At 40.2% G+C, this 144,179-nt stretch overlaps 1 protein-coding gene across 1 annotated transcript; it reads right to left on the reverse strand.

Annotated features, from left to right (window-relative positions):
* Positions 1 to 8,213: 8,213 nt before the first annotated feature.
* On the reverse strand, positions 8,214 to 80,091 carry LOC132817451 (polypeptide N-acetylgalactosaminyltransferase 5). Its single transcript, XM_060827896.1, has 10 exons — positions 78,375 to 80,091; positions 61,174 to 61,340; positions 53,118 to 53,237; positions 45,687 to 45,822; positions 23,024 to 23,143; positions 21,248 to 21,365; positions 16,991 to 17,326; positions 16,078 to 16,158; positions 9,895 to 10,053; positions 8,214 to 8,820 (listed from the first exon to the last, which is right to left on the reverse strand). The coding sequence occupies exons 1-10, from the start codon at positions 79,799 to 79,801 to the stop codon at positions 8,680 to 8,682; spliced, it is 2,805 nt and encodes a 934-aa protein (XP_060683879.1). The 5' UTR covers positions 79,802 to 80,091; the 3' UTR covers positions 8,214 to 8,679.
* Between the last annotated feature and the right edge of the window lie 64,088 nt (positions 80,092 to 144,179).

Consider the following 144,179-nt stretch of genomic DNA (forward strand, 5'->3'; position numbering starts at 1 on the left):
ATATTTAGTTGTAACAATTGTGGATCAGATGTTTTGTCAACCAACTTTGGATGTGAATGTATTGTGTTTTATATTAAAACATCAAATACCATTATTACACTAACATTTTAATGACTTCCATTCCATATTTTAAAAAAAAGCTATTTGCCCCGATTAGCTAATTAATCCGTACGTGTTCATCAGAAACAGTATACATTTCTTAAGACACTTATGATACTCAATTTATTGAAAGTTAACAATCAAATTAGTAAAACTTATTCAGTCAGCCCTCTGTTTCCCTCCCCATAAGTTCAGCTCTGTGGGCGGAACGGTGGTTAGCACTGCTACCTCACAGTACCGGAGAACCAGGTTCAATTCCTGCCTCAGACAACTGTTGTGTGGAGTTTGCACATTCTTCCTATGCCTGTGTGGGTTTCCTCTGGGTGCTCTGGTTTCCTCCCACATACACAAAAATGTGCAGGTTAGGTGAATTGGCCGTGCTAAATTGCCTGGAGTGTTAGGTGTAGGGGAATGGGTCTGGGTGGGTTGCTGTTCGGAGGGTCGGTGGACTTGTTGGGCCGAAGGGCCTGTTTCCACACTGCAAGTAATCTAATTTGTATTGTCATTTTTCCAATAAATATCATTGGCCTTTACTTCCTATCTACAAAAATCAAGTCCAGAGCAAAATATGTAAACAGCCATTGAAATGTTTCTGGTCTCTTTCATTGGAAACAGAAAGCAATTCAAATTGCCTTTCATTTTTCTGCCTTAGTATTTTTAAGAAGTTTGGTTTGACAATAGAAGGGAAGAAAATATTGTATCAGATGAATCTGTTTTTTTCTAATATTGACAAAAGATAGGATTTCCTTTCACAACAAAGATATAGGGTAAAAATTCATGTTATACCATCCATTCTATGCTAATACCCATCAGTTGCCTGTTATACACAGTCCCAATACTAAAATTCCATTGACTTCAATGGAGCTGAATATAGGGTGGAGCATGCATTAGATGATCAATGTGCTTTGCACTATTGCTTAAGATGAATTATATTTCCCAATATATTTATGTTTCTGCAACCCATACAGGTAGTTTACAACATGATACCTGACAGTATTATGTTTTCAATTAATAAAGAGTGAAAAGAATCTATGGCTTAATCAAAATATCAAGTATTAATATTCAAATTTTAGTCCCTGCAGGCAAGGAGGTTATCCCTTTACCTACTGGAGAAGTCTATAAGGAGAACGGAGCAGATGCAAATGTGAAAGGTCCGAGCACTGATAATAATGATGATGAAGCTGGTACCGAAGAAGAGATCTACTCAGAATTCCAACAGGGAAATGGCTCATCAGGGTCTCCATCAACTAGTTCCATTCTCAGTTCGCAACCAGAGTCACCAATTAATATTGATTCCACTGAGGAACATCCAGGTGCTTCAAGGAGGCTTGATATTACCAAACACAGTTATTCCAGGTACAACACCGTCTCTTATCGCAAAATTAAAAAAGGAAACACAAAGCAGCGCATTGATGAATTTGAATCAATGTTAAACATAAATTAGATACTGGAAAGAAACCTGTAAAGGTAATGTGTTTTTGTCACTTTAATTAGTTAATACTATTGTTTTTCACTTCTGAAGCTATAATAGAAAATAATTCAGCATTTAATTTAAATGCAAAATCAATATTGCTCCTTGAATTCAAACCTACAAAGCACATGAAGTGGATTATTCCAGCAAATATTTATCAAATAAATGAGAAACATAGCTTGCTTAGTAGCTTAACTCAAACACTCTATTTTGGACATGTGATACTCAGTGCACAAAGTGTTGCACAGTAACTAAACCTCCAAAAAAATGTGATTTAGCAAAAGGCAATGCCACATGCTATTTGCTCCAAATCTAGCTTTTAACTTTGGAGGTTATTGTATCACTATGTTAGGTCTATTAAGCTGTTCAGTTACAGCATAACAATGAAAAAAAATCTTAATTCATTCTCTACTGAATAAACCATAATTCCATTCAGTTCGATAGTAATGAATGGCACTTGAAGAATCAGTAAGATTTTCAAAGTTACCACATTAAAATGCAGCACAATTGTTCGTTGTGAAAGTGGATAATCTGAATTAAAGCTTAGTGATTTCATGTGACCATACTTAATTCGGTTGAATGGATACTTTAGGTGCTATTCTTGCTGTACTGAAAGTTTTTTTTCAAAGATCAATTACAGTCCTTAATGATTCTGTGTTGTTACTGCGAACAGTAGAATTGGCTACTGTATTAGAGATTTACAAGGATGAAATAGTTATGTGACTTGAAACATTTTATTATTGTCTCCTGTAACATTAACAAGTTGTATTTCTGTTTTTATCATTGCTGCTCATTCTATACTTAAAAGTAATAAATCCATACACCAAGGATTTTGAACAATTTTATGATTCTTTCACTTGCTTGTGATTTCAATCGTAACATTTTTAACTTATACCATTGCACATAATGAAAAACAGCCTTTTAAATCAGATCTGGAGCAAACAAGCTCTCTGTTATACAGGCATGCAGTTACTGAATGTTTTCTTTCTATTAAATGGATTTCTATCTAATGCACCTATTATTCACTAATTGCTAGCTTAACATCAGTCCTTGCTTCAGAGGAGTGTAAACCAATTATGGTTCTGCATCATTTTTGAGTCAGACAGCTCTAACGCATATATGCTATATTTCTGCTCAGAATGTAATATAATATTCAAATTTTAAAATCAACTTAACACGAGGAAATAACTTGGGCAATACCGAAAATATTTTAAAGGAATTTCGACAGTCCATTCAACCATCAACTTTTTTCTAATAAATGTTCACTCTGGACAGGCACAGCTATGCTAGTGTATTTGCATTCAAGAGTTTCTGCCAGAATTCAACACACTACCGTTTTACCTATTAAGCAGTATTTGTCAATGGAACACAAAGACTGAGTAACAAAATAAAAAGTGCAATGTGACAAATGTCACCTCCTGTGAAGTAGACAATAACATCTGGAAATATTATAATCGTGAGAATTAGTAATTTAATATTCCTCTAGCTATAACACTGAGTGAACATTCATTTGGACAATTAAGTTTAATTATTTTCCAACTAGGAATGAAGGAGAAGGATGTCACAATGGCAATTGGATTCTATAGTTTTTGTCTTCATGAAGCTCATGTTTCATGGATAGAATGGGAATATCATGCTGAATATCACATAACCATAAATTTATTCATTCCTGAGGAAGGGCTTATGCCCTAAACGTCGATTCTCCTGCTCCTTGGATACATTCATTCCTGAAGAAGGGCTTATGACCGAAACGTCGATTCTCCTGCTTCTTGGATGCTGCCTGGTCTACTGCGCTTTTCCAGCAACACATTTTTCAGCTCTGATCTCCAGCATCTGCAGTCCTCACTTTCTCCTAACCATAAATTTAGTCAAACAAATGTTGCAAAAGACTGTATTGGAAGAACTGATCTAGCAATAATTTTTGTCCCTTGAAGCACAGTCCAGAAGATTTATATTGGTATGCTTTTCAACTGCAGAGTGCCAGTATTAATGAGACTGTCTTCATGAGCTCACCCCCATTAAGCAACAATAGTTTCAGCACTGAGCATTAAAAATGCCAGCAAAGCATTTCAAAAACAATTTTATGGAATTATACGTGTTGATGTGTGGCATGTTCCTTCCATTCTGATTCCGTATTGAAATTAGTACTGCCAATTTTAGAAGAAATAATCTCATTAAATTGTATAAAAGCAAATACTGCAGATGCTGGATGTCTGCAATAAACACTGAAACTCCATGAAATATTCAGCATGTCTGGCAGCATCTTGGAGAAGGAAACAGTTAAAATTTCAGGTGTGAGACTTTTAATCAGTTTTGAGGCAATACTGACTAAGACAGCAGGAGAATTCCCTACTTGCTGACTAAAATGATGGATATTTATCTGCAAAGGTTTAATAATCTCATCTAAAATGAGCACACAGATATGAAAGCAATTAGTAAACTGAATTGCCAGCATAGATTATACTAAAATACATTATACAATGATAACGATGCTAAACCAACTTGACATGTTGAATAAATCCTGAAGTCCTTTATAAATTGTGCACCGTTTCAAATACAGCATGTCGTGTTGTACATCATTCTAAATACATCTGCTGCACAATTCCGCTGTTTACTGTTCAATTTAACTTTGCTATTAAGGTACACTTACTTCATTGTCTACTTTTCATGTGTCACAATTTTACAAACTATAGAGTAGTGAACCAAATTAATATTCATACATCATAAAGTTCTATTACCGTAGACAATAGTCTTAATTTAATCTAACTTTCTTAAAGTTACTTGAAATTGTCAGGTAAAACAATTTAGTAGATATACTGGCAGTCAGAAGTTTAAAATTTAAATTTATCATTATAAAGAATTTAAGTATACTTCAGTTCAGAATATGAGATTTGATTTCCTGCACCCATTCATGCCAATGCTTCAAAACTAAATGTATTTGCTGGTGGTCACCTGCATTTTTCTGTGAAATATTCAGCTAGCTATAAGAAGTGTGACGTGGGCTGACACTCCAAAACATAGTGCCATAGAACACTGAAGATCTGTAGCTTGGGTTGTAGTTGAAGTTATAGGTCAGTTTACCAAGCCGGTTAATTTTTCTGCAAATATTTTGTCTCCCGACTTAGTGACATCTTCAGTGCTACGCAGGCTGCACAGCACTGAAGTTATCACCCAGTGGGAGACGAAACGTTTGCAGAAAAATCAACTGGCTTGGTGAATCGACCCACATATTCAACTGCAACATGTGTTGTTGCACACAATTCCCATGTTAGGATTTTCCAATTTTGCTCATGCTAGTGAGGGAAGGTTCTGCCTGTTCAATATATCTGTTGGTGGCTTGTCTGAGATTTGGAACAAAAGTCATCCCAAATTGCACACAACTCTTCATGAAGCTGTGAAAAGAGCCTAGAAGCAGGTTATTGTATAACTCTTGAGTGGAACATGGCAAAATAAATATATATTTAAAATTAAGGGACTTAAGACATTAAACTGAGCTAAAAGTAATGACTTTACAAAACCACTGGTGGCTGAGTAAATGTCGAATGAATGCTCCCTTTAATTAAAGCAGCTTTTCAGATAAAATGGCTAAAAACAAGAAACACAATGCAGCAGTCTGACTTATCAGATTCAAAAACGTTGGTAGTTAGTGTCAGCCTGTAGCCATCACAAAATATTTTCTGAATCAAGCCTTCAGTAATCACCATGACCAAGGTATTTACAATGATTTACTTGTAAGCAATTTACTAATTAAATAGCATCTTGTTCTTTTTGGACAGAAAGAAAAAAAATCTGCCTCTTTATTTCACAAATTATTTCATATCAACTATAATGTGACATTATGAAAAGATTGCCTAGCAACAAAGTTGAGAAAATGAACCACATTCCTATGTCTAAACTACCTTGGCCGCCTTCCATGAACAAAATAAATGAAATAATTATGCAAAAGAAACACATGAATCATTCTTGTTGACTGGGAGTTGTTTACAATTAAAGAAACAAATGTATACAAAAGCCTTTTATTTCCCCTAATTTTCAAATTTTCCTTTTGTCGATCCCGTATCACTGGACAGCTGTATTTGCAAGTGAAATGGTGACACCAACTGGTGCATAAGGCACATAACTACACATTCTGCTACAATTACAAAGCAGAAATCTCTTGTAAGATATATTTTGTAAAAATCGATATCTTAATTATCAATAGCAAATATCAATTAAAATGCTTGCTAAAGCTTTCTGCTAAGCAGAAAGAGCTCAAGTCTTTATTTAGTCCTTGCATAATGTACTTCGCCAGCGTCAGATGGTGCTGAAGTCATCACTAGAATGGGGATGGGAATGGTGCTTGGCACATATCTGACACACACATCCTGTGGTTTTGTAGCAACATGCACTATTACATACACAAGTTCTTTGAAGTGCTGAATAAAGATAGCAGAAGCATCGATTGTCTTTTCCATTATTTAGCTAACCAGGAATCTCTTTTGCTCTTCTGCCTGTTGTTGGTGTACATTGGAAGGATTTGCAATTTGCCACTCAAGCTGTTTGCCTATGTTGTGAATCCACCTTCCCTGGAGTGGGACTTGAACCCAGAACTTTGGGCTCAGAGGTACTGATTCTCCCGAATTCAATAGCCAACTTATAAGGCTATAAGAAACAGGAACAGGGGTAGGCTGTTTAACCCCTCAAGTCTGCTCTACCCAATAGAATCATGGCTGAACCAACATTCTTCATATCCACTTTCCAGCATTTTCCCTATTACACTAGATTCCCTACTGATCAAGAATCTTTCTATCTCAGTTTAAATATGAACAAGAACTCTGCTCCCAAAGGTCTCTGTGACGAGGAGTTCCAAAGATTCACAATCCTCTGAGAGAAGAAATTCTTTCTTATCTCAGTCTTAAATTGACACTGCTTTATTCTGAGACTATGCCCTCTGGTTGCAGATGATATCAAGATTGGAATCATCCTCTTCGCATTTAAACTGTCAAGCCCCTTATGAATCCTATGTTTCAACGAGATAACTTCCCATTCTTCTAAACTCTAGTGAGTAGAGTCCCAAACTGTTTTGCCTTTCCTCACAAGTTAATCTCTCCATATTACAGATCATCCAAGTGAACTTTTTCTGAACTGTCTCCGGTTAACTAATATTGTTCGTTAAATAAGAGGACTGAAATTGTTCACAGTTGCATCAGCATCTTGTATAACTGAGTCAAAAGTCTATAACCTTATATTCTAAGCTCTATTTAAATAAAGGCAGCACTCCATTGCCTTCCTGATTACCTGCTAGCTCTCTCTGTTTCATGCACAAGAACCCCCAAGTCCCTTTTTGTTACAGCTTTCCACAGGTTTTCTCCATTTAAATAATATTCTGTTCTTTTGTTCTCCCTTCCAAAATGAACAACTTTGTATTTTCCCACATTACACTCCATTTGCTAACTTGTTGCCCACTTACATAAACTATCTGTATCTCTCTCTTTTTGTATGCCTTTCACAACTTGCCTTTCCACCTATTTTTGTGTTGTCTGCAAATATGGCTATAGTACATTTACTTTCTCCCTCCAAGTCATTAGTCAGTTGCAGTCCCAGTACTGATTCCTGGTGGAAACCACCGGTCACAAGTTGCCAACCTGAAATGCAACCCCTTATCCCCATGTGCTGTTTCCTGCCCATTAACCAATTCTCTATCCATGCCAACATGCTACCTCCAACACTGTGGGTGCTTATCTTATTGCTTAACATTTGGTGAGGTACCTTGTTGAACGACTTCTGCAAGTCCAAATATAATGCATTTAATGGCTACCCTCTATCAATTCTAGTTGAAATTTCCTTGTAAAACTCTAATAAATTAATCAGACACAATTTTCCTTTCACGAAACTGCTGTATCTGCTTGCTTAGATTATGGTTTTCCAAATTTTCTGACATTACTTTCCTTAATGATTGATTCTAATATTTTTCCAATAATCGATGCTAAGCTAATAGGTCTATAGCTTTCTGACTTTTGCCTCCTTTTCCTTTTTAATTAGGGCTGTCAAATTAGTAGTTTCCCACTCCTCAGTTACTTCTCCAAAACCCAATAATTTTGGGGAAAATGCAACCATTGCATCCACTGTCTCTGTAGGTATCTCTTTTAGGATTAGATGTACCCCTTTTAATGATATACCAAACATATGCATTTTGTAGCATTCCATACTGTAACTTACTGTCTGCAGCCTTAGGAAATCAAGCCTATTTTTTGCTCGGTTGATCTTATGCAGAACTGTCCTTGAACAACATACACAGTATCTTGCAACTTATACTATTTTTACTTTTGATCTTTATTGCCACAGTTGCCATTCTGCTAATTGCAGACTGTCTATGAAATGGATGTGATTACAAATTTGGAATTACAGGTTCTACAAGGTGTGCAGACTTGCAATTGATCAACAAACCATTCTAGCGAAAACCTACTGTGAAATATTTTGGTCAAGGCACCTGAAACTTAGTTTAAAAGAAAACGTTTACAAGCTAAGTTGTCAGAACATTACACAGAAAGTAATTTAATAAAAAAAACTAGTGAGTAGAATTGTTATAATGAGTGAAATAAAAACTTGAAAGCCTACAATTAAAACTACTTATGTTTTATTAATTTTTTTAGCATCTCACCAAATCTTGTCATTTTGTCGTTTCGATTTGAACTGTTAAACTTCCCTCCTTTATATAAATATGAAAGAATACTTTTAAAGGCACTCAACAAAGAGAACGTGTCCAAATTACATTAATTCACAGATTAACATTTTTTTGTTATAATAAATTATTTTCCACAGTTTTCTAAAAAACAAGGTAGAAAAATACACCACCTTTGCAGATCAAACCAAACTAAGGTTTGACTTTTCTATTAGAGCAGAAAACTATTTGCCATTGCTGGAAGCCAAGTATTACTTAACCCCTGTGTTCCAGTTCTTTCAGGACCCAACCTGAAAATATTTGCTCTTTAAAAGATATTTGCACATTATTTAGATGGCTCAATGTCCTTTGTTTAATATTCACTCGCCTTGGTATCCATTCAATCAGATACTGTTTCAATCATAATGCTTTGAAAATGCTTATGACACTATTGCTGTTGTTACCTCCTTCAATCTTCATAATAGTTGGTAAATTTCCATTTTTGGTGACTGTTGACTGGATCACAGGAATTTATTGTTAAGACGTTTCCAAATAGATTTCCTTCTAAACAGACAGGAAACTGAGACATCTCCCAAAGAATATGATCTGTCTATAAAATAATGTAATATTTAGCATGCTTTTAACAACATAAAAAGGCATTCTTTATTATATTATAAGCATCCCTCTTTTAAAGTTTTTACTTCTGTGTTGAATGGTTATGAAAGGAAAAAAGCTAAGAGACTAAAGGAATAAAACACTATTTTATATTGATACTGAACAAACCTTAAACTTCTTTGAAAATTGTGATATACAACAATTAAATGTATTGGAGGGTCATATTCAGTGTTTAGACTTTGGTGAAGGATCATTCAGAATCCATGAAAAAGATGATAACCTTTCTAGTGGACAAGTGGCCAACTGCATTTACAAAGCCAGATAACTAACAGAAATGCCAGGGCTCCAACAAAATGGATATTTCTTTTGCCATATAATGATGAAAGGTTTCACTGAATGTCAGCTGGCAACAACTTACACTGTAGCTATAATTCATTTTTGATCATTTTCCTTGTAAGGACAATATCCAGAAACAAATAAAAGCACTTTACAACTGCGATCCATTTAGAAGTTACTAACAGACACGTGATCTGATAGGGTAAAAATAACATTAAAGCATAGAGAGGCACTGTTTCAGTTTTGCTTCCAAGTTGCTCTGTCATCTTCCACACCTGTCCTTCAAAATGCATATCCTAGTCATTTGGAGCCTAATGTATTTCTGATTTACAAAAACAAATTTCTTCTGGTCAGGCAGATTAAACTAGCTACATGGATTTCAATTCAAATTGTGTGTAAAGCTAACATCTATAGTTAACATTATTGAAAAATGTTACATGAACAGGTCTCGTTCTTGAGTCACTACTCCCATAGATAAAAGAAGGGCAGAATGTAGCTACATAGTTAAAGAGACTTTCAAAATAATCTGAATGAAAAGTACTAGGAATGTTCCCAATTGAAGGGAATAGCTGGTGAACTAATAACTTTCATATGCTTTATGTTCTTTTGGCTGTGACATGATCTGGAGTGACGAGTTCACACAATAAACAAGATTGTATTCTTTTAATTCTGACAGGGATGAGAGGGGGACATTCAGAAGTGGAAAAGTCTTCTAAGTCAATTTGGCACTTACCAATGTTGGTTCATCTATGAAGGACCGATGTAGCCACCTTAAATTATTGTTTCTTTTATCACAGGGTTTCATTCCCAACACTTGTTTCACATCCAACACAGCAATGCACATGTCTGTCTGTTTAATTAGTCTTAACCATGAATGACTAAAATGTTGGTTCTGTGAAGAAAATAAGTATTTCAAATATTTTGGCAAGAAATATTTCAGCCAACCTTCTTGAGTAATACAAAGAATGATTCATCCTGGTGATGACAAGACCTAGTAAGTAGGTACATTTCAATGAAGCAAGAAAATGGTACCGCTCTGAACAATGTCTCATGTTTTCCCACTGAATATAATTCAAAGGTACTTTCTGGGAGTTGAGGAGTTACGCTAGATGTAGCGAAATAACACTGCCAATAAAACAGCAATGAGGTGAACACACATCTCCAACCATAAAAAAAGGCATACTCTTTCTTTTCCCAAAATATAGGAAGATATCATGCCATTCCAACTCCAAATGTGACGTCATGGGAGAAAGATTAATTTTAGTGCAGATCACAGTGAAATAAATCCTACTGGAATATGAAACTGCACATGTGTAAATACTGAATTGCTGCCTAACAGTAGAGCTAGAAAAGTAAAAGAGTTGTGCCGACTTAATCAATAGTTCAAGAAAGCTATTGATAACAAACTCATTAATGCTAGAATACAGCTTTCAAATATTGATAGAAGTACCCTGTTATCATTTATTTCACTATCAGCAGGGTGAGAACAGCTGATTCAAAACACAGAATCATAACCTTGTTGCTGGAACTTGAGACAGGGAAAGGTGAACATCTCTGTGGAAGGCAGCAGGTCAGGTTGTGCATAGTGTACTAATGGAGATTGACACACACTATAGAACTTCACTTAAATATTGTACCTTTGAGTTTAGGGAATCCTCCAAATTAGAGACTCCCCCAGAAATACACTGCAAAGCTCATGAGGGGACATATTGGCATAAGCAACTAAACAGGCATTTCCCATTCCAAACTTTGTATTCTTAACACTTTACTGTGGCAATGGTTGTAGTCAGTGGAAAGGAAAACTTAGACAGGGCACTGATCTGTGACTCTCCATTTTTTGTCATTGTCAAAAGCCCACTGGTACATGAAGCACCACTGAAAAGGTGGTTCATTCAATAAATGGGTAACTATCCTTAGAACTGAGTGATCTCTTTTTCTTCTAATTCAGTGGTTGTCAATGTGGGATCCTACAAAGACTTTCCACTGTCTCTATTGTGTATGGATAATGTGCAGGTTTGGGAAACTGCTCAGGATGCCATAAACAGGAATAAGTTGGTGAGTAGTAATTGGATCCCTGCTTTACTCTCCATGTGTTCGTGCATACTCCTTGCAAGTCTAGTGCACTCACTGGATTGTGTTTTTGCTGTGTTCTGCTCATCATGGACTTCTGTTCTTTTGCTCAAGTCCTGTTCTCTTTGTTAGGCTTTCATGGGGCTCCCGCTGTATTTGCACTACTGCCAAAGATAGACACTACACTAAGAAACAGGCACACCCATCTCACCAGTGTATATAATATGTATTCTCTTAAAAGAATCACTAAAACCCACTTTACATGTTGCACTTAACATACAATAATTTAGACTGGGGTGCATGATGATGAATCAATTTGAAGAGAAATCTTTCAACCAAAAATTTGAGGAACACAGCATCAGGACTCAGAACACATAGGGGTGGGGGTTGGGGGGGGGGGGGTGCTTTGGCCCTCAAACACACAGAGAAATTGCTGGAGATACTAAGGACAGAAAGCAGAGTTAACATTTTGAGTCCAATGATTTTTCTTCAGAACTGAAAGTAACTAGGAATGCAAGTACTCATGTGTTGTAACTTCACCAGGTTGGCATCAAATCTGTAGGTATGCTTGGTGCTGCTCCTGGCATGCCACCCTCCATTCTTCATTAAACCAGGTTTGATTCCCTGGATTGATAGGAATGATAGACTTGGGGATTCTGATTAAATACAATTCTTCTGAGGCCCACAAGGCACAATGGATGCATGGTTTCACCTTGCTAGATCTGTCCATTGTTACTAGAATCAATTCCAGTCACTATGATAGTTGTGCCACAGAACTTGATGGAGGGAGAGGGTGGTACAGTGGTTAGCACTGCTGCCTCACAGCGCCAGAGACCCGGGTTCAATTCTCGCCTCAGGCGACTGACTGTGTGGAGTTTGCACATTCTCCCCGTGTCTGCATGGGTTTCCTCCGGGAGCTCCAGTTTCCTCCCACAGTCCAAAAACCTGCAGGTTAGGTGAATTGGCCATGCTAAATTGCCTGTAGTGTTAGGGCAGGGGTAAGTGTGGGGGAATGGGTCTGGGTGGGTTGCGCTTCGGCGGGTCGGTGTGGACTTGTTGGGCCGAAGGGCCTATTTCCACTCTGTAAGTAATCTAATTTAATATGACTGTGCAATGGTCACTCCTACCAACACTGCCTTGGCCAGATGTATCTGCTACAGGCAAAATGGTGGGGATGAAGTCAAGAATACTTTTTTCTCTTGCTGGTTCCCTCACCACTTGCTGCAAGCCCAGTTAAGCAGCTATGTCGTAGGGCTTGATGAGCTCAATCAGTGGTGGAGCAACTAAGCTATTCTTTGTGATGGACATTAAAATCACCTACCTAAATTTGGTATCCTTTGCAACATCATTGCATCCTCTAAGAGTTGTACACGTGACAGGAGAACTGATTCATCAGGTGAAGGGGAGTGGCAGGTCATAATGAGCAATGTTTGACCTGATGCTAGAATTTTTAGAATCCCTACATTGTGGAAACAGGCAATTTGGCCCAAAAAGTCCACACCTACCCTCTGAAGAGTAACCCACCCAGACCCATTCCCCATTCCGAACACTCTACATTTACACCTAATCTACACATCTCTGAATACTATGGGTGATTTAGCATGGTCAACTCACCTAACCTGCACACTTTTGGATTGTGGGAGGAAACTGGAGCACCCTGAGGAAATCACAAACACACAGGGAGAATTTGCAAACTCTACACAGACAGTCGCCTGAGACTGGAATCGAACCCAGGTCCCTGGCACTGTGAGGCAGCAGTGCGAACCACTGAGCCACTGTGCCATGTTATAAGACTTATGCATGGGTACATGATTTGAAGGGTTTGGAGGGAAATAGATCAAATGCTGGCAAATGGGACAAGATCAGCTTAGAATATCTGGCTGTCATGGACAAGTTGGACTGAAGGGTCTGTTTGAATGCTGAACATCTCTCTGACTCTATGACTCAATATTGACAGTGAGGGAGATTATTCACTCAATTTATATGCACACATGCTCAACTTATATGCACATTTTTAGTTACAAATCATGCTCTGGAGTCAACACTCACACTCACCTGTGGTCACCACAGCCTGTTGTCTCTCACACCCATTTTTCACAATGGTTGTACAGTGAAAGGCAAGTAAATGTACCCTGATTAAACTTGACTGATTTGCAGTAACCCTTTTTAGCTCAGGCACATTACATGGTGAGGTAGACAAAGAGAACAAGTCCTCAGTTCCAACAGTCATCCCACCAATTGGTGATTTCAATTTCTTAAATGTATTTTTGAACTTGCTCAGTCTATTCAGTTCTGATCGTCCTGTTGTAGGAAGGATATTATTAAGCTGGAGAGGGTTTAGAAAAGATTTACCAGGATGTTGCTGGGAATAGAAGGTTTGAGTTACTGGGGGAGGCTGGATAGGTTATGCTTTATTTCACTGGAGCACAGGAGGTTGAGGGGTGATCTTATAGAGTTTATAAAATCATGGTGGGTATAAATATGACAAGCACCTTTTTCCTATAGTGGGGGATTTCAAGACAAGGGAACATTTGTAAAGTGCGAGGAGAATGATTTAAAAAGGACATGAGGGGCAACTTTTTCACACAGAGAATCATTCGTGTGTGAAATGTACTTCCAGAGAAAGTGGTGGAAGACGGTAGGGTTACAATGCTTAAAAGACATTTGGATAAGTACATGAATAAGAATAGTTTGGAGGGATATGGGCCAAACGTAAGTAGGTAGGACTAGTTTAGTTTGGGATTATGGTCAGCACAGGCTGGTTGGACCGATCGGTCTGTCTCTGTGCTGTATGACTCTATGACTACATGGAATCTGGAGTCAACATTGAGGATTCCCAATGTCACACTCTTCCAAACGTATGCCACTGTACTGCTGCCTCTGGACAATGTGTATTGTTGATGGAACATGACACACTCAAGAATGGTTTTGGTAATGTCTTAGACACTGTCTGTAAGGTATGAATCCATGTCAGGCTGCTTTTTGACTAGTTGCAGTACAGCTCTCCCAACATTGACACAAGCCTTCAAAGGTTAGTAAGCAGGACCTTGCAGGGTTGACCAAATCGAGTGCCCCTGTCATTTCTGGAACCGTGATCAATGTTGGGTTCCTTTCATTCCTCTTAGCCAACTTATTTTGGAGTTAGAAGCCTGACAGGTTTGTTAGGCTAATTCAGAGGGAATTTAAGAACCAACCATGTTGCTGTGAATCTTGAGTCATACATAGCTCAACTCAAGTTGAGGATGGCAGATTTTTCTTGCCTGAATCATAGAATTATAGAATCCCTACAACGTAGAAGCAGGCCATTCAGCCCATCGAGCCCACACTAACGCTCCAACGAGCAGCCCACCCGGACCCACCCTTTTGTTGTAACCCTGCATTTCCCATGGCTAATCCATCTAGTCTGCACATTTCAGGACACTATGGGCAATTTACTATGACCAATCCACCTAACCTGCACATCTTAGGACTGTGGGAGTAAACCCACGCATATATGGGGACAGTATGCAAAATCCACACACAGTCATCTGAGGGTGGAATTGAACCTGGGCCCCTGAGGACACTGTACCACACCAAAAGGACATTAGTGAACCAGATGGTTTTTTTATGACAATCAAGAGTGGTTAGATTATCATTTAAATCCAAATTTATTAATTCAATTTAAATTTCAACATTTGTTGCGATGAAATTCAAACTCTTCTTCTCATTTGCCTTGATCTTTGTAATACATATCCAGTAACAGAAATATCAACACCATTCCCCATCTCTTTCCACATGATTATTGCCACCAAATGCCGTTTTGTGCGTTAAATCGGTTTTCTATCCAAATTACAAAGCTTCCCTGACTGTGGATTTTGACCTCCAGTAGGGTCACAAAATGAGATTGTAGAGCCTTGAATTTCATGAAACTTGGACTGCATGAAACAGTTTGGAGGTCTGTTTAAATTCTTGCCTTTTTTTTCTAGAGTTAGATGGGCATGGCTATGCTCAAGCGATGCCTAAGCCCCCCACCCCCACCATTTCAACAATTTCCTGCTGCCTCCTCAAAGTTTGGTTCTGGGGCCATTCCCCAATCTGCAGTAATAAAATTGAATCACATTCAGAAAAAAATTGAGAAGCACCACCTTAGCACTACACATTGCATATAAAAATAATTATTGGTGAAAGATGCACTTTCCATAATTAGAACTGGGATAATACAGTTAATGATCATCTATGGCAACTATTCTGAGATAGAGGATAGATCAGGAAGATGACATGCAAAGATCAGGAAATAAGTTAGTTTTCACCAGTGAGAAATGGTGGTGAGATATCATTTTAATTTAACAGCGAGAGCCGTGCTTTTCTGGTGCTAATCAACAATTTGCCAGCAGAAAGGGTAGGAACATTGGCAGCCCTTTTATGGAGCTGAATTATTGAAATTCTAGACTGATTGGAATGAGAGCAATGAAAGGTGCAATATTATGCTCGCCATAAACCCAAAAAATGCAAGCTGTATTTACATTACTGGCAGGTTCCAGTGATCTCTGGTTTGCGTTTTCTTTGCTAAATTGGCTATGTTCCATTGTGGTGTTTTGCATGAATCTTGCAGTTTCCGCACCACATATTTACAAATCAAAATTGTATTGGGCTTTTATATACATCATAGGACTCTAAATTGCACATTTTGATGAGGTTCTTATGTTTCTCAAAGCCTTGGTAGTTTATATCAAGATCTGGACCAAAGTGTGAGTAAACATAAAAATAGCAGGAAAACAACAATAGGATTAACACTGTGATTTTGTTCTTAAGAAAATCAGGGCGATTGATCAAACTTGGTTTCAGTGTAACACAGTTGCTGTCTTACCTTTTTACGAATGTCACACATTTCAAATGAAAATGTGCCATTTTCAACAGCAAGACATTTTCTCGTTCCAACATTAAAAAGCTAGAAATTGATAACAATCATTAGACGTAGGAAAGGGTTGTGTTTTATCAAATGCTGCTAATCTGTGAGAAAATGTTAAACAGTCAATATCTGCTTGTCCATATAATAATACTAACTATACTGACAAATATTTTGAAATCATCAACATAAAGCAACTGTGGTCACCTGCTTTACAGCCAGAAAATTAAAGCTTATGGCATTTTTTTTACATAAATTTGTTAAGTTTTTTACACTAATATCTTATAGTAGAGTATAGTAGCAAATTTCAGAAACACAAATTCTGCATTTCATACGCACAAATTCATTATGTAACAAATTGAAGAAAAGTTTCACGACTACAGGATCTGTCACAATTTATATTGAATGGCAGTGTGCTGTAACTAAACACCACTGAAAACTTCTATTTGCCTGAATATGGCTTTTGTTAGGGCATTAGAAGACAATAATGCATTAAACTGACCATTATTCTGTGTATAACAATTACCATATTTTCTACAGCAACCACAGAATCATAGCATGCATATGGAACTGAAGGCTATATAATGCATTGCATCTATGCCAGCTCTCAGCAACAATAACTCACCTATTCACATTTCTCTATTTCCTGATGCCCACAAATTTCTCCTACAATTGTCCACATGTCTTCTAAGAGCCATAATTAAACCAGCAATCACCACATTCTCAGGCAGTGCATTCTGGATACTAAGCACTGTGATTGATAACTTCCACATATTTTAAGATTACCTTTTAAATTCACAAGAAGTTGCCATTAAATTCCAGGTTCCCCTTCCTGGTTTTACCTCAAAAACAATGTTTCACTATAAGAACTTACCAAGCCATCACTTCTCACTAATGATGTCCGTAAATCAGGGTAGACATTTTCTAAGTACCATTTAAAGCTCTCACACTGGAGTTTTTTCCGGAGTTCCTTTTGCTTTCTTAAGTCTCCAATGTTAAATTCAATATTATTTGTGTTAAGAAGGTGATGGTAACCATGACCATAGAAAACATCAACATATTCATCCAGCCAAACCTCTGCTACACGGGCCAGATTCCGCTCTACTGTCTTAATTCTGTCCTTTGGAAATGTGTATGGATTGCCATCACGGAAAATATGGCCCACTCTTGAACATGGGATAATCTCAATTTCTCCTCCACACATCCAGACCTGCTCCACAAACATGAAGAAAATATTTAAGTACGTAACAAACAGCAGCAGGAGTAAACAATACAGGCCTTCAAGAATGCTCTGTCACATATTGTACTAATAATAATTGATCTTCTGCCTCCATAAGACCATAAGACATAGCAGTGGAAGTAAGGACATTCGGCCCATCGAGTCTACTCCGCCATTCAATCATGGCTGATGGGCATTTCAACTCCACTTACCCGCATTCTCCCCGTAGCCCTTAATTCCTCGAGACAACAAGAATCTATCGATCTCTGTCTTGAAGACATTTAGCGTCCCGGCCTCCACTGCACTCTGCGGCAATGAATTCCACAGGCCCACCACTCTCTGGCTGAAGAAATGTCTCCACATTTCTGTTCTGAATTTACCCCCTCTAATTTTAAGGCTGTGTCCACGGGTCCTCAATTTGGCTTTGCCACTTACTCTTTATTTTCTTTGATATCTTGATAAACAAAGTATCTGTCTACTGCAGCCCAAAATATATTCAATTACAGAACATCCACAAACCTTTGAGGCAAGCAATTCCAAAGATTCACAACTCTTTCAGTTGAATAAATTTCTCAGAATTTCAGCTTTATTAAATACTCACTCTTCATCCTGACAGTGTGCCCCTGTGTTTTAGTATCCTCAGCCAGTGGAAAATACCTACCATGTTTACTTCTCCCTGAAATGTATAATTCAATGCAATCACTTCTCATCTTTTGAACTTCACAGATTATAGGTCCATTTACTCGGTCTGTTTTTACAAGACATCCTCTCATCCCAGGAAGCAATCTAGTGACCCTTTGTTCAACCGTATCCAAAGCAAGAACATCCTCCACTAAATGTGGAGACCAAAACTGCATACAGTTCACCAAAGTCCTGTATAATTTGAGCAAGACCTCATTCTTGTGCTCCAATCCCCTTGCAAAAATGATCAACATAACACTGGCCTTCCTCATTTCTTGCTTTACTTGTATGCTAACTTTATGTTCCTCGTATGAGTATACCTAAATCTCTCTAAACATCAATTTTTAAATTGTCATACCTTTTAAATATGTGCTACTTCTCCATTCTTACTACCAATGTGAATAACATTCCATTTGCTAACATTGATCTCCATCTGTCACTGTATAGCCCACTCACTTAACCTGTTTATATTTTACTGTCTCTTTGTTTCCTTCCCACAGTTTACCTTGGTAGCTACCATCAGCAAACTTGCAAGTTCTAATGTATTCAATTTAATATTACTTGTAAGACTTAAGCCAATTACAGTGGTAAATGAGTTGGAAGATTCAACTGTAACACAGGTAGTGAAATCAGTCCACTTTGGGACACCAGCTCATGATGTCTGGTTAACTAGGTGCTTATCTCTTGTTCTGTCGACTGAAGTTTATTTTCTTTCTTTACTTGTTGCTGTGTGCCTAGTTACTAAACGTTACTCCTTATTTGCTTGTTGCTACCTTTATGTAGATCAGTGGTATCCTTGAACTCTGACTGGCTTCCAACAAATGACGAGCACATAAGACCATAAGGGTAAGTAGGTCATTCACCTCTTCAAGACTGCTTTACCATTCAATGAGATCATGGCTGATCTGAACGTCCTCAAACTAACAGTTTTGCATTCTCCCTATAGGCTGTGATTCTCTTTTTGACTAAAATTTTATCTACCTCAGCCTTAATAAATTTATCAGGAATGAGGTCATAAAGCCATGCTGATTCTGCTCAGTCATATAACGCATTTCTAAATGAGCCACTACGACATCTATGATAATAAACTCTAATATTTTCCCAATATTAGATGTTAAACTAACTGGTCTATACTTACCTGTTTTATATCTCTTTTCCTTTAAAATAAAGACATTACATTATTAGTTTTACAATTCTCTGAGACTCTCCCAGATGCTAAGGAATTAGATACTACATGTGCATCCACTATCACTTTGCTATCTCCTCCAATAGTCTAGGATGGATCTACCCAGTCCAGGGGCCTCAGTTAGTTTCTCTAGTACTTTTTCTCTCCTAATAATTATTCCATTTACTCCTCTCTTCCTGCTGCCCCTAGATTAGTTTGTAATTTTGGAATGCTATTAATATCTTCTACTGTGAATACTGATGCAAGGTATTCATTCAACTTCTCTGCCATTTTCTGGTTCCTCATTATTATTTCCACAGCTTCATTTTCAATGTTCAATTTGAGTTCTCTCTTCCTTTTTATATAGTTAAAGAAGCTCTTAGCTGTCCATCTTGATATTATTTGTAAGTTTACCCTCAAATTCCTTTTTTTTGGTGTTTGTTTTACTTCTTAAAACTTTCCCACTCCTTTGGATTGCTACCTATCCTTGACATATTGTATGTTTTTTCTTTCAATTTGATGCTCTCCTTACCTTCCCTGGTTAACCAAGGTTGGCTTAACCCCTTCCTCAAGTCCTTTGTTTCCTCACTAGGATATATCTTTGCGTTTAAACCTTTAATATTTTTGAAGTGGGTGCCATTATTTCTCAACCTTTGCTGCTAAACTCCTTTTCTGGTCCACTCCAGCCAGCTCTGCCATCATTCCTTTGTAATTATCTTTATTTATGCTTAGCACAGTTGTTTTGAATACAGGTTCCTCATTCTCAAACTGAATACTAAATTCTACCATGTTATGGTCACCTGTTTCCTCAGGAATCCTTTACTCTGCCACCACTTGTTAAGTCCACATCGCTACACATCACCAGATCCAAAATAGTCTGATCCATGATTGGATCCACAACCTATTATTTCAAGAAACATTCCTCAATAAATTTTATGAATTCTTCCTCATAGCTATCTCTACCAATCCGACTACTCCAATCTGCATGAAGTTTAAAATCCTCCATGGATAATGTTACATGCTCTCATGGCTGATTTATTCAGGATACATGGCTGTATCCTGATTTATTCTCTGTCTCACTGTATATCTACTATTGGGGGGCACTCAAATCAATCTCAAATCCATGTTTGCTGCCTGAGCATGTTGTTTTAACATTTAATATGAAAAGCAATTTATTATGATTATGTTTCCTCCAGAGGATCTCTGTCATGAAGTTACTAATTAAACATGCCTCTTTGTACAATACTATTTCTTCAATTATTTCCTGAACATATTTCTCCAGGAAAATTCACGAATGTATTCTACAAACTCATCTTCCAGATTATATTTGACAACTTTACTTGTCCAGTATGTATAAAGACTGTGGTAATCACATTTTTAGACAAATAGCATGAGGTTTAGAATAATATCCACAGCACAGATTTAACTTTCATTTTGGCTGAGGTAGACTTGAGACCTACTTCCACATCTTGACTTTAAAATGGGAAGAAAGCTTTGAGGGAATTAACACTCTGTGGGGCTTTGTCACAGGCTCAAGATCCATTATGGAAAGATCCTTGCCCACTGTACATGTCAGAATAATTCAAATTATATAAAATTTTCTTCACTATTACACTGGTTGTCTGTCATTAAGCTATGATTTTTCAGGTATTCCTCAGTTCTAGAATAAATGAGGCTTTTGACTATGTGTACTTAATGATGATATCATTGTAAATATCCATCTTTCTGCTCAGTACTTGATCATTTTGATGTAAGGTCAACAATTTTTACTATCAGCCTTGCTTAAGGTGATTTTTAAAAATGCATAATTTTCTGAAAAAAAAACCACCGGTAGGCAAGAGAAACCAAAGAGGATGACCAATGACTTTCTGAATTAGAAAGTACCTCTATCCAAAGATTGATACACTCACACCTAGAAATTATGGTCTACTTCAGCTCACCATTTTGTTGAGGACAGGGTTTGGTACTCTTAAAATGTTAGAAAATTACATTCAGCTCTAAGTAATAGCATTCACGTTTGACAATAAACATAATATGGACTCCTGGTGAAAGGTATATGATGGTACCTTAAATGACAGCTCCATGTTTTCTCCACCCCAGACCTCCAAACCTGCATCGTAAGTACCCAATTCGTAAAAATATTTTTTGTCAATTGAAAATAATCCTCCTGCCATTATTGGACATCTAAAACAATAATAATTATAGAGTTGAAGCAGTGTTATATATTTCATTGGCTTTTTATTTTTGAACAATGTAAAAATTGGTGGAATGCAGCATTGTCACTGCAACCATAATTTCACCTGGATTTCACCAAACACAGCATGTAGCCAGTATCAAGGAATGATTCCAATATTATTCACTCTCTCAGACCCTTTCAGTTATTAAGCACCTTTCCTTGCAAATTGACCAGAGGAAATTAATCCTGTCGCAGAAATGTACTGAATGAAATAAGAACTTGGGGCAGGATTTTCCAAGAAGTGGCCATCTCATGCAGAATACCACTCTGCCCCTTTTTTTATTTACAAGAGAGGTCTACATTTCTGCAAGTAGACCTCACTTCCAAGTAGGGTTCCTTCAGAAGTGCAGAGCCACACTGTCAGTCTGACATAATGCAGAACTGTCAGAGGAAGGTAAGCCATGTACTTTTTTCACTGTAGTCAGCAGCCATACTTTGAAATTTAAAAGTCCTGACAACTACTTTGACAGCTGCTGTCAAATGGTTAGTATATAAGGTAATTGCGATGTTAGGGTACTGGGAGGGTAAGGTGCCCAATGGGTAAAAGGGGTAGGGTGCCAGGTAAGAGTGTCAATGGGTAGAGGTGTGGTGCCAGGGAATAGGGTTTCAAATGGGTAGAGTACCACGGAGCCAGGTAAGTAGAGTATCGGCTGTGGTTTGGGTAGGCTGACAAGTGTGTCAGGTACCAAGGTACAAGGTGATCAGATGAGTGATGCAGTGTTTAGGGTAGATTGAGGTCCATGGGAGAAATTAGGTTTGTTGGGGAGTGGGAAGGGTGGGTGTCAGCTATGGGGAGTTCTGGATCTGGTAGCAGGTGGCTTGGGTTGGATCAGTTGGGTGGGGAAGGAGTGAGTTTAGGTGTGGAGCTGGCAAGAAGGGAACCTGCCAAGTGCTGGGGTAAAGATATCAGATAAAGTCTGGAAGCGAGGGAAGTGAGGTTCAGCTGGGGGTTGTCAGAGGTCAGGTGATGTTTGTTCTGTCTGTGTTAGGTATGTATACGGTCTGTTGCACAGTTACTTAGAAGTTAGACTATATATTTAATAGTCCGACCTTTCATAAGTATCTACTCACTTAATTTCATTAGAATCCTCCAAATTCTCCAATTTAAATGAAGAATTTCAGATGGATTCAGGCATTAGGGAATTGCCCAGCAGTAACTTCAATTTCATGGGCAGTTTCTTTGCAGTGCACTACAACAGGTATGTGCACTGGGTCTCCCACCTATGCTGGAATAATTGCTGTCTGGCCATCAAGAAATCTGGGCATAGATTGCTAGGGCTAGGAAACAAATACAGTCAGCTGCTAGAAGAATAGGGCAAGAAACAATACACTAGCATAGCAGGAATAAACAGAATATGCCAAAATGCAGTCTATGTTTCAAAGCAAATACTGAGCAATAACTTACATTAGATAGTTAGCAAATAGGATTTGTAGGATTCATCAAGTTATAATGTAACATTATCATGGAAGTAGGTTTGCATGATATTTTCGCCCTGGCTTTATTAAGCAGCTCAAATGAGGAGTTTAGAGATAGAACAATTTCAAAGATGCTCATGAGGAATTGCAAAAATAAATTTATTGACAATTATTTTCCCTATTAATTTACCTAATTGGGTCCATTTCTTTTAGATTATATTTTTTAATGACTTCATCAGGTATCGCCTTCCACTCAAAATTCATGGGCCAGGTAAATACTCCCCGTAGAAAACCACTTACTCCTACATAGCTAAAGTAGAAACAAAAGTTTTAGACATTAACACACATTACTGATGCACTTTTGAATGAAGACATTTATAGAAACAAATAGCAGAGGCAATTCCATTAAAGTTTAAAAAAAAGCAAAATAACAAGCTGTAAGTCCATAAACACTGTCTTAGAAAGTCAGTAAGAACCGTCACATACTTCAAATATTAAATCTATTACAATGATTCCATGCAGATCACAATAGCAAGAGCAGAACATTACTTTCATGTGAGCGGGTTGGAGCAAGAACTACGGTTTTACATCATTGTAAGAAGGTGCGTGAGCTCATTCTAATCTGTTCGGAAGGTCAGTATTTTTTATGACATGGTCTGTGGAAACACTGTTCATGTGTCAGAACTAAATTCTATTGATTAATTGCTAATTGTAGTGGTCCTAAAACTTCCCACAATTCAATGTACTGTATTGCTGTCAACCTACATGAAATTGGACAAAGTTAAAAAAAATCACACAACACCAGGTTATAGTCCAAAAGGTTTATTTAGAAGCACTAGCTTTCGAAGCACTGCTTCGAAACATGAAGCTGCTCATTCTGTGGCTAGTTTAGATCCCTACTCAGCAATATATTCTATGTAGCATGCTAATACTATCTAACTGCAGTACTGGTTCTGAATACATCCTGCAAATTGTTACTGCATTGTTCCATACCATAAAATTTGTTCATTTGCTTTCAGTTTCTTCAGAATCAAAAGATTTCATTCTGTCTCTTGGCAACTCTCACACAAAGTACTAGAGCATTTGTTTTAAAGTAGAGTAGCACTTCTCTCCATTGCTGCATCTTTAACTGTAAGACTTCCAATATCATCATTAAAGTTTCCCCCATATTTCTCCCTGCTGTCTAATTATTACCAAAAGACTACTTGTTCTTAAAATAAATGCATTATATTTTAATGACTACTGTCCATTTAAGAGCTTACCAGATTTCAGAAATTTCACTTTCCACATGAGGAGATATTAAAATTCAAAAAAAGGAGCTAGATGCAAGATTTGATGAAGCATGTAATCTTTATGACTGGTGCAGGATTTACCAAGTCAGGAACAGATGCATGCCTGATTATTAAATGTCAGTATCAGTGCTTTTATAGCAATTGTTATTTGTCCCTTCTACTCTCTTCAAAAAAAGCTTTATTTTAATCTCAACGAAAAGAGAATAAAGAAAACGGGGCAGCATGGTGGCTCAGTAGTTAACTCTACTGCCTTACAGCATCAGGGACCTTAGTTTGATTCCAGCCTTGGGTGACTGTGTGGAGTTTGCATATTCTCCCTATGTCTGTGTGGGTTTTGGTTGAGTGCTACAGTTTCTTCCCACAGTCCAAAGATGTGCAGGTTAGGTGGATTGGCTGCGCTGAATTGGCTGTAATGTCCAGGAGTGTGCAGGTTTGGTGCATTAGCTACAGTAAATGCAGGGTTATGGGGTTAGGGTGGGATGCTCAATGGAAGGTCAGTGTGCACTTGATCGGCCGAATGGCCTCCTTCTGCACTGTAAGAATTCCATGATTCTAAAGAAGTGATTTTTAAAGGAACCTTTTAACTAACAGAGTTCATCTCACAGATGATAATACAGACAAATCCCTGTTGAGTTAAAACTGTTAAAACTCTGCTTGTAATTTGACAGCTGTGTCAAATTCTATGGTATTTGAGACTATCTCCAAGATCTTCAAAAAATCAACCACATTCTAAACAAAATAACCCACACCATTTTAATAAAAAATAAATTTGCACCAACTCCTAAAATTTGCACATTTTATATGAGATTCCAGGTTCCAAATCCACAACTTTGCCAAAAACAAAATTGATTCTTTCTTGAGCTGAATTGTAATTGTGTACCAAGGTTAAATGAAATCCATCCATTTGATTTTGAAACATATTAATTACTGACAAACAGAGAAATAAACAGCATGAAAACTTTACCTCCACTCACCCTGATTGTGAAAAATAATAGATTCAAGTGCATTGCGATTTGTGTAGGAGTAAATGAAGATTGTGTTAAAGAGCTGACTCTGAGATCATCTTTCCAAATAGTAATGCACAAACTGTCCAGTCTGAAGTTGTTATGATCTCAGTTGATGGTAGAATCAGACAAGTCAAATCACATAGTGAAACCTGGCTTGACAGACCATAAATTTTACTTTTTTAATTCGCTTTCCATGGTTGTCAGTCACTGAACACATTCACAAGAAACTGCTAATGTACTTTTAACAAAGGAACATCAAAGTTTATTACACACAAAGGAGGAAAAAATATAAGAATTATTTGAATCAAATATCTCAAATATAGATTCAAATTTTTTATTCTCAATAGCAATCTTACAGACACGTTGGGATGGCACGATAGCTCAGTGGTTAGCACTGTTGCCTTACAGCACCAGAGACCTGGGCTTGATTCCAACCTTGGGTGACTGTCTGTGTGAAGTTTTCACGTTTTTCCTGTGTCTGCCCTGGTGCTCTGGTTTCCATATCGGGTGCTCTGGTTTCCTCCCACAATTTTAAGATGTGCAAGTTAGGTGGATTGCCAATGCTAGTGTCTGCAGTGACTAGGGATGTGCAGGCTGGGTGGATTAGACATGGTGAGTGCAGGGATAAGGTAAGAGACGGGATCTGGATGGGATGCTCCTCAGAGGATCAGTGTAGAATTGATAGACTGAATGGCTTCTTTCCGCACTGTAGGCAATTCTATACTCAAAGTTAATGAAGAAACACTCTGTAAATTACAGTACAAGGTTGTTTTCCGACAAACATCTATATTCACTCGATTTTATCTTCTTTAGTCAATGTCTTGTAACAAAATTCTTGATCAAACCAACACAGTTCACTGAAGACTTCTTTTCTTCTGTCCAGACTGTGTAGACTTCTAAACTGATGACACTTCTCTTTGAAAGAAACCTGCATACCCCCTGATTTCAAGGTTCTTTAACAGTTTTAAAAAGGAATTTGGTTTGTCTCAGTGTCAGAGGATATTGTTCTGCTTGGTAACAGCCTATTATTTCCTCTTTTCTAGCTTTGTTTTCTAAAGCACTGAACTATACGCCTCAATGATTTTTAAAGACCTAATTTAAATGCATGTAAACTAATTTCCAGACACAATCACAATCTGAATGAATTTAAAACTACATTCTTCGCTTGTTAACAATCACAGTAAAGAAATAAGAAATTATACTTTAAGCCATGACTGCAGCAAGACTATGTACATGAAGCTGAGAAATGCTCTTTTGTCAAACAGAGATCGGAGGGGTGCAGGTACATAGTTCCTTGAAAGTCACGTTACAGGTAGAGAGGGTGGTGAAGAAGGCAAATGGTATGTTTGGCTTCATTGGTGACAGCACTGAATTGAGACACCATATAACAGCTGTACAAGACCTTGGTAAGGTACTCCACATTTGGAGTGCTGCATAAAGTTCTAGTCACTCTGCTACAGAAGGATGCCATTGAACTGAAAAGGGTGAAAAAGATTTACAAGAACGATACAGAGACTGGAAGATTTGAGTTATGAGCATAAGCTGGGATTTTATTCCTTGGCGTGTAGGAGCCTGAGGGGTGACCTTACAGGAGAAAGATTTAAAAGGGACCTGAGGGGCAACTTTTTTACACAAAGGCTGATGCATATATGGAACAAACTAGAGGAAGTGATCGACGTGGGTACAATTCCAACATTTAAAAGACATTTGAACAGGTACATATATAGGAAAAGTTTAGAGGGATATGGGCAAAAAACAAGCAAATGGGACTAGTTCAGTTTAGAAAATCTAGTTGACATGGACAAGTTGGCTGAAGGGCCTGTATCCATGCTGTATGACCATGACTCTAAGGGCTTGATATGCAACCTCAGTTTCAATTTAGCAGAACGTGAAAAAATTTACAGTGGAACACACAAGCTATTAACTATTTGTTGTGATATAATACAGATTAGTCTTACTACTGCTGACATCATCAGGCTGTCAGATTTTTCCTAACCAGCGCCCACATACCTTGACTGTTGGCTCTGCCCACCACTTTATGTCAAGCAGACTGAAGCAGCTTTTACAATTGGGCACAGAGCTCCTTAATAGAGTAGTTCTCCTGTTCCGTGCTTTTTATCTCACCACCCCTGAGTAGCATTAGCAAATGAAGACGTTCTAATGATAGCATATTGATTCTACCATTTTTGAACAACAATTTTAATAACTTGCACTTGCAAAGCTATCATATGTAGGAGAATGGGTATGGGTGGGCTACTCTTTGGAGGGTCGGTGTGGACTTGTTGCGCTTGTTGGGATCCATTATTAAGGTTAGGTAGTGTAAGAAACTTTATTGTTAGGTAGTGCTCACGTAAGGTAGTATTAGCAAGTCTGGAACTTGTTAGCTTCACTAGACAACAGTAAGCCATTATGTTACACTAAGAACAGACTGAAAAGCTGATGGCATAGCCTGAAGAGGCCCCAGGGAGGGTGAGAGATAACAGGACATTGGAGCCGTGTCAAAATGCACGTAGCTCAAACTGAGGTAATAGAATGTTATCAGGTGAGAACCAATGACATACCAAAATTCTGCATTTTACCAAATAAGGATGTAACTCTGGAATGTGAGAGAACAAAAGGATAGACAAATTAAAATATAGTCAGAACGCGCCTTCTCCAGTGAGCTAGACACCTCACTGTACTGTGTACGATTCTCTCTCATTAAACTTGTTTATACTTTTAATCAGACCCGGTGTCTCCCTCCTCCAAACGAACACGGGGACAGAAGATCTGTCCCAACACGCTGAAGGACCTGTTTCCACACTGTAGGGATTCTAATTCTTAACATAAAATAATGCCTAATGCCACAGAAAGGCAGTGGAAACAAAAAAATTAAAGAAATGATGGTGAATGAAACTTGGTGCATAACGTTATACCGGCAACAGAAGTTGCTGGAAGGTGAATGGCAGAGGCTAGCTAGAACTGTCAGAGGTAGCAGGTAGCAAAAGTAAGAATGAGAGTTTTGGTAGCAATGGGACTCAGGTTTAGTCGTAGATGACTAATAATATGAAGATGGAAATGGATTGCAAACAGTTGGCTTCAATCTGACGGAGATAGAACTGGGAGGGAGAGAATGACATTTGTAGTGTTAGGAGTTAGGAATGGAGTAAATGGATTTAATAATCCCAATGTTTAAAAGGAGGAAACTAAATGTCAAACAAGTGGGTTAAAAGACAATGACATTGACAGAGTCATGCAGAGGTGGAGCTGGGTGTTGTCAATGTACATATATAATCTGATGTTTCATCAACTTTTGCCATTTAGGAGCAAAAGAAGTAGCAAGATTAGACCAGTTCTGCCATTTGATGAAAAACTCCATGGAAAAATGCCCCAGTCTGTTCTTATAACTCAAACCTTCTATTTCAACACCATTTTTTTTCACTATCGCCATAATACCTCATGGCGTAACATCTAGAAAGCTATCCATTACTGTTTTGAACATGCTCAGTATGATTGAACCTTAAGGACAGAGCATTCACCACCTTCCGAGTGAATCCGTCACCCTTTATTCTGAGTCTTGAGTGTTACCTCATGCTGCCGTCAGGTAAACATTAATTCCTGTATTCTTAAAATGAAATAAAGAACAGCAGGTGCTGGAAATCCAAAAAAAAGGGAATAACTCAACAGATCTGGAATCATCTGTGGAAGGAAAATTTGAGTTAATGTTTGAGTCTAGTGATCCTTCACTGCAAGAATGCTGAATGTCTCAGTGAGGTGATGTTTCATTCTTTCAAACTTGAGAGAATACAGGTTCAGTTACCTCAATCTCTCCTCAAAGGACACTTCTTGTATCCCAGGAATTAGTCAGATAAACCTCAAAGGCAAGAATATCCTTCTTTAGATGAGGAGTCGAAAATTCAAGATGGCGGCAGCAGAATAGGCAGAGTCTGGGCTCCTGTACCCAAACTGGTCGTTTTCATCCACTTTTTCTTCTCTACCTTTTTCTCTTTTTTTTCTTCTTTTAATTTTTTTTAGTTTTTGTTTCAACGTACTTTCTGAAGAGAGCTCTTTTGTTAGGAAAGTGGCTTCAATGGAGTCTGGAGCAGTGGTAGCTTCAGATGCAGCATGGCTCCAGAGTTGGCCGACTTGTAAAACCTGGAACAGCACTCTGCTTCCGCATGGCATGGGCTGGTGTAGCCCGGAGCAGACTCTGGCGGTGGCACGACATGGGCTGATATAGCCTGCAGTGGGAGACTATTGGTGGCATGGAGTGGGGTGGAGTACCTTGGAGTGGGACTTGGTGATGGCATGGCATAAGCTGGTGTAGAACAGTGGCAGTGAAGAAAAAGTTGGACTCTCTAAGTTATCTTCTTTTTATTTTAAGTTAATGAGAATAGCATCAATGCACAGGAATAGTATAAACAACTCACTGTATTTCATATCGAATGTGACAATAAATTATTCAATTCAATTCAAAATTGTACACAATACTCCAGTTTCACCCAGATACTATGCAATTGCAGTAAGACCTCTTTACTTTTTGCAATAACTACCGTTTGCCTTTCTAATTTCTCGCTGTATCGACACTTTAGCTTTCAGTGACTAATAAACAAGAACAATCAGGTGTCTTTGGATACCAACAGTTCCCAAACTGTCACCATTTAAGAAATTTTTGGCATTTCTGTGCTTTCTATCAAGTCAATAACTTCACATTTTCCACATAATATTCCACCTATTGTATTTTTACTCACTTACTTAACCTACGTAATTCCCTTGAAGCCTCTTTGTATCCTTCTCACAACACATACTTCTACCTTGTGTAGACTCATTAGCAAAAAAAAATTAAGTATAACAACATTTCGGCCCTGCCACTAAATCATTAATTATATAGATCACATGCTGATCTCAAGGTACTCCACTAAAACAGATTGGCAACCTGAGAATGATTTGTCTATTGTCTCCTTTCTGTCTAAACCAGTTCTCAAATCATGTCAGTACATTAGCTCCAACTCAAGCAATTTCTTAGAGTAACAGAGTCATACAGCATAGAAACAGGCCCTTTAGTCCACCATGCCTATGCTGACCAACAAAGCTCCAAACTTTACTAATCCCATTTACCTGCACTTGATCCGTAGCCTACAATGCCCTGCCATTTTAACTGCTCATCCAGATTCTTCTTACATATTGCAAGGGTACCTGCTTCCACCATCCTCTCAGGCAGCACGTTTCATATTTGTATCACCCTTTCACCAAAAAAGTGTTTGCTCAAATCCCCTCTAAACCACTTGCTCCTCACCTAAAACTTAGGCCCTCTGGTCTTCGACATGTCTGGCATGGGGAAAAGATTCTTATGATCTACCCTAAATATGCCACACATAATGTCTCAATCAGATCCCCCCCTCCACCTTCTCTGCTCCAGGGAAAACAAACCCCAGTCTCTCCTCATACATAAGACTTTCCATCCTAGGCAACATCCTGGTGAATCTTCTCTGCAGCTTCTCCAGTGCGATTACGTTTTTCCAATAGTGCGGCAACCAGAACTGCGCATAGTTTCCCATCTCTGGCCTAACCCATGCTCTATAAAATTGCAACAAGACTTCCCTACTCCTATATTCTACATGCCCACCAATGAAGGCAGGCATCACATCTGCTTTCTTCACCACCTTGTTTACTTGTTCTGACACCTTCAGGGATATATAGACTTGTACACCAAAGACCCTTTGTTCCTCAGTGCTCCTAGGGACCTTCCATATGTGCAAATCCTTCCCTTATTAGACCTTACAAAATGCACCTCACACTTTTCAGGATTCCATCAGCTATTGCTCTGCCCAGTTTACCAGCTAATCAATATTTGACAGTGGCTTGAGACCAACTTCCTCATTATCAACTGCACCATCAATTTTCCTGCCACACACAAACTTACAAAGTATACCTTCTACTTTTATATCCAAGTGGTTAAGGTACATAACAAACAACAAAGGCCCTGGCACCAATCACAGTGACACATCATTGGTCACAGGCTTCAAATTACAAAAACAACCCTCCACCAACACCTTTTGCCTCCTACTTGCAAGCTAATTTTGGATCCAGTTTGCCAACTTGGATTACATGAGCTCTTACCTTCTGGATGAGCCTTCCATGTGGGACCTTTTCAAAGGCATTACTGAAGTCCCTGTAAACTACATCAACTGCATTATCCTCAATTAAATTAATCAGATAGGATCTCCCTACATCAAACCTGTGCTAATCCCTGCCTTTTCAAGTGTTGATGAAGTCTGCTCTTCAGAAATTTTTCCAATAATTTTCCCACCACTGACTTCTGACTAACTAGCCTGTAATTATCATTCTATCTTAGCCACCCTTCTTGAACAAAGGAACCACGTGAACTATCCTCCAGTCACCTATGGCCAGTGAAGTCTTCAATATCTCCACCAGGACCCCAACAATCTCCTCCTTTGTCTCCCAAAGCAACCTGGTATATATCTCATTAGTCCCTGAAGATTTATACACCTTTATGCCTACCAAAATATCATATATATCCTCTTTATTTATCTTAACATGCTCCAGAGTCTCACCATCCCAAATAAAATCTCCAGCAACAACATCTTTCTTCTTTGTGAAAACAAACAAGAAACATTCATTTAAGACCTCACCCATATCCTCTGTCTCCGTGTACAGGTTGCCCCTTTGTTCTTAAATAGACCCCACTCTAATCTTCTTACTCTTAATAAACTTATAAAATCCCTTGGGGTTTCACTAGTCCAATCCAACAAAGATATTTTGTCCCCTCTTCATCCTCTTCCTTTCTTTTTTAAGCACCCTCCTACACTCTCTTTACTTCTGAAGGGATTCTCTGTTTTTAATACTCTACACCTAAAATATGTTTCCTTTTTTACTTGTATCTATCTCTTGACATCCACAGTTCCCTGGACTTGCTGCAGTTGCCCTTCACTCTTAGAGGAACATGCTGGCCCTGAACTCTCACTTTGTTACTTTTAAAAGACGTCCATTTTCCAAATACAAACTTACCTGCAAGTAGCGGCTTCTAGTCTATGTTTGCCAGATCTTGTCTAATGATTCTGAGATTGGCCTTCTCCTAATTTATGCATTTAACTTCTGCACTAACCTTATCTCTTTCCATCATGACTTTTGAAACTTAGAATTATGGTCACTATTCCCCAAATTCTAACTCTTGAGACTTCAATCACTTGACTAGTTTCATTCCCTAGCATTGTGTCTAACACTGCCCTGCCTCTAGAGTCATGGAGTCATACAACATGGAAATAAACCCTTTGGTCCAACCAGTCCATGCTGAACATAATTCCAAACTAAACGTGTTCCACCTGCCTGTTCTTGGCACATATCCCTCCAAAGTTTCCTATTCATGTATCTATCCAAATGCCTTTTAAATGTCGTAATTGTACCCGCATCCACCACTTCCTCAGGACATTCATTCCACATGCGAACCACCCTCGGTGTAAAAGATTTGCCTCTCATTAAATCTCTCTCCTCGGACTTTAAAAATGAGTGCCCTCATCTTGAAATCCTCCTTATGAGGGAAAAAAAACATTCATCATGAATTCTACCTAAATCTCATTATTTTATAAACTTCTATCAGGTCACTTCTCAACTTTCTAACCCCCAGTGAACAAAGTTCCAGCCTTTCTTCATAACTCAAAACTTGCATACATGGTGACGATTTCATAATTCTCTTCTGAACACTCTCCAGCTTGATAATATCCTTTTTATAACTGGGCAACCAGAAGTAGACACAGTAATGCAGAAGGGGCCTCACCGATGTCCCATATAACCTAAAGGAGGAGACGGTGAGGTCTGCAGATGCTGGAGATTAGCGTTGAGAGTGTGTTGCTGGAAAAACACAGCAGGTCAGGCAGCATCCGAGGAGCAGGGAAATCGACATTTCGGGCCAGAGCCCTTCATCAGGAATGAAGGGCTCTGGCCCGAAATGTCGATTTTCCTGCTCCTCAGATGCTGTCTGACCTGCTGTGCTTTTCCAGCAACACACTCTCAACCATTTAACCTCAACCTGACTTCTCAATTCCTATACTCAAAGGACTGAGCAATGAAGGCAAGTGTGTCAAATGCCTTTTTAACCACTTAGACCTGACCTTAAAATTCTCATCCTTGTTTTCAAATTCCTTTATGGTTTTGGCCCACTGTGGCTTAGTAGTCTCCTCAGATCCCTAAGATACCCATACATTTCAAATTTTGAATTTGTGGACTTACATTTTAGATTAGATTAGATTACTGACAGTGTGGAAACAGGCCCTTCGGCCCAACAAGTCCACACTGACCCGCCGAAGCGCAACCCACTCAAACCCATTCCCCTACACCTAACACAACAGGCAATTTAGCATGGCTAATTCACCTCACCTGCACATTTTTGGGCATTCAGTTGCTCCAGTTTTCTGGGCTTTCAACTGCCTGGGTCCCAACACTGAAATTCCCTCTGCATATCACTTAAGCTCTCTACCTCACTTTAATCCTTTAAAGCACTCCTCAAAGTTTATGTCTTTAACCAAATAATCATTATCATTGCTATCATACATTGATTAGATTAGATTAGATTCCCTACAGTGTGGAGACAGGCCCTTCGGCCCACCAGTCCACATGGACCCTCCGAAGAGTAACCCATCCACACCCATTTCCCTCTGACTAATACATCTAACACTATAGGCACTTAAGCATGGCCAATTCACCTGACCTGCATAACTTTAGACTGTGGGAGGAAACCAGAGCACCTGGGGGAAACCCACGCAGACACAGAAAGAATGTGCAAACTCCACACAGACAGTCATCTGAGGCTGGAATTGAACCTAGGACCCTGGTGTTGTGAGGCAGCAGCACTGAGCCACTGTGTTACCCCCTTATCAAACTCTTGGGAAGTGCCAGGGACATTTTATTACATTTTTTTTGTGAATCTAAATGCCTAATTGTGTTCTGAGGAAGTGTCACTTGTCCCGAAACATTAACTCTGATTTCCCTCCACAGATGCTGACAGATTTGTTGAGCTTTTCCAGCGTTTCTGTTCTTGTTTCTAATTTACAGCATCTGCAGTTCTTTTGTTTTTATGTAATATATGTGGAACATTTTGAAATATTGAATATATTGCTTCTGCATGACTGTATTACAAAATGAATTGGTGAGATTGAAAAAAGAGCCCCTGAAGCCATTTGAAAAAAAAACATTTTGATCTTTTTCTCGGCTGACACCACGTTTAAAAGGACCTACATTGCTTATTATCCAACAATACCTCAATTTTAAACTTTGCATTGTTGTTCTTAAATCTTTTGTAGTCTTGCCCTTCTTTACCTTTGCATCCTCCACTAGCTGTATAATCTTCCAAGATATGAATTCAAGAAATAGGAGCAAGAATTGTCCAATTGATCTTTCAGTCTGTTCTGCTATTCAATATAATCATGGCTGGTCTTCTACTTCAACTCCATCTTCCTGAACTAGCCCCTCAATCTTTAATTTCTTTAATATGCAAAAATCCATTGCTCTTTGTCTTGAGTGTATCCAATCTTGAACATTCACTGCTCCCTTGGGTACAGAATCCAAACATCTACAACATTTTAGTGTATAAATTTCTCCTCACACAAATCCTAAATGGCAGACACCTTAGTTTGCAAATGTGATCTTGTTCTCAGCTTTCCAACCAGGTGACACATATTACGAGCACATATTTTGTCAAGGCCCTTACAATTTTATACGTTTCAATTAGATTAAATCTTATTCTTCTAAATTGTAAGGAATACAGGCCCAATCCAAACAATCTCTCCTCAGAGAAGAATGTTTTCATTGATAAATTCAGCCTATGGAATCTTTGTCCCTACAAGGCTTCCTTGAATAAGGAGACCAAAACTGTGAAAAGTACTCCAGGTATGGTATCATGTAGACCTTATACAATTTTACTCAAATCTCTTTGTGAAAAAGGCATACATACTATTTATTTGCTTAATTACTTGTTGTACCAATCTGGTAAATTTCTGTGATTCTTATATCAAAGACATCTAGGATCCTATGAATGCTAACATTTTTAGTCACTCACCATTTTAAAAATGTTTTGCTTTTTCACATTTTCTACCAAAATGAAATCTCTATATACATTTGCAGTTTCTGTATGCCCTCCTCACAGCTAACTCTCCACCTAACTTTTTCTTATTTTAAAGATACATTTATTTTAAACCTCTCTACATAAAAAAGGGACAAAATGGCTGCAGTTCATACATCAATCCTTGTGACACCACCCTCGTTCATCAACCTAAAATGACTCGTTAATTCTGGAACTGTCTCCCTTTTGCCCATTAACTAATCTTTGATCCATCCGAAAAGATCATTGCTAATTTCACATGCCCAAATTTTGTTTTATACTGCTTACTTGACATCTAACCAAATGTTGTTATAAAAATCTGCATACAGGTACACTGTGTTCACTAGATCTACTGCTACCCTCTCTATGACCTCTGTTATTACACATCTTCTAATAAATTCTAGCAATTTCCCGATTATTAAAGTTGGACTAACTGATCTTTAATTCCTTATTTTCTCTCTTTTTTCCTTTCTTGAAAAGTGGCATTTTGGTTGTAACTTGCAGTCCACAGGAAGTGTTCTAGAATCTAGGGAATTATTGTCTTTTATTCATTCATGGGACATGAGCATCGCTGACCAGCATTTCATGTCCAACCATAATTGACCAGAGGACAGTTAACAATCAACCACATTGCTGTGGGTTGAGAGTCAAATGTAAGCCTGACCAGGTTAGAGATAATAGTTTCCTTCCCTCCAGTACAGAACCAGAGGGTCATTCAAACAATTGACAATGTTTTTATGATCATCATTAGATTCTTAATTCCAGATTTCTTTTTATTGAACTCAAATTTCACAATCTGCCATTCAAACTCTGGTTCCCTGAAATTATCTGGTTTCCTGGATTAATAGTCCAGTGATAATATCACTTGGCCATTGCCTTTCTAAGATGATCAAAGCAAGCATCAATTATCTGCCCCTCCATGTTTTTCCAAATCTGGCCATTTACAATGCTCCCAGTCAAACATCATCCTGACTTGCAACTATACCTCTGTCCCTTTGCTGTCTCTAGTTCAAAATCTTGGAATCGCCTTTCTAACAAATTGTGGGTGCTCTTAAAACCCAAGGTCTGCAGTGGTTAGAAGGCAAATTATTACTACTTTATCCTGCATAATTAAGGATGGTCAATAAATGTTGCCTTTGACAGTGATGACCATATTCTCTTGAATGAATAATTAAAAATGCTCCTCTATTCATAATAGTACCTCCAGCTGCTGGGTCCTAGGATCTGGAATTCCTTTCTTAATTTTTCCAACTCTCTCTTCTCCTTAAAGACCACTTTGAAACTGATGTTTTTCTTTGACTTGTCTTCTATGTTTGGTGTCCAATTTTATTTGATTACGTGTTAACACCTTGGGATATTTTAATCATGACAGCCGTTTATAAATGAAATTCGTTGTTGAACTATTGTTTCTTATGCTATAACATACATTTGTAATTTATAGCTTTAAAAATAAATACTAGCAAAAAGTGAAAAGACAACATCCACACTCTATGAATGAATAAAAAAATTCAACAAATTGATGAATATAATGAAAATACAACATTACATTTATTTCTACCAAACTAATAATATTTCAAGTCCCATCTAGCATCACAACCATGACTGAGCCATGCCCACTAAGATCAAACTAAAGTTGAATAAAAGTTAGAGATGAAGTTTACTTATACAAGTACATTTGGGTACATCTTATTTTATTTTTGGCTAAGTCTCAGTAGTGTCAAATTATTTTGGAAGGGTTTCTTCAGTGAGAATGATTAGGTTTTTTTTGCCATATCTCACCTGACTTGCCACATTGATAACCTATCATGCCCCAGGTCTAATCATGTCTAATTTCCACTCCATCTTACCACGGGCCATTTCCAGAACAACTTGCCACTCAGCAAAATCCATTGAAAGACTGGAATCTCTTGCTGACATGTCAGCTTTAAAATTGTTCCTGTGTACCTGAATGATTACTAGCAATCTGAAGTTGCCCTGCCCGGATAAAGAGAGAGTCAGAACATGGTGAAAAGGGAAAGGCGGTACCATGATTCTCTGGTGAATGTGGTGATCTAGAAGTGAGGCATCCATTTTCCAGAGGATTGGCAGAGGAGGTCATGCCACTAGACACTGCTAGTCTAATCCATGGGTGCTACCTAGGTCAGTGCCATTTTCAGGGTGTGGAGGATCGGCTAGCAGCGCTGTAAAAGGATTAATGACCTTTTCGGCTCTACGTTTTGCACTCTTCTCACTGTTACCTTACCTCAGTCTCTCTTTCTCTGCTAATGCAGTCACCTCTCACCAACGTTCATGCTCTGCCACTCTCACAACTGCATACAAAAATCAAAACTTGATCTCACCTCCCCCAACTTCCGATACCACTATCCCTGCACACCCTTCATGCTGCCTCCTTATCCAATCAGAATATTACTTTTCCTCTACATGCATCAACATTAACAGCTGTGTCTCATACTTTTATCGCACTCATTCGCACCATTTCTGTCATTACAGGAGAAGATATCCATAACAGGGCACAGCAAGACTGTACAAGTGCGGGATGCCTGAGATTCGGAACATCACTTCGAGGACAGAATCCTTATCTTGCAAAAGATCGGGGCTATCCCTGCAGGGATGCAGAAGCATACATACGCCACCACTCTGTCAGTAACAGCATTGACAGTCTTATTCGTTGCATACAACTTCGAATTACTCTACAGTCTTAGTTCCGATACAGTCTCCCTCTTGTGTCTTGCAGTAAAACCAGGCTTTCCGTCACCTCTGTGGAGAAACATGCAGAAGAGCCTGCCTGGATCTCTGAGGATGACAGTTCGAAGGTTTGAGAAGAAGTATCAGCAATGCTGCCTTCTGCATCCCGCAAAAAAATGACACTTTGGTTCGAAAGTTAGAGCGTGGGAGCACATGCTGTTGAGCACCTCACTCTGACAGCTCGGTAATTGGGTAAGGAAGAAACGCCCCTGGCCGCCAGCACTGAGGACTGCCAGATACCAGGCACCTGCTCAGCACTAAGTCGGAAATATCTTTATAATGTCAGCGATCAGGGACCTCTTCCAAATAAAGAGGGTGAAGCAGCAGCAGCTAGACAGGCATCTGAAATGCAATCGCCCTCAATGCCCAGAGGTTGCATTAGTGCAGCAAATCATGTAAACATGCCTGTCTCCATATTTAGATTAACAGCTACCACGAAGAACCAAATCCAGCACCCTCATACCATGCTGGAGATATGAACCATCCCAGCCATTCATCCTCAGGATCAAAGGCGTGGAGACAAGGTGACAGGGAATCTTGACTCCACTCTAGATGCTGTCTCCTCATAAGGAAGCAGGGCAATGCCAGGTGGCATCCTGCCAAAGGAAGAACAACGAACAGTCCCCTCAATGGTTTTCACTCAGGACACTGTTGGCCAGCCCTGCTTGCCCACATGCCCCTGACTCTTGGAAATTCAAGCCGAGGAGAGTCAACTTTCCTCTGGCAAAAAGACACTTGCTTTCTTTTAATCATCAAGATATAAGGATCCCTTAGACTGCCCACCGAATCTGCAGGACCAAACAGCTGAACAGGTTTCCCAAACTGCAAAACAAGAGAGTACTGATGCACAATGTAGTGTAAGAGAGATAGAAGAATTATTGTGGGCACTTCGGTGACATGAGTTACAATAGCTAGTACATTCCTCTCAGCTTATGCATTAACATTTGTCGTTTAACCTTACATGTTAGTCTTTCTGTGTTAAGTGCTGAACTTACTGTTACAACATTAGGCATCACCTCATAGCCACCAGTCAAGGCTCAATGGCTGTTATTCTGCACTGAGTGCCTACTGTGCTATCTGAGAGCAAGAGGAACAATGTGCATACATCACATTAGGTGACAATGAGTACTCTTTGACGTGGCTTTCAGCTTCAGTCTGAAATATGCAGTTAATTGTCAAACATCCACATTCCCCTCTTAGTATCATATCCTACAACTCAAACAAACTTCATACTTTCCGAAGTCCCTTCTCAACCTACCAACATGTGCACACTCCTGCCTACCTTTCCTACCCAATCCCTAGCAGATGAAGTAACCATGTTCTTTGTAGTCATACCCTGTGCTCCCCCCAACCTCTCAACCCTCCAAGTAAGTCAGGATGCTCCATATAGAGTCATAGAGATGTACAGCATGAAAACAGACCCTTCAGTCCAACCCGCCCATGCCGACCAGATATCCCAACTCAATCTAGTCCCACCTTCCAGCAACCGGCCCATATCCCTCCAAACCCTTCCTATTCATGTACCCATCCAGATGCTTTTTGAATGTTGCAATTGTACCAGCCTCCACCACTTCCTCTAGCAGCTCATTCCATACATGTACCACCCTCTGCATGAAAAAGTTGCCCTTAGGTCCCTTTTGTATCTTTCCCGTCTTACCTTAAACCTATGCCCTCTAGTTCTGGACTACCCCACCCCACGGAAAAGACTTTGTCTATTTATCCTATTCATGCTCCTCATAATTTTGTAAACCTTTATAAGGTCACCCCTCAGTCTCTGACCCTCCAGGAAAAACAGCCCCAGCCTGTTCTGCCTCTCCCTATAGCTCAAATCCTCCAACCCTGGCAACATCCTTGTAAATCTTTTCTGAAGCCTTTCAAGTTTCACAACGCCTTTCTGAGAGGAAGGAGATCAGAACTGCATGCAATATGCCAACAGTGGCCCAATCAATGTCCTGTACAGCTGCAACATGACCTCCCAACTCCTGTACTCAATACTCTGACCAATAAAAGAAAGCATACCAAACACCTTCTTCACTATCCTATTTACCTGTGACTCCAGTCTCAAGGATACATGAAGCTGCACTCCAAGGTCTCTTTGTTCAGCAACATTCTCTAGGACCTTATCATTAAGTGTATAAGTGCTGTTAAGATTTGCTTTCCCAAAATTCAGCACCTCACATTGAAATGAATTAAACTCCATCTGCCATTTCTCGGCCTATTGGCCCATCTGATCAAGATCCTGTTGTAATCTGAGGTAACCTTCTTCACTGTCCACTACACCTCCAATTTTGGTGTCATTTGCAAACTTACTAACTGTACCCCTATTGCTCGCATCCATATCATTTATATAAATGACAAAAAACGAGTGGACCCAGTACCGATTCTTGTGGCACTCCACTGATCACAGGCCTACAGTCTGAAAAACAACCCTCTACCAGCACCCTCTGTCTTCTACCTTTGAGCCAATTCTGTATCCAAATGGCTAGTTCTCCCTGTATTCTGTGAGATCTAACCTTGCTAAACAGTCTCCCATGGGGAACCTGGTCAAATGCCTTACTGAAGTCCATATAGATCACATCTACCGCTCTGCCTTCATCAATCCTCTTTTTACTTCTTCAAAAATCTCAATCAAGTTTGTGAGACATGATTTCTCACACACAAAGCCATGCTGACTATGCCTAATCAGTCCTTGCCTTTCCAAATACATGTACATCCTGTCCCTCAGGATTCCCTCCAACAACTTGCCCACCACCAACTTCATATAGTGGATGATTTCCTCCTCCCAAACCATGCTTAATCATATCTCCCCCTTGACCATGTTTACAAGTGAATTGTGCCATTTTTCAGAGCCTGAAGTGTAGTAGACTAACTTGCTGCAGCAACATCCTCCCTTTTCTACCACTCCACCACCCCTTCCTTTCTCCCCTTGTTTTCTGGGGATGGATCCGACAAACTGATTGTGATCATTTGACCAACATGACCAGTCAGTGCCCATCCCAATAACTGGTACCTGACCTGGTATTAAAGAGTCAAAGGACAGAACATGACTACTCTCTAGACTAAGAAGGCATGAATCACTTGACTGACAAAAGCCCAACTGGAAGCCTATCTACGGCCAATCCGCTGGACTGGTATGTCATGCTGCATCTTGACTTACTGTGCTAGGAATCGTTGACTGATGGGTTTCTTTATGGACTTTAGATTAGATTACTTACATTTAGATTAGATTACTTACAGTGTGGAAACAGGCCCTTCGGCCCAACAAGTCCACACCGACCATACTAAAGTTCCACTTTAGTGAGAACTGTTCCCCTCAGACTTTGAGACATGGCTGCTTGCTTTCGACACATGCAGTATGTCTACTGCATAAATTATTAGCAGATGAAGCAGGTTGAGGCATTGATCTTACACATTGTTGTATAGCAAGTTGTAGGTCCCAATAATGCTGCTGAGCAGCAAGGCAAACTGCCTGGTTGTGAGAGGAGAAAATGAGGACTGCAGATGCTGGAGATCAGAGCTGAAAATGTGTTGCTGGAAAAGCGCAGCAGGTAAGGCAGCATCCAAGGAACAGGAGAATCGACGTTTCGGGCATAAGCTCTTCTTCAGGAAAGAAGGGCTTATGCCCGAAACGTCGATTCTCCTGTTCCTTGGATGCTGCCTGACCTGCTGCACTTTTCCAGCAACACATTTTCTGCCTGGTTGTGAGACCATGCTAAGTGACAAAACAATGCAAGGTATGAATTCAGTGGGTAATTACGAAATGAGTGCATGTTAAAAGAGCAAGCAAGCAAGCAGCCTTCAGATGCTGCCTAGTCCAGTCTGTGAACTCGGCGCCAATGTGCAAAGTCTCACTGCTACAGTCTTTCAATGATGAACTGCCTTGGAATGCTAATCTGTGTTTCCAGAGTGTACTGACAATGCATTGGAGAGGTGCCAAGATGGTCAAAAGTGATAGCTGGAAGCCGCATGCCAATGTTTATGGAGTAAGGTGCATGTGGCTGGTGCTCTGGTCAGTGGTTTGTTTGTAGGCAACATGGAGGTTGATCGGAGCAAGTGGTGAACCATATCCATTAGGGGCTGCATTAGTTGACTTTTCCTGACAGCGAGTTTGTTTGCTGAAAAGGTGTTGCTGGTTAAAGCGCAGCAGGTCAGGCAGCATCCAAGGAACTGGAAATTCGACGTTTTGGGCACAAGCCCTTCATCAGTTTCCTGATGAAGGGCTTGTGCCCGAAACGTCGAATTTCCAGTTCCTTGGATGCTGCCTGACCTGCTGCGCTTTAACCAGCAACACATTTTCAGCTCTGATCTCCAGCATCTGCAGACCTCACTTTTTACAGCGAGTTTGTTTGGCAAGTTTGCAGATTGCAGGATGAATATTAATGAGGCACAATGTGCGATCAACAAGGTGTTTAACGAGCAATAATCACCTTCAATTGGCAATGCACTGCAAGGCGAAGGTGAGGACTGCAGATGCTGGCAATTAGAGTCAAGATTAGAGTGGTACTGGAAAAGCACAGCAGGTCAGGCAGCAACCGAGGAGCAGAAAAATCGATGTTTCGGACAGGAGCCTTTCCTGATGAAGGGCTTGTGCCCGAACTGCTGCCTAGTGAGAGTCTTGCCAAACTGCTTGTTGAAACCATAAATGATGGCACACGTTTTGGATTTTTCGGACTTGTCATCTGATCATGTAATATATCCCTCTACAGTCCATATTGCTCAGACACCTCAAAGATTCCATCCTTTGTTACAGAGACTGAATGTAGAAAATTTACTACTGAGCATTGCTGACAAGTAGATGTAATTTCAGAAGCCACGTTTATGCATTTATCCAGGGTCTCAGCCAATATTTTGTTGAAGTACATGTGGTCATTGGTAGTGTACCTGAAGAAATTCCCAATGGAATACTCTACCTTTAATTCTACTGATGTCAGACAACCAATATAATGTAATGATTTGGAGATGCCGGTGTTAGACTGGGGTGTACAAAGTTAAAAAAAATCACACAATACCAGGTTATAGTCTAACAGGCTTATTTGGAAGCACTAGCTTTCAGAACGCTACTCCTTCATCAGCTGGTTGTGAAATATAAGATTGTAAGACTCAGAATTTATAGCAAACACTTACAGTGTGATGTAAGTGAAAGTATATATTGAAAAAGAAGTGGATTGTTTGTTAAATCACTCATCTTTTAGAATGGCCATGTTGTTTTCAGCTCTTTCGTATGTAAATAGCAAAACATTTCTTAAAAGTTACATTCTCAAGTGAACTTTAACAATTGGTGTCATGTCGGCTCAGAGAATGAATTGAAGGCGTGAGCTGCCCTGTGTGAGACTGTGCCACAATGGTCAGGCTGATGCTCATCTAAAAAAACGGATTTACAGAATCTTTACACATTTCTGCTGTTTTTGAGCATGTGTGTGTGTGTGTGTGTGTGTGTGTGAGTGGGGGGGGGGGTTGGTTTATGAGTGCCTGTGAGAGAGTCTGTGTCTGTGTGTGAGTGCAAAGGGGTATAAGTCTGTGAGACAGCGTGTGTGTGATTGTGGAGTGTATGTGTTAGCATATGAGAGAAGATCTGTATGAGTGTATGGGTCTGTGAGACAGTGTGTGTGATTGTGGAGTGTACGTGTTAGCGTATGAGAGAAGGTCTGCGTGAGTGGGTCTATAGGAGAGTGTATGTGACTGTAGGACTGTGTGTGTGTCTGTGGGTGCATCTGTTTGTATGTGTGCATAGTGCAATGGAGTCACCTGTAATGTGACATGAACCCAAGGTCCCGGTTGAGGCCATCCTCATGTGTACAAACTTGGCTATCAGCCTCTGCTCAGCCACTTTTCGTTGTTGCCTATTCTGAAGTCTGCCATGGAGGATGATCACGGAATGTCCGAGGTCAAATGTCCTGGACCACTGAAGTGTTCTCTGAAGGGGAGGGAACACTCCTGTCTGTTGTTGTGCGGTGTCCATTCATCTGTTACTGTAGCCTCTGCTAGGTTTTGCCATACCTCAGGACATCCTTGCCTGCAGCGTATGAGACAGACAATGTTGACTGAGTCACATGAATACCTGCCACATACATGGTGGGAGGTGTCCCCATGCGTAATGGTGGTATCTGTGTCGACATTCTGGCACATCTTACTGTGACAAGGTTGAATGGTATTGTCTTGAACGCCAGGCAGTTTGCTACGAACAGTGATCTCTTTGAGGTTTGGTGGTTGTTTAAAGGCAAAAAGTGGAGGTGTGGGGAAGGTCTTGGTGAGGTGCTTATCCTCACTAATAATGTGTTGCAAGCTACGAAGAACATGGGGTAATTTTTCGGCTCCTGGGAAGTTCTGGACAATGAAGGGTACCCTGTTGGTTGCAGCTTGTGTCTGTCTCCTGAGGAGGTCACTATAGTTCCTCGCTGTGGCACATCGGAACTGGCAGTTGATGAGTTGAGCATCGTACCCTGTTCTTCTGAGGGCATTCTTGAGTACTTCCAGGTGCCTGTAATGTTCTTCCTCATCTGAACAGATCCTGTGTATACGTAAGAGTTGTTGATAGGGCATGGCTGTTTTAACATGTTTTGGGTGGCAGCTGGAGAAATGTAGCATTGTGAAGTTATCCATGGGTTTGCGGGAGAGTGAGGTGCTGAGGTGCCCATCCTTGATGGAGATGAATGTGTCCAAGAATGAGACAGATAGTAGAGAGCAGTCCATGGTGAGTTTGATGGTGGGATGAAACTTGTTGATATCATTGTGTAGTTGTTTCAGTGACTCTTTGCCTGGGTCCAAAGGAAGAAATTGTTGTCAATGTACCTGGTGTATAGTGTTGGTTGGAGGTCCTGCGTAGAGAAGAAGTCTTGTTTGAACCTGTGCATGAAAATGTTGGCATATTGGCGTGCAAATTTGGTCCCCATGGCTGTTCCATGTGTCTGGATGAAGAACTCGTTGTCAAAGGTGAAGACATTGTGATCGAGGATAAAGTGGATGAGTCATAGGACGATGCTTGGAGATTGGCAGTTGTTGGTAGTGAGTCCTGAGGCTGTTGCCACAATGCCATAATTGTGGGGGATGCTGATGTAGAGTGCTGAAACGTCCATTGTGATGCACATTGACTGCTCCGTAGGTGCTGAGTTTCTGTAAGAAATTTGTAGTGTCGCGATAGAAGCTCAGGATACACAAATAAGTTTGTGGGGTGAATTTGTACTTGTACAATTACTTTGTTCAAAAACTGCGTGATTCCATGTACTTGCACAATTACTTTGCTCAAAAATTGCACGAATCCATGTAAGAGTCTGTAAATCTGTTTTTTAGATTAGAATCAGTCTGACCATTGTGACACAGACAATCTCACACAGGGCAGCTCACACCTTCAATTCATTACCTAGGCCAACACGACACTAATTGTTAAAGTTCACTTGAGAATGTAACTTTTAAAAAATGTTTTGCTATTTACATATGAAAGAACTGAAACCAACATGGTCATTCTAAAAGATGGGAGACTTAATAAGCAATCCAGGTCTTTTTCAATATATGCTTTCACTTACATCACACTGTAAACGTTTGCTATAAATTCTGTATCTTACAATCTTATGCTCCACAACCAGCTGATGAAGGAGCAGCGCTCCGAAAGCTAGTGCTTCCAAATAAGCCTGTTGGATTATAACCTGGTGTTGTGTGATTTTTAACAATATAATCATCCAACAATCCACATTTGTATCAAACAGAAATATATAACTGTACCTCATATCCTCATTATTAATGATTTCAATCGCAGGACAGGCTACTTTTGTTCGCTTTAAATAGACTCTTTCTAAAAGTGGCTCCAGCCAGCCAATATTGCATTCGACATGGGAGTCCAAAAATGTTAACACATTACCTAAAAGTGAAAAAGGAAGTGTGAACTTTCGATGAAAACAATGCAACCTTCAAAATAATTACAAATACCTTTTATTTCCATTCATTTACAGAACATATGCATCATTAGTTAGGCCAGCATTTAGCACCAATCCCTCATTACCTTTGAGAAGTTGATGGTGAGCTGTCTTCCTGAACTGCTGCAGTGCATATGGTGTAGATAGGGAGAGAATTCTAGAATTTTGCAGAAAGAGAAGTGAAGAAATTGCAATATTGCAGATGACCCAAAACTGGGTGGAAGGGTCAACTGTGAGGAGAATGGAGATACTTGTGTGATTTGGACAAGTTGAATGAGAAGGCAAATGCACGGTGGATGAAGCATAATGTGGATAAACATGAGGTTATCACTTTGATAGCAAAAACAGGAAGGTAGATTATTATCTTACCAATGATATATTGGGAAAGGAGGAAACTAACAAGATCTTGGTGTCTTTGTACACCAGTCACTAACGTAAGCATGCAGGGGCAGCAGGCAGTGAGGAAAGCAATTGCTATGTTAGTCTTCATAGCAAATGGTTTTCAGTACAGAAGCAGGGATATCTTGCTGCAATTGTACAGGGTCTTGGTGAAACCATGTAAAAGTGCATTCAAATTTGGTCTTCTTATCCGATGAAGGATGTTCTGGCTGTGGAGGGAGTGCAAAAAATTTAACCACATTGATTCCTGGGATGGCAGGATTGACATATGAAGAGACTGGATTGGTTAGGACTACATTCACTAGATCTCATAGAAACCTATACAATTCTAACAGGACTAGATAGGGTAAACACAGGAAAGATCTTCCCAAAGACAAGGGTGTCCATAACTAGGGGTCACAATCTAAGGATACATGGGACGCCATTTAAGATCGAGATGATTTATTCTCCCAGTGAGTGGCAAGCCTATGGAATTCTAGAACATAGAACATGAACGATAACAGCACAGTACAGGCCCTCTGGCTCCCGACTTGCGCCGACCTGTGGAACCAGTATGAAGCCCATTGATTCTGTACTATTCCATTTTCATTCATTTGTTTTCATCCATTTGTTCTTTAAGTTGGCGAATCAATTGCTGTTGCAGGCAGTGCGTTCTATGCCCCTATTACTCTCTCAGTAAAGAAACTATCTCTAACATCTGTCCTATATTTATCACCACTCAATTAAAGCTATGTCCCTTCGTGCTAGCCATCATCATCCGAGGAAAAAGGTTCTCACTGTCCACCCTTTCTAATCCTCTGATTATCTTTTATGTCTCAATTAAGACACCTCTCAAACTTCTTCTCTCTAAAACAAACAGCCTCAAGTCTCTCTCAGCCTTTCCTCATAAGATTTTCCCTCCATATCAGGCAACATCCTAATAAATCTCTTCTGAACCCATTCCAAAGCTTCTACATTCTTTGTACAATGTGGTGACCAGAACTCCAAGTGTGGCTGTACCAGAGCTTTGTACAGGTGCAGCATTACCCCGTGGCTCTGAAACTCAATCCCTCCACCAATAAAAGCTAACACACCATATACCTTCTTAAAAATCCACCAACCTGGGTGGCAAATTTCAGGGATCTATGTACATGGACACTGCTCATCTATACTACCAAGAATCTTACCACTAGCCCAGTACCCTTCATTCCTGTTGCTCCATCCAAAGTGAAGTGAATCACCTCACACTTTTCCACATTAAACTCCATTTGCCACCTCTCAGCCCAGCTCTGCAGCTTAACTATGTCCCTCTGTAAACTGCAACATCCTTCTACACTATCCACAACTCCACTAACTTTAGCGTCATCTGCAAATTTACTAACCCATCCTTCTACACCCTTATCCAGGTCATTTATAAAAATGACAAGCAGCAGTGGCCCCAAAACAGATCATTGCGGTACATCACTAGTAACTGAACTCCAGAATGAACATTTCCCATCAACCACCACCCTCTGTCTTCTTTCAGCTAGCCAAATTCAGATCCAAACCACTAAATCACCCTCAATCCCATGCCCTGTATTTTGTGCATTAGCCTACCGGGGGGATCTTTATCAAATGCCTTACTAAAATCCATATATACCACATCAACCGCTTTGCCCTTATTCACCTGTTTGGTCATCATCTTAAATAACTGAATAAGGTTTGTGAGGCACGACCTACCCTTCACAAAACAGTGTTGACTATCCTTAATCAAACATCTCTAGATGTTTATAAATCCCATCTCTTATAACCTTTTCCAACATCCACAACCAAAATAAGGCTCACTGGTCTATAATTACCAGAGTTGTCTTTACTCTCCTTCTTGAACAAGGGGATAACATTTACTATCCTCCAGTCTTCTGGCACTATTCCTGTACACAATGACGACATAAAGATCAAAGTTAAAGGCTCTGCAATCTCCTCCCTGGCTTCCCAGAAAATCCTAGGGAATCCATCCGACCCAGGCAACTGATCTATTTTCACACTTTCCAGACTTGCTAACATCTCCTCCTTGTGAACCTCAATCCCATCTAGTCTATTGGCCTGTATCTCAGTATTCTTCTTGACAACATTGTCTTTTTACAGTGTGAATACTGATAAAAAATATTCATTTAGTGCTTCCCCTACCTCCTAGGTCTCCACGCGCAGCTTTCACTACTATCCTTGATTGGTCCTAATCTTTCTCTGGGTCATTCTTTTATTCCTGATATGCCTGTAGAAAACAGGGTTTTCCTTGATCCTACCTGCCAATGACTTCTCATGTCCTCTCTGGGCTCTTCTTGTCTCTCTCTTTACGTCTTTCCTGGCTAACTTGTAACTCTCAAGAGGCCTAACTGAACCCTCACATCTCATCCTAACATAAGCCTTCCTCTTCCTCTTGACAAGAAGTTCAACTTCTTTCATAAACCATGGCGCTCATGCTTGGCCACTTCCTCCCTACTTGACAGGTACGTACTTATCAAGGACGCGCAGTATTCTCTGCTATAGAAAGTGGTTAAGGTAAAAACATTGAATATTTTCAAGAAAGTGGTAGGTATAGTTTTTAGGGCTAAAAGAATCAAAGCATATGGGGAGAAGGAAGTCAAATACTACCTTGATATCAAGCGCAGTCATCCTCAGTTGCCATTGAGTTCAGTCATTTTGTACATGTTTTGACTAAGGATCTGAGTTGGATGATCAGCTATGATCATATTGAATGGTGCTGGAGGCTCAAATGGCTGAATGGCCTAAACCTGATCCTGTTTTCTGTATTTCTATATAGTTCTAAGTTAAGATTATACATGGTTTGGAGGAGAACCTCCAGGTGATGGTGTTCCAATGTATCTAATTCTCTTGTCCTTCAATCTGGTAGAGGTCATGGATTTGGAAGATGCTGTCTAAGAAGCCTTGGTGCATTACTACAGTGCATCTTGTAAATATCATGTACTGCTATCACTACACATCAGTGGTGGAGGCAGTGAATGACAGAGGTGTCAGATGCATTGTACTTGGTCAACAGGCTTTGAGGAGTCACGAAATAAGTTACTTGCCACAGAGTTGAACCTCTGAACTGCTGTTTTGGCCACAGTATTTATTTGGCTGGTCCAGTTCAGTTTTTCATCAATGGTAAGTTCTTGGATGTTGATATTAGGAGATAACAGCTTTGCTATCACTCCGGAACATTAAGAGGCAATATCTGGGTTCTCTCTTATTGAAGATTGTCATTGTCTGTCATTTTTATGACACAAATGTTATTAGCCACTCCACTCTGAGCTTGAATATTGTCCATGTCTTTCTACATCTGAACATGGACTGTTTAATATGCAGTCACAAATTGTGCAAAATATTGTGATATCATCAGCCAATGTCTCACTTTGGGTCATATGGTGGAGGAAATGTCATTAATGAAGCAGCTGACAAGAATTGGACTAGAATGCTATCCTGAGAACTTGCTGCAGCGAATACCTACCCCTTAATGGTATGCTTTCCAACAACCACAACCATCTTTGTACTTGTTATAATTAAAACCAGTAGACAGATATCCTCCTGATTTCCATTCAAACTAGTTTTGATTGGGCTCCTTCGAGGTCAAATGTTATCTTGATGTCAAGGGTAGTCGCCCTCACTTCCCCTCGAATTCAGTCCTGTTGTACATGTTTTGACTAAGATTGAAATGAAATCAGGAGCTGAGTGGGCCTGGCAGAATCAAAGCTGAGAGTTGTTGAGCAGATTATTGTTTGCATTGTTGACAACTCCTCCCACTATTTTGCAGACTGATGCGGTGATAATTGGCCAGGTTGGATAGGTCCTGTTTTTTCACGAACAGGAGATCCTTGAGCAATTTTCCACATTGCTGGGTAGATGCTAGCATTGTACATGTATTAGGTTGAGGGTGCAGTTGGTTTTGGAGCATTCAATTTTATAGACGGAGCATTGACAGGTTTTATAGCCTTTGCAACATCATGTATCTTCAGCTATTCGTCCATATCACCTGGAGTGAACCAAATTGACTGAAGACTTGCATCTGTGATGCTGGAAGTGGATCATCCATTTGAATTGAGTTGAATTAGGTTTATTGTCACACGCACTCAAATGAGTACAGTGAAAAGTTTATAAGTCACCACATAGAGTACTGTTTTAGTAAAAGTTACCTTGATACAATTCTTTGTTGCAGAATAGAGAAATGAAGAAAAAAGTTATATTATAGCGAGACACAATATGACCATAGGTCAGAAAAAAACAAGAAACAAATTTAAAAGACAAATATCACAGTCTCTCCCCAAAGGCTCTCCGCAGGAGACCATGGTGCCTCTATATGGTCTGACCGCCGGCTGTCACCATGCTATTGCACCAGGCCACTACCCATGCACTGCATGGGGCTGCTGGTCGCAGGCATCCCTGCTCTAGCTGCTAGCCCTTTGTGTCTCTGCTTGGGCTGCTGGTAACACTTCCCTGGCATCCCTGCTCTAGGAGAAAGTGAAGACTGCAGATGCTGGAGATCAGAGCTGAAAAATGTGTTGCTGGAAAAGCACAGCAGGTCAGACAGCATCCAAGGAGCAGGAGAATCGACGTTCCGGGCATAAGCTCTAGGCCACCAGCATCCCCACTCTGGCTGCTGGTCACTGCATCCCCACTTCGGGCTGCTGATGGCCGGTATCCCTGCTCCAGCCACTAACCCCTGGTGTCTCCCCCAACCTCTGACTCTGCTTTGGAGGCTGAAAGTCAGAGGCTGGGGTTGGATATCAAAGGCCAAGAAAGGGGATGAGAGAGAAAGAAAAAGAAGCTGAAGAATTTATGTAAATTATTTGGATGAGAACATAGGAGGTATAAAGTTAAAAATCACACACCAGGTTATAGTCCAACAGGTTTATTTGGAAGAACTAGCTTTCACAGCACTGCTCCTTCATCAGGTAGCTTTGGAAGAGGATTGTAATACACAAAATTTATAGCAAAAGATTACTGTGTCATGCAACTAAAAAGATATATTGAACAAACCTAGATTGCTGTTTAGTCTTTCATCTTAACAGAAAGACTTAACAGCAAACTAGGTATCTTCAATATATCATTTTAGTTGCAAGACACTGTAATCTTTTGCTCTAAACACCTCTACATCATAGGATGTATAGTTAAAGTTTGCAGATGACACCAAAATTGTAGTAGACAGTGTAGAAGGTTATCTCAGAATACAACGGGATCTTGATCAGATGGCCCAATGGGCCAAAGAGTGGCAGATGGCGTTTAATTTAGATAAATGTGAGGTGCTGCATGTTGGAAAGGCAAATCAGGGCAGGATTTATATACTTAATGGTAAGGTCTTGGGGAGTGTTGCTGGATAAAGAGACCTTGAAGTGCAGGTTCATAGTTCCTTGAAAGTGGAGTTGCAGGTAGATAGGATAGTGAAGGCAGCTTTTGGTCTGCTTTCCTTTATTGGTCAGACCATCGGGTATAGGAGGTCATGTTGCAGCTGTACAGGACATTGGTTAGGTCACTTTTGGAATACTGTGTGCAATTCTGGTCTCCCTCCTTTCAGAAGGATATTGCGAAACTTGAAAGGGTTCAGAAAAGACCTACAAAGATGTTGCCAGGGTTGACCTTACAGAGGTTTATAAAATCAAAACAGGCATGAATAAGGTAAACAGACAAGGTCTTTTCTCTGGGGTGTGGGAGTCCAGTACTAGAAGGCATAGGTTTAGGGTGAGAGGGGAAATATTTAAAAGGGACCTAAGGGGTAAATTTTTCACGCAAAGGGTAGTGTGTATATAGAATGTGGTTCCATAACACGATCAGTTGTTTTAGTGCTTTTGGTTTAAAGGATTTTCATAATTTTGTACTGTAAACTTGGAATAAAAGCAAAGGAGTCATGTAAGCTATGCTGACAGTACACCAGGCCACTGAGCAAAGGTTTACACTGTGGTACTGAAAAGAAGGTATTAAATGTTAACACCTGTAGACAATGATAAATGTTTCCGAGTCTGCAATGAGAGGGCTAAATTGAAAACTCAAAAATTGTTGTGAGAATCAAGGAATAAATAGTTATGTTGGAACCTGTTCCTTTGACTCTAAGATGAAAAGCAGTGGTTATTAGATATAGTTGACCATATTTCAGCATGCATACAGGGTTGAAGCCGTTTCATGGTGCCATGGAGTGGACGATAGAGAATGCTATTTTGAGATCAGAATACAGGATTATCTAAATTTCTGGAGATATCATGGACTGAAGGTTGTTGTAATTTTGATCTTGATTGATCTGCAGATAATTGAGGGAAATGAACAAGACAGATGTTGGCCTAACCTGCACCTTAAAAAGAGAAACTACTGTCTCTACTGTTCACTACATGGAACGTGGGTGGGTGTTCACACTCACTTTGTAAACCACATTCATGGTAAAGTGAAACAAAGCTGGAATGTTTACCGAGTTGGAGATTGAAAGAAAATCCTGAGGGAATCCTGAGGAAATCGCTCAATATGTAAGATTGTATTCAAAAATGAAAATAACAGAAGCAAAACCCTCGGGGTGTTGAAAAAAATCATCGTGAATTGGTTCCAGGAGAAGTGATCATTTCCACAAGAGACTGAGTAACATAACAAAACTGAAAATTTTCAGTTGTAGAAGAGTTGTAGAAAACTTCATTTGGTTGTTTAAAATGTTTGATGCCTATAAACTAAAAAAAAGCAATTAGTTTATGGTATATTGTCATTAGTAAATTTAACATCAGAAATTAATTTTAAACACAAAATCTTGACATTTATCATTTCAGTAGTTCAATCGAATCTCTTTACCTCCTTGAAGCATAAGACAAATGACAGAAATAAAACAAATTAGAGAAAAATAATCATATCATACCTGTAGCAACAGCTGCACCTACAAGTCTGGCTCGTATTAAACCATGACGTTCGTGTAGGTGAATAACACGAACTTTTGGGAATTGTGACATGTATTTATCTAAATTTTCTTTCAGATATTCTATATAAGAGAAAAGCAAAATGTGTTGGTTAGTTGATTTCTCAATGAAATAATTAGATAATATTTTTGCATTTGGACATGAAAAAACATCCAATTTTACTTATAATCTTTCTTATTTCAGATGCAGAAAGAACTTGGGTAGAAGTACTCTCATGAAATAAATGAGGAAATTAAGAAAGAAAAGATGATAATTCATCTGCCATATTTGATTAGACAGTGTGGAAACAGGCCCTTTGGCCCAACCAGTCCACACCGACCCTCTGAAGAGTAACTCACCCAGACCCATTTCCCTCTGACTAATGCACCTAGCACTATGGGCAATTTAGCATGGTCAATTCACTTGACCTGCACATCTTTGGACTGTGGGAGGAAACCAGAACACCCAGAGGAAACCCACATTGACATGGGGAGAATGTGCAAACTCCACACAGACATTCACTTAAAGCTGGAATTGAACCTGGGACCATGGTACTGTGAGCCAGCAGTGCTAACCACTGAGCTACTGTGCCAGCCCATCAACTGATAATTTAAGTGATTTAGTTTCTCATTAAAAATATAATATTCTGAGTTATTATTCATTGCATTACCTGGAATTTTAAAAATAATTTCAGTATTATTTCTAATTAATTAAAAAATACTCATTTATTTTTACACTTTGATTGCAAAATATCAATCAAGGGTGTGACTTCATTGGAATTGCTGGATGGGTAGTTCAAATTGGTTCCACTGTGATTCCACTGTATCATAGTGGAGCAGAAAAATGCCAATGAGAATCAGGATGACTCAATTCAAGGGAAGATATTGGAGGTAATTCCTGGGCAACCCATGTAATTTTGTGTCAATCTTTACAAATAACTGGATTAGTGGTGCTGGAAGAGCACAGCAGTTCAGGCAGCATCCGAGGAGCAGTAAAATCGACGTTTTGGGCATAAACCAAATCATCCGCCAACATTTCTGCCACCTCCAACAAACCCCACCACCTGGGATATATTTCCCTCCCCACCCTTTTCCGCCTTCCGCAAAGACCGTTCCCTCTGTGACTACTTGGTCAGATCCATGCCCCCCCTTCAACCCACCCTCCCATCCCAGCACCTTCCCCTGACACCGCAGGAATTGCAAAACCTGCATCCACACCTCCTCCCTCACCTCCACCCAAGGCCCTAAAGGAGCCTTCCACATCCATCAAAGTTTACCTGCACATCCACCAATATCATTTATTGTATCCGTTGCTCCCGATGTGGTCTCCTCTACATTGGGGAGACTGGACGCCTCCTCACAGAACGCTTTAGGAAACATCTCCGGGACACCCGCACCAATCAACCACACCGCCCCGTGGCCCAACATTTCAACTCCCCCTCCCACTCTGCTGAGGACATGGAGGTCCTGGGCCTCCTTCACTGCCGCTCCCTCATCACCAGACGCCTGGAGGAAGAACGCCTCAGCTTCTGCCTCGGAACACTTCAACCCTAGGGCATCAATGTGGACTTCAACAGTTTCCTCATTTCCCCTTCCCCCACCTAACCGCAGTTCCAAACTTCCAGCTCAGCACTGTCCCCATAACTTGTCCTACCTGCCTATCTTCTTTTCCACCTATTCACTCCACCCCCCCGACCTATCACCTTCATCCCCTCCCCCACTCACCTATTGTACTCTATGCTATTTTTTCCCCACGCCCACCCTCCTCTCACTTATCTCTCCACGCCTCAGGCTTTCTGCCTGTATTCCTGATGAAGGGCTTTTGTCCGAAACATCGATTTTTCTGCTCCTCGGATGCTGCCTGAACTGCTGTGCTCTTCCAGTACCACTAATCCAGAATCTGGTTTCCAACATCTGCAGTCATTGTTTTTACCTTTACAAATAACTGACAGGAATTCCTAGGGGCAGCAGGAAAGATTCTGGACCAAACAAAGACAGGGTCTGAATACCTTCATAATGAGGATAAATAGGAGATTTTATTCTATTTTGCCTGGAAAAGTCCTCCTTGGCAGAATGGTCAATAATTGAGGTAGGTACATTGAAGGCATAGAATACCAAATGTAACAGACTATGCTTTGCATTTGGATAGGTTCTGGTCATCTATTACTGGTAGAAATAAGCCTTCTTCACTGTATATACACTGGTACAGTTGAACTATTTAATTCATTACTTCAAAGCCCTATCCACATCCATAGATATATGATACTCAAAGACCTGGTATCACCATGACTCAGGTAGACCCTGTTCCATCGGCACAACTTCCTCCTTCTCCATACTACTGGCAATGTCCTGTGAATTCAAACCTTTTTCTCCCACGCCAATCTCTGAGCTAAGTATTCACCTCCTTAGTCTTGTAGTCCCTGTGCCAATTTTTTCATGGTTCAGGTAGTAATCCAGAGATTATGATGTTTTTGGTTGCGCATTTTAATTTAGCCCCAGCTGCTCATATTCCTTTAGCAGAACCTGTTTCCTCTTTCAAGCTATATCATTAGGTACCTATGTAGACCATGACAACTGATCTTTCCCCTACCACTCCAAGTTTTTCTGCAGCCCAGATGAGATATTCTGAATCAGGCAGGCAACACAGACCCTGGGATTCTCAATCCTGGCCACAGAGTCCAGTGTCTAGTCCCCTAACAATGTTACCGTGATTACAACTTCATTTGTCCTTAGTGAAGATTCACAAAGAAATTGAGCAGTGGGACCAAGTAGATAACTCTACCAAAGAACTGACAGAGGCATGATGGACTAAATGGTATCTTTCTGTACTGTTTTATAGTTATATTTGTAAACAGCCTGAATATTAATAAATGTGTCATGTATATGTATTATTAAGTACTTCCCCAGAAAATATTATCTTTACAACATCAGCAAGAGGCTAATTTTTGAATATACAGCGCAATCCACCAGCAACTAACATGCTTTGACCTATTCATTGTATTTTTAAATTACTGATGCACCTTTTGTCTTGCAGTATTAATAAAAAAACTCTTTGAAAAGAGGTCACAGATATCTTTGATGACTATTCAAAATGAATTGGGTACACAACCAAAACACATCTTTGAGTAAAGTTCAACAATGAGAACTGTACTATATTCTCCCAACTCTGTAGTATCTTGATGTGTACCCATTATATGTCTCAGCCTCATTAGTGCTTTACAGCTTTAACTCTTAACAGCAAAATGAAAACTTTTATTTTCCAAGTAAGACCTTCTTTAAGCAATTTTTAAAATCCTGACTTAAGTGAAGTTGCTATTTAAAACAAAAAATACAAATGGTCTTTGAAATTTAAAAGTAGCTTTTCTATTAGAAAATAAGTCAGAGAAACATTGATAATCAATCTATAATTTTTAACAAAAGCAGATTCAACTTAATTTTAAACGATTTAGGAGTTTTGCATTCCACTCCAAGGTCTCTGATTTATGAATGCACCCTCATACAGGGTGTAGTTTTAAAGATCCGACAGATAACCACGTCCTATGCTTACAAATGACTCCTTTATATTATTCTGTAATGTGTTCCACCTTGCATACAAATCCTCTTGCAAATAGACTCAAGAATGGAACTCATTCACAACCCGGAAACTGCCTGTTACACTCATATTTGAGAAGTGGCTACATATACAGATAGTTTAAGATATTCCAAATGAAAGATTTATTAAAGTTCTTCAGTGTGGAAGAAAATTTTATGGATATTAATGGGATGAACAATTCAAGTATTTTTAGCAAGGAGTTCACCTCAGCTATTGAGACTATACCGTTCAACATCCTTGAGCTGAAAGTGCAAAATTTTCTAGTCCTAATGCTTACAATCATGATACCTGATTTCTGCTGGATGCAAGTAAAGACAGCAACAGCCTAATAGTCTACTAGTTCAATGAATAAATGCGTATATGAAGAAACAGTTGTGTTTGGCTATTAAAAGAAGACATTTTGAAAATTTTGTTAAAGTCGATGCAAATAAATGACATTTACAGGTCACTGAAACACAACTAGAAATCACAGAAAATAGTAATTATATTTCTTCAACGAATTACCTAAAAAGCGTACCCAGATTAAATTTGCTAGTTATGTCTCAATTTCTGTTTAAAACACAGCCTAAAAGATTTTTAACTTTTCTTACATATGATTTGTTCCCAAAGCAAAATCTGGTGATGTAAAATTAATGTCACTATTACACAACCAAATCTGATTTCGAAAATAACATTTTACCTTTCTCTATACTGTATACACATTGATATTGTGACTTCAGTCCAATGAATGTTAACAATGAGCATTTTGTGAGGGGATCAAAATCCACTTAGCAGCAAAATTCTTTGTGATAATAATAATTGTGCTGTATCATACCTTTACCTAGTATTTACTAACAGAATTTTGACGATGAATATACAATTACAAAGTAAAGTCCTGCCGAATCCAATTTTGATTGCTGCTTAGTTGGAGCAGCAGCATGAGAAAAATGAAGTGAACCTGAATGAATGGTGGTGGTGGAGCTTCCTGATGAAAGCTTGAGGGACAAGGCACAGCTCAAGTTCAGTTGGACCAGCAGTGGGAGCGGAGCGAACCTCACTGAATCCAGATGCAGAGTGTCCGAGATGATCTACTTTTTGTCATTTGCATATATGATTTGGATGCGAGCAGAAGAGGTACATTTAGTAAGTTTGCAGATGACACCAAAATTGGAGGTGCAGTGGACAGCAAAGAGGGTTACCTCAGATTACAACAGGATCTGGACCAGATGGACCAATGGGCTGACAAGTGGCAGATGGAGCTTAATTCAGATAAATGTGAGGTGCTGCATTTTGGGAAAGCAAATCTTAGCAGGACTTATACACTTAATGGTAAGGTCCTAGTGAGTGTTGCTGAACAAAGAGACTTTGGAGTGCAGGTTCATAGTTCCTTGAAAGTGGATTCACATGTAGATAGGATAGTGAAGAAGGCATTTGGTATGCTTTCCTTTATTGGTCAGAGTATTGAATACAGGAGTTGGGAGGTCATGTTGTGGCTGTACAGGACATTGGTTAGGCCGCTGTTGGAATATTGCATGCAATTCTGGTCTCCTTCCTATTGGAAATATGTTGTGAAACTTGAAAAGGTTAAGAAAAGATCTACAAGGATGTTGCCAGGGTTGGAGGATCTGAGCTACAGGGAGAGGCTGAACAGGCAGGGGCTGTTTTCCCTGGAGCGTCGGAGGCTGAGGGGTGACCTTATAGAGGTTTACAAAATTTTGAGGGGCATGGATAGGGTAAATAGACAAAGTATTTTCCCTGGGGTCGGGGAGTCCAGAACTAGTGGGCATAGGTTTAGGGTGAGAGGGGAAAGATATAAAAGAGACCTAAGGGGCAACTTTTTCACGCAGATGGTGGTACGTGTATGGAATAAGCTGCCAGAGGATGTGGTGGAGGCTGGTACAATTGCAACATTTAAGAGGCATTTGGATGGGTATATGAATAGGAAGGGTTTGGAGAGATATGGGCCAGGTGCTGGCAGGTGGGACTAGATTGGGTTGGGATATCTGATCGGTGTGGACGTTTGGACTGAAGGGTCTGTTTCCATGCGGTACATCTCTATGTCTCTATATCAAGAGAAAGTGACATAGGACACAGAATTGGCTGTTTAGTAACCCAGCTTTCGGGGCTGAGACATAGGCGAGGAGAACAGAGTGTAAAGTCCTTCTTTTTGTGACTTGTAGTTTGCTGGGCATAAAGAGAGAGAGAGATAGCGAGAAATCTGATTTGGTGAGTGGTAAGGTTGAGTAATCGGTTCCTCGTTTATTGTTTGTAGTTGGTAAAGATCCCAATGATTGGAAACCTTGGCCCCGTGGAATGTTCCTCCTGCAATATGTGGGAAATCAGTGACACTTCCAGTGTCCATGGCAACTATTTATGCAGGAAGTTTGTTCAGCTCCAACTCCCGATTGACTGCATGGAGAGGCTGGAGTTGTGGATGGACTCACTATGGAGCACCCATGATGTTGAGGACATCATTGATGCCATGTTTAGAGAGCCAATCACAGCACAAGTGAGGAAAAGTGTTGGGTGACCACCAGGAAGACGAATAGGCATGGGAAGGCAATGCAGGAATCCCCTTTGACCATCCCCCGCTTAAACAGATATATCACGTTGAATACTATTGGGGATGGGGGGGGAATGGCCTTGCAAGGGAAAGCACCAACTGCTAAGTTTGTCACACAATGGTTGGCTCTGCTATAAGGGAGGAAAAGATTAGGACAGCTTTTGTGATAGGGAATCGACTGTAAGGGGAACTGATAACTGTGGCCATAAACGAGACTTTTGACTGCTTTGCAACCTCCCTGGTGCAAGAGTCAGGGATGGCTCAGAGCAACTACAGGGCAATCTGAAGGGGGAGAATGAACAGCCAGCAGTCCTACTACATGTTAGTACCAACAACGTGGGTTAAAAAAAAAGGAACTGCAATAGAAATTTGGAGACTTAAGATAGCAGATTAAAGAGGAAGGTTACTAAGGTTGTAATATTCAGATTATTTCCAGTGCCGCATGTTATTAAGTAAAGGAGTAGGAAGATAGTTCAGATGAAGGTGTGGCTAAAGGGATGGTGTAAGAGGTAGGGCTTAAGAATTTTGGATCTCTGAGATAGTTTCTGGGGTAGATGGGATCTGTATAAGCTGTACAGGTTACCCTTGAACCAAAATGTGTCCAATAACCTTGCTGGGAGATTTGCTCTTGTTGTTGGGGAGGTAAATGGGGTACAGAGTAAATGGAAAGTCAGGAACATGTTCAACCAGGTATATAAGAAATTTACATAATGAACAGTAGGTCCCTTGGGAGTGCTGACAAACCAAGGGAACTTGGTGTGCAAGACCACAGATCCCTGAAGGTGTCAGTACGCTAGACAAATGGGAGGCTTGCCTTCATGAGCTGGCCTGTAGAATATAAGAGCAAGCAACTTTATAAAACATAGGTGAGACCACAGATAGAATAATATGTGCAGTTCTGGTCACCACACTATCAGGAGGACGTGACTGCACTGGAGAAGATGCAGAGGAGATTTATCAGTATGCTACCTGGGATGGAAAGGCTCAGATATGAAAAGAGCCTGGTTCATTTTCACTGGAAAAGAGGAGGCTGAGGGGGTATTTGATTGAGGTATAAAATTATAAGAAGTATAACCAGGATAGATCATGAGAATCTTTTCCCCATGACAGACATGTCTCAGGCCAGAAGGCAAAAGTTTAAGATGAGATGTAAATAGTTTAAAGGGGATCAGAGAAAATATTTGTACTACGTTGGCTGAAAAAATATGAATGTGCTGCCTGAGAGGGTGGTGGAGGCAGGCACTCTCATAACATTTAAGAGGCATCTAGACAAACACTTATGTCAGGGCATAGTAGCTATGGACCAAGTGAAGGTAAATGAGATTAATGCAGTTTGTTGTTTGTTAGTCAGCACAGACATGGTGGGCTGAAGGGACTGTTACTATGCTGCATGACTCTATCACTCTAAGACAATTCACACTCAAACTAGTCTGTCAAAGGCATTTGCTGGGTATTTCCTTGGCAATTATCCAAATTGGTTGCAGTAATTTCAGTGAAAGTTTGGATGAACTGCCAGTCATTAAACTGATTAACTTTTGGAGACTGATCAGGAGAACTGCTCAAGGAAATTCTTCACAAAAAAAATGCAATTCCTTAAGTTTACTTTTAAAACAGCAGGACTGCTACTAATTGAAGCAGCATAACCCCTACATAAAACATGGACAGTTCAGTGTTACACAGCAAATAGAAACATTCCAGGAGACCTCAGTTGTCACAGAAAAATATTCTTATAATTCAGAAACTGACATTCACAAGTAGAAGTGTTTTATTTAGGTTTCAGAATGACTAATTCTTTCAATTTCGCGCCCATTTTAAGGTAATGATATCCAGGAATCGTTTGAGGAATGTATGCTTCAGTAACACTGACTGAAATAGTCCTTTCTTACCTTTGGTGCTAAAGTCATCCACAAGGATAATCTCTTTAATGAGATGAACAGGGGATCTGTTGAAGATGCTGTGAACTGACCTCAGAAGGGTGGACCACACTTCATCCACGAAGCACATGATGATGCTGGTTGTTGGTAGGTTGTTGTGAACTACTTGGTTGGAACACCTGGAACAAATACATCCAAGCAGTATAAAGTTTAAACAGTGGAGTTATGGCATGTGCATAGTTGTTTAGATGCAAAGGAGTTCGACCAATTCTTGATTCTTCTCTAAATCCAAAAGTTTTCTTCAAATGAGAGAACTGAACCTGTTTCACACCATAAGTATGTATGCTGCATATAGACCAGATCCATGTAATCTCTGAAATTAGTATATATCACTGAAAGGAAGTAGAGAACAATTTTCCAAACTATTCTGGATCTTTGTATGAAATATTCCTTTCCAGGAGTTTACATGATTTCAGGAAGGGAGTGCACTTCTAGTAATACAAAGAACATGATAATTATATGGGAGGAGCTGGAAGAACCAGTTTATATTCTGCTGTCTGTCATTTTTACAGGCCTGTAAACTGCGCAGCCTCAATTTATCCAATTTTCACTCCAATTACATTGCAGTACAGTATTTAGTTCATTAGACTTTTATCTTGCCCATTCCCTTCAATAAAACAAAGTAAAACCTTTCTTCATTTAATTTCTCAGATGTAGTTCTTTGTGTTAGAAGTTTAGTCATCAACTACAACAATTTCCACTGAAGTTTTTTTTAGATTACTTACAGTGTGGAAACAGGCCCTTCGGCCCAACAAGTCCACACCGACCCGCCGAAGCGCAACCCACCCATACCCCTACATATACCCCTTACCTAACACTACGGGCAATTTAGCATGGCCAATTCACCTGACCCGCACATCTTTGGACTGTGGGAGGAAACCGGAGCACCCGGAGGAAACCCACGCAGACACGGGGAGAACGTGCAAACTCCACACAGTCAGTCGCCTGAGGCGGGAATTGAACCCAGGTCCCTGGCGCTGTGAGGCAGCAGTGCTAACCACTGTGCCACCGTGCCGCCCTCTGTGCCACCGTGCCGCCCAAAGTGACGAGTAGCTAACCCGAGGGCCAGAATAGCAGTTGATACTGCTAGAGGGGAATATGTATCTAGATTACTTACAGCGTGGAAACAGGTCTTTCAGCCCAACAAGTCCACACCGACCCGCAACCATTCTCCGACATTTCCCCCTTCAGCTAACAGAGTCGCCAGAGGCGGGAATTGAACCCAGGTCTCTGGCACTGTACAGCAGCAGTGCTAACCACTGTGCCACCATGCCGCCCACTATGTGCCACCATGCCGCCCACTATAGTGATAGAAGTAGTGTAAGCAATATTAACCTAGGACACCTCAGAGAGTTATAGAGATGGAGTGCAGCTCATCCATACTGACCAGATATCCTAAATAAATCAAGTCCCATTTGCCAATATTTGGCTCATATCCCTCTGAACCCTTCCTATTCAAATATCCATCCAGATGCCTTTTAAATGTTATACCAGCCTCCACCACTTCCTCTGGCAGCTCATTCCATACACAGACCGCCCTCTGCATGAAAAAATGACCCTTAGGTCCCTTCTAAATCTTTCCCCTATCATCTTAAACCTACGCCCTCTAGTTTTGGATTCCCTCAACCAAGGGAAAAGACCTTGTCTACTTACCCTATCCATGCCCCTCATGATTTTATAAACATCTTTAAAGTCACCCCTCAGCCTCTGATGCTCCAGGGAAAATAGCCCCAGCCTATTCAGCCTCTCCCTATAGCTCAAACCTTCCAACCCTGGCAACTTCCTTGTAATTTTTTTCTGAACCCTTTCAACTTTCACAACATCCTTCTGATAGCAGGGAGACCAGAATTGCACACAATATTCCAAAAGTGACCTAACCAATGTCTTATACAGCTGCAATAAGACTTCCCAACTCCTATACTCAATGCATTGACCAATAAAGGCAAGCATACTAAACGCCTTCTTCACCATCCTGTCTACCTACAACTCTACTTTCAAGCTACTATGAACTTGCACTCCAAGGGATCTTTGTTCAGCAACACTCCCCAGGACCTTATCATTAAATGTACAAGTCCTGCCCTGATCTGCCTTTCCAAAATGCTTCACCTCACATTTATCTAAATTTAATTCCATCTGCCACTCCTCAGCCCATTGGTCCATCTGATCAAGATCCTGTTGCACATTGAGGTAACCTTCTTTGCTGACCATACACACCTCCAATTTTGGTGTCATTTTGGTGATGAAAAGCAATCCCTGTGGCACACTACTAGTCCTAGGCCTCCAGTCTGAAAAGCACCACCACCCTCTGTCTTCAAACCAGTTCTGTATTCACATGGCTAGATTTCACTGTATTACATATGATCTAATCTTGCTAACCAGTCTACCATGAGGAACCTTGTCAAACCCCTTACTGAAGTCCATATAGATCACATCCACCGCTCTGCCTTTATCAATCTTCTTTGTTACTTCTGACTTGTATTATTTTTACATGAAATAATATTTATCTTTGGAAATGTTCCTCTTATGACTGGAAAGCTTGTTTAACATTAATGAAAAATTACAATCATTGACGTTCCTTAACTCTTTTTGATCACGTGATGTTCAAATATGGATAGGAAATTGATTTGGAACCTGTTAATCACCTTGAATAATACATTCCAAGTTGATTTTCTCCATAATTGTGCAAGTAATCTCCAATCTCTTTAAGTGATTTACTTCATGAAACTGAGCCAATTGGCTTCCAGGCTTGCTGGTGCCATTTACTACGCATGTTGTTACATGCAGCACGGTTCTCTTCCCTAAGGGAACTACCTAACTAAAATAATTTGGAATATCAAGCTACAAAACCTAGCTTCTCCTACCTGAATTAATGTATTAAAGATGTCTTGCAAATTATACCAATGAGGGCTACCAATTCTGGAAAATTAAATAGATACAATAGACTGTGGCAAACTATAATAATATCATGTAGACTTTGTGTGTTACATACTGTTCTGATTTACAGTTGGGTTGTTTTAGTGGGAGAACTTGACTTATGGAGGTACATGTAGAGTTGGTTGAGGTTTGGAGTGTGTAATGCATTTCTGTCTATATTAAATCAAACAAGTTCAGCATTTCTTGAGATTTTCTAAAGAAACTGTGTCTGCAGAGATTTCAATAGAATTGTGTTGGATTTACTCTTGAACCAACGTTTATTTTTATTGAGTTCCTGTGACTAACTTTAGTATATCGTGAGAATAATGTGATTTTTGCAAAAATCAATGAGAAATCTGAATTGATCAAATATGGTTACTGAGCAGAAACATCTGACTTCAACACTTTTGTAAATGCGAGAAGATTGCATTGTTTAATAAAACAACAATGCAAATAATCTTTGACCTGGTTTTTATCAGAAATGACTCCATTGGAAGCTTATGGAGAGATAGTGATGGTGGTTGCAGAATGGGAGGTGAGAGGTATGGTTCATGCAGAAAAAAAAGGTGGATCTTAAGAGGATCCCAACACCAAAATTACCCTAGTCGGATAGAATGGCTGTTTGGACATTTGGTGGCCAAAGGCATGGATAGATGAGTGGAATAGCAGCATGGAGATAGTAGGTGGACAATAGATGTTTGAAATGAGGAACTGAATTCAAATAGTATGAAAAAGGGTGTTGGGAATGTTCTTGGGATTTATAAAATCTTAATTGAATATGCTAGCTTATAATGATATAAAAGAGGTTCTATCATCGTCTGTCTTTTCTTGTGTTCATTCTTTACCTGAATGGCTACAGTGATTCATCAATCTTTTAGCTGGGATCAGAAGTCCCACTGAAAAATTGTAAAAATGTCAGTTGCTGAAGGCCTCACTGGCAGTGACAATATACACAGCATTGACAATGATCAGAGGCATAAAATGTGGCACTGGAAAAGCACGGCAGGTCAAACAGCATCCGAGGAGCAGGAGAGATGACATTTCGGGAATAAGCCTTTCATCAGGAATGTGGAGGAGAAGGGGGCTGAGAGATAAATAGGAGGGTGAGGGTGAGGTTGAGGGGAAGGCAGCTGGGAAGGCGATAGGTGGATGCAGGTGGGGGTGATTGTGATAACTCGGTGGGGAGGTGGAGCGGATAGGTGAGAAGGAAGATGGACAGGTAGGACAAGGGCAGTGCCAAGTTGGAGGGTTGGATCTGGGATGAGGTAGGGGAAGGGGAGGTTTGGAAACTGTGAAGTTGATGTTGGTGTGGGTGGTTGAAGGGTCCCAAGGCCGAAGATGAGGCATTCTTCCTCTAGTTGATGGTTGGCTTGGATTCAGCAGTAGAGGAAGCCATCTGCCTATCCACTACATCCTCCCCACCGACCTATCACTATTACCCCCGACCTGCATCCACCTATCACCTTCCCAGCTATCTTACCCCCAACCCTATACCCCCATTTATCTCTCAGCCCCTTTACATTCCTGATGAAGGGCTTTTGCCCAAAACGTACAGGTTCCTGCTCCTCAGATGCTGCCTGATCTGCTGCGCCTCTCCAGCGCCACACTTTTCAACTCAGACTCTCCAGCATCTGCAGTCCTCGCCTTCTCCTCATTGACAATGATCAGAATATCTGGGTAAATGTTGCAGTAAAGATACTAATTTCACCTCAAATATTTTCCATGTGTTTACTAATGTGAAGCATTCCATTGTTAATTGTAGCACATGTGAACAAAGAAATACTCCAGTATTTAACTCTGGCCATGTGCCTTAACTCAGTGCCCAGTGCCCCAGTGTTTTTGCATGGCATACCATTTAATTGATGTGAAATTACACTGAGTAAATTTTATATGCAGTTTCTTCAACTTTCTATTAAAACAAATGTAAATTAAAACAACAGATTTATGCCATTCACTATAGTAGCAAAGGAATTTCATGTAATAACTGGTGTTCATTCTCTAATTATTTGCATAGTATAATTAAAAAATCCTTCTGGCATTTCTAATTCAGTGGAGTGTAAAGTTAAATGTATATTTTCAGTGAGCCAAAATAATTTTGGAACTTGTTTTAAATCGTCCAGATTCAAAAGGTGATATATAAATGCAAGTCTGTGTTATTTTGTATTAAATTTAAATCCCAGTACTGAAAGCATTGCATAGAGCGTCTTCTTTCCCTCACTTCAGCCATGAAAACAGTTCTAAACTTTGATTTGGAATAGTTACTTATGTTAAACGTCTTGCAGCCACATGGTGAAGGAGAATAGCAGAACTCAATCCTTACTCAGTTTTAGATTTTTTCATAAAGTGAGGCATTATAATAATGGGGAATCTGACTGTATGGCTTCCACCAATGTCAAGAAATGTCTCTTTATAAATCTTTGAGTAAACTTAAACATAATTAAATTCAGTAACAGAGAAGGAGACAAAAATGCAGGTAACTCCTGACAAGTACAATTACATGGGATACAAGGCAAAATGTGAAGAAAATTTATCTAATTAAAATAATGTTTTAGGACTAATGATGCACACTAGCCCCTAAGGTACCTACTGGTCAAAAAAAGATTTCAAACATTCAGGTGAACACCGCATGGTCCCTCACCAAGGAACCTTGATGCAGATGTAAACAAAAAAGAGGGCCAGGTAGTTAAGGTAGTCAAGGCCCCAAGGGATCCTTCCATATCCGCCACAAGTTCACCTGCACCTCCACACACATCATCTATTGCATCCGCTGCACCCGATGTGGCCTCCTCTACATTGGGAAGATGGGTCGCCTACTTGCGGAACGCTTCAGAGAACACCTCTGGGACGCCCGGACCAACCAACCCAACCACCCCGTGGCTCAACACTTTAACTCTCCCTCCCACTCCACCGAGGACATGCAGGTCCTTGGACTCCTCCATCGGCAGAACATAACAACACGACGGCTGGAGGAGGAGCGCCTCATCTTCCGCCTGGGAACCCTCCAAACACAAGGAATGAACTCAGATTTCTCCAGTTTCCTCATTTCCCCTCCCCCCACCTTGTCTCAGTCGGTTCCCTCAACTCAGCACCGCCCTCCTAACCTGCAATCTTCTTCCTGACCTCTCCGCCCCCACCCCACTCCAACCTATCACCCTCACCTTGACCTCCTTCCACCTATCACATCTCCATCGCCCCTCCCCCAAGTCCCTCCTCCCTACCTTTTATCTTAGCCTGCCTGGCACATTCTCCTCATTCCTGATGAAGGGCTCTGGCCCGAAACGTCGAATTTCCTGTTCCTTGGATGCTGCCTAACCTGCTGTGCTTTAACCAACAACACATTTTCAGCTCTAGTTAAGATGAATGACTATCTCAAAGACCTGTTGCCTGGACCTGCTTATTGGCACTTCAGTCAGGCCTTGAAACACAATCATAATCAGGTCCAAAATATTACTGTAACCCCTCCTGCACCATTTAGTCACAAGCCAGGAATTTGGACTGAGGTATAAGCAAAATCTAAGTTAGGGTAGGAATGGATCAGATGACAAGGAATCCATATGGTTGGTGGTCAGTAATAAGGGAAAAAACAACACAAAAATAATAGCTCTGATGAACAATCATCTAGACTCCATGGATGCTGCCTGATCTGTTGTGATCTCCAGCATTTGTTGTTTTCAGTACAGATTCCAGCTTCTGCAGCAATTTGCTCCTACAAAAATAGCTGGAAAGATGCGTTGGAAAAGGGATACAAACAATTTAGACAGATAGTAATAGGTTAAGTGAGTAAAATATTGACAAATGGAGTATAATTTAGAAAAATGTGAATTTATTTGTGGTGAAGAAGGCATTTGGCAGAAGTTTGGATGCCATATTGCAGCTGTAGAGGACATTGGTGAGGCCACTATTAGAATATTGTGTACAAGTCTGGTCGCCCTTCTGGAGGATGTTGTGAAACCTGAGAGGGTGCAGAAAAGATTTACAGGGATGATGCCAGGATTGAGGGCTTGAGTTATAGGCAGAGGCTTAATAGGCTGGGTCCTTTTTTCTCTGGAGCATTGGAGGCTGAGGGGTGACCATACAGAGGTTTATAAAATCATTAGGGGCATGGATAGGATGAAATACCAAGGTCCTTTCCCTGGGGTAGGGGAGTCCAAAACTAGAGGTCATAGGTTTAAGATAAGAGGGGAAAGATTTAAAAGGGACCTGAGGGGCAACTTTTTCATGCAGAGGGTGGTGTGTGTATAGAATGAGCTGTCAGAGGACATGGTGGAGGCAGGTACAATTACAAATTTTGAAAGGCATCTGGATGGATATATGAATAGGAATGGCTTAGAGAGATATGGGCCAAATGCTGGCAAATGGAATTAGGTCAGACTGAGATGTCAGGTCAGAATGGTCCAGTTGGAGCAGAGGGTCTGTTTCTGTGCTGTATGACCCTTATGACTCTATTCAAAATGCAATTTTGGAGATCACTTTGTAAACCATCCTAGATTAGTTCTGTGTCACAGTCGCAAACATTTAAATTCTTTGTTTTTACTTCCACTCTGACATCTCTGCTCTTGGCCAACTACACTGCCCCACTGAAGATCAATATTGAACTTAAGAACAGCACCTTATCTTTTGATTCAGCACTTTTAAGTTTTCTGGACAAGAAATTGATTTTAACAATTTCAAATCAAAATCATTGTCCCTAATTTTTCAGAAGCAGTTAATGATGATTGTTCTGATATTCCTATTTACCTCTCCCACAACCCTTTTTTCACAAGTATTTTCTATTTTTCATAACTCACAGAAAATATCCAGAATTTTCCAATTTTACTTTGCATTTCAATCATCTGCAGTAATTTGCTCTTTTATCAATGATTAGTAATGTGTTCAGAAAAAAAAACAATCAAATGAAAATCTGACTAAATCTACAAGGAAACATTATCCATCTACTCTCTCCACACATATTGAGTGTTCCAAGTACTTTGCTCTGAAATTATGCAAGAAGTTCAGTTGAAAGCTGGAAATTCTTAAATGCTGAATACACACATTAGGAGCATCAGTTTGAAAACAGAAAAATCCTAGGTACAAATTTCATTTCTACCTCACTCCATCCCGTCCACTGCAAGAGGCAGTTTGAACAAAGAATTATTTCTATCTATAACATGAATCTGCCATTCTTTAATCAGTCCTCCAAACCTACCAATTGCCCTTTATATTTTTAAAAACAACTCCAGTAGATGTAATGGCTGTCCATTTCAATCTTTCCACAGCATTTTACTGCAGAGAGTTAGAAGGAGTACAGTGGGATGGAACAAGGTTGAAGGATGAGATAATAGTAACTTTACATTTATTCCCTACAAAAGCACTAATCTCTAATCATAGAACATAGAACAGTACAGTACAGGAACAGGCCCTTCAGCCCAAGATGTGCTGAACATGGCACCAAATAAAACAAATCCCTTCTGCCTGCCCTTGGTCCATATCCTTCCATTCCTTGCATATCCATGTGCTTATCTAAGAGTCCCTAAATGTCCTTATCGTATCTGCCTCTACCACCATCCCTGGCAGCATGTTCCAGACTCCTACTACTCATGGCCTTTCATACTTTCTCCATCATTCAATAAAATAATGGCTACTCCGACTGCCTTCTGAACTCCACTTTTCTGTCTGAACCCCACAATCCTTGACTCACTTGTGTAACAGATGTTTATTTAACTCAACCTTGAATAAATTTAAAGAACCAGCCTTCGTAACTTTTTGGGGAAGAAAATTTCACACTCTCACAAGTTGTAGAGAATAAAATTCTCGTCTTATTTTTAAATAAATTCTTCAGCACAGGAGTGAGTCAAATGGCCATAGATATAAGAACAGAAGTGCACCATTTGGCCCATTGAGTCTGTCCTGCTATTCAATTAGATCATTCTCCAAACTGCTTCTAAAACAATGCTTTTTTTTAAAAAAAAGGAGACCAAAATTGTATGTAGTACTTCAGATGTGAACTCACCATTACCCTTTTGAGCTGCAGTAAAACGTTTGTACGCTTATATGTCATTCCGTTTGCAAGTAAGGTTGGCTTCTTAATCTTTTGCCAGAATTGCACACTCATTTGCTGCATGATACATGGACCAGGTCCTTCACATCCTGCTGTATCACCAAGTTTTGTTATCTTTTTCTATTTAAAAATTATATAGCTTTTCAATTCTTCCTGCCAAAATGCACAATTCTATATTTACTGACATATATGCTCCATCTGCCAAATTTTTGCTTGCTTATTTAATTTATAATCTCTTTCCAGACTTTCTAACTCTTCTTTACGACTTATTTTCTGACCTATTTTTGTGCCATTTGCAATTTTAACAATTCTTGATATGGATTGTAAGTAATTGAGGTCTTGGTATTGATCTCTGTGGCACTCCACTAATTGACAGATTGCCATCTCACAATAAAACATTTATTGCTACTATGTGTTTTCTCATGGCAAACCAATAATTTAACCTTGCTAACCTCTAGATCATGTGGTCTTTTCTTGTGCAGGGACTTTTGATTTGGCTACTTATCAAATGCCATTGGAAATTCAAGTTCATTACATTAACAAGTCCGCCTTTATCCACCTGAGATGTTGCTTTATCTAAAGCTCTAATAAGAACATAAGACATGGGGAGCATGAATAGATCATTCAACACCTCAAGCCTGTCGAGACATTATATAAGGTCATGTCTGATTTGTCCCAGACTCCGACCTCTCTTTTGCATCAGCTGCTCAGAGCTTTCAACTCCCCGATATTTCAAATATCCATCTATCTCTCTTTAAATATATTCAGTAACCTATCCTCTAAAAATCTCTGCTGTAGAGAATTCCAGGTATTTTCTGGGAGAAGAAATTTATTTGCACCACACAAATGACAGGCAATGACCAGCTCCAGTAAGAGGCAATCCAACCACCAACCCTTGACATTCAATGCATGGTGTTACCATCACTGAATCTACAAACTATCAACTCCTTTGAGGTTACCATTATTCAAAATATCAATTACAAAAACATAGTGGCCACAACAGCAGGTCAGAGACTAGGAATACTGCAACAAGTAATTCATATCCTGACTCCACAAAGCTCATCGTCAACACGGAACAGTCAGAAGTATGATGAAACACTCCCTCTTGACTGGGTGGGAGCAGCTCCAACAACATGCAAGAGACTTGACACCATCCAGGACAAAACAGTCTACTTGTTTGGCACCACATCCACAAGCATCCAATCCTTCCACCATCAGCGCTCAGTAGCAGCAGTGTGTACTATCTGCATGATGCAGTTAGAAATTCATCAAAGGTCGTCAGAGATGCCCTTCCAAACCCACAACCATTTCCATCGAGAAGGACAAGCAGATATATGGGAACACCACGACCTGCAAGCTCCCCTTCAAGCCACTCATGATCCTATTTTGGAAATATATTGTCATTTCTTCACTGTTTCCGGGTCAAAATCCTGGAATTCCTTCCATAACAACATTGTAGGTCAACCTACGACAATGGACTGCAGTGGACTGTGGTGGATCAAGAATGCAGCTTACAACCACTCTCTCAAAGGTAGTCAGGGACAGGCAATGAAAATGCTGGCAGCCAGTAAAGCCCACATCCCACGAGTGAATTTAAAAAAATTGTTTTAAATGAATGTCCCTTAGTTAGACATTCCTCTTAATTGGAAACGTCTTCTCACCATCTACCATGCCAAGCCTCCTCAGAATCTGGCATGTTTCTACAAGAATAATAAGGTAGAAGATAGAGGGTGGTCATGGAGGGTTGTTTTTCAGACTGGAGGCCTGTGCACAGTGGAGTGCCACAAGGATCGACGCTGGGCTCTCTACTTTTTGTCATTTACTTAAATGATTTGGATGCGAGCAGAAGAGGTACAGTTAGTAAGTTTGCAGATGACACCAAAATTGGAAGTGTAGTGGACAGCGAAGAGGGTTACCTCAGCTTACAGCAGCATCTGGATCAGATGGGCCAATGGGCTGAGAAGTGGCAGATGGAGTTTAATTCAGATAAATGTGAGGTGCTGCATTTTGGGAAAGCAAATCTTAGCAGGACTTATACACTTAATGGTAAGGTCCTAGGGAGTGTTGCTGAACAAAGAGACCTTGGAGTGCAGGTTCATAGCTCCTTGAAAGTGGAGTCGTAGGTAGATAGAATAGTGAAGAAGGTATTTGGTATGCTTTCCTTTATTGGTCAGAGTATTGAATACAGGAGTTGGGAGGTCATGTTGTGGCTGTACAGGACATTGGTTAGGCCACTGTTGGAGTATTGCGTGCATTTCTGGTCTCCTTGCTATTGGAAAGATGTTGTGAAACTTGAAAGGGTTCAGAAAAGATTTACAAGGATGTTGCCAGGGTTGGAGGTTTTGAGCTATAGGGAGAGGCTGAACAGGCTGGGGCTGTTTTCCCTGGAGCGTCGGAGACTGAGGGGTGACCTTATAGAGGTTTACAAAATTATGAGGGGCATGGATAGGATAAATAGGCAAAGTATTTTCCCTGGGGTCAGGGATTCCAGAACTAGCGGGCATAGGTTTAGGGTGAGAGGGGAAAAATATAAAAAAGACCTAAGGGGCAACATTTTCACGCAGAGGGTGGTATGTATGTGGAATGAACTGCCAGACGATGTGGTGGGGGCTGGTACAATTGCAACATTTAAGAGGCATTTGGATGGGTATATGAATAGGAAGGGTTTGGAGGGTTATGGGCTGGGTGCTGGCAGGTGGGACTAGATTGGGTTGGGATATCTGTTCGGCATGGACGGGTTGGACTGAAGGGTCTGTTTCCATGCTGTACATCTCTATGACTCTAAGAAAAACCCCAGATTCTTTTAAACTCTAATGAATAAAGGCCTAACCAGCTTAGCTACTCTTGATAAGTCAACCCCTTCATCTCAGAAGTCAGGTTGGTCTGTCTATTTTGCATGATCTCCAATGCCAGTACATCCTTTCTTAAACATGTGGACCAAACTGAACACAGTACTCTAGGGGTGGCCTCACCAACACTCTGTACAGTTGCAACAAGGCTTCCCCATTTTAAAACTCTAACACCCTAGCAATAAAGGCCAATATTCCATTCCACTTTAGCTACTTGCTGTCCCTGCATGCTAAAATTATGTATTTCATAATTGATTATTTAAATTTGACTTCCCTTTCACAAGGTTGTGTTGGCTTTACCTAATTAAACTGCAATTTTCTAAATAACCTGCTAAAATACAGTAATCAAAATTCCAGTAAGTTCACTATGACTGATATTAGGCCAACTACCTTATAGATTTCTGCTTTCTGCCTCTCTCCTTTTTGAATAAAATTGTTGCATTTGCTATTTTCTAATCTGCTGTGACTATTTCAGTTTGTAAAAAGAGGGATTTTGAAAGCTCCATCTACATTCTACGTAGTACTGTTATTTTTTAAGAACCTGCAGGGTGTTGGTGAGGCAATCTGATCCTGGGATGTGTCAGCCTGCAAATCGCTGACAGCGCTACATGATCAACTACAGAAAATTATAAACCATGTATTGTCTACTATTCAACAGAATCAGACTGATTGCAAACGGACCATATTGCAATCAGTACTGATTTTAATTTTGAAGCAAACAACTACAGGAGATAAGATCAAATGAATGAATTGAAATATTTTCCTATCCCAAGGCTTTAAGAAGTTGGGATAGGAGTAGGCCATTTGAGTTATCAAGCCTGCTCCACCTTTCAATAAGTTCATAACTGATCTAATTGCGAGCTTAACAAAGAAGAAACTCTTTCCCATCTCAGTCTTAAATGAGACAGATTTCCCCAGGACAGGACTGTAAAAAATATAGTTATTCTAAACACAGTGAATGTCATTATATTTTTCCAGTTTTGACCTCATCAGCATAGAAAATATGTTTCTTTTAAAGAAAAATCTATTCATATCAAAACTGTGATATCTTGAAAATTGTGCACTTTTTGATATACACTCTTATTCCTGTTCAGGTCTTAGCAGGTGAGGCCCACACAAGCAAAAGGTTTTGTCTGCACTGTGCTGGAATGTAATTATTACCAGCATGGCTATGAAACTTTGGTTTATATTCCAGTCATAAAACTGACCATACCTGGGTTAGTCCCACCTGTACAATACAAAATGTATTTAATGTTTCCATCATTCATAATTAATAGGATCTTCGGATATAACTTCAGGAAGTTTTCACAGAAAAAAACTAACAAGAAATTAAACCAAGCTGAGGCATCCGAAAGTTAATAATGTACTATAAATATGATTTATACCCTTCAATAGCAAAATAATAATGACTACATATTTCTATTGCAGGTATTACTGGCTGGCTAGCATTTATTGCCTGCCCTAATTGATCTTGAGAAAGTGGCAGTGAGTTGCCTTTATCATATACTACAATCTACATTTTGTAGCTACTCCAACAATGCCATTAGGGAGGTATTCCAGGATTTTGACCCAGTGACATTGAAGTAAGAATGATACAACTTCAAATTGGGTGACTGGCCTCAGAGAGGGCCTTGCAGGTGGTGGTGTTCATATGTATCTGCTGCTCTTGTCCTTCTAGACAGTAGTGGGGTTGTGGGTTTGGAAAGTACTGTCTAAGGTCCATTTGTGAATTTATGTAGTGCATCTTGCAGATGGTACACATTGCTGTAACGGTGTGCACATAGTACCAATCAAGTGGACTATTTCGTATTTGATGGTGTCAAGCTTCTTTAGTGTTGTTGAAACTGCATGCCACCAGCTAAGTGGGAAGTATTCCATCACTATCCTCACTTGAGCTTTGTAGAAGGTCGACAGGCTTTAGTGAGCCAGGTGGTGAGTCCCTCACCTCAGTAGTCCTAGCTTCTGACATACTCTTGTAGCCACTGTATTTATACGCTGGGTCCAATTCAGGTTCTGGTTAATAGTGACCCCCAGGATGTTAATAGTGGGGGATTCAATGATGGTAACACCATTCAATATCAAGGGTGGAGGTAGTTAGCTCGTCTCTTACTTAGAGATGGTCATTGCCTGATACTTGCTAAGTGTGAATGTTACATGTGACTTTCCAGGCCTTGCAGCATTTGGACATGGATGGCTGAAGCTGATGGAGCCTATGGCACAACCCTGTAGAAGTGTCCTGGAGCTGAGATGACTGACCTTCAACAACCATCTTCCTCAGTGCCAGGTATGATGCCAACCAGCAGAGAATTATATCCCTGGTTCCCATTGAGTCCAGTTTTGTCAGAGCTCCTTGACACCAGACTCAGTCAAAGGCAGCCTTCATGTCAAGGGCAGTGACTCTCACATCACATTTGGAATTAAGGTCTTTTGTCCATGTTTCAACTAAGGCCGTAATGACGTCAGGAGCCAAGTGGTCCTGGCAGAACATAAAATGAGCAGGTTGTTGCCAAGCAGGTGCTGGTTAATAGTACTGTTGATAACACCTCACATCATTTTACTGATGATTGAGAGTACACTGATGGGGCAATAATTGGCTGCATTGGATTTATCCTGGTTTTAGTATGCAGGGCGTACCTGAGCAAATTTCTACATTGTCAGGTACATTTTGTAGCTATACTGGAACAGAGTGGCTATGGATGCAGCAAGTTCTGGAGTCCAAGTCTTCAATACTGTTGCAAGAATTTTGTCAGGATCCATTGCCCTTGCATCCTCTGCCACCAACTGATATCACGTGGACTGAAACAAATTGGTTGAAAGTGGCAACTATGATGTTGGGGACTTTTGGGAGATGCTGAAATGGACCTTCTGCCAGACACGTCTGGCTGAAGATTGTTGTGAATGCTTTTGCCCTATCTTTTCTAATGATATGCTAGGCTTCCGATCATTGAAAATGGGAGTATATGTGGAGACTCCTCTTCCAGTGAGTTGTTTAATTATCCATCACCAGTCACAACTAAATTTGGCAAGACTGCAGAGCCTAGAACTGATCAGTTAGTTGTAAGATCACTTAGCTCTGTCTTACAATTGCTGCTTATGCTGTTTGGTGTACAAGCAGACCTGCATCCTCCACCAGGACAACACCTCATACTTTTTAGCACGCCTGGTGCTGCTTCAGGCATAGCCTTGTGCAAATTTCATTGAACCAGAGTTGGTTGCTTGGTTTGATGAGAATGGTAGGAATATGCTGAAGCATGAGTTTGCAGAATGTGTCGGAGTATGATTCAGCTGGTGCCCACATGGATGTCCAGTGTTGAGTTGCTACATCTGTTTCATATCTGTATCATTTTGCACAGTAATAGTACTACACAACACAATGTGAGGTATTGTCACTGTGAAAGCAGGACTTTGTCTTCATAAGGGCTGTGTGGTTGTCACTCTTACTGACACCATCATGCATAGATGCATCTGTGGAAGGCAGATTGGTGAGGACAAGATCAGGTATATGTCTCCCCTTATCATTTGTTGCAGACTCAGTCTAGCAGAAGCATCAACCAGCTAAATTAGGAGTGCTGTTTCAGAGCCACTCTTCATGGTGGACATTGAAATTTCACACCCTTCATGTTTCCTCCAGTATTGCTCAACACGGAGGAGCACTGATTCATTGTCTGAGGGAGGACTGTATATGATAATCAGCAGGCTTGCCCATGTTTGAGATGATGGCATGTTTCTTCAGAGTCAATGCTGAGGACTCCCAGAGCAATTCCTTCCTGAATGTATACCACTATGCCACTACCTCTGCTGAGCCTGCCCTGGCAGTGGGCCAGAACGTATGTCGGGATGGTGACAGTATTGTCTGGGGCATTGTTGGCAAGATATGTTTCCATGAGAATGATTATATCAAGCTGTTACTTGACAGCTATCCTGGCTTTGGTAAAAGCCTTCAGATGTTACAGGAAGGCCTAGCTGTTTTTGCTATTGTCAGTGTTCAGGTCGATGTGTTTTCATTCCATTTTAGTGCTGTATTCAACTGATAGGTTTGTAACACCATTTCAGAGAGGGTTGGAATCACATGTCGACCAACCAAGGTAAGATTTTTTTTCCTGTCAATCATCGTAATTCCAGATTTTTATTGAATTTAAATTTCATCATCTGCTGAAGTGGGATTTGAACCCAGCTCCCCATAACATTACCTGGGTCTCTGAATTAATAGTCTAGCAATAATACCAATTGGGCATCTTCTCTCTTGACTATATTACAAATTTAATTAGTTTCAGCCTTTGAAAATTATTTTATAATTTGAATTCCTCCCCACCACCTCAAATTGATGAGTTTACATGAGAAATGACCTGATAAAAATTCTAACAGGAGCTATACAAATCTCAGAAAATAAAACTTCAGATAAATTTAGGATTTAACAGTACAGAAAATAATAATGCTAAATTTTAGATGTACAGCAGTAAATAAAAAACTGACGTGAGTGATAAACACTGTGTCATTTTACAGCGACAATGTCCCTACTTCTGTGCTAGGAGACATAGGGATCAAGCCCCAGATGGTCCAGAGGTGGGTGCTAGCATATCTGAACAAGTTGATTCAAAATATCACTTACCACAATATTATATAAATTAACATTTAAACAATTGACATTAAATATGTTATTAATCAACTTGTCCAGACATCATATGTTAGTTGCAACTCTGAAAGAATAAAAACAGAAGTTGCTTAAAAACCTCAGCAGCTCTGAGGAAAAGTCACCAGATCCAAAACGTTAATTCTGATTTATCTTCACGGACGTTGCCAGACCTGCTGAGCTTTTCCAGCAACTTCTGTTTTTGTTTCTGATTTACAGCATCCGTAGTTGTTTCGGTTTTTATACCTCTGAAGGAGGTGAGACTTGAACCTGTTTTTTTTGGCCGAGAGTTAGGTGCACTACCATTGTACAAGGCCCCTTCATAGAGTGAGGAACAACAGTCAGTATCAGATTATCGCAGTGCATATGGATGCTATTAATTTTCCAAACAGTAAATATTTTGCTATTAACCTGCTCAACCATGTTATGATACACTTCTGGAGCGGGGAGGACTTGAACCCAGAGACATGGAAACTACCACTGTACCACAAGATTCCCTCCCAAAACTAACAGTCGTCATAAGCATTGACGTGGATTGGCTTCACTGGATTTGATCAGACCTATCTATCTGCAGCAGACCTCGAATTTACACTCTGTTGATAAAATCTGAACGTGTCAATTTCAAACGTCTTATCCATTAGGCCATGCGAGTACAACAGCTCAGGTTAGATTTGGAAAATTATACACGAGAGGACTTTAGTACTTTTTCTAATTACTATCTCACCCTTCAGGTCTGGTATCCGGAATAGCCCTGTCCAGTGGAATCATGTCACTGAGAAACACGTTGAAATGTCCCTCATTCCATTTCTCCTTTGCTATTTTTTCATGTTCCTTTGGCACAATTGCTCGATGCCCAAACTGACCGACGGCTTTGGAATCACGAGGGGATATAGTCATGTCAATTGCCAAAACTTTGTGCACTCCGGCGACAGAATCTAAATGAGTAAACGAGTGGTTTAGAATATTGCTATCTCTCTGTAGCTCAATTGTTTCGTTGATTTTAAGAGTTACTTCCATCGTAATATCTTTCGAAAAATCTCTTTCCTCAATGGCGTATGACTGATTTTTAATTAAATTGTTTATTACTGTTTCGTTAATTTCAAGTTCAGTCTGTGTGTTTGTGGCATTCATTAATAAACCGCTTACAACAGTCTGTTTTAATAGAAGACCCTTTATGTCATTAATAGTGGCAGATTCATTTTTTGTTCCATTCCAAACTTTAAAAGTGGGGATTGTTTTCCCATTGGATTGTTTGACTGTATCGTTGACCAGTACAGCCACACTATTTAGTTCGATTGCCGTGACAGATGAATTGACCTTGGGCCATTCTCCCAGCGCGGTATTTTCAGAGTTTACTGCTGTTTCATTTGGTAAGGGAGCTGGGAGAAGTGGTGAGCCAGGGGTGGCCTGTGCTGCGCGGTTGCTATCGGGCTTTTCCTTCGCCGGCTTCGCGCTTTGTTGTCGGCTTCCTTTGGCCGACCTTCCCCGCTGGTCGGGCTGATGCTGCGACTCTCGACCAGCGGGAGTCGCCGGCTGGGCCATGACTTTTCCCGCTCTCGGGGGCTGAGAGGGTGTTCGGAGGTCGGGCCTCCGAACCTCGGGCACCTTCTCAGGTAATGGGGCGGGGTGAGAAGCTCCGAGTGCCGGCCGGGGCCGCCATGCAGGCGTGTGGAGGCGGCCGCCACCTCCACGAGACTGGGGAGCCGTTGGCCGGTTCCAGAATGTTCCGGGGGGCAGAGAGAAGGCGCGGCCGTTGATCGGGGGGCGCGTGCCCAGTCGCACGCGACGTTTTGCCGACCTCACCTCAACCAGCCCCCCGTCGGCTGCGTGCAGCCCTACAGCAGCAGGACCTTCGGCTGGAGCGGAGCGGTTCCCGTGGCGACCCCGCCGCCCGAAGTCCCCCTCCCCGGCAAAGCCGTTAGCGCCTCCGGCCCGTTTCCTGAACATCTTGTGTAGCTCCTGGTCTTGTAGCACCTTCGCCCTCAGCCGCTCCAGCCGCACCAGCTCTTCTCTGGAAACTCTGCTGTTGATCTCGGTGAAGGAGAACCGCAGCGCTGCCATGTCGAAGATCAACCAGATAATCGAGGCGGCAAAAATAATCGCTAGGATCCTACCGCTGCCTCGAAAGAGCTTTCTCATTTTATTGACCATTTGTTTTGTTGACCTTAGTACAGGCTGGCTCCCTCCTTTCCTGTCTTTTCACACGAGCAATGATGTGGCGATGCCCCTTTCTGCTTCCCGGTGTTTCTCACACTCAGCCCTTGGCTGCCTGCGTGGCATTTCAGCAACCGGCTTCACAGGAGCGGTCCAGCCGTGCAATGGTGCAAAGTCTGTAACAACACACCAAGACACTTAACACCTTCAAATATAATAAATTTTTACAACCACTTCAATCCGACCATTTACTAATTATTTCTGTCTTTATGGTGCACCGGCTGCAAACAGTCCACGTGTCAAGTTTGCATCCTTCTCAGGAACAAGGAGAGACGTTCAATGAAATTCCTGGAGTTTGATTGGACTGAATTTATTCGTTTCTTCTGATATTGTTTTAAACTTCAGTTGTACTTGCATGGTCAGCGAACGTTTAAATGCAGGACTACTGCAAAGAAATATGTGCATGATTAATTAAATCCTATTCAGTTTGATCTGACAGCATTTTAGGCAACAGCTGTCTTCTTAGGTTCCGTCAAAGTTTTAGTGCAGATAGGTAAGACCATTCATTTAATCTGAAGTCGGGGGCAGAAAAACAATTTCAACCATCCAATTTCAAACAATGCGCAATGAAACTGTCCACAGTACGATTAAATGCAATGTAATTTCTTTTTCCGTCTCATTTTCGATCTTTGAAGACTTGCCGAGTGACTCAATTTTACACTTATCGAATTTTTTACACAGTATACCCATGTGAAACAGGAATTGGAGGGAGCCTGCTCAAGTTCATTGTGAGACAAACAAAACTTTGAAGCTAAAATTTTAGGTTGGATTTACATTAATTTCCCTGGCTGTAACGAAGATTCATTATGTAATTGTCTCGAAGATTCGTTCGGTGATTACAGAAGTGTAAGTGTTCAGATATATTTGTTTGTCATTGTCATATATCATTGTCAACCTTGGCGCAGTTGAAAGTGCTCACGCCTGTGTCAGAATTGCATGGATCCAAGAATTACTCCAGGGACTTCAGCAATTGTCCGTGTTGATATTTTATAATTTCAAATTAACTTATACTTTATTCTTAAAAAAGTCTTTATGTACGTACATAATCACTAAAGCAGTTTGGTTCTGTACAGTAGCACATGAAGAAGCAAAATTGAGTTTGACTCTATTCAGCAAACAATCCCAAAGCGTATCCAAGATATCCAACCGATTTCGCAACAGTTTCTACCCTCCTGTTGTTAGAATACTGAATGGCCTCACAAACTCTTATTTCTGGTAATGGGGCGCATATTTTTGTTTTTGCCCCCGTTTACCTATTATTTACTATCTATGCTACTTAACTATGTGATGCAAGACAAAAACTTTTCATTGTGCCTCAGTACACGTGACAATAAATTCAATTCAATTCATATCCAATATCGTCCAAGATGGAAGAAGCGAGTCCCGGACCAACGGCTAGTGCGGGAGACAAATCCCAGACCGGAGATTGGCGTGGGAATCGAGTCCTGGGCTGGAGGTTGGCACAGGAGGAGAGTCCCAGATCGGAGGCTGATTTGGGAGGTGAGTCCCAAGTGGCAAGTCCTGAACTGGAGGAGGGTACAGGGAGACGAGTCCCAGACCAGAGGCCGGCATACGAGCCGTGTCCCAGACCGGACGTTGGCATGGGAGGTGAGTCCCAAACCAAAGGCCAATGTGGGAGGTGAGTCCTAAACTGGAGGCTGATGTGGGAGGTGAGTCACAGAAGCAAGCCTTGGACTGGCGATGGGCATGAGGAGGCAGGTCCCAGGCCAGAGGTCAGCATGGGAGGTAGGTCCTGGAGGTGAGTCCTATACTGGAGGCCAGTGCAGGAGGTGTGTCCCAGACCGGAGGCCGATGTGAGAGGCAAGTCCTGGACTGGAGGCGGGCATGGAGAGGTGAGTCCCAGGTCGGACTGCGGAGCAGAAGGCAAGGCACCGTGTAAATGGGAAGCAAGGCATTGAGTTTTGTAAGGTCTGGAAACTTGGCCTGGTGTGGTCTGGAGGCTAGGTGCTGGCACAGATTGGGGTGAAAGGACTGCAAACCGAGCACTTTTTTTCCTTTTTATTCTTATGCTGGACTTTTATTTATTTTCAATGTTGTAACAAATACTCCAGTATCTGTGCTCAGGCATCTTGTACCTAAGATGACGCCGTAAGTTGCGACATTGCAAACTTCTCACTGCACTTATTCGAGTGTATGTGACAATAAAGCGAATTCATTCATACAATCATTTAAAGTCAGAGAGTCATAGAGATATACAGCACGGAAACAGACCCTTTGGTCCAACTCGTCCATGCCGACCAGATATCCCAACCCAATCTTGTCCCACCTGCCAGCACACGGTCCATATCCCTCCAAACCCTTCCTATTCATATACCCATCCAAATGTCTCTTAAATGGTGCAATTGTACCAGCCTCCAACACTTTCTCTGGCAGCTCATTTCATACCCATACCACCCTCTGTGTGAAAAGGTTGCCCCTTAGGTCTCTTTTATATTTTTCCTCTCTCACCCTAAACCTATGCCCTTTAGTTCTGGACTCCCCCATCCCAGGGAAAAAAAACTTTGTCTATTTATCCTATCCAAGCCCCTCATGATTTTGTAAACCTCTATAAGGTCACCCCTCAGCCTCCAACGCTTCAGGAACTACAGCCCTAGCCTATTCAACCTCTCCTAATAGCTCAAATCCTCCAACCCTGGCAGCATCCTTGTAAATCTTTTCTGAACCCTTTCAAGTTTCACAATGTCTTTCCGATAGGAAGGAGACCAGAATTGCATGCAATATTCCAACAGTGGCCTAACCAATGTCCTTGTACAGCCACAACATGACCTCCCAACTCCTGTTCTCAGTACTCTGACCAATAAAGGAAAGCATACCAAATGCCTTCTTCACTATCCTATGTACCTGTGACGCCACTTTCTCTTTATTCCTAGGACCTTACCATTAAGTGTATAAGACCTGCTAAAATTTGCTTTCCCAAAGTGCAGCACCTCACATTTATCTAAATTAGACTCCACCTGCCACTTCTCAGCCCATTGGCCCATCTGATCAAAGTGAATCTGAGGTAACCTTCTTTGTTGTCCAATACACCTCCAATTTTGGTGTCATCAGTAAACTTACTAATTATACCTCTTGTGCTCATAGCCAATCATTTATATAAATGATGAAAAATAGTGGACCCAGAACCAATCCTTGTGGTACTCCACTGGTCACAGGCCTCCAGTCTGAAAAACAACCCTCCACCACCACCCTCTGTCTTCTACCTTTGAGCCAATTCTGTTTCCAAATGGCTAGTTCTCCCTGTATTCCATGAGCTCTAACCTTGCTAACCAGTCTCCTGTGGGGAGTTTTGTCGAACGCCTTACTGAAGTCCACATGGATCACATCTACTGCTCTGCCCTCATCAATCCTCATTGTTACTTCTTCAAAAAATCAGTCAAGTTTGTGAGTCATGATTTTCCATGCACAAAGTTTGAAGATCGTATGAGGAAAGGCTGAGGCACTTGGGGCTGTTCTCATTGGAGAAGAGAAGGTTTAGGGGAGATCTGATAGAAGTGTATAAGATGATTAGGGGTTTAGATAGGGTAGATACTAAGAACCTTTTACCGCTAATGGAGTCAGGTATTACTAGGGGACATAGCTTTAAATTAAGGGGTGGTAGGTATAGGACAGATGTTAGGGGTAGATTCTTCACACAGCGGGTTGTGAGTTCATGGAATGCCCTGCCCGTATCAGTGGTGAACTCTCCTTCTTTATGTTCATTTAAGCGGGCATTGGATAGGCATTTGGAAGTTATTGGGCTAGTATAGGTTAGGTAGGACTCAGTCGGCGCAACATCGAGGGCCGAAGGGCCTGTACTGCGCTGTATCCTTCTATGTTCTATGTTCTATGTTCTATGTTGATTATCCCTAATCAGTCCTTGCCTTTCCAAACACATGTACATCCTGTCCCTCAGGATTCCCTCCAGCAACTTGCCCACCACCGACATCAGGCTCAATGGTCTATTGTTCCCTGGCTTGTCGTTACCTCCTTCCTTAAACAATGGCACCATGTTAGCCAACCTCCAGTCTTCCGGCACCTCATCTGTCACTATTGATGATACAAATATCTCAGCAAGAAGCTCAGCAATCACTTCCCTAGCTTCCCACAGAGTTCTAGGGTACACCTGATTGAGTCCTGGAGATTTATCCACTTTTTTGCATTTCAAGGCATCCAGCACTTCCTCCTCTGTAATATGGACGTTTTCAAGATGTCATCATCTAGTTCCCTACATTCTTTATCTTCCATGTCCTTTTCCACAGTAAATACTGTTGCAAAATACCCGTTTATTATCTTCCCCATCTCCTGCAGCTCTACATAAAGGCCACCTTTAAGGGACCCTATTCTCTCCCTAGTTAGCCTTTTGTCCTTTATGTATTTGTAAAAACACTTTGGATTCTCCTTAACTCTATTTGCCAAAGCTATCTCGTGTCCCCTTTCTGCTCTCCTGATTTCCCACTTAAGTATATTCCTACTGCCTTTATACTCTAAGGATTCACTTGATTTATCCTGTCTCTACCTGATATATGCTTCCTTCTTTTTCTTAACCAAACCCTCAATTTCTTTAGTCATCCAGCATTCTCTATACCTATCAGCCTTTCCTTTCACCGTGACTATACTTTCTCTGCACTCTCGTTATCTCATTTCTGAAGGCTTCCCATTTTTCAGCCATCCCTTTACCTGCCCAATCAACGTTTGAAAGTTCTTGCCTAATACCATCAAAATTGGCCTTTCCCAGTTTAGAACTTCAATTTTTAGATCCAGTCTATCCTTTTCCATCACTATTTTAAAACTAATAGAATTATGGTCGCTGGCCCCAAAGTGCTCCCCCACTGACACCTCAGTCACCTGCCTTGCCTTATTTCCCAAGAGTAGGTCAAGTTTTGCACCTTCTTTAGTAGGTACATGCACATACTGAAGCAGAAAATTTTCTTGTACACACTTAACAAATTCCTCTCCATCTAAACACTGTGGCAATCCCAGTCTATGTCTGGAAAGTTAAAATCCCCCACCATAACTACCCTAATATTCTTACAGATAGCTAAGATCTCCTTACAAATTTGTTTCTCAATTTCCCTCTGACTATTATGGGGTGTATAATACAATCCCAATAAGGTGATCATCCCTTTCTTATTTCTCAGTTCCATCCAAATAACTTCCCTGGATGTATATCCGGGAATATCCTCCCTCGGTACAGCTGTAATGCTATCCCTTATCAAAACACCACTCCCCCTCCTCTCTTGCCTCCCTTTCTGTCCTTCCTGTAGCATTCGTATCCTGGAATATTAAGCTGCCAGTCCTGTCCATCCCTGAGCCATGTTTCTGTAATTGCCATGATATCCCAGTCTCATGTTCCTAACCATGCCCTGAGTTCATCTGCCTTTCCTGTTAGGCCTCTTACATTGAAATGAATGCAGTTTAATTTGTCAGTCCTACCTTGTTCTCTGCTTTGTCCCTGCGTGCCCTGACTGTTTGACTTGCCTTTGTTCTCAACTCTACCAGTCTCAGATTTATCTCTTTCCTTACTATCTCCCTGGGTCTCTCCCCTCCACCACCACCACCATCCCCGCGCTTCCCTCCGACACCTTACTGAGCAGCTCTAGAAAATCTCCTTGCCAGTATATTAGTCCCCTTCCAATTTAGGTGCAATCTATCCTTCTTATACAGGTCATTTCTACCCCAGAAGACCTTCCAATGATCCAAAGATGTGAATCCTTCTCCCATACACCAGCTCCTCAGTCATGCATTCATCTGCTCTATTCTCCTATTCTGCCCTCACTAGCTCATAGCACCGGGTGTAATCCAGATATTACTACTCTCAAGGACCTCCTTTTTAAATACCCGCTTAACTCTGTAACCCCCCTTCAGATATCTTACCTGTATAAGATTATATTTGCACATATTTGAGGCACTGAGAGGGTCCAATGACTGAACAGACCTCCATTTAACTTTGGAAGAAAGACCTTAGACAATGCCCCAAGCTTTAATGAGTCCCTCAGCACCTAGTCCTGGACCTTGGAATGAGCTATTCTGAACACACACTTGAGGTCAACTCCTTGCTCTGGAAGACCAATAAGTTTTGGGCAGACAAAAGAGAGTCTTTCACCCAGTTGATGGTCCTCCAGGCACAGTTGTTTTAGAGAGTTTTTGAAAATTTGTGTGGGACCCTCTATACCATTTACCAGTGGTTAGTTCTCTATATAACGTAGTCTTGGGCATGTGACTGCCCTTCATCTGGGAAATGTGATCTCCAACCCCCATCTCCCATACTCAACCCCCAACAAACCCACAACCCTCCAACTCCTCCATGCACTTGGCTGACAAAGTTAGCTGTTTCCATAACTTGAATGTTTATGATGCACCTCAAGCTGTGTGTGGCTCTAGCCTGTTGCAGAGATAGCACTAGTGAAGGCACTCTGGATGGCGTACATGTCAGCAGTATATAACTCAATGCCATACAGAAGAGTGGTAAAATCTAAGACTTTGTGCATTTTGAGTTTACTCTGTACTGTAAAGACTGTAGTTGCTCCACACACATTTGCAGAATCTGCTGAAGGTGCTGTTTTCTTTATTAAGCCAATGTCCACTTCTGCCTCTATGGTGGTGTCAAAGGAGCTAGCATTCATCTTGGTTCCTTCAATGCCAATGCTTACTGGTCTGCATTCTCCATAGTGTGTAGGCTGATGCAGTATGTTTGTTTTCTTTTACCGTAAAGGATCATATCATTTCAGAAAATGTGCTTTAATATGATGCAGCTCTGACTGATTATTGGCTAGGAGAGCACCATCATCAACTAAAAAATGTTTACAGATGAGGTTTCCTGTCTTTGTGTGAGTCTGAAATGTCTGAAGGAGGATTAAAAGACCTCCATCAGTCCAGAAATATGCGTAAACTCTGTCACCTTTCAGGTCTTCTGAAGTCTATAGCAACATCATAGTGAAAAAGATGATGAATAAGATCAGGGCTTGCACATTCATTTGCTTCACACCATTGAAGATCTGGAAGGGATTTGAGAGATTGTTGTTGTGCTTGACTTGTTTGTACTAATTTCTATGAAACTGCTTTGCCATGGCCAAGATCCTCGATGGGCATCCATGTTTTTCAAGAATTTTCCAAAGCCCATCTGTACTCACAGTGTTGATTAACTTGGTGTGTCTACAAAAGTGACGTGCAATCTCAAAATACCTTTCTTATATTTGTCTGAATGCAATTACCATGCCTGTGGTTCCTCTTTTGCTCTGAAATCTCACTGACTATCTGTTGGTGATTGTTTGTTTCAGTCCCTTCCTTAATTTTTGTCTCCACCTAACCTTTTAAGATGGTCTTTATGATGTTGTTTATGCCATCTATTTAATACTTGTGTGACTTGATTTTCAAAATTTTGTTTGATAATACTCCTTTGGAGTGTATTGGACCACTTAAAGGTATTATATAAAAGCAAATTATTATTGTTCAAACTGTCCCTACAATGTGGAAACAGGCCATTCGGCTCATCGAGTCCACACTGACCCTCCAGAAGCATCCAATCTAGACTAACCCCTCTAACCTGGTAATCCTGCATTTTCCATACCTAATCCACATAGCCTGCATACAATGGGGAATTTAGCAATCCACCTAACCTGCACATCTTTGGACTGTGGGAGGAAACTGGAGCACTAAAAGGAAACCCACGGAGAATTTGCAACCTCCACAGACACACGGAGACTTTGCAACCTCCACATAGACAATCGCCCAAAGTTAGTATCAAATCCTAGTCCCTGCAACTATGAGGTAGCAGTGCTAACCACACTGCTGTTCATTTGGGACACTCAGACTTCTAAAAAACAAATGCATAGAAACTGACAGCTATCTAAAGACAAGTAGCAAACATTTTTAATAAATTGGATGAAGAACAATACAATAACTGGTGACCCATTTCAAATTATATGGAGTATTACCAAGGACTTCTTGAGTCATGTATGTTGATCTGATTTGATATATTTGAATTAGATCAAATTCGTTGAATCAAAATAGAATTTTACTATTTTATAGGTAATTTTTGATGTTGGAGGCAGCATCAAATGTTTATTTAAGTTTGTTTATCTTTTGCTTAATAATGTGAAACATGTTGAAATATTTTGCTACATTAAAGATGCTACATAAATACAAGTTGTTAATACATATGAAGTGATACCTCTGGTATTATCATTTGTAAATTAATCCAAGTGCACAAAATGTTAAGAAATTCAAGAATATTTTTAAAGAAAATAAAAGTATGTAGCATAATGAACAAAATATGAAAATTTTTCTCTCCACAGATGCTGCCTGATCTGCTCAGGGTTTCCAGCACTTTCTATTTTTGTTTCAGGTTAAAGACACATTTTCTTCTTTGGAGGCTTTACGAAGGGCAGGCTAATGAAGGTCTTTTGCCTGAAACGTTGATTTTCCTGCTCCTCAGATGCTGCCTTACCTGCTGTGCTTTTTCAGCACTGCTCTAATCTTGACTCTGATCTCCGGCATCTGCAGTCCTCACTTTCGCCAGGCTGAGAACCAGGTCAACTGCCTACTCCCTGGAAACAAGCAGCTGATTAATAGTAAAGACTCACCTGGGGGCTATTTGGAATTGATGTATTTTGCCATTGATGTCGCCCTTCCAAATTGTGTGTGAAGGCTGCCACCTCAAACAGAGATCAATCTCTCCATGGCAGGCGAGAGGCCATCAGAGGCTCAGGCATCATAGTCGAAAGTCTTTTAAATGTTGTAACTATACATGCATCTACCACTTTATCTGTCAGTTCATTCCACATAGCCTGCATACAATGTGTGAAAAAGTTGTCCCTCAGGTCCCTTTTAAATCTTTCTTGTCTCACTTTAAAAGTATGCCTAGGGAAACAATCTTTGCTATTCACCTTACCAATGCCCCTGATGTTTTAATAAACCTTTATATGGTCACCCCTCAACCTCCTACGCTTCAGTGAAAAAAGTCCTGCCCCACTGAACTCATTTCTACCTACCTTGACACTGCCCTATCCCCCCTAGTCCAGGAACTCCCCACATACATTCGAGACACCACCCACGCCCTCCACCTCCTACAAGACTTCCGTTTCTCCGGCCCCCAACGCCTCATTTACACCATGGATATCCAATCCCTGTACACCTCCATCTGCCATAACCAGGGCGTCCAAGCCCTCAGTTTTTTCCTCTTCCGACATCCCCAACACTACCCTTCCACTGACACTCTCATTTGTTTGGCTGAACTGGTCCTCACCCTTAACAATTTCTCCTTCGAATCCTCCTACCTCCTCCAGACCAAAGGGGTAGCCATGGGCACACGTATGGGCCCCAGCTATGCCTGTCTCTTTGTTGGCTACGTAGAACAGTCGATCTTCCGTAATTACACTAGCAGCACTCCCCACCTCTTCCTCCGCTACATTGATGACTGCATTGGCGCCACCTCGTGCTCCCGCGAGGAGGTTGAGCAATTCATCAACTTCACCAACACATTCCACCCTGACGTTAAATTTATCTGGACCATCTCTGACACCTCTCTCCCCTTCCTGGACCTCTCCATCTCCATTAATGATGACCGGCTTGATACTGACATTTTTTACAAACCCACCGATTCTCACAGCTTACCTGGATTACGCCTCTATTCCTGAGATGCTGCCTGGCCTGCTGTGCTTTGACCAGCAATACATTTTCAGCTGCACCTCTTCCCACCCTACCTCTTGCAAAAATGCCATCCCATATTCCCAATTCCTCCGCCTCTGCCGTATCTGCTCCCAGGAGGACCAGTTCCGCCACAGAACACACCAGATGGCCTCTTTTTTTAGAGACCGCAATTTCCCTTCTCATGTGGTTAAAGGTGCCCTCCAAGCATCTCGTCCACATCCCGCACCTCCGCCCTCAGATCCCACCCTCCAACTGTAACAAGGACAGAACGCCCCTGGTGCTCACCTTCCACCCTACCAACCTTTGCATAAACCAAATCATCTGCCCACATTTCTGCCACCTTCAAAAAGACCCCACCACCAGGGATATATTTCCCTCCCCACCCCATTCCGCCTTCTGCAAAGACTGTTCCCTCCATGACTATCTGATCAGGACCATGCCCCACCTACAACCCACCCTCCCATCCTGGCACCTTTCCCTGCCACTGCAGGAATTGTAAAACTTGCGCCCACACCTCCTCCTTCACCTCCATCCAAGGCCCTAAAGGAGCCTTTCACATCCATCAAAGTTTTACCTGCACATCCACCAATATCATTTATTCTATCGGTTACTCCCGATGTGGTCTCCTTCACATTGGGGAGACTGGACGCCTCCTAGCAGAGCGCTTTAGGGAACATCTCCGGGACACCCGCACCAATCAACCACACTGCCCTGTGGCCCAACATTTCAACTCCCCCTCTCACTCTGCCGAGGACATGGAGGTCGTGGGTCTCCTTCACTGTCGCTCCCTCACCACCAGACGCCTGGAGGAAGAACACCTCATCTTCCGCCTCGGAACACTTCAGCCCCAAAGCATCAATGTGGACTTCAACAGTTCCTCATTTCCCCTTCCCCCACCTTACTCTAGTTCCAAACTTCCAGCTCAGCATTGTCCCCATGACTTGTCCTACCCTCCTATCTTCTTTTCCACCAATCCACTCCACCCTCCTCCCTGGCCTATCACCTTCATCCCCTCCCCCACTCACCTATTGTACTCTATGCTACATTCTCCCCACCCCCACCCTCCTCTAGCTTATCTCTCCAACCTTCAGGCTCTCTGCCTTTATTCCTGATGAAGGGCTTTTGCCCGAAACGTTGATTTTACTGCTCCTCAGATGCTGCCTGAACTGCTGTGCTCTTCCAGCACCACTAATCCAGAATCTGGTTTCCAGCATCAGCAGTCATTGTTTTTACCCTGAAAAAAGTCCCAACCTATCCAGCCTCTTCTTACAACTCAAACTCTCCAGTCCCAACAACATGCTGGTAATTCTTTTCTGATCCCTCGCCAAATTTAATAATATCCTTACTCTCAGGTCAAGCAGAACTGTACACAGTACTCTAAAAGTGGTCTCGCCAACATCCTGCACAACCTCAACATGGTGTCCCTACTCCTGCATTCAATGGTTTGAGCAATAAAGGCCAGCATGCTGGATGGCTTCCCAACCATCCTGTCTAATTGTGAATCAATTTTCAAAGAACTATGTACCTGAACCCCTAGGTCTTGGACCAAGGTCAATAAATGTACTATTATGTGAAATGTTCGACCAATTGCATGTCCAGCTTCATACCTTACTCAATTCACTATGGCAATATAATCCTCTACCAACAGCTGGCATTAATCATAACTCTAGCATTCTTTTTCTCAGATGGAATGAGCTGCCAGAAAAAGTGGAGGCGAGTACAGTTTCAACGTTTAAATGGTATCTGGATGGATACATGAATGGGAAAGATTTAGAGAGTTAAGGGCCAAAAGCTAGCAAATGAGACTGGATTTATTAAGGATATCTGTTCAGCATGGACTTTATGGACTGAAGGGTCTGTTTCTGTGCTGGATATCTCTATGACTCACCATTTATAAATAAGAGGTGCATACTGGTTTACAAAAATAGTATATGAGCTATGATAACATTGAAGGCACAACATGGCAGAGTGTAGTCTGCAAGATTTCCTGATACCTTACAATTTCTGCTGCTGCAGGTATCATGTACACATTATGCAGTATGCACAGTATCATTTACACATTCTGCAGTGTTCTTACACTGATATTTATTAACCACAGCAGATATATCTCCCAAATGCATTTCGTCACACTCACTAAATATTTTCTCTCCTGTGGAATCAAGTTGTGCAAACTGGAAATAATGCAAGCAAACTGATAGGGACAGTTTTGGATGTGACCCATGAAGAAGATATTGCTTGATATCATTGGGCACAACGCCTAAGGCTGTGGCCAGCAGCGGCATTGGAACCATTCCAAGATAGCAATTGCTTTTACTTAATTCTCCTTTTTACACTCAACTTCCCCTCATTCTAAAATCTCTTTTGATTTACAAGTTACTGGCAGTCTATAATCTTGCACCTTTTCTGATTTTCAACAGAATACAGGATTGTTTGATTGGTAAATTTAGTTTAAAATGTTTGGTTTCTGGTGTCCTATCTTTCAAACATGGAAATGGAAATCAAACATGGTCCTTGAGGAGTATGAAGGAAGCAGAAAAGAACTTAAACAAGAAATTGGGAGGGCTAGAAGAGGCCATGAAATTTATTTGGCAAGTAGAATTAAAGAGAATCCCAAGATATTTTATACATATATTAGGAGCAACAGGGTAGCTCGGGAAAAGGTAGCTCCACTGAAGGACAAAGGAAGAAATTTATATGTGAAATCAGAGGAAGTGGGTGACGTTTAGGGCCTATGGTGGCAGTGAGAATGTGTTCCGAGAGCCTGCGATGGCAGTGGGAGTGAGTTCAGAGGGCCTGCAGCAGCACTGAGACACAAGGCTTTGGGAAGAGAGGCCCACTTAGCTTGCGAAGTTAAGACTACCTTGTAGAGGTAAGACTTGGAGACCTGAATGGCTCCCCCTTTCTTTTTGGCTCTTTGTTTTGCATTTTTTTTTTTAACTCAGGTTTTTATACTTGAGATGGCACCAGAGAAAGGCAACTTTGTACATTTTTCACAGTACTCCTGTTTTTCTGTACTCGAATAAAACCTAATTCTAATTCTAATTAATGAGTACTTTGCATTGGTATTCACCAAAGAGAAGGACATGGAAGATGGTAAGATTAGGGAGGGGAATATAGATATTTTGGAACGTGTCAATATTAAGAAGGTGGAACTATTGGGTTTCTTGAAAAAGATTAAAATAGATAAGTCTCCAGGGCCAGATGGGATCTATCCTAAGATACTAAAAGAGACAAGGGAAGAATTTGCTGGGGTTTGACAGAGATCTTTGTATCTTCTTTAGCCACAGGCAAGGTCCCGAAGACTGGAGAAAGCCAATGTTATTCGTTTGTCCAAGAGGAGCAATAAGAATAATCCAGGAAATTGTAGGCTGGTAAGCCTTACATCAATGGTGGGGAAATGATCAAATTAGACTCTTAGGAACATGGTTTACTCTTGTGGTTGAAGAAGAATGGACTGGTTAGGAATAGTCCAGTATAGATTTCTGTTGGGGGAGGTCTTGTCTGACAAACTTGATTGAGGTTTTTGAGGAAGTAATGAAGATGATTGAGAGTAGGGTGGTGGGTATTATCTCCTTGGACTTTCCTAAAGCATTTGACAAGCTCCCTCATGGTAGGCTGTTCCAGAAGATTAAGTCCAATGGCATTTGTGGTGAGTTAGCAAGTTGGATACAAAACTGGCTTGGTCATAGAAGGCAAAGGGTAGTTAGGGAAGAGTACTTTTCCGATTTGAGGGCTTTGACCAGTGATCACAAGATCAGTGCTGTAACCTCTGTTGTTAGTAATACATATATGCATGAGTTGGACAAAAAAATGAAGGTGTTCCAATTAGTAAGTTTACAGATGACACAAAAGTTGGTGGAGTTATGGATAATCAAGAAGGTTATCAAAGAACACAGCAGAATATAAACTAGTTGGAAAGTTGGTCTGAGAAATGGCAGATAGAATTTAATCTGAACAAGTGTAAGGTGATATACAGTATTTTGGGAGGTCAAATGGAAGAGGAAAATATACAGTAAAGGGCAGGGCCCTGGTGCAAATTTATATACCGAGGGATCTTAGGTGCAAATTCATAGTTTGCTACAAGTGGCAATGGAAGTGGATATGGTGGCAAAGAAAGCCTTCATAAGTTGGGGCATTGAGTAAAACAATCATGTTACAGTTATATTAGACTTTAGTTAGGGCATATTTGGAGTATTATGTGCAGTTCTGGCCCTACTCTAAAGTGAGGATGTGGAGGCTTTGGAGAGGGTACAAAAGAGGTTTACCAGGATGCTGCCTGTATTGGAGAGTATTAACTGTAAGGAGAGGTTGGACAAACTTAGATTGTTTTCACTAGAGCATTGGAGGCTGGGGACAATCTGATAAATGCACAAGAGAGGCATAGATAAGGATGGATGGTGGGACTCTTTTTTCCCAAGATGGAAATGTCACATATTAGGGAGCATAGATTTAAGGTGAGAGGAGAAAAGTTTAAAGGAGATATGTGAGGAATGTTTTATACACAGAGGGTGATAGGTGCTTTGAACGCATTGCCAGGGGAGGTGGTAGAAGCAGAAACAATGGCAGTGTTTAAGAGGCATTTAGACAGACAGGGAATAGAAGGATACGAACCTTGTGCAAGTGGATGGAATTAGTTGAGAATAGCATCATGGTCAGAAAAAACACGGTGGACCAAAGGGCTTGTTCCTGTGCTGTACTGTTCAATGTTCGATGATCTTGAATAGTCTGATTAGAAAATATTTATCCTGTGGAACTCCTGCAGAAATATATATTCTGGAGCCAAGCTGACTGGCTCTGACAAGCACAATCATTTTCCTTTGTACGAGGTATGAGCAGAGTAGTCAGAAAGTTTTTTTCCTAATTCCCACAGACTGCAGTTTTCTTGGGGATCCTTGATGCCACACTCAGTCAAATGCAGCCTTGATGTCAAGGGCAGTCCTCTCAGCTCCCCATTGGAAATCAATTTTTCTCTTCTTTGTTTGAACCAAGGCTGTAATGAGGTCAGATACTGAGTGGTCCTGGCAGAGCGCAAGCACCATTGAGCAGGTTACTACTAAGTATTACTTCAGAGTCCTCTTGAAAACCAGTTGTTGAAAAGTGTGATGCTGGAATGCTCATTTCTGAAAAAGGGCTTATGCCCGAAATGTCGATTCTCCTGCTCCTCAGATGCTGCCTGGCCTGCTGCGCTTTTCCAGCACCACACTTTTCAACTCTGGTCTCCAGCATCTGCAGTCCTCACTTTCTCCTAGTTGAAAACCCGTTCCATCAATTTATTGATGATTGAGAATAGACTGACTGGATATTAATTGGCTAGGTTGGATTTGTCCTGCCTTTTGTGTAGACAACATACTTGGACAATTTTCCACATTGCCAGGTCAATGCCAGTGTTGTAGCCAACATTCCCTTTAAGTTGCATGATGTCTATGCACGGTGATCAACATGCTTACGCAGTTTGTAGCATTGACGACTAGTTCCACAAGTCACTGCTATGCACAGCCTTCAGAGACCCATAAAGGAGAATAAAAGATTCAAGGTTGTAGCTGTACTGGAACTGCTTGGCCAGGGGGGCAAAAAGTTCTGAAGCACTTGTCTTCAGTTCTTTTGTTGGAATGTTGACAAGGCCCATAACTCTTGCAACATCAAATTTCTTCATCCATTTATTGATATCATATGACATGATTCAAATTGCCTGAAGAATGGCATTTATGATGCTGGAGATTTCTGGAGGAGACCAAGATTAATCATCCATTCAGCACTTCTGGCTGAAGATTATTGCAAATGTGTCAGCCTGATCTTGCTGAAAACCAACTTCTGAGTCTTTACGACCTATGTTTAAAATTATTATTATTATTTGAGTATTCATTTGACTCCATTGACAATTAAAGTTTCGATGCATTTGTCATGATAAAGAATTCCATTAATGCCCTTTTTTTACCTTCACTTTTTACCCCACCTTTTATCTCCTTTCATTGTGGAAAATGATTAAACCTACTTGCACATTACTAATCATCTGTTGATTTTGTGCATCCACCTTCAGTTTCACATTCTCTTACATGCCATTCCCCTTATCAAACAGTAATATCGTCTTAAATCAATAGTCTGCAAGGTTGAACAACGGGAATTCATTAGGCTTAGCTGTCTATCATCAAGCCTGATTCAATTACTTTAAGTTGCACTTACTGCCTGTCTTAACCAAAATTATTACTACTCCAAGATCATCCTGAATTACAGGCATAACTCCGTCTTTTCCACTGTAGGCCATTTCTGGTAATCCCTCTCCCGACAGCACCCATTCCCATTTACTCTCCTGTTTCCATTCTTTTTTGCTTTCATATAGGCCATCCACAATTTAGGCAACTATTTTTTTCTTACCACTCACATGTCCTCCATTCAACTGTCACTGCACTCTTCTTTGCAGATTCTTTCTCATAGCTTACTTATCCTTTAAGCTACTGATATAGCTCTTGAAGCTGACTATTTGCCCCCTGAAATTCTCATCGAAGATCCTCGCAAGACCCTCCAGATCTAACATACCCTAGCCTCCTAACAAATTTCACAACATCCAATATTGCCTGCAACACATTTAAATAACAAAATATTGGCACTGCTGAAAAAAGATGGTCTGGTTTTCATGCAGATCCTCTCTGCCCCTGTTTTCAAGGATTCTTGGGTTCATCAATGGTGCTTCAGAAGAGAAGTTCCTGTCAAGAAATTTCATAGAGAAAATGTTTCTATAGGTTAGCATTTTTTTTTGGCCTGATCAGGATGAGAAGCATGATCAACAAATCCTGAACTCGAACACATAAACAGCTTGAACCAACCGAACAATAAATGTCCAATTCATCAGATCATATATGCCTGATATATTTATGAACAATTCATAAGTTTGCTCTGCAATTTAATGAGGTGATAGCTGATCTGTTAATTGTCAACTTCATTGTCCTGCCTTTTTCCTTTACTGATCAAATATCCATCTGCCTATCTCAACCATGAAGGTACTGAATGACCCAGCCTCAACAGCACTCTGTGGTAAAAAGTTTCACAGATTCACAACATTCTGAGAGAAGGAATTTCTTCTTATCTGTGTCTTAAATGTGTAACTCCTTATTCTAAGATTATGCCCTCTGATCCTACACTCTCCCACAAGAGGAAACAACATCTACCCTGTCAAATCCTCTAAGAATCTTGTATGCTTCAATAAGGTTGCCACTCATTCTTCTGTATTCCAACAAATATAGGTCCAATCTACTCAACTTCTCCTCATAAGACACTACCTTCATACATGGTATCAGCCTAGGTAACCTCCAATTCCTCATTGGTTTCTTTAAATAGAAATGACCATCTTAGTAATATCACTTACTGTTGTCTGCTCATTCATCATTTAATGCCAATGATTCTATGTTGCTTTTATAACAGCTTGGCCCACTTATCTTATTAATTCCATAGATCTTTACCAAATAAGATGGCACCAGTGAATAATCAAAGTGTCTGTTTAGAGTACATAGTGTCACCTTCTAGTGATTAACTGTCATTGCAAATATCCCAAATGATGCATCAAATAATTCTAAAAAATCTATTAATATTCTTTAACTATACAAACTATATATGACTCCATATATAAGAGTATTGATACACTGCAGAACTTTTCTGAGTCCAGTCTTCAGTGAGATATATTCATAACGGTTCCATTAGTGAAGAACAGAGATTGCATTCAGTGTTTGTTGGGCTTATGACTTCCAGAACCCACACATAGCTATTGATTTTTTATGAATCTGGAAGATTTTTGACTCGTTCTTAGCTTCTTCAACTTTCTTCATAAGATGTACTGCTGTCAGCAACATGTCTAAAATGCATATCTGTTCTCCCTGCTTGTATGCCACAGCCTGATAATATCTCTGCAAGCAAAGTAACATTCTTTACAGACAATTTAGAGCTGATAGAAGTCATTTCAGGAAGATGCTTTTAAATGGCTTGAGATTGGATTCCACTTGTGATTTTGTCCCTTCCAAACAGATATTAAATTAAAATGCTTACAAGCAAAGAGATTAACCAGATACTTTCTTAATCTGAGCGTAGCATCGGTGTGCACTAATACCCTAGATGCAAATGAAATTAGTTGTCCAGTTGTTCCAAGTTCTGCTTTACTGACATCATACTGCAAGGTGATTTCATCACTGATGTCTTAGTACCTCAGTACCAGTTTAGATATTGTTCGTTATTTGATGTTAGTGAATGATGCTTATTGTCCTGTGCCCAATACAAGTCCTAAGTAGTGTGTTTGCATAGATGTTCACTGTTAAAGCAAAATTAAGCAAAATTTTGTTAAAGAGTTTACAAATCCAACAAATCATGAACTGCTTTAATATCTGTTGGTTGTTGCATCCCTGCTATAGCTCTCATCTCGTCAGATCCAATATAGGATTGTTTTACTGTCATGACATGACTTATGAGGCATTTACAATTGCTTCTTTTTCTTGTTAAGCTTCAGTTTCACTTGGTGTGCTGTCTTGACCAGTTGCAGCAGATTATAATTGTGATCTGAGATGGCTTCTTATATTGTTTCTCCGAATCCATAGGTTAGTAGATCATCCATAATAGCTTCCACTCCACGATGATCACTGATTACATATTGTCTGTATTAGTACACTGTCATGAATATTGTCAAGAATGTAATTTAAAAACTGCTGCTTTCACCCAGCTTTGCTTGACAGTAAGTTTCCTTCACATCAAGAATAGTGACGATCTTTGCTTTGACAAGCGGTGACAGCATTTCTTCAAGGATTGCGAGATATCTTCAAAATTTTATTGAGACCCTTTTGATCATGCTGCTAACCCTGTGTGCAGGAGTTGTCACTTTATTGATTACTCCCTTCTTTTCCATCTCTTCCATTTTATCTTTCAAGCTAGACTCAAGGACAGCTGGAACTCTCCACAGTAGATACTACACTGGTCTTGTACTTTCATGCACTTTGAGATGGTATTCATCAGGAGGGCATCTAAGACTTGCAAAAACTTCTTTGTAAACTTCTGTGATCTTTTCAATGGTCAGTAGCTTCATGAACTATGAAGAACAGCAAATCTCTTATGGCATTTAGGGTTAGCAGTCCAAACTTTAGTCACGTTTCAGCTGGAATTGGAACTTCAGATCTTCAATCTTTTATTGTACTGGTCTTTCAGCTTGTTTGTCATCTTGACATGAATATTGTTTTATCACGTAGCCTTTGAGGGTTTTCATTTTGGGTCACCATCTTGAGTGAATTTACAGGGATCTGTCAAGTTATACAAACATCTGACAGTTCATTAAATCTCTTCTTCTGCAGCCATAATGCTCAGTCACAAACTCTTTATCAATTTTAAAGTGGATGACGCCAACCAGTTGTGTGGCATAAAATGATTTGGGGAGGTAATGCTGCAGTGGTAAAGTCACTGGACTAGCAAAACCGGAATCCCAAGCTAATTTCCTGGGGAGATGGGTTGGAATTTCCCTATGGTAACAACCAGTCCAAAAAAGACTGGAACAAGAAACTAACCTAATGGTAACCATGTAACCACTGTTGATTGTCATAAAAACCCATTTGGTTCTTGAATGACCTTTAGGAGAGGAAAACTGCCATTCTTACCTGGTCTGGCCTACATGTGACTCTAGATACACAGAAATGTGGTTCATGCTTAATTGCCCTCTAGCACTTAGCGATAGGCAACAAATGTTGGCCTAGCTAGTGACACCACATCACATGAATAAATTTTAAAAACTCACAATCATTGGCTTATATCTTGCTCGCAGCTGTCTTTATAGATTTATTTGCTACTTTCCAGTTAAACACGGTATACAAAGTAAGTCAGCTTTTTTCAGTTATGGAATATGGCTTTCTCACACTGCTCTTCTGATGTCTGATGTCTGATGTCCTCTGCAATATTTACATCCTGTCCCCTGAAGTGACTGTAATGAGATCAACCAGGTGGACCTCATAGAAAATCAGATCCCTGATTAGGGCTGTTAAGCTGATCTAATCAGGGAGCCCTGGCTGACAGATAAGAACAGGAATGTCAGACATCCTGTTCATTTTAGAACTAACCCTGAGACAGCTGGATCAGTGTCAAGGTCTCCCCATGAGTAAATAAAGAATGGCTTTCTTATGGGATACTGGCCTCCGTGGAGTTATTTCAGTGACAATTAGAGAAAAGCACGCTCCTAAAGAAATTCACTTGTGACAGTGTCTTTGAGTTAGGCTAAACATTTCTAACATCATGCTGTTATTTGGGTAGTTTTCTCATTTAAGCCTGCTATCGAAAAATAGGTGAAAAGGATTATTAATTTTTCCAGGCAAATGACATTGGAACAAATGAAAAGCAATGAGCAATTCTCCCCCAGCTTTTTTGTTTATTAGGAGCCAAGCTTTCCCTGAGGCATCAGATACTAATACCTTTCAAGAATGGACAGATTTAATTATGGAATATTACGACCAAGCCTCCTCTAATTCTGAGGCGTTATCAGTTTTATTTGGCACTTCGAGAACCAGGGGTATCTGTAAAAGTATTTTTGAAGAGGTTAAGATGACTGGCAGAGGCACATGACTTTTGTTTAACTCTTAATGACAGACCATTTGGTTTGTGGAATTAACAATATAACCAGGCAAAAGTGCCTACTGCCTGAAGCACAGCTGGACTTCAAACAGGCACTACAACAGACTTTATCATTAGAAAATGCTGCAAATGGAGCATTTGAGATGCGGGGTATTCTGATGGAAGTGGATGCCCTTGTCAATCTGACTGAGCTTGGGGAACACCACTTGAGTAAAGTCAATTGCATAGCCTCACTCAGGAGATATCCTGAAATGATGGACTGTAGGTCAGCAAAACCCCAAAATAATGCCAAGCCTCTGCCAAATTGTTAAAATTTTCTTCAAGATCTGGGCTGGCAAACTGCCCGATGAAAGTAGTTGCTGCTGGTATGCGGACTTGATACAGCATAGGCTGGTATCCAGGAGGGTGCACATTCTGGAAAGTCCACCTATATCTGGCTTGGAACTGTTAAATTGCTTATTAAATCAGAACTAATAAAATAAAAGAATGGTCACCTAGTTCTAACGGTGGTTGATATTGGCTTGGCTATTTCAGTGATCATAAAGCCATTCTTTAACTAATTTGCTCTGGGCTTCGGTCCTTAAGTTTGTGCAAGACCTTGGCTAGACTGAGAACCTATACCTGGATACCTTTACAGATTAGGGGTACAACTTTGGTTCTGGTCTCTTATGTGAAGCAGTTGGTTCAGTTATCACTGATTATAGTAAAGGCTCGGGCCCAAGCTTGATGGGGCAAAATTGGTTGAAAAAGATTCACCTAGATTGGCTCAGCACTGTTTGGTTAGAAAATCATTGCCAGAGTGAAGTTCTAATTAATTATCCGGACATTTTTCAGGAAGACGTGGGGACTATCAAAGGAGCCGAGGCCACCGTGCATAATAATCATGAAGCAATTCCATGATTCCACAAGGCCAGCCTATTTGCCTTATGGGCAAAAGTACAGGCAGAAATCAGAAGGTTGGAAAGTGAAAGAATTACCAAACCAGTCCAGCTAGTTGAATGGGCCACATCAGTTGGACAGATTGCGAAGCCTGATTGGAGTGGTTTGCCTTTGTGGGAATTTTAAACAAATGGTAAACCACATTTTTGTAGCTGGATAAATACCAAAGCCATTGCATAGAGAATTTATATGCAAAGCTGGCAGGGAAGATGTCCTTCATAAAGCTGAACATGAGCCATGCGTACATGCAATTGCAGTTAGATGAGGATTCCCAGAAGTATGCTACAATTAATACCCATAAAGGTTTGTGCCAATAAAAGAGACTGCCATTTGGGGTATTATCAGCCTGTGCAACTTTTCAGTGAACAATGGAGAACATTTTACAACGTCTACTCCAGGTCTCTACTCCAGTTGACATGCCAAGAACAAGGAAGTCCAATAAGGAACACTTAGGGAACTTGGGCACAGTCCTTAGACATTTGTATAAGGTGGGTGTATGCCTTAAAAGGGGAAAAAACATATGTGCCAGGCACCCCAAGTGACCTGTTTGGGCTACAGAGTTGACAAGACCAGGTTACACCCCTTGGAAGATAAAGTGAGGGCAATCAAAGGTATCCTGACTCCCATGTCTGTACCAGTGCTTAGGTCTTTTCATAGGCTGGTGAATTATTGCAGAAAGTTCATACATAACCTGGCTTCCATCCTGGCACCTTTGCATCAACTTCTAAAGCGTCAGCCTTGGAAATAGTCATGTAGCTAAGTTATAGCTTTCTGGGAAGTGAAGAAACAGCTATCACCCTTGAAGGAGTTTTCACACTACGATCCCAAGCGAGTTCTGGTATTGACATTTGATGCCTCCCCCTACAGTTTTGTGGCAGTATTAGCTCATAGGAGATGAATGCCCAATAGTGTATGCATGTAGAATTTTGGCTAATGCAGAGCATAAATATGCCTGATAGAGAAGGAAAGTTTGGTGATCATATTTGGAGTCAGGAAGTTCCACCAATACCTTTAAAAATGTAAATTTGTAACAGTAATGAACCACAAATTACTGCTAGGTCTACTTAAAGCAGACAAGGCAGTGCCGCTCATAACTTCAGGCCGAATTCAGCGGTGAGCTCTAATACTAACTATGTATTGTTACAAGTTGGAGCACCGTCCAGGAGGACAAGTAGCAAATGTGGACACATTCAACTGCCTCCTTCTGGCAGATATACCACTGGTGGTGCCATCACTGGAAGAGTCCACAATGGTTTTAATTTTTCTGGACATACTTTGATTTGATTTATTACTGTCACGTGTACTGAGGTATAATAAAAAGTGTTGTTTTACAGGCAGATCGTGTTATACAAATGCATCAGGATAACAGAACAGACTGCAGAATACAAAGTTGATCTCTCTCTCTGCACAATTAACATTAAAAAAGTCCATTCAAAAGTCTGATGAACAGCGAGTCGAAGCTGTTTTTGAATCTGTTCATACATGTATATGAACTTTTATATCTTATGCCCAACAGAAGATGTTGGAAGAGCGTATAACCAGAGTAGGAGGGCTTTTTCAACATGTTGGTTGTTTTCTCAAAGCAGTGGGAAGTATTGATGAAAATGGATGGGAGGCTGGTTTGCATGATGGATTGGGCTATGTTCACAACTCTGCAGTTTCTTTTTTGGCTTCCAGTCACAGCTTACAATAGTCAGATTTTGAACACAGAAAGATTCAATCCTGGCAAAACTGAAACAGCTGGTGGTGATGGGGGAAACAAAAGGGCCGCCATAATTAGAATTTAAACCTCTTTGGACTAGGAGAGACCAGATCACAACAGAGGATGACATTATTATTGTGGGAAGCAAGAGTGATTGTCCCAAGCAAAGATCACCATCAGGCACTGCTGAACTCCACCAGGATCATCCAGAGTGTTCAACATGAAGATTTTGGTGAGATGTTATGTCTGGTAGCCTGGATTGGATGCTGGTATAGCCGTGTTTGTGCGGCAGTGCCCAGAGTGACAATAAGGACAAAAATTGCTGATAGCAGCTCCCTCACATTTTGTGGGAATGGCTGGATAAACCCTGGACTCAGTTACAAGTCAACTGTACAGGTATTTTCATGGGCTCAATGTTCTTTGTCATTGTAGACACTTACTCAAAATGGCTGGACGTGCATAGAGTTCATTTGTCAAACACAGGGACAACAATTGAAAACTGCATGCATCTTTTGCAATTCGTGGGCTCCCGGAAGTGTTGGTCACAGATAACTGGCCATCATTTACCAGCAGGGAAATTGAGTATTTCGTAAAGTCGAATGGTTTTCGACATATAAGAATAGCCCCATACCATCCATTTGTCAATGGTTTGGCAGAAACAGTAGCCAAACTTTGAAGGCAAATTTAAAGAAACAGCCTACAATTTCACTAGATACCAAACTGTCTAAGTTCCTATTTGTTTATATGCAAATACATGCAACTACAGAGATAGCTCATGCAACTTCATGCAACTACAGGGATAGCTCCAGCAGAGTTGCTAATGGGGAAAGATTTCCCCAGGTTAAATCAGGTTAAATCTGATCTTCCCAGACCTGAAGGGGAATGGTGAAACAGCACCCGGAATGCTAAGTGAGAGAGACTGCTTATTTCAGGGGACAAAATTTGGTGCAGAAACCATGGGAATGGCTCAGCATGGGTAAGAGGCATGGTTGACGTTAGGTCAGGTCCAATGACATGTAAAGTTGGGTGGGCGCGACAGTCCTGAACAAGCACATGGACCATATGAAAACTGCAAACTTGCAAGCAGTGTGGGAGCAAAATGTGCCTGACTCCATGACAGCTTTTTCCGACTGTTCCAGAAATTGTGGGTCCTCCCTCTCCATCAAACGTTGAAAATACCTTGGAATCTGAGATAGACACTGCAGATGTCACTGCCTGAAGAAGAGAATGAGTTTCTTCTGATTTGCTCTGGGGAAGAACTACTCTGCATGATACACCATCTGTATCAGAAGCAGAATTGGAGAAACCTGACCCAGTGCTTAAATGCCCCAGGAGGAGTTGCAAGAAACAAAATTGGCCTATGTCCTGGAACTCAGAGGGGGAGGAGGTCAGCCAGGTGGACCTCACACAATAGGAACCAAAAACAGAAATTGCTGGAAAAGCTCAGCAGAAATGGCAGCATTTGTGATGAGAAATCAATTAACATTTTGGATCTGGTGACCCTTCCTCAGAGTGGAAAATAGAATGAATTCCCTAATTGGAGCTGATTCAGGGAGCCCTGGCTGGCAGAGAAGAACAGGAATGTCAGACATTCTGTTAATTCTTAGAGCTGACTCTAGGGGAACTGGATCAGTGTCAAGAACTCTCCACATGTAAATAAAGGATGACTTGGTAACTGGATATCAGCCTATGTGGAGTTATTTCATCTTTTGGCCTTGATCGTCCATCTCATACCCTCTTGAATATTTCAGTTGAAACTGCCCCACATTGTGTATTCCAGATCCAAATCTCTAATTGTGTGAAAAGGATTTTTCTCACCTTATATTCTTATTTTGACAAATCTCTGCAAATTTGTGGTTTGTCATTCTCAACCCTTTTTCTATCTATCTACTGCATCCAGAACTTTCATGCTTATGAAAACTTCTATTAGATTTCATATTAGTCTCCTTTTCTCCAAGGACAGAGAAAAGTCCACGTCTCCCAACTATCCTCATAATTGAAGTTTCTCATCCCCAGATACATTATTGTAAATCTCATCTGCTCTCTCCAATGCATTCACATCCCTCCTATAGAGCAGTACCCAAAACTGTACACAGTATTCTGGATGCGGTCTAACAAGTATAAGTTCAGCATAACATCAGAGGTTTAGCTCATGCTGATTGCTTTCTTGAGAGCAAATGTCACCTTTCTCAGATGTCAACACCTCTTACCTCTTATGCCTAAGGCAATTATATCTCTGATGAAATCAACTTTCACTATTTCAAACCCTCAGAAGTTAACTAGATGTGTTAGTACGGTCACATACTGATTAATAATGTCTTTCTCCCTTTAACCTCCAATGTTGAATAAGCACCTTTTTATGGTTTTCAAAGCATATCTTCCAAGCCTACAAAATCCCTTATCTGGCTTTACTGTGTCTCGATGAAAACAAGGCTGAAATGCAGCTTATAGCAATGATTGCAGGAGTACAACTATTAAATGCACTGAGTGCAGAACACATCCAATTCTGTCTCATATCTCCTTTCATTTCCACAACAGCAGAGACTGGGAAATGAACAGTCATTTTGACTCACCCAATAATTTGAAGTTGCAGACTTATAAAAACATTCTCCTTTCCTATTACCCTCAATATCTGGCTAACTTACAGCTCTGAAAATCCATTCATTACCAGTCTCATCCCCTTGACATCATGTTGCAAATGATGGGTCTTTAATGGTTGCCACATCTGCATGTGCAGGCCCTCACAGCAGAATTGGAAGTCACATGACTATTGCAATTCTGCCAGTAAACTAAATACAACTGCATTTCTCCAAATAGTGCCTAGGTGTAAAAAAACCCACCACATATGCTCTTGACTTTTGTAATGTTCTCTAGGACAGAAGCAAAGTTAAATTGTGTACCTTAAAACTGTTGTACACAAATTGAGAAGTTATCAATTATTGTTCCTTTTATTAATCCTTGCTTACCCACTGTCAATCCTGTTTGAAAATATCCACCTAGTTCAAGGAAACTTGAAGTTGAGTATTGTGGATTTCAATAATGGTTCATGTATTCATTTTTCTTGCATACTTTCTGAAGAGAGTGATTTTTGTATAATGTTATTGTTAGATTCAGTTGCTGAAGTTCTTTACTTTCTTTGCTATAAAACAGATGCACACTCAGAGATGACTGTTTCCAGTTTGCAATTCCGATGGTAGGGGAGTGATGCTGATGAGGCATGCACATTGTTATCTGAACACCAGATGGCTCTCTGATGAGAGACAGAACAATTTCACTTCCAGATACCTTGATGGGATATTCTAACAAGCTTGGAAATGAAAACAGTTAATTATTACCTCACCATGTTTGAGGATTTCTTCAGAATATCTACTACGTCTGCAATGTCCCACTCCTGTCTTATTGTCCATGCTTCACTCCCCCTTTGTGGGCACAGGATAAATTCAAATCTGTCCTAATTGTTTCACTTTTCTCTAAGAACTTATATTGGTAAAGATTTAAGTAGCTCCTAGCAAATACCTTTCTCCAAGGCAGCAGAATAGTAAAAACAAGAAAAATCAATAAAATAGCAACCTGAGTTTTTTAAGGAAGTAAAAATTTGATAAAGCAAAACAAGAGAGGGAATATCTCATACAGTTTTTGTTTTAGATTAACTAATTTTGTTTGTTGGTTTGTGCAGCCTATTTGATTAATATCTAAGATAGCATATATTTCTTTGTTGTTCGTTAATTGTCCAGCTTATTTGATGCTTTATGTTTTGAAAATCACTCGTCCACAATATCTACACACAACCTATTTGTTGAGAGAGCATAATGTTACATTTGTGTTCAAATTTCATCAGATATAATGGACGATTACAATTCTCTGTATGAGTTCAATATATCAGATAATAGACTGGAACCTCTGAGGAGTTGCTCTCATTTTGCTGCTAATTAAATATCATTGCAAAATCATATGTAAAATGATACTCTACCGCACTTCCGGCGAAGCAAGACATTAAGATATAAACAACTCCCAAAAAATTCCTGATCAGCTTCACATTCAGTTGCTATAAATTTTTAGTCCAATTAGGTATATAGGTAAGTCTGGTAGTTACACAGCACTATGCTGAAAATAGTGGGCACAGTTTGTTCTGCGACTAATGGGCAGACATTTTGCTGGAAATAGTAGGTAGGTTAACAAATACAAAAGCTTAACACTGAATAATTGCAGACATTTGGAAGATAGACACTTTCAAGACAACTACCATTAATTTTACAATTCAAAAGCAGTCTTTACACCCTTGTGAATCCTAAATAACTAAATTCACTTTCTGAATAATTTCTTCCAAAGTGGTCACCAGGGTAAAGATTCCGGGGGGATACGGTATTTAGGTAAGAGCACTGATGCAAATTTCTACACTGCCTCTGTCCCTGTTTTAGAACCATGAATAGAAAAGCCTGTTTCTCCACCTTACATAAAAAGTCATATGCTTGCTCTATCCCCTTTTTGCCAGAGAGTGGTAGTATAGCTGTACGAGTTCTGTTGGACCACACATTCTGCTGTTCAGTTTTTCCATATCCATTCATTTACAGATGGAAGAACAACACATAATAAGGATTTATTTTTACTGACTGGTTTAAGCAGATTGGACTACTTTTATGAGGATTGTCTTCAATAAAATATCTTATCATAGGCTACTGATACTTCAAAAGAATAATTTACAAATTGTTCTTTAGAATATTGAGAATTAATATCTTTGATAGACTCATCAGATTTATTAAATTATGGCATGGATGTATAGTTGAAATGAAATCTGAAACTGGAATAGCAATGAGGCTAGAAGACCTCCATTGTACCAACTCTTCCAAATATCCAAACTGTCTTATTTTGTTATGTTATGGTTTTTACTTCAGACATTGTATGCAAATAACTCTTATTTAATGTGAGGTTGTCTCTGCTAACTCTGCCCTACAAATTCCAAAAAAGCCTCAACTCTGGCCTCTTCAACAACTCTTAGTTCAAACAATGGCAGCTGTGCCTTCATTTGCCAAGCCACTTAGCCCTGGAATTTCCTCCACAAGCCACTTCACTTCTCTTCTTGTCTGTTACCCTAGAACCTACTTCTTTGACCAAGCTTTTAATCACTGACCATAGTATCTCATTACGTAGTTCAGTATCAAATATTGTTAGATAGTTTTCCTGTGAAATAATTTACTATGTTAAAGTTGCTCATAAAATATGAGTTGTTTCCTTTAATAATTACTTCATTATGATATTAGTTGTTACTTAATTTTAACAGAAGGTTAACATTGCAAAATGTAGCTGACAAAGTAATGTCATATCAATGTTTGAATTATTCTTACATTAATATGTCATATAATAATTTCTCAGCTGTTATTTTGACAAGTATAGGATATTGATTTTGTAATAACATTAAAATGATCACTGGTGAAAATCTAGTCAGGGATTTACGATCATTTTTGTTTCAAAGATAAAGTACATAAAGTATGTTTATTAAGCTGAAGGAAGTAAAAGTCAAAAAATGAAATAGTAGATATTTACAGTTACTGTTGCAACCAAAACCGTCAAGATTGTACAATATTGATAATTTTAAGTTAAGCAATAGAATATCCATATTGTAGGCAAACATCCAAAAACATTGAATAAAATAGAAAAATAACGAAAACCTAGATTTACTATTATATAAATACTGGTTGCTGGTTAAAATAGAGAGCATATGTAGCCAAAGAAATATCGATCATTTTGATTTCTAAATTTAAGACCATTTCTGAATCTACTTGTATAAAATCGAGGATCACCAGTTCTGAACAAATATGTCATTAGTGATTCATACGTATCTTAAATAGTATTGTAGATACTTAAGTGCTACTTCGAAGGGAAGATAAGATACTTATATTCTTAGTGATACTTTATGATGATGTTTAATTTATCATTGTTTTCCAGTTTGAAATAAGAAACATTGTGGCAGCTGGACTCTTCCAATCTTGGAGTTTTAGGGTATGTATTTAAAGGTTGAAGGAATGTGTTGATGATCAATGGGGAATGATGTAGAATAGAAAATGGATAGATGAGGGTTTCCCACAGAACTATCAAAGTCACTGGAAAAATGGGACTACCTTCAGAGGTGAATATTCAATGGTCATACGGTCATACAGCATGGAAACAGATAATTTGGTCCAAGCAGTCCAGGCTGACCATAATCCCAAATAAACTAGTCCCACGTGCCTGCAAAAAGCCCATAACCCTCCAAACATTTCTTATTCATTTACTTAACCATATGTCTTTGAAATGTTTTAAGTCTACCTTCACCCATCACTTCCTCTGGAAGTTCATTCCGCATATGATCCACTCTTTGTGTAAAAAAGGTTGCCCCTCATGTACCTTAAATATCTTGCACCTCTCAACTTAAAAATATGTTCCTTAGTCTTGAAATCCTCAACCCCAGGGAAAAGACACCTGCCATTCTGTACCTTATCTGTACCGCTCATGATTTTATAAATCTCTGTAAGGTCATGCCTCAATCTCCTATACTACAGTGAAAATAGTCCCAGCCCCTCATTGTAACTCAAACCCTCCACTCCCAGCAATATCCTGGTAAATCTTTTTTGAAACCTCTCCAGCTTAATAATATTCTTTGTTAAACAGGGCGATATGATCTGGGCACAGTACTCAAGAAGAGGCCTCACCAACCTCCTGCTTATCCTCAACATGACGTCCCAACACCTAAACTCAAAGGTTTGAGCAATGAAGACAAGCATGCTCAACCACCTATTTATATGTCATGCAAACTTCAAAGAATTATGTAGCCCTTGTTTATTTTACCAGAATACAATATCTCGCATTTATCCAAATTAAAATCCATCTGCTACTCCTCAGCCCATTGACCCAATTGATCAAGATCTCATTGGAATCTTAGATAACTTTCTTCACTGTCCAAAATACCAGCAATTTTGGTGTCATTCACAAACTTACTTAAATCATTTATATAAATTACAAACAAAAGTGGACCCAGCACCAATCCCTGTGGAAAACCATTGGTAACAGGCCTCCATTCAAAAAAGAACCCTCCACCACCACTGAGTAAAAACTGAAGGAAGCGCGGATGCTGTAAATCAGAAACAAAATAGAAATTGCTGAAAAAGCACAGCAGGTCTGGCAACATCTATGGAGAGAAATCAGAGTTAATGTTTTGGGTCGAGCGACCCTTCCTCAGAATCAGTTCTGATGAAGGGTCACTCGACCCAAAATATTAACTCTGATTTCTCTTCACAGATGCTGCCAGACTTGCTGAGCTTTTCCAGTAATTTCTGTTTTTGCTTCTCTAACTCCTGTTATATCAATCTTGCATCCAATTGACAAGCTCATCCTGAAACCTGTATGATCTAAACTTATGAATTAATCTATCATGTGGAACTTTGTCAAAGGCTTTACTAAAGTCCAAGTAAACAACGTCCACCTCTCTGCTCTCTTCAATCTTCTTGGTTAGTTGTGACGATGATGCCCCTCTAATATGATTATGTTGTCCTTGGTTTTTTTTTCAAGAGGGGTTGTAAAGTCAGTGGTGCCAAAATGGCAGAGGAGGCCTTTAGTTTTTTTTTCAAACTGTTGTACAATGAAAGGGGAGTGGTCAGATCTCCAAGTTCAAGGTTTTTTCTAGTTTGGTTTAGTTTACTAGAAGGCAGTCAAAGACTGCTGGGGATCTTGAGAAGTAACTACAGTGAAAAGTGGTTCCATGCTTCAATAAAAGGATGCTGATTGTCCCTAACCATTCCTCTTCAAGTGCGTATAAATCGTATCTTTCAGAATCACCTCCAACAACATCCAACACTGAAATCAGACTTACAGCTTGATAGTTCCCAGGATCCTCCTTATATCCCTTCTAAACAAAGGCGCAACATTGGCTCTTCTCCAGTCATCCGGCTCCTCTCCCGTATTTACAGATGACAAAAATATTTCTGCAAGGGGCCCCATAATTTCCTCCCTAACTTCCCTTAATGTCCTGGGATGCACTAAATCAGGTCCCAAAGATCTACCCACCTTTATATTTTCAAAGACCTCTGTACTTTCTCTTCTGTAATATGAACTCTTTTTAAAATTTCACTATTTATTTCCTTGAGTTCTCCAGCCTTTATTTCTTTCTTCCCCATAAAAACAGATGGAAATATTCATTTAATATTTCCCTCATCTCCTGAAGTTCAACATGAAAATGACCTCTTTGATTTTCAAGGGGCCCAACTATCTCTCTCGTTGCGCTCTTACTCTTAATGTATTTGTAAAATCTCTTTGGATTATTGTTAACATTGTCTGCCAAGGGTATTTCATATCTGGTGAGACTTGATCAGATCTTAAGGATTGAGTTTTTTATTGAAATATGTTATCCGAGCATACCACATATGTGCAGGCTTCAGGAATAACCTCTGAAAATTTGCACACATTAGTGGGTTTTGAAGATTCTGTTAGCTGCATAATCTGACACCACCCAAGACAAAGCAATCTGCTCTATGGCAGCCAAAGAACAAAGAACAAAGAACAAAGAAAATTTACAGCCCAGGAACAGGCCCTTCAGCCCTCCAAGCCTGAGCCGATCCAAATCCTGTCTAAACCTAGCACCTAATTCCTAAGCATCTGTATCCCTCTGCTCCCTATTTACTCGTGCATCTGCCCAGATGCGCCTTAAATGAATCTTCTGGCCTGCCTCCACTACCTCTGCTGGCAATGCGTTCCAGGCACCTACCGCCGTCTGTGTAAAGTACTTGCCGCATATATCCCCCTTAAACTTTTCATCTCTCACCTTGAACGCGTGACCTCTTATTACTGAATCACTCACCCTGGGAAAAAGCTTATCTCTATCTACCCTGTCTATACCCTTCATGATTTTGTAGACCTCAATCTGGTCCCCTCTCAATCTTCTTTTTTCTAATCAAAACAATCTTAACCTACTCAACCTCTCTTCTTGGGAGCACCTTCCATTCCCGGCAACATCCTTGTAAACGTTCTCTGCACCCTCTCCAAAGTGTCCACGTTCTTTTGGTAATGTGATGACCAGAACTGTACACAGTATTCTAAATGCAGCCGAATCAAAGTTTTGTACAATGTTAGTGTGACATGCCACCTCTTATACTCAACACCCCATCCGATGAAGGCAAGCATACCAAATGCCTTCTTGACCACTCTATCCACCTAACTCCCAGTACTCCCTGCTCATCAACTTTTCCCAAGGCTCTTCCGTTTACAGTATAGTTCGCTCTGGAATTAGACTTCCCAAAATGCATCACCTCACATTTGCCTGGACTGAACTCCACCTACCACTTCTCCACCCAACTCTCCAGTCTATCTATATTCTCCTGTATTCTTTGACAGTCCCCTATGCTTTCTGCTACTCCACCAATCTTCGTGTCTTCTGTAAACTTACTGGTCAGATCAACAATGCCCTCTTCAGATCATTGATGTATATTACAAACAACAGTGACCTCAACACTGATCCCTGTGGAACACCACTGGTCATCTTTTCCATTTCGAGAAACTCTCTTCAACTACTACTCTCTGTCTCCTATTGCTCAACCAGTTCTTTATCCACCTAGCTAAAACATCCTGCACACCATGTGACTTCATTAGTTTACCACGGGAAACCTTATCAAATGCCTTACTAAAGTCCATGATATGACATCTACAGCCCTTCCTTCATCTATCAACTTGGTCACTTCCTCAAATAACTCTATTAAGTTGATAAGGCATATTCTATTCTGCACAAATCCATGTTGCCTATCACTGATAAGCCCATTTTTTTCCAAATATAAATACATTTTATCTCAGTATCTTCAACAACAACTTTCCCATCACTGACGTCAGGCTCACTGGTCTGTAGTTACCTGGAATATCCCTACTACCCTTCTTGTACAGGAAGACAACATGAGCAACCCTCCGGTCCTTCGGCACCCAACCTGTGTTTAAGGATGCTACAAAGATATCTGTCAGGGCCCAAGCTATTTCCTCTCTCACCTCCCTCAGCAACCTGGGATAGATCCCATCCAATCCTGGGGATTTGTCCACCATAATATCCTTTAGCTGACCCAATACATCTTCCCTCCATATGTCAACGTGATCCAGAGTAAACAAACTTCTTTCTCTAATCTCAGCATTCATCACCTCCCATTCCTCAGTGAACATTGATGCAAAGTAATAATTGAGAATCTCACCCAGTTTCTCAGGTTTGACACACAACCTTCCTTCCTTATCCTTTAGTGAACCAACCCTTTCTCTGGTTATCCTCTTGCTTTTTATATAAGAATAAAAGGCCTTGGGATTCTCCTTAATTATGCTCGGTAAAGTTATTTCATGACCCATTTTAGCCTGCTTGATTCCTCATTTAAGATTGCTCCTACTCTCCCAATATTCCTCCAAGGTCTGTTCTGTTCTTAGCTGCCTGGACCTTATGTACGTTTCCCTTTTCCTCTTGGCTAGTTGCACGATTTCTCCTGTCATCCACGGTTCATGAATCTTGTCTTTCCTATCCCTTGTTTTCAAAGGGACACGCTTGTCCTGCACTATCTTCAACATATCTTTGAAAGCCTCCTACATATCAAATGTGAACCTTCCTTCAAATAGCTGTGTCCAAACCACATTTCCCAGGTCCTGCCTAATTTTGATATAATTGGCCTTGGCCCAGTTTAGTACTTGTCCCTTAGGACCACTCTCATCTTTGTCTACGAGTATTCTAAAATTTACAGAATTGTGGTCACTATTCTCAAAGAAATACGCCACTGCAACTTCTACCACCTGGCCCGGCTCATTCCACAACACCAGGTCCAATATGGCCCCTTCTCTTGTCGGATTATTGAAATACTGCTCTAGAAAACGTTCCTGGATGTTCCTTATAGGTTCTGCCCCATCCAGACCTCTAAAACTAAGCGTATCACAGTCAATGTTGGGAAAATTAAAATTTTCCATCACGACCACCCTATTGCCTCAATATCTTTCCATAATCTGTTTACCTATTTGTTCTTCTACCTCATGCTCATGTTGGGAGACCTGTAATACGGCCCCGTCAATGTAACTTATTTCTCAGCTCCACCCATAACACCTCACTACTGAATCCCTCTGTAGTGTCCTCCTTTAGCACAGCCACAATATCATTCCTGATCAGCAATGCAACTCCACCTCCACATCCCCCCCCCCCCCCCCCCCCCCCAGCTTTACTTCTCTCCCTGGCCTGTCTGAAGCATTTCTATCCTGGAACATGTAGTGGCAAATCATGCCCTTCTTTCAACCAAGTCTCTGTGATCGCAATAACATCATACTCCCAGGCACCAATCCAAGTCCTAAGTTCATCTGCCTTACACACTATATTCCTTACATTAAAGCATATGCACTTTAGGCCACCAGTTCTTTTGCATTCATCTGCTCTCTGCCTATTTTTCCTCTTGGTAATGCTAACTTCATGATCCTTACAGACTCCAGTTTTCACCTCACTGTCTAGTGGTCTTCTCTTCTGGTTCCCAGTCCCCTGCCACATTAGTTGAAAACCTCCCCTGCAGCCAAGTACATTAGTTCCAGTCTAGTTCAGGTGTAGACCATCCAATTTGTAATAGTCTCACCTTCCCCAGAACCGGTCCCAATGTACCACAAATCTGAACCCTACCCTCCTGCACCTTCCCTCAAACCACGTGTTCATCCTGCCTATTCTTTTATTTTTACCCTGGCCAGTGCATCTCCTTAAAAAGTCACGAATTTCCCCACTGATTCATTGATACTGCTGGCTATACCATCTCCAAAATGAACTGCAGCAACTTACCTAGGCTTTGTTGGTAGCACCTTCCAAGCCTACAACTTCTATAAACTAGAAGGAGAAGGGCATCAGATTCATGAAACTACCAGTTACCTTCCATGTTTTATGTTATCTTGACACTTGAAAATATATTATTGTTCCTTCATTATCACATGGTCAAACTTCAAACTTGCAGTTGAACACATCAAGGAAAATGCTCTATCTGTTCCCATTGTAAAAATAAAGATCTTATTTTAAATCAAAACATTCTAAACAACACATAGAACCATACAGTCATATGACACGGAAACAGACCCTTCAGTTAAAATTGTCCATGCCGACCCAAGTTTCCCAATTAAACTAGTTCCATTTGCCTGTGTTTGTCCTATATAGCTCTAAACCTTTCATTTTCAAGTTCCTGTCAGAATATCTTTTAAATATTGCATCTACTATATCCTTTGGCAGTTCATTCCACACATGAATCACCATGTGTGTGAAAAATGTTGCCCCTCAGGTCCCTTTTAAACCCTTCTCCTCTCACCATAAAAATATGGCCCCTGAGTTTTGAACTCCTCTACCCTAGTGAAAAGACCTTTGCTATTCACCTTATCTTTGCCCCTCATGATTTTATAAACTTCTATAAAGTCACCCTTCAACCTCCTATGCTCCAGGGAAAAATGTCCCAGTATATTCATCCTCTCCTTATCACTCAAGCTCTCCAGCCCTAATACCATCCTTGTAAATCTTTTCTGCATCCTCTTCAATTTAAAAACTTCTTTCCTATAACATGGCGACCATAACTGTACACAGTACTCTAAAAGTCGCCTCACCAATGTCTTATACAACTGCTACATGACGTCCCAGTTCCTATACTGAGTGGTCTGAGCAAGGAAGACAAGTGTGCTAAATGCCTTCTTAACCACCTTGTCTACCTGTGACGCAACTGTCAAAGAACTATGTATCCGAACCTCTGGGTCTCTCTGTTCGACAACACTCCCCATCAAGTGATTAATTAAAGCTCAACTTATCCGCTTTCTCTAAATAAATAGGCTTTGAGATACAAGAGTTCCTGAATCACTATGTGTTTATGGCAATGAGATCTATGAATTTAAGATTATGGTTTGCATGGTCAACATGATGAGCTGGATGATCAACATCACTGTCACTCATCAGAAAAGGAAGTAATTTTTATAATCATTGTCCTCAAATATCCTGGTTTATCACGTATCTTGTATCCCACTTAATTGTCATCCAACCAAGAAGAACTGGTACAGATCAGCTACTTGATCTGCTATGGTCCAAATAGTGACAATGCATGTTTGTGTTCATGACTTGGCCATTCAATATGAATTTTATCTCTAATGTTACATCATCATTCCCTTATGTGTACTTGTTTGTTGAAATATACTTTTATTTGTTGTTTTGTCATTTGTTTTGCTTTTGTTCCTATTATTTCATTGAATTGTGATGGCAGCTTAATAATAGTTAGGCTCATGCAAAAGTTCTGACCTGTCATAACTTTGGCTGGTGACTTTCTAGTTGGAGATAGTGGGATGTATTGCCATCTGCAAAGAAGGGTATGAATAGATTTGTCCAAGTCTTTTATCCTTGGTAAAGTAACTGTCAGACTATTCTTTAACTTCTTGTTGAATTGTTCATTTCCAGCATTCAATTATAATATGAATGGAAGTGAGTTCCATACCTTGCTGGGAACTCTGAACTGGTTGGAAACAAACTACAATCCTCTGTCTATAATGCTAATCTCTGGCAAATTCCATTTTGTAAGCAACTTGTCTTGAATGTCAATCATGGGAATGGTGGTTATGGATTTTTTTTTGTCACAACTTCCACCCATTTGCAACTATCGATCATGAACAAGCAAAAGAATTGTGATTCCTAACAGCTGTTTGTACTTCTCTATGAATATCCAATTGGTGTTGCTATGGCTTTCTTGGTCGTAGTGTCAGTTCTGGAAATGCAGGACATGATTCAACAGAGTGTAAAAGCTATACAATTTTTAACAAACTCTTGTGTACAGAAATCTATTACTGACCATCAGACTGCTTCACAGGATTGTGATTGCATCTTAACAACACCCAGATGTTCTTTCTGGCCAACTTGCTGTAGCAATGTTGGAATAACTCCTAAAGTTTGCATGCAGTATAGGTTTCATCAAATAATGGAATAGTCTTCAAATGCTCTTATGTAACAAAATTTGCAGTCACTTCCAAATTCACCATCATCACATAGTCTTCAATGTCACAAGTTGCTTCACTGGCATTAATCTTCTTACCTAATATAATTCAGCTAAGCATGTCAGCTACCCATTTACCTAACTCAGCGTTATACTGACGAAGATGATTTGACAATCTGTAAATGTATAAAGGTCAATGACCAGATCCTGATGTAGTTAAGAATATATTCTATGCTTGGTGCTTGGTGCAAAAAAATGAACTTTCCACTATAGAGATACAAGTGATATAATCAACAAGTGTAGATTTTTGACAGTGATCATGATGCATCAGCAATTGGTCAATCACTTGCATTAACCTTCCTGGAGAGGACCACTTAAATTGCATTTTTTTACACATCAATTGTGGTGTACAATTCCAAATGTAGCTTGTAATGAACAAGGTCTGGCGGCGATGTTAACTTTCCCTTTAATGTCTTAAATGCTGTTTGTTGTGTGTTAGTGCATCTCAATGCATCTTTGTGTAGGAGCTGAAGAAGAGGCTCTATGATCATAGAAATTGATTTGTGTTAAAAGCTGATAGTAATGAGGAAAATTACGCAGAAGAAAAATCTTTCAACATTGTGAATGATGCATGCTGGTCCAACTCATTTTGGAGACTTTAAAATGAAGCTCCAGTACAACCAGTGTGTTCAAGTATTACTGGATTCCTGCTGCTTTTTTCCTCTGAGTGCCATTTTTCTTTCTATTTTATATCTTGAATCTATGCATAGATGATACTATTTTCTATGTGTGTAGCAGATTGTTTCTTATAGTAGTTTTTAAATGTCAGTGATGTGCTGTAGCTTTCAGCTCTTTCAACAGTTTGATTACTTTGTCCTGAGTCCTTATTCAGGTTTAACCAATCAAGCAAAATGAACATAGGTCAATGATCAGACATGAAACAATTGAACAATACTTGAGGACACAATAAGCATCCAAAAGGAGGTAGATGGGCAAAACATTAACGGTATATTGTAGAAGAATGTAAAGTTGTCCATTCTTGGTAGGAGGAATAAAAAAACAGAATGTAAGTTAAACAGAGAGAGACTGAAAAATGCTACAGTAAATGGAGATCTCTGGGTCCATGGACATGAATCATAAGATCTTAGTATGCATGCATAGCAAATAATAAGGAAGGCAAGTGGTTGTATTTGTCTTTCTTGTAAGGAGGATGGAGTGAAAATGTAGGGAGATCATGCTACAGTCGTATAGACATTGGTGAGACCACATAGAGTAGTATGTGTAGTTTGGTCTCCTTTCTTAACAAAGAATACACCAGCATTGGATACAGTTAAGAAAATGATCCCTGGGATGGAGAGTTGCCTTAGAAAGATTGAGCAGTTTGAGCCATTACCCATTAGAGTTTATAAGAAGATGATTTACATCCCTTTTTGATGTTAACACTTGAGAGCTGATTGTATTAAAGCAGAAGATTCTGAGGGGTCTTGATAGGGTACGTGTTAAAAAAGGTTTTTCGTTTTGTGGGAGAATCTGGAACTAAGGTACACAATACTTTTTTTTAGAAAGAAAATGATCTCCCATTTAAGATGTAAGACTCTGGCAATGCTCTGGGGACCTGGGTTCTTGGTGTTGTTATAAAGGGCCTTGGTGAGGCCACATCCTGAGTATTATGTGTAGTTTTGATCTCCAAGTCTGTTATTGAGAGTCCAGTAAAAGTTCACCAGACTGATTCTTGAGATGAAAATGTGAAAAAAGACTGGATTGACTGGATTTGTACTCACTAAACTTTAGAATAATGAGGGGGATTGCATAGGAACATGTAAAATTCTGATAGGACTGGACAGACTATATGTGAGGAGAATATTCTCGATGTTGGGAAAATCCAGAACTAGAGGTGACAGTCTAAGGATAATGGGTAAGCCATTTAGGACTGAGATGAGGAAGAATTTCTTCACTCAGAGAGTTGTGAACCTGTGGAGTTTTCTACCACAGAGAGCTGTTGAGGCCAGTTTGTTAGATATATTAAAGTGAGAGATAGATGTGGCCTTTGCACTAAAGGGATCAAGGGGTATGGAGAGAAAGCAGAAGTGGGATACTGAAATCACCATCATCATATTGAATGGTGGTGCAGGATTGAAGATCTGTGTGATCTACGCCTGCACCTATTTTCTATGCTCAAATCCTAACACAGCAGAGGGTGGAATTTGAATTCGATAAAAAATTTGGAATTAAGAGTCTAATAATGACCATGAACCCCTTGTTGATTGCTGGGAAAAGAACATCTGGTTCATGAATGTCCTTTAGGGAATGAAACTGCCCTTCTTACCTGGTCTGGGCTACATGTGACTCAAGACCCACAGCAATGTGGGTGACTCTTATCTGTCTTCTGGAATGGGCAATAAATGCTAGCCTAGCCAGCAATACCCTCACCTTGTGAAAAAATAAAAAAAAACTTCTGCCCCAGAGTCCACAGATTCCCTGATTATCCTTGACTGTGCTTTATAATAAATGTCAGCTATCTCTTATGATTTTTTTTTCGTTTAGAGTCAAATTAACTTAACATGGACTTCCATGTAATTTCAACAAAGGCAGCACTTTTATTTAGAGATATCCATAGTTTGGAAGAGTCATTTTGCTCATGTTTTCACTGGTAATTAATTGGTGAAAATAATAATTTACCATATTATTATTTTGTGGTTATTCAGTTGTTTCCCATTAACATCTTTTATGATGTTCACCCATTCTCTTTTGCTGCTGTGATTCTCAAATTATTTTGCTTTTTATGGTTAGTCATTCTTTCTCCTTGGTCTCTCTCTTTGCCCTTTTAACACATTTTTTGGGTTTCTACTATACGTACCAAACGAGTTATTTTACTAATTATCTCACTTTTAACTTAGTTGTTTATCTATTTAGGAACAGGATGTTTTAGGCTGAGATTGTTCATCTTGGTGAAATAATGTCATGTATGTTTTACACTATACCTTTAAAAATGATCCATTTTTCTAATTAAGTTGTGTTGAAGAGTCTTCCTCTTTGCTTTAGCTCTTCCTTGGTTTCATCAAATTTTAAGTCTTATCCCTGGCTGTTTGGCCATTTCATACTTGATGTAAAAAAAAATTGGCTGAACGCTTATGCTGTTTAATGTGGCAAGAGTTTAGTACATTACATGTGCAATGTATGAAGTCGTTCATTTGGTGTGCTCCATGTTTCTCAAACAATAATCCCTAAATTTATATGCAGAGCAAAGCTGACAGAAAGGCTGTGCACCACATTATCCCAACAGCTCAAAGGTCCTTTTATAATTTTGTGACAGGAATTTTGTGGTCTAAAATTGTGCAAAATCACGGATTCTTTCAACCATAAGCAAATATTGTACAATTACCTCCTGCTGTAATGTTACATGGCAACAGCAATTTTTTGGCTTTGCTGGGAAGTTGGCAGGAAGGGTTAATCCAGGATAACAGAATGGATTACTCAGATTTTATTTCACTTTCATTTCCTAAAAAGTTATTTCATGAACTGTGTCATTGGTGCATCTATTAGGTCAATTACTCAAGGGATCCTTGATTGTATGAAAAGACATCTCCAACAATATTTCCCTTATTTTCTAAGTAACTAATACTTATCTAATCACTAAATTTTACTGAATAAATGTGATTTCATTAGCCAAAACTAGGAATTATATCTTGCAAAATCCCATAGAATAGGGAACGAGATGGATGTGGGCACTCAATTAAGTGGGAGGCAAAATGCCAGCTTTCCAACAGCAAAATGGACATTGCCGGTGGATTCAAGGTGAATTGTTCTCATCCGACAACAAGCAATGTAATTATTTTTAATAGATTAACAAGTCGTGCATGTTCATTAACATAACTATGCCATATTATATTGTATCTCAGGAATTAAGTCTGCAGGAAATGAGAAAAGCATGCTTTTAAATTCACTCTTTGCCTTTTAGATTCATGCCTGAATAAAAGTGACATGCAGCAGATGAGGCAGTCTTCATGGTAAATTTAGGAAACTTAGAAACTGCTTGCTTTGCATGAGCCTTGTTGAACCATGATTGAAGAGACAACAATGCAAAGAAATCAGGTGGTGGCTGAGCAAGTGGAAAAGCATATGGCTAACTGGAAGAGGGAGAGAATAGCTGTGAAAGAGCAATGGGGCACGGCTGACCAATGAGCGAGGGAGGGAGTAAGCAAGCTTACAAAGGCTTGTTTCGGACAGAGGGAGGAAGCTGGAACTTACATGGAATAAATATAAATAATTGCAGACAGTAGGTCCAGCACAAACATGACAAGATCAAGGTTTAGGCAAGGAATGGAAGATCCTGAGAGATGAGAGAAATAGAGGGTACAGAGCAGGTTGAGGCTGTTGGCAAGAAAGTCAAGAATGATGGATTAAAGTTAAAGGTAAAGGAGAACAGTCCTAGTATGCTAGGGATTTCCTTAACATGGCATTGGAAAACCCTCGAAAGTGGCTGTTGGTTGGTCAAAGGTAATTGTAGGTGGGTTGGGTCACAGAAGGCTGATGGAATGACTGTTGTCAGTGAAGGAGGGAAGGTCAAAGATGATTGAGGAAAAGAGGAAGGATGAAGGTTTCAGTTCTGCTGTGACACTGCAAATAATTCTCTGGAGTAAAACATGAGAATAGGGTGGTCCGTGGTGAATTGGTTAGAGATAATGGCTGATGCAAAGTATAAGGCTCACCATTAGTCATAGCTCAGTATTTAGAAAAATTCAACAAGATCAGGAAGATTCAGCATGGGTATATGAAATGGAAATTAAGTTTAATCATTGTATTGAGGTTTTTGAAGGAGTGGAAGGTGCTGCAGATAAAGGGAAGCCTATAGACACACTGTACTTGGATTTCCAGAAAGTATTTAACAATTGCCTTGTAAAAGGTTATTTACAAAGTAGGTGCTTATGATGCAGTGGTTAACAGATTAACATGGATAGAAGATTGACAGAGCGGCAGAAAAGAGACAGCATGCATAAATGGGTCTTTTTGTGATTGGCAAGATATGATAAGTATAATCTCAGAGAGGTGTGTGCTGGGGCCTCAGCTTTTCACAATTAATATCAATAACTTAGATGAATGTAGCTAGGGTATAGTAGCTAAATTTACAGATAAGCAAAGGTGGGTCAGAAAACATTTTGATGAAGACAATATAATGAGGTTGCAGATGGATATAACAGGTTAACTGAATGAGCAACAACTTAGCTGATGGGAAATGCTTTGGCAGGAAGAATTGTAAAATGTAGCTTACCTAAATGGAGAATGACTTCAAAATTTTGAAGTTCAGAGGGATCTAACTACATAATTCACAAAATATTAGAATGAAAGTAATGCAAGTAATTAAGAAAGTTAATAAAATGCTGCCCTTTGTTATAATAAGAATTGAATGTAAAATTTGGCATATTATACTTCTGTTTTGTCGGGCATTAGTGAGACCACATCTCAAATACAATGCATTTTTGATCTCCTTATTTAAGGAAAGACATCTAAATATTGGAGGCAGTTCATGGAGGCTTACTAGACTGCTGCCTGAAATGAATGGATTGACTTAAGAGAATAGGTTGGAAAGGCTGGGCTTGCTTTCACTGGAGTTTAGAGAGTTGGGGCGACTTGGGTTTAGTATTCAAGATCCTGAAAGATATTGAAAAGGTAGATGTGGAAAGGATAGTTTCTCTAATGGATTAATCCAGAAATTGAGAGTATTGCTTTTAAAATTAGGGACTCCCATTTTAGGCCAGAAATGAGCAGAATTTTTTTCTGCCAGAGAATTGTGAGACTGTGGAACTCTGCTTCAAGAAGCATATGGAAGATGGAGAGGGGATCATTGAATGGTTTTAAGGCAGATGTGATAGAATCTTGCTCAGCAAGACTATCAAATGTTGTTGAGGATAGATGAGAATGTAGAATTTGTAACACAAACAGATCAACCATGGTCTCATTGAATGGTGGAGGATGAATGGCTTGCTTCTGATCCTAATTTGTATATTAATATATTCATTGAAGTGCTCAGGGAGGAATGGGAGGGAGGGCTTTAAACACAATGTGCTGACTGGATCTTTAGTTGCATTACATTTACAGTTCGCTTCAGGCAGACAAGATGGGCCAAACAGTGGTTCTGTTAGTTGTGGTGCAACTGGAGGTAGACTGATGAAGAGAGGTCCAAGGATTCACAAAGAGCGACCTGAATATCAAAAAGAAGTTCTAGGAGAAGGGTGGTCATTCTGCATGGTCAGCGAGATGCTGAACATGCATGCATAATTAAATGCACCTCAGACAGACCGCTGACCTGCAAATATCAGGAATGGCTGAGGATGTCAACGAATTCTATCCTTCACTTCCCTCCCCCCTGACAAGTCAGTTCGTCAAAGAAGATTTGTGTCTCAGTGGACTGGGAGGCAACTCAAAGTCAGTTGGAATTAAACGTTTCATTGAAATTCTGTGACGTTGAAATTCTGTGCATTCACATTGTTCTAGTTCTCCACTTGGTACATGTGTGACGCCTCTCAATCTTTCACTGACAGATGCCTCAGGGGGTTCTACTCAGAGGAGCCAATGATTTTGTGCAATTCGCCACTGACCTGGAACAGGCAACCAGAACTGTAGTGTTAATGTAATTGCTAGATTTGAAAAGTGTGTGGGTCAATTGTCCTGCAAATTACACAATGTTCGCAGCATGAAGTGGCTCCCACAATTGATGCCACATGTTCCATCTGACAGTGAGGCCCACAACACAAACTCCTATCCTCTCTACTCGCATACTTGCTTGATGCACATGTAGTGTGATTTGGCAGTAACTGCACGATGCCTCTCATACTTGTAGAACATAGGAGTTGTTCACGACCATTACAAGGTCTATGCAGGCTACATTGGTTAGGTAGGAGAGCCTTTCCCTATCATCATGTGAATCAGGAACCAATAGCTGTTTGCAGCTGGATAGGGAAGAACCTGCTGCAGGGGCATTACTGAACCATAAAGCCACTTGTTGTCCGTGCTTGGATATGCCAAAGGTTTTCAATCTGCAGTGAGTAGATAGGGAGTGGTCATATCAGTTCTAAGGATTACAAGTTCCTAACAAACGGCCAGACTGATGCTGCTAGGTGGCAATAAATTGATTCCTTCCTCTTTGAATCTGCACATAAGTGCCACACACCCATTGGGACCATCAGTATGTGAAGAAAATTTTGCGCTGGGAGTGTAGTTCAGAAACCCTTGCACATAATAACTGACTGGGCCAGCAGCCACTGAAGTATGCAGTAAAATATTTCAGAGCTGAAAATGTATTGCTGGTTAAAGTGCAGCAGGTCAGGCAGCATCCAAGGAACAGAAAATTTGACGTTTCGGGCATAAGCCCTTCATCAGTCAAGGTACACCATTCACAAGAATCTGTTCATTTCATTTAGTCTAATGTTTAAATTTAGAACTATGATTCTAATCAGACTGAAACTAAACCATGAATGTGTTATTGTATGTGCTGTTTAAATGAAATATAGTCATAGAGTCATAGAGATGTACAGCATGGAAACAGACCCTTTGGTCCAACTCATCCATGCCAACCAGATATCCCAACCCAATCTAGTCCCACCTGCCAGCAAGCAGCCCATATCCCTCCAATTCATATACCTATCCAGATGCCTTTCAATGTTGCAATCATACTAGCCTCCACCACTTCCTCAGGCAGCTCCATACACGTACCACCCCCTGGGTGCAAAAGTTGCCCCTTAGGTTTCTTTTATAGCTTTCCCCTTTCACCCTAAACCTAAGCCCTCTAGTTCTGGATTCCCCCATCTCAGGGAAGAGACTTGGTCTATTTATCCGATCCATGCCCCTCATGATTGTATAAACCTCGATAAGGTCATCCCTCAGCCTCCAACGCTCCAGGGAAAACAGCCCCAATTCTATTCAACCTCTCCCTATAGCTCAAATCCTCCAACCCTGGCAATATCCTTGTAAACCTGTTTTGAAACCTTTCAAGTTTCACAACATCTGATAGGAAGGAGATCAGATTTGCACACAATATTCCACCAATGGCATAAACAATGTACAGCTGCAACATAACGTCCCTACTCCTATAATCAATACTCTGATCAATAAAGGAAAGCATACCTAGCGCCTTCTTCACTATCCTATCTACCTGTGACTCCACTTTCAAGGAGTTATGAACCTGCATTCCAAGGTCTCTTTGTTCAGCAAAACTCCCCAGGACCTTACCATTAAGTGTATAAGTCCTGCTAAAATTTGCTTTCCCAAAATGCAAGACCTCATATTTATCAAAATTAAGCTCCATCTGTCACTTCTCAGCCCATTGGCCCGTCTGATCAAGATCCTGTTGTAATCTGAGGTAGCCTTCTACGCTGTCCACAACTCCTCCAATTTTGGTGTCACCTGCAAACTTACTAACTATACCTCTTATACTCACATCCAAATCATTTATATAAATGACAAAAAGTAGTGGACCCAGCAGCGATCCCTGTGACACTCCATTGGTCATTTGGCCTCCAGTCTGAAAAACAACCCTCCATCACCAACACCCTCTGTCTTCTTCTTTTGAGCCTGTTCTGTATCCAAATGGTTAGTTCTCCCTGTATTCCATGAGATCGAACCTCGCTAACCAGTCTCCCATGGGGAACCTTGTTGAATGCCTTACTGAAGACCAAATAGATGATGTCCACTGCTCTACCCTCATCAATTCTCTTTGATACTTCTTCAAAAAACTCAATCAAGTTTGTGAGACATGATTTCCTACAAACAAAGCCATGTTGACTATCCCTAATCAGTTCTTGCCTTTCCAACCACATGTACATCCTGTCCCTCAGGATTCCCTCCAATAACTTGTCCACCACCAACGTCAGGCTCACTGGTCTATAGTTCCCTGGCTTGTCCTTACCACCCTTCTTAAACTGTGGAACCATGTTAGCCAACCTCCAGTCTTCCGGCACCTCACCTGTGACTATCGATGACACAAATATCTCAGCCAGGAGCTCAGCAATCACTTCTCTAGGTTCCCAGAGAGTTCTAGGGATTTATCCATTTTTACGCATTTCAAGACATCCAGCACTTCCTCCTCTGTAATATGGACATTTTTCAAGATGTCACCATCTATTTCCTGACAATCTATCCCTTTCATGTCTTTTTCCACATTAAACACTGATGCAAAATACTTGTTTAGTATCTCCCCCATCTCCTGCAGCTCCACACAAAGGCCGCCTTGCTGATCTTTGAGGGACCTTATTCCCTCCCTAGTTACACTTTTGTCCTTAATGTATTTGTAAAAACCCTTTGAATTCTCCTTAACTCTATTTGCCAAAGTTATCTCATTTCCCCTTTTTGCCCTCCTAATTTCCCTCTTAAATATACCCCGACTACTTTTATATTCTTCTAAGGACTCACTTGATCTATCCTGTCTATACCTACGCTACCTTCTTTTTCTTAACCAAACCGTCAATTTCTTTTTTCATCCAGCATTCCCTACACCTACCATCCTTTCCTTTCACCCTACAGGAATATAATGTCTCTGCACTCTCGTTATCTCATTTATGAAGGCTTCCCATTTTCCAGATGTTCCTTTACCTGCCCCCATCAGCTTTTGAAAGTTCTTGCATAATTCCATCAAAATTAGCCTTCCTCCAATTTAGAACTTCACCTTTTAGATCTCGTCTATCCTTTTCCATCACGATTTTAAAACGAATAGAATTATGGTCGCTGGCCCCAAAGTGCTCCTCCACTGACACCTTAGTCACCTGCCCTGCCTTATTTCCCAAGAATAGGTCAAGATGTACCTTCTTTAGTAGGTACATCCACATACTGAATCAGAAAATTTTCTTGTATACACTTAACAAATTCCTCTCCATCTAAACCTTTAACACTATGGCAGTCCCAGTCTATGTTTGGAAAGTTAAAATCCCCCACCATAACTACCCTATTATTCTTACAGATAGCTGAGATCTCCTTACAAATTTGTTTCTCAATTTCCCTCTGACTATTATGGGGTGTATAATACAATCCCAATAAGGTGGTCATCCTTTTCTTATTTCTCAGTTCCAACCAAATAACTTCCCTGTATCTATTTCCGGGAACATCCTCCCTCCGTACATCTGTAATGCTACCCTTTATCAAAAATGCCACTCCCCCTCCTCTCTTGCCTCCCTTTCTGTCCTTCCTGTAGCATTTGTATCCTGGAACTTTAAGCTGCCAGTCCTGTCCATTCCTGAGCCATGTTTATGTAATTGCTATGTTCCTAACCATACAACCAAACGCATTCATCTGCCTTCCCTGTTAGGCTCTTGCATTGAAATAAATGCAGTTTATTCAGAAAAGATTTACAAAGATGTTGCCAGGGGTTGGAGGATTTGTACTACAGGGTGTGGTTCAATAGCCTGGGGCTGTTTGCCCTGGAGTGTCGGTGGCTGAGGTCCAAAAAATCATGAAGGGCATGGATAGGATAAATAGACAAAGTCTTTTCCCTACAGTGGGGGTGTCCAGAACTAGAGGGCATAGGTTTAAGGTGAGAGGGGAAAGATATAAAAGAGACCTAAGGGGCAACTCTTTCATGCAGAGGGTGATGCATGTATGGATTGAGCTGCCAGAGGAAGTTACATCAAGGCATCCAAATGGGTATATGAATAGGAAGGGTTTAGAGGGATATGGCCGGGTGCTAGCAAGTGGGACTAGATTAGGTTGGGTTAGCTGCTTGGCATGGACGAGTTGGACCGATGTATCTCTATGCTGTATCTCTATGACTCGATGACCAGAATTTGCTCTTGAGCCTGTGGCCCTATAAAATCTCCATACAAATACGACACATCTGTGGGACACATAAAATGACAGGGCTAATATCCATGACATCAATTATTCTATTGAAACATGATTTCTGGAGGAAGTAGGAGAAGAGAAACGTTGAGTGTGTGTCTGGTTCCATTTCATTCACGTCCCCATCTAATCATCAATACCCCCCCATTCACCCACACTCATTTGCACACCCATTCACTCATATCCACACATTCACTAGTACCCTTCTTGCACTCCCATTCACTCATGCCCACCTATGTACTCACACAATTGTTTGCCCACATACCCATTCTTCCATACAACCATTCATGTCCCCACAAAGCCATTTAACTGCGTACATACACATTCATACCGACAAATTAACATACCCACCCACCTACCTACAACCAAACGCATTCATTCACTGGTGGCTATCAAACATCCATAGCCATATAAGCACCCCTTAACCAGCACCTATCCTGCACCCATTCACCCACATTCACCAATGCATCCAATCACTCATGCCTATCCAGTCAAGCTGTAATTTTTCAACACCCTCACCCATTCACCCAAGTTCCACCCAAAATTCTGTCCCAAGCATACACCCATTCACCCCCATCTACCCTATGCACTCCCACCCATTCAATTCATCCAAACTATTCTTTCACATCCATCAGCATTCACTCTCACACAGCCACAATGTTTGCTGATTAATACCTCTGAGGAGTAGTACAAGATGGCTATGAAGGTAGTAATACTAAGTCTAACATGTCATCTGTCCCAGACAATTCTGTTACCATGTGACTGTTTCCTCTGTCCATTCATGGTGGCGGTGACTTGACTCACATCATTACCCCAGCCCCAGTCCCGCAGATAATAGTCCACCTATTATTGCCTTCCCCAAAACAGCAAGCTAATTCTCATTCATTTCCTTCCAAACTATTGTGACCTTAAAACTCATTTTGTCCATCCTGTAGACTCACTGCCATGGCTGTAGGCCTCAGACTGTGTAAAACCATGTGATTTGCACCACTCCACCAATCAAAGATTGCTTCCATCCTGCATTTGCTGCTCATGTGCAGGAGAGAAATGGCCTTTGGCTGGAGGGGCACCTCTTTGCACAGTCTTCCGGTTACACTTAACTCTATTTTCAAAAATGACTTTGCAGGGCATATAGGACCCCTAGCTTGGCCACATTGACACCCACAGACCATCTGTTGGGCAAGTCTTCTCTCATCATAAACCCATATGTTGTGTATTAACATGTGTGTGTCACCTTGATAAATGTCTTCTGGAAATCTTAAGTACACCACATCCACAGGTTCTCATTGATCCATGTTGCTTGTTACTTTCTTAGAAAAATTATTAATATGAGACAAACATGATTTACCTTGTATAATCATGTCAATTGTGTCTGATTGTGTTGAGATTTTCTCAGTGAACATTATTACCTCCTTAATAATAGATACAAATAGACCTAGGTACAAATCTCACTACTTTTGGAAAATTAAAGCTAATGCAGCTGTTATTTCATTATGATCCTAGAATAAAGTCCATTAGGAGTGGAGGATGTATTGATTATAACAAGGTCAGCCAGGTGGAATAATAGAATGAGTTCCCTAACTGGGGTTGTAAATCTAGTCCATTGCAGAGCCCTGGCTGACCGATATAAACAGGATGTCAGAGTTTCTGTTCACTCTGACAGCTGGCTCTGAGCAAACTGGATCAGTGTCAAAAACTCTCCATGTGTAAAAAAAAAGGTGATTTGGTGGCAGGATACTGGCCGCTGTGAAGGACTTAACATCTTTCGGTGCTAGTAATTTTCTAAGTTCCCTTAGCTTGGTTTGTTTCCCTTAGTTTATAATTGTTTGATGCCCTCTCACTCTTTCAGCTTTTGAATCACAATTGTTTCTTACTTCTTATTTGTATGCTATCCATTGAATGCAAATACAAGATATCTGCTCATTCATCTGCCATTTCCATATTTTCTATTATTAATTCCCCAGATTCACTATCTAGATGACCACCCCTCACTTTACATACTCTATATTTCCTTGTAGATGTCTGCAGAAATTCTTAGTATCTGTTTTTATATTTCCAATTAGCTTTCTCTTGCTCTCGTCCTTTTTATTTTTATTGAGTCTAGTCCTGGCAGCTCAGTAGTTTGCTAGGCCATTTAAGAAAGCAATTAATAGTTAACCACATTGCTATGGGCCTGACTAGATATAGTTTATTATTCTTTGCTGCCGTTTTTATTCTGTCCAAACTTCTGACCTCCAATGAATCTTTGCAGAGTTGTATACTTTTTCATTCAATTTGCTATTTTGCACCACTGTTCAGTTTTTTTACATCAATTCTTTGCACTTCTTTCAGACTTTGTTCTATAACATCTTTGAAATTTAATCACTCTTAGTTTTTCACCTATATTATTTTCTCTTTCTTTTACCTGACTACCTCCCCCATTTATTAACAACATGAAATCATCACATTTTTACCCCTCTTCACTTCTGAATAAGGCATATTAGATTTGAAACACTAACCTGTTTCTTTCTGTATGGATGCTGTCAGACTTGGTGATTTTTTTCTAACACTTATTAAATGAAAAATTATTCTGCTAAGTTAACCAGTGATGATTCCCTTTCGCAACTTCGGTGATCTACCGTATAATATGCTAAAATCATTATAGGAAGTGTTCAGTATTGAACTTGTTCCTGATAATTCCTTGGGGAAGGATTTTTAGATATATTGCGAATTGAAGAAAAAAAAAGCTATGTGAAAGAATAAGAAATAAGCGGCATTCTCCTTCGATATAACACCATTGTTGAAAATTTTCTTGGTGATCCTGTTGTAAAAACTGGGGGAAACCTTATGGGCTTTTCAAGATGTCAACTGATGTTTCAGAGATAGATTGAAGAGAATTCCCAAGTAATTTCTCGGCATTCTTAGACAAATCTTCAGTGTGCTATGGTTGCTAATGCACTGAATTGCCAGCAATTGCCTTGCACACTTATAAAGGACTTTTTATTTTAGTTTATGAATTCATCGGATGTTGATGTGTAGGGCATCGCTAATTGTTCATCTCTAACTGCTCTTGAGAAGATGACGATGAACCAAATTCTTGACATCTTAATCATTTACTAGGCCATTTAAGAAGGCAGTTAAAAGTTAACGACAATGCTGCGGTCCTGGATTCAGATAGAAGCCTGACTGGATTTAGATGGTAGATTTCCTTTCTTACACAACTTCAGTGAACTAGTTAGTTTCATGGTTGAACATCATGCAATCATCTACAAATATCCCAGTTCTGACCTTATGATGGAGGGAAGGTCATTGAAGAAGCAGCTGAAGATGGTCAGGCCTAGGACATTCTCCTGAGGAACTCCTATGATGATGTATTAATAACTCAAAATTTGTTTAATAAACTGAAGTTAAATTATTTTGTGCAAGGGCATAGAAAACATTGGAGCAATCTTGTGATAATGTCACAGAGCCTCACATCACTGATGTAAATACCATAGTGTGGGTGGGGTTAGAACAGATTAGAAGGAACACTCTGGAAGAGACAATAGAATAAAACCTGTGGAAGAAAGACAGAAAGCTACTGGACATGAGTACTCAAATAACTCATTAGTCATTACCCAATATGCTGTAAACCACAGCCTGGTATATTGATGATTTCAGTGTACAGTGACGTTTAGTATTTAATGTATAATGAATAATGTTATATTGAAGACCAAGTGTGAAGACAGTCCTTGGCTTTGCTTTCTCCTCGACAGTCTGTCTTGAACCCAAACTCATTGCTATGGCATCAAACTGCGTAGTAAAAGGTGGTGGAATGGGATTTCACTACTTAGAAAATTGTGGCAGCAGTGAAGATCAAAAACACACCTGAGATTATCTAGAGAAGAGAAAGACTGAAAAAAAATTCAACAAATTGTCAGTACAACTTTAAGACAAGCTAGCAGTCAGAAAAAACAGACATTGAGCTGAACAGCAGCTATAAAGGAAGCATCGCTGAATTGAAACTCCTTCAGAGAAACAACCAGAGCACTGCAAATCTTAAATAGCCTTCTACTGCCATTAATAGGTCAAACAAACAGTTAAAAATACATTGAAAACAATAAAAGCCAGCTAGCAGTTAAATGGGGGAATTCCAAACTGAATACCCAAAACAAAAATGCTGATTATCAGACACCCAAAACAGATTTGATCCCCTAAGGGAAGGGCTGAAGAAAGGTTAGTTTTCAACTGAATAGTAGCCTGGGGAAGACAGATAAGACTCATAACAGTGAGTTAATATAGTGAAAACATTACCAACAGCAAATTAAGTTAATTCTTTAAGTACAGGTTTAAAGAAAAGCAATTGGAAAAAGGGGGAAAAAAACACAGAGAATAGCAGAGAATAAACAAAATCAGCAACTTTACTTCACGTGTTACAATATCTTGTTATAGATTTTCCTTACAACCAATTGATGTGCGTGCATCAATTCAAAGATCTGAACAGGGATGGGAGAGATAAGGGAAAATGTAAAGGTAAAGTCCTACTTGGCCATAGGTCTGTTTTCCCATTAGAGATGACTGGTGATGGCATAACTTAAGGGTCACTGTGCCTTCTGTGAGGGAAAAGGTTGAAAAGTATCCTTCATGGTAACCTCAGCTGGAAATTGAACCATTACCGTTGGTATCATGCCTCATCACAAACAGCTATCCAACCAACTAAGCTAACTGATTATAAATGCCACAAGAGTGGAATTAGAAAGACTTGTACAAAACACAGAGAATACATGAACATGAACACTCAAAGAAAATAGATTACTCAATACCTAATGTGACAATATATCAGAGTCTGGTATATCGACAGTTACCGTGTGCAGCACTATTTAGTATTAATGCATAACAAATTGTGGGGGTTGGTAAAATCAGTTGGTTGGATAGCCAACTTATGATGCAGAGTAATACCAAAGAACTCAAACTCATGGTGTGGCATCTAGATTCATCATCATCAATAACACTAGGTTAAAGGAAACACACCGACTTATCAACAACATTTTCTGTTATTGCATTTGCCAGAGAAGAGGAAAACGACAACCAACTCCCATTTCTGCACATAATGGTGGAAAGAATGACTAACGGTCAATTCCAAACCAAGGTATACAACCCACACAGACCATCCTAATGCCCACAAACAGAGCTATATCAGAACACTATTCAAATGAGCAATAACTCACTGCAGCTCCCTTGGAACTACATGAAAAATGAAGAACACCTCCACAACATGTTTGCAAACAACGAATACCCAATCAACTTCGTCTGCCGATGCCTCCAGAATAGATAATGTCATGAAGACACAGTACAGCTGAATACACTGGTCACCCTACCTTACATTAAGAACATCTTGGAAATGATAAGATTTCAAAGACCACTCAGGATCATGGTAGCACACAAACCTACAGCCACGCTATGCCAACTGCTGTCAAGGATGAAAGACTCCATACCTGTAACATACAGAACCAACATAATATACAAAATTCCATTAAGTGACTGCCACAAACAATACATAGGACAGACTGGAAGGAGACTAGATACCAGAATACATGAGCACCAACTGGCAGTAAAACAACATGACCAATTCTCACTCATCTCCATACACTCAGCCAAGAAGGGCTGTCAATTTGGCTGGGATTATAGAACCATCTTGGGACAAGCTAACCAAAGACACACACAGAAATTTTTGGAGGCCTCAATCTGGAATGCTATCAACAGGCATGTAGAAATGGATCCTCTACACCTGCCACTGCGGAGCAGGACCGGAAATGATACAACCCACCATAACAGACCGGATCAGATAAATATTGAGCGGAATAGTACAAAAATGCTTCATCGGAAGGTGCACTGGTGATGCTACCTAGAAAGGTGACAAAACATCTGCATCCAAACCAATCAGCTCAGCGGGCAAACCAACAATCGCATTGTCAATCAATTTTTGCACAATAATAATTGCATTTTGAAAGGCAGCATGTATTTGAATCGTGTAACTTCTTTTTTGTTGTGTTGTCGTTGTCTCTGCTCTTACCTATTCAAAGATTGATTACAGGTTCTTGATACCAGGAGGAGTAAAGTCTGTGCATTTCACTGTACTTCTTTTCCTTGATCTTCATGCATTTCTTCATGTTTTCATTTCTTCATTGCCAGTACAAGTCCTCTGTCAATCAAATTTAATTGTCATGCGTCATCCATTGGTCTCATACAGCTCTCTCACCATTAGGTAAAGCAACTGAATATCAGCTATTTGCGAGAGAAGATCGAGGGAAACAAAATAAGTGGACAGAAGAGCAAATGCACACTTTAATAAATTCATACACATACTCATTGCCCCTTTATTTTGTGCCTCATTGGATCCCTCCCTATTCCTGTAACATGGTATCTTCACTGCAAAGCAAGGTGGAATTCAATATTTTCAATTTATCATTTCTTGTTTGGCAGCAAACTGAAGTATTTTCTAATTAACATTGTCCTTCTTACTTTGTAAATTCTGCTATATAATACAGGAAAATCAAAGTCATTGACTGTCTTGTACGAATTAGATTTCCAGTGTGTTCATGGTTTTAAAAGTCATCTGTGTTGAACAGAATTTAGCAAAATATGTTAGGTTGGATTTTTTAATCACTGTTTACACATGGAATTGACAATTGACTTTAATGGGTCTTTGCACTGAATATTTCTGTTAACCAACTATTCAAAAAGCATCAATGAACCTTAGCAAACCTGGAGTCAATTGGATTCACAGGGAAAACGTTCCATTGGTTATAATCACACCAAGCACAGTAGAAGATGGTTGTTATTTTTGGAGGTAAGTCATTTCATGTTCAAGAGTTTCTCAAGGGAGCGTCCTGGGCTTGACCATCTTCAGCTGTGTCATCAATGACCGTTCATCCATCATAAGATCAGAATTGGGATATTTACAGTTGATTCCACCATATTTAACACCATGTATTGAAATATGGAAAATAGAAACAGGAGTAAGCCATTTGGCCCTTTGACCCTGCTATACTATTCATTAGGAGCATGGCTAATCATTCAATTCAATAGCCTGTAGCCGCTTTAACCCCCATATTTTTTGATTCATTTGGATCCAAGTGCTATGTCCAGCTCGTTCTTGAAATTATGGGATAATTTGGCCCTGACTGCTTTCATTGGTAGCAAATTCCACAGGCTCACCACTCCCAGAATAAACTTCTCATTTCAGTCCTAAATTGTTTACTCCGTATCCTTAGACCATGACCCCTGCTTCTAGACTCCCCGATTATTGGGAATATCCTTTTTGCACCTACCTACCCTATCTCAGAATGTGATAGGTTTCTATGAGATTCCACCCATCCTTCTGAACTCCAGTAAATATGCTCCTAACCAATTTAACCTCTTCTCATACATCAGTCCTTTACATTACCACCATTTGCCTTCTTCACTACCCGCTACACTTGCATGCCTTCAGTGACTGATGTTTGAGAACACTCAGGTCTCATTGCACAATTCCCCTCTCAATTTACAGCCATTTAGATAATAACTTATCTTTTTGTTTTTGCTCCCAAAATGGCTAACCACATATTTATCCACACTATATTGCATCTGCCATGAATTTGCCCATTCACCCAGCTTGTCTGAGTCATACTGAAGCATCTTTGGATCTGCTTCATAGCTCATCCTCCTACCCAGCTTTGTGGCATCTGCAAACTTGGAGATATTATATTCATTTCCCTCATCTAAATCATTAATAGATAGTGTAAATAGCTGAGGTCCCAGCACTGACCGCTGCAGTCACCCACTAGTCACGACTTGCCATTCAGAAAAAGACCAGTTTATTTTTACACTTTATGTCCTATCTATCAATCAATTTTTATTCAATTCAATACCATGCTCCCAATCCTACATGCATTAGTATTACATGCTAAGCTCTGACACGGGATTTTGTCGAAAGCCTCCTGAAATTCTAAATAAACCACATTTACTGCCTCCCCATCTTCAACTCTCCTCATCAAATTCCAGTGGATTTGTCAAGTTTGTTTTATCCTTTTGCAAATCCATGATGACTGTGTCTGATGCTGCCACTGTTTTCTAAGTGCTCAGATATTAACTGTTTTATAATGGACTGTAGCATTTTCCTCACTACTAATACTAGGCTGACTGGCCTGTAATTCTTGGCTTTCACCCTGCCTCCCTTTCTGAAGAGAGTGGTTACATTAGCTATCCTCCAACCTGTAGGAACTGTTGAAGAGTCAAAAGAATCTTGAAGGATGACCACCCTCTACTTCTATGGCCTAACTATGCAATATAGATTATCAGGCCCTCGGGACTTAACTGCTTTCGATCCCATCAATTTTCCCAACACTACATCCCTACTAGTACTTATTTGCTTCAGTTCCTTCCTCTCACTAAACAATGTGTTGTCCAGTATTTCTGGTATGTTATTTCTGTCCTCCTTTACGAACATATGTATGTTCTCAGCTCCTCAGATTCTTAAGCAATGAGACCTGGATAATAACTAGGTTTGAGCTAACAGTTGGAAAATTACATTCATGCCGTGTAAATGGCAGGCCCTTACTATCAACATTCAACCGGCAATATCCTGGGAGGGTTATCATTAACCAGAGACTGAACTGGACATGCTATATGCATACTGTGGCTACAAGAGCAGTTCAGAGGCTAGGAATACTGCAGCAAATATTTTACCTCCTACTTCCCCAAAGCCCATTTACTAATCTACAAGGTACATGTCAGAAGTGTGATGGAATATTAATCACTTGCCTGAATGAGTGCAGTTTCAAAAACAGTCAAGGAGACTGACATAATCCAGGACAAAGAAACCCACTTGTTTGGCAAAACATCCACAGGCATCCACTCCCTCTATCACTGATGCTCAGTGTGAGATATATTGCAGAAATTAGCCAAGGCTCCTTAGCTAACACTTTGCAAACTGATCATCGCTACCATATAGAAGATCAAGGGCAACAAATACATGGGAACACCAACACCTGCAAATTCTCCTCCAAGCCACTCACCATCCTGACTTGAAAATATATTGTTCTCCTTTCATGTTGCTGGGTCAAAATCTTGGAATTCCCTCCCTAATGGCAATTTTGGTATACCTACGTCAAATAGAGTGCTGCAGTTCACAAAGGCAGCTCACCAGCACCTTTTCAACAGCAACTATCAATGTGCACATCTTATAGGTTAATTGTAAAAGACTGCATTTATCAGGTAAGTCATGCAATCTCATACTGTTTGATGTATTGGAATAGATGTGTCACATCCCAAAACAACAACATCACGCATCTTTTAGAGGAAGAGTACATCTTGGATTTATGATTGCTCCTTTTACTGTGCTGATGTGAACCCTAGTAATTTCCATGTCCAATAATGATGAGCATTCTTCGGTTAACTAAATAGCACTACAGTATCCAGGCAATCTTAATGGAAAAACTGTTGAAGTCAGTAGGAATAAAATTGGACAATGTCAAAAACAAGTGGCTGATCTAATTCCACTAAGTTTTCTAATAGGTGGGTTGGGTTAAAAGGACCTGTATTGTGAGGAAAGGTATTGAAGATGATACTCTTGGGAAACATTATGATGAGTCAAATTTCTAACCGAGCAAGTTAACAATTAGCACAATTGAACAATTCCAACACTACCGGCAAATGAAAGAAAGAAAGCTAGACTGAATCAGAGTTAAAGTCCTGATAAATATTGAGTGTGTAATTAGAATGAAATGAGAGAAGTTGTAGAAAATAAAAGCACTCAGATTGGCTTTCTTTAAAAAACTTGAAAACTGTGAATAATGGAACATAAAGCTAAGCAAATGTAAAGAAAGTGACAAACCTCAAGAGACTGGCTAAAATGTGTACTGGAGCTAAATGTTAAACTAGTGAAGGATTTCAAAAGAAACAGTCGAAATGCTAGTCAATAATAAAATAGCCAGAGAGCAGTACGAATACACTATGGAACAATGGTAATATTCTCTATCATAAAGTTAGAAGTAGCAATAATCGCTGTGCAATTATCAATATTAGTATCCTTCGTGATTCCTCAGATACTGAAACAACATCTGTTCAAGTGCAGCAAGACTGTGTTGGGCTAATAAGTGGCAAGTAACATTCATGCTGCACAAATGCCAAGCAAGGACTAACACCAAACTAAAGTGAATGTAACCATGTCCCTTTGGTATTCAGAGCTTTGGCGATCATTGCTGAATCATCCTCTATCGACATACTGCGAATTATCACTGACTAATACCCTTAGCAGACTTGCCATATAAGTACTGTTGCTGCAAGCAGTGGTCAGAGACTGAGAATTTTGCTGGGAGTAGCTCACCTCATAACTCTGCGAAGCCAAACCACTAACTACGAGACATAGGACAAGAGTGTGATAGTTTACTCCCTATTTGCCTTGATGATTATAGTTCTAAAAAATGCTTGAGAAACTCAGCATCATCATGAAAAGCAGTTCAGTTGGTCAGCACCCTATCCACTGTGATTAACTTTCATTCCCCTCCACCAATATAAGGTAGGGGCAGCAGTGTGCGCTATATAGAAGATGCACTGCATTACTTTCCAAGACTCCTTCAATAGTACTTTCCACAACTATGATTTCAATAATTTAGAAGGAGAAGAACAGCAGGTACATGTGAACACTTCCAACTGAAAGTTGCCTTCCAAGTCACCATTCTGACTTGGTCCTATGTTATGTTACTTCATTGTCACTGGGCCAGAATACAGGACATCCCTAACATCACTGTGGATGCACATCCACAATATGGATTGCAGCAGTTCAAATAAGTGACATATCACCACCTTCTCATGGGCAATTAAGGATGAGCAACAAATACTGGCATTGCCAGAGACATTCATAACCCTGGAAAGAATATTAAGAAGGTAAGTGCCAAGAGAATTTAAGTCATCCACTCCAAACCTTTTGTTTCTTGCCTTAAAAATGTGCCCCCTGTTTATTAACCCTTCTACTAATGAGAAAGATATTTCCCTTGGTATACCTCAATCAGATGCCCACATAGCCTTTTCTGCTTTAAGACAAACAGCCCAGTTTAACTAGTCTCTCTTGATAGCAGAATCACTCCAGCCCAGGCAACATCCTGATGCGTCTGTTCTGCACCCTCTCTAGCGCAATTGTGCCCTTTGTTTGTGAGGAAGCCCTACCGCAGGAAACTGGAAGCTTAACAGGTTGGCTGTGTGGGTGAGGAGATGTGGCAAGTGGTCTGGGGACTAGTTTGGGAAAAAAACACAGATTGAAATGGAGAATCTGAGTTGAGATTGAATGGATTCCAATGAACAGGAAAGGGAATTTGCAAGGCATATGTCCCTTGTTTTTTTTCCCCACTGATTTGTCAGTCCCCCAATCCAACATGCTTGATCTCTTCTTGCTATGCTGAAAATTGCAAAGTCAGGAAGCAAATCTTAAGTCACCATTAACTGGGATTTGCATAAACTGGGGTAAGGGCAGGTGTGTTTCCCTCGGGCTCGTTTGTCTCCTGTAAAAGTTTCAGACACGTTGAGGGCATGGAAGACACCTGGGGAATTTCACATGGACCTCTGCCCACCTACCAGCTATCACTTACAACCTGCAAACCGACTGACATGGGGTCTGTCCATTGTCTGAATGTAACTTTTGCTCATTTTCTGAAAGAACTGCAGTTTCATGTTCATATTTAGTAATGTGTGAAAGTAAGAGAGAAGAGAATGATCACACCTAAATGATGAAGTTAGAGAATGGAGTATATTCAATGAACAACATATGCATTGTGAGTGTCAGAAATATTTGAATGAAACACTAAAGATAAAAGAAAACAGCAGGAATTTTTGTTGAACAGAATGAAGTGCATTTCTTCTGGCTGAGGCAATGACTTTGTGCCTTTGTCTTAGCTAGAATCACACCATGAAGGGTAAGATAATTCAAAGCATGCTCTGCCTTACCTGGCTGAAAATGCAAACCCTTCTTGCAGTTGGAACCTAACAAAAACCTCAACATCGGGAAAATCTAAAATGCACCATTGTTTTCTATGCCCTTAGCTGAACAATGTCTGGTGCTGGCATTGATTCAGGAAACAATTTTTGGCATTTTCGAAGGAACTGTATTGCTTTACATAAAGGAACTAATTATTTTCCAGTTTCCAGAGATATGGTGCAGTTTGCTATTCTTGCATGAGTGCAAAAAAACTTCACCCAGGGAGCCACTATAAACTGAAGAAAGTCATCCAGAGAACCCTTATAAACCAAAATAAATCATCCAGAGAGTCCCACTTGTGCTGAAGAGCTAGGACTATAAAGAAGATTAAAAGAAAGCATTTCTCCTCAACTTGTCAGTGTGAGAAATGTGAGACCATCATTGGAAAGATAACACTGAAGCAGTGTGGTTGGTTTGTTTGGAGAGTGTTATAGGCAAAGGATTGCAGTTTATGCTTTGTAAAGCAGTGAATGCAAAATATTTTTAGAGGACAACTTAAAATGTTCATGTTAAACACTTAAAGTTAAACAAGCACATTGACATTAATGTCACATGACAATCCAACAGCTTCCACACTAATTAATTTCAGAGACATTTTTCTTGTCCTGTTTGAAAATGATTGCCATCAGTCTTATAACTGAAGGTGTCTTCATTTCTGCATCGTTTAGAAAAATTTGACTTTCTGACACACAGAATAAATACGAGAATCTTGAACAAGATGAAAAATAAGCCAAAGAACTATGGATTGAAATAGTGTTCTTTGATGGAAGATCTTTGTATCTTTACTTGATGGCATAGAGTGCACAGGAGGGAATCTTTGAAATTTATGGGCTTATGATGTTGTCAGCTTGGGCAATATGATCTCAGGAGTAGTTCAAACGAGTGTTTGAAGCAGAATACACTCAGATTTACATGAAAGGAGCTGAAAATAAAAAAGCTGTGACTTGGGAACAGCCTCAGCAGTTGCACTTTTTCTCCTATTTACATTGATGCGAGAAGATGATTTGTTATCATAGCCTAGCACAAACTAATATAAATAGATTTTTTTTATCACTGATGTTGTTTGCTTAAACTCGTTCTGTTTTTATATCTAACAAATATTGAGTAGGCAATGGGCCGCCTCCATGGCTAATGGCATTTTAAAACAAGAAGAGTTGCTTGAATTAAGCATGCTCTATGTGACACCTTGTCAATTGAGGATTGCATGGTGACCATTTAAAGATAGACTGCATTTGTTTAAAGGGAGATGCATGTTCATCGAATGATCACTGGAGAGCAAGTTATCAAAGCAGCAATCTGTGTGACATTCTCCTCAGCTGTCCTAATTTCCAGTACAGCCATGAGGTGATTGTGGGGCATTCGAAGAAAAGGAACGGGTCCTCTTTTTGCTCTCATGAATTAAAGATGGCCCATTCATCTGAAGCAATGGAAATAGATGGGAGAGCAAATCATTGCGAGTTATATCGTTCCAAGGACCTAATACAGGAAATATATAATAACCTTACTAAGCTGCCAATACAAGACTGATCTTCATATCTCTTGGTCTCATTACAACTCTGCATTGTTCTATTTTAGCTCATCTCAATCAATCCTTCCTTTCCTGTTTTGCATGCCTCTAGCTCATCAGAAAAATCAGTTCACTACAACTCCTTCTGCTTACAGTTAAATGATCAACACTGCTACTGTCCTCTCAGCTATTTTCTATTCTTGACTACACTTGATGTTTCTTCCTCTTATTGTGCATGGTGTACCAAGCTGCCGTATATATCTTCATCGAAGACATGCACTAACCCACTGTTTCTCTTCCTGCATGGGAATCCAATACACAAGCAAATGAACAGAAGGATGAGACTATAATCATAGACACCCGTTGCAGAAATGGTCATTGCTGTCTTAGCTGAAAGAGAACATGTAGTATTCAAGAAAGAGTCTTGAAACCATGCAATACAGAGTGGTGGACATTTACTTTTTCTCTTCTCCTTTTGGTTAATCCACATACGTTCTCAACACAGTAACCTAGTTCTTTATGGCCCTGCCAGTCATGCTGACAGCTTTGACTCAGTTATAGTCTTTTAGGTCAAAAATTGTGGGTTTAACTTCTCCTCAATGGGCTTCAGTGCAAGCCTGGCACTTCAAGACAGCATTGTGGGAGCACTGTGCTGTCAGAGCCACTGTCTTCTATGTCAGACATTTAATGGAGGGTCTACCTGCCATTTTGAACACGTGAATAAATGTGTCAAAGAAGAGCAGGGACTTTACTCAGTATCCTTACTAATATTTATTCTTCAACCAGTACCATCAAAAAAAGCCATTTGATCATCTAATTCATTGCTTGTAGGACACTGCTGCACATAAAGTATATGCTATATTTTCTGAAATTACAACACTGACAACAATTCAAAGAACTTCATCGATAGTGAGGCATTTTGCAACATCCTGAAACTAAGAATGATGATATATAAATGCAAACTCTTTCTTTAATCACTATTGCTTCTGCTTGGCATTACATTAGCATTACATGCTATCTCTTGCCTTTGTTCTGGGTTCTACATACTGCTATACAGAGTGCTTTTTTTCAGTTGCATTGTCATTTGCTCTTAACTTTCCAAGTCTTACCTGTCAGGTATTTTCCACTAAAATTCAGTGAGTCTTGTGCTCTTGAGTCACACTGCTCAAGCAGTATCAAATTAGACCTGAAAACTTTTGACTCTGTTTGATATTTCTTCAGTTGCTTCGATGTCACTTAATGTATTGACGTAAGATTAAATAAAATTGCCTTACAAACACCATGGATTTCAAGATTCACCCTTCAGCAAGTTAAATTTTACTGCCAGCAAATGTCTGAGTGCCAATACAAGTGCAGCATATGTTGGAAGCTGACCTCATTCATGTTATTGAAGAAGGCCACTGAACTCTTGAATAATCTAGACAATCAATAGCAGAAGGACCATTATGAGGAAGATATGATGTCAGAAGACTGATGGATAGCTAATAGTATACCTACATTTAAGCAATCGGGTAGAACATGTCCTGGAAACTGTTGACTGGTCAGCATAACGTAGGATAGATGATAGGAAAGGTAATGGAATCTCTACTAATGAGAAAATTGAAAAATGCCAAGAAACCCAAACTATAATAATGAACAATAGCATGAGTATCGAAAGGGAAAATTTAACTTAACCAACCTAATTGAATTCTTAGAGATAATGTTTTCCTCCTCTCCTTTTCCTACATTCATCTATTCATTCTAACTTGAACAGTTACATAATTTCTTCCTCAATCAGTAATTTTGAAGTGATTTCTCCTGCCCTCTGTTCTAAATCTCTTAAGTTTGGTTTAGTACCAGAAGTCCCTCAAGTTGATTTCAGTAACTTTTGGAAACTAGCTTCAACTCTACACTAATTTACCTCTCACAATTTGAAAAATTTCTATGACGTCACCTGTATTTTATATTGTTGGAGTGAAAATGATTTAGTTTTTCAAGCCATTCTTTATTCTTGCATTCCCTTTTACTAGATAACATCCTAATGATCTGAATTGTATCCTTCGGAACATCTCAAGATGCTCGTTGAAGTGTGAACTCCGATATTGCAACAATACTTTGACAAAGGTTTACTATTATAAATGTTTTGTTGTTAAATTCCACAGAATTTGTTTTGAAGAAGGAACTTCTCCTCAGGTTTAATCTACAATAACTTTAAAATCATACTCTCTGTATCAAAGTAACAAGTACTTTATTGTAACAAGTATTTCATTCTCCAATATTAATAGGAATAATATTTTTAAGGTTTACTTCCAGTACTTCTGTGATCCTAGCTGATGTTATTTCTACACAACTCAGATTCCAGCCTTAAATATGGCTTGATAAATCATATGTTGTTTTTTTGTTTCTTTTGGTTTAATAAGGAGGTATTTCGCCGAAACATAAATACGCAATGCTGCTGATTTGGATTTAACAAGAAAACAGAAGTTTAATGCACAAAATAATTGAGCATAAAAGCAATAAACAAACTATTTACATGAGGCACAAAACTCAAGATTTTGAAACACGTCATAAAATATACCTCATTAGTCCAAACAACACTGCTTCATGGTCCTCACACAAGAGAGTATTTCCTTTATTTTCATCTGTATGGGGATTAATTTATCTGTGGATTCAACTCTCCATTTTGACAGTATGATAGCCTCTTCCTGGAGTCTTTGTGCACTTGAACTTTTTCTTGTCAGCTTTAAATAACCCCTTTAGGGTTTTAACCCAACACTTCTGATCTGGAACTTTTAAAATGAAATCCTAACACTGAGATAACCGCTTCCTTAACAGTCTAACAACTATTTCCTTTGTTCATTAGGGATTGTTTTCCTCATTCAGCTCCAGGTAAGACATCTGCCAACTGTCCCAAATTGAAACTAAATAGCTTAGTGAATTTTGAGATGATTTGTAGCTCAGGTTGAGGTTCTGGATGTAGGTTTGCTTGCTGAGCTGGAAGGTTCATTTCCAGACGTTTTGTCACCCTACTTGGTAACATCTTCAGTGGGACTCAGGTAAAGCACTGCACATTATTCCTGCTTTCTATTTATATCTTTGGGTTGGTGATGTTATTCCATGTGGTGATTTCATTTCCTGTTCTTTTTCTCAGGAGGTGGTAGATGGGGTTTAGCTCGATGAGTTTGTTGATAGAGTTCTGGTTGGAA

Source organism: Hemiscyllium ocellatum, chromosome 7 (genome assembly GCF_020745735.1).
Source record: "Hemiscyllium ocellatum isolate sHemOce1 chromosome 7, sHemOce1.pat.X.cur, whole genome shotgun sequence".
In the NCBI taxonomy this organism is placed as follows: Eukaryota; Metazoa; Chordata; class Chondrichthyes; order Orectolobiformes; family Hemiscylliidae; genus Hemiscyllium; species Hemiscyllium ocellatum.

Bases quoted from the DNA above. Each gene is read 5' to 3' on its own strand.
- LOC132817451 (XM_060827896.1), bottom strand. From the start codon at position 79,801: ATGGTCAATAAAATGAGAAAGCTCTTTCGAGGCAGCGGTAGGATCCTA. The intron at 17,327-21,247 runs GTACCATCATAT...TTTGTGGAGCAG, and splicing joins ACATGGAGCTGTCATTTAAG to GTCTGGATGTGTGGAGGAGA. The intron at 8,821-9,894 runs GTAAGTGCCAAA...ATTATTTTATAG, and splicing joins TCATAGATGAACCAACATTG to ACAGATCATATTCTTTGGGA.